Source organism: Polyodon spathula, chromosome 26 (assembly GCF_017654505.1).
Source record: "Polyodon spathula isolate WHYD16114869_AA chromosome 26, ASM1765450v1, whole genome shotgun sequence".
In the NCBI taxonomy this organism is placed as follows: domain Eukaryota; kingdom Metazoa; phylum Chordata; class Actinopteri; order Acipenseriformes; family Polyodontidae; genus Polyodon; species Polyodon spathula.
Window position 1 is genome coordinate 18,173,446 of NC_054559.1, and position 117,222 is coordinate 18,290,667.

General features: G+C 41.2%; 1 protein-coding gene across 2 annotated transcripts; it reads left to right on the forward strand.

The window, feature by feature from the left end:
* Positions 1–16,877: 16,877 nt before the first annotated feature.
* Positions 16,878–95,854, forward strand: LOC121300714 (insulin receptor-like). Of its 2 annotated transcripts, XM_041229440.1 has the most exons (23): positions 16,878–17,284; positions 18,141–18,235; positions 35,426–35,971; positions 71,694–72,012; positions 80,454–80,602; positions 81,274–81,418; positions 81,891–82,105; positions 82,573–82,699; positions 83,262–83,506; positions 84,781–84,948; positions 85,217–85,415; positions 86,408–86,443; positions 88,875–89,158; positions 89,786–89,928; positions 90,870–91,029; positions 91,412–91,514; positions 91,626–91,693; positions 91,835–92,064; positions 92,344–92,454; positions 92,679–92,838; positions 93,403–93,532; positions 94,127–94,261; positions 94,818–95,854. In XM_041229440.1, exons 2-23 carry the CDS (start codon positions 18,157–18,159, stop codon positions 95,158–95,160), a joined length of 4,095 nt encoding a protein of 1,364 aa, XP_041085374.1. In that variant the 5' UTR covers positions 16,878–17,284; positions 18,141–18,156; the 3' UTR covers positions 95,161–95,854. The 2 variants fall into 2 exon arrangements, with proteins under 2 accessions (XP_041085374.1, XP_041085375.1); XM_041229441.1 differs by lacking the exon at positions 86,408–86,443 and having other exon boundaries at positions 16,879–18,235.
* Positions 95,855–117,222: the final 21,368 nt, after the last annotated feature.

The following is a 117,222-nucleotide window of genomic DNA, read 5'->3' on the forward strand; positions in this document are numbered from 1 at the left end:
TGCACACTAACATACCTGCCAACTTTTGAAAATAATTAATTCAAATTGTCAATCTAACGTATCGGGAGTTTCTTGAGTCTCACCGGGAGACAGAAGACCAGCCTCCTGTATCAGGAGCCTTGGCAGGTATGCATTATGTATAAATCTTAGGGAACAAAATGCTTTCAGACAGAAAAAAAAACCTTTAGAAAAGCTCTAAAATGTAAAATGTACCTTTAAGAAAAAAAAAACCTCCGCCCATTTCTTACCTCCAGATTGCCCTGAGCTGAAATGTGAAACCTCCAGCTCGGGGGGGGGGGGGGGGGGGGGGGGGGGGGGGGGGTGTGCCGCTGGATGTGGGGGGGGTGGGGGGGGGGGGGGGGGGGGTGGGGGGGGGGGGGGGGGGGGGGGGGTGGGGGGGGGGGGGGGGGGGGGTGCCGCTGATCTGGCAACAGTGATTATGAGATTTGCACGGGCACCCCTTGGAGATACTGTAACGGACGCTCTGAAATGAGAGGCGGGCCTGCTTGGAGTCTCAGTGTGTCGGCTGTGCTCCTGGAAAGAGCAAAGAGAAGAGGGGATTAGGCAACATTATCGAGTAAACAGAGACCCAGCCTCTCCCTGGCAGCTACAAGACCCTCAGGACCGGCGAGAAGCTGCAACAGACAGACCTATTCATCTGTTCATCTGTCCTTTGGTAGCCGGTTATGAATGCCAAACTTGAACATCTGTAGCTGCTTCACAGTGTCAAGGCGATTTTTGTAATTAATATTTAACGACCTATAATTGGTATTCATTGCGCCAGTACTTTCTAAACCTGTAGTTTCCCACTGTAGTCCTAAAGAGCCTTTCTGGATTAGTCTTTCCACCCAGGTCCTCAATTAGTTACCTGAACCGACTAATGGAACATATTCCTGGACTGGAACAGACTACAAGGGCCAGAGTTCAGGAGCACTGTTTCTGAGCTCTGCAACGGCACTCAATCCCTGCAATACCAAAAACAACAGCTAGGGGGCAGCCGGTGATTGAATTACTTGTCCCACATTTGAGTATTTTCCCAGTCCTGGGAGTCACATGCTGGTTTTTCAAGGAGATTACAATACGAGTTTGACACATCCCGTCAAGCGCAGACTGAGAACACTTTGCTGCTTACCAGCTTCCCCTTGACTGGAGTTTCAACTGTGTGACTTTGCAGATCCTTTTCAGTTTTCTCCTTTTAAGTTTGAATTCTTCAGCTGAAAAAATGATCTGAATGTTCTCTTGCTTTCTGAACTGAAGGCACTATCAAGCACCATAGAGCACCCCATTCATTTTGCATCAGTATGCACATTTATTAGAACACCTCACGATTAGTCAGGTATACCCTTCATTAAACTAGCTGATGAAGACCTCTGGGTGTGAGGATTTCAATTTTCAATCAATGATGTAGGAACAACAGACACTCCTATGTGAAAACATTAGGCCACTTTGCGCTTTAATCAGGTATCTTAAACAACATATAAAAAGTCTCCTGCTTGTTAATATTTGTGGCTCTGTCGTCTTTTTCTCTGAACATTTTAAATTAATTGCATGTGCGGTCTATTAAAATCCCCAATTAAATGAGACAATCACTAATTTGCCTATTCTGGCCTTTTCCCAAGATTTTCAGTTGCAGTGGAATGATTCCATCTGCACAACAAATCAGAACTACAGAAGCAATGGGGCATTCCAATACATTTTCACACCACTGTATCTCAGAGTGAGGGAATGCAAACACATCATTGCATGCCTGTGGGAACGGGGAGTAAAGCAAACCTGCTAAGATTTGATTGCACTTTGCACTGCACAGAAGCAAAACTAAGGACAATGCAGCAAATAAATTATTTCACAAAATTATTATTAAAGCTTATTAGTTTAAAGCTCTTTAAAAAAAACATGTTTATATGCTTCCAGAAATGCATCAAATACTGTATTTAAAATATGAGTTACACAAAGAGCAACAGAGTGATACTGTACAGCGATGGAAATAAAAATCCTATTGCACAGCAGTTTGACCCATTCCAGGTTTTATTACAAGTGTGATTAGCCACAGTGTATAGGTCAAGCTCAGGTGTGTCTTATTATACTCACAGTAAAGCCAGGAATGGATCAAACCGCTATGCAATGGGACTCTGTTGTAGAAATAAGACCTCCCAGTTTTACTGTATTATCGTCTGGGAATGTGTTTATGCACAACATGTATTTATTTCAAGGACTTGGTGAGACACAGAGATCTGGGCGCTCAAGGATATATCTGTGGAGCCAACAAAACGACAAAATAATAACACATACATTAAAAAAAAATACAGTAAGCGATAAGACGTGAAGAAAACATCCAGACGATTGGAAAATAAGGTCTGTGTGCTTTTCAAACTAACTAATGAGCGGAGCAGATTTTGCACCGTGGTCAAATAAAACCTCGCAATTAACTAGTCTGAACGCTGTTTGTAAGAGAACGTAGGCGACTACGCTTGATTGAAAATTGAGCTTTAATTGGAATGACCTTCACGGCTCGCCAGAGCTGCGTCTCTCATCAGCCCCTTGAATAGTACACAACGCGCCCCCTTTTCATCGCAGTCTCCGACCCGCGTTTTTAGATGAATGAATCGAGGCAAAATGTGCCCGTTTGCACGTCCTGCCTGTTTTGCATTCAAAAACTACGTCAGTCGGGTCCCACAGCAGAGCGAGTGGCTGTAGGAAGAAAAATGAGGTGAACTCGTATAACCCCCAAAATAAAACAACTTAACCCTAGCGTACTGGAAGGAAGAACTAATGAGAATATTACATGATAACGTACAAATAATTTACTGCTGCACAAATTAAATGGGGGGTTTGCAGAATTTGGGGTTAGGGCACCACTGCGTCTGCACGTTTTTTTGAGGGCGGGGGGGCTTCTATCACATGCTTTCCCGCTGCGTATTATTATTATTATTATTATTATTATTTAAGTTTTAACACTGTTGTGTTTTTCTAGTACACTGTAATGAATTGCAGCTTGGATTAGAGTACTGTAACATCGCTCGTTTTATTAATACAGTGTTTTAAGTAAAGGCTAACTCTGGATTCCAGGAGGAATCTGCTTCATCTTCGCACAGATTCTCACAGTCAGTCTAGAATCCCTGAAATGCCTTGCACCGCTTTACTTGGCTTTAATCACAGAGGACTGGACTGCACTTCAGTGATATACGCGCCAGGCGGGCTTGGACTAGCGTGCAGAAGATTGCAGTCTGGAGGAGGGAGGACAGAGAGATCGGGAACTTTTAGTGTTGTATTTATAAAAAAAAAAAAAAGCTTGACTATCATTTCCACTCTTTTAAGAACAAACGCGTCAGTGCCCTGGCTGGATTCTAACTCTGCAGGTGAAGGAGGTCACTAGTGCCCTGTGAAGAGAGGAAAGTTGCCTCCTGACAGCTCCTGGCTGCAAAGCGCTTTCCAGACCACCAGAGAACTATACAGATCTCCAGCGTGTTTCCTTAACTGGGGCCTGGTGGTACTAACATTTCTCTTTGCGTGAAATGTCAGGGTGCCCTACACTTCCAGCAGCAGCTAAACAAGCTAGTAAGTGGAGGCTTCAGCCTAACCGTGAAAAGAAGCAGAACTACATGATCCGTTATCTCTTATGCACCCCCCCCACCAGAAAACACCACTGTGGCAGAGTAAAGCTCTGCCCTTTTTAAATTGGTAGGGATGGGGTTAATTTCCCCTACCTGCCTGGGTTTATTATGGTCAGGTGGCTGGGGTTGATTAGTTGATTAGGTTATTTTACGATCAATCAGCGCCCAGCCACCTGACATAAAAGGAGGCCTCTGCTTCTCCTTTAGGAGGAGAGAGTTGAGGAAGCAGGTTGGTAGTTTTTGGTTTGTGTGTATTTTTGAGATTTGTGAATCCAGTGAAGGCATTGCCCAGCCTGGAAACCTTTATTTTGTACATTTTGCTTTTTGTCTTTCTTTTTGTGTTTAAATCCCTTTATTTTGCCCTTGTGCACTTTTATTTTGTGTTATTTATAATAAAATTAATATTTTTTGGAACTGCAGACTGTCTCTGGGCCTCTATCCACTCACCAGCCTGTCACAACCACGTATACTTGGAAATAAATAACATGATACCTGGAAACTGGGGGGTCAAAACAAACCTTGAAACTGCCAAGGTGTTTAACTGTGATCTGGTAATGCAATGGTTTTGTGCTAAGCGGCTATTGCATCTACAATGTTAGGAGCTTTGAAAGGTAAAATAGTACCGCGATCGTAATATTTTCATATTTTCTCATACCCACTGGTGATCTATTGCAGTGTCAGGGTGTAACGTCAAGACCACTGCGCGAGATTTGTTCCTGTCCTTTGTGTTGCATCCTGCCTCTGCCCCATGTTCAAACTCCCATCACGGTCAAGCACACAGAGGGTTAGGGAGAATACTCTACCTCTGTATGCAACATGAATTTAAGAGCATCACTGCCAGTTTGCATTGGTAACCAAGTCACAGGGCAGTGGGTAAGCTTCTTTTCAGCTAATTGAAGAGGTTTTATTTGTGTCCCTAACCACCCTCACAACAGCGTGGCATTTACAGGAGCCTCGCAACCCCGGTGCAGACGAAGCAGGCTGTAAATGCAGGTTAAAGGTCGCTAAGTACAGTGATGACGAGCACCGCCCACTCACTGGGAAGCGATGAAGGGCTTTGACAGGAGATGCAATCTTTCAGCGAGATCTCCCAGCCCTCGTTTCCCAACAGACCAAATAACACCACGACACCCCCCTGAAATAGACTTTCTAATTTGGACTTGTGAGGTCCTACGCAAGGCAAAGCAAGGCTGTTGCAATTAGTGCAAAAGCAGGCTTCCTGTATGTTAGGATCCTGATGATTTACTGAGCAGAAATATTATCATCTAGCTCTAGGAAATGTGTGGAAATGCAAAAAAACAAACATATTAGATAAAGTCTCATAATGCTATTGAATTTACGCAATATAAATGATTGTCTGTGGTTACGCACGCTCAACCTATTAAAACAGGTAGTTTGGCTGTTGAGAAACCTGATTGTCACTACTCTGTGAGCTAAAACAATACACGCTCCTGTTGTGACTTGCAGCAGTAGGAGGCTATAGTGCCATCTTTATTCTGTTGAATAACTTTCAGATTTTTTTGTTACTGTGAAGATGAAAGGGTGTGTAGCATGTGTTAAATGTGGTTTTTATTGAAAAAGCGTTCAAGAAAGCTGGGGGACTCTAACAGGGACAGACCAACATGGTATTCTATATAGTGCCGTTCCTCCAGGGACTGTGTTAAAAAGGATAGCAGTGAAACGCCTCAGAGCTGGGCTAAGACTATCATTGCTGCTGAAATAAATATCTAATTTTATTCCAGTCGCACAAGAGCAGCATGATTATGCGACAATAACGATTTATTGGTTTTAATAAAAAATTTTTTAAAAAAACACAGCTGATGCTTTGACATCTCCATCCTGCTGCCCTGAAGAGATTCTGCTTTGGGAGAAAAACACAATCAAAGACTAAGTTCTCCCTTCCTGCACCAGATCAACCCCACCTGTAATATGTAATCAGTTTGGCCAAGACAGTAAAAAATGCCCTTTCCCTCCTGCTAATTAGCTCCTTGGTAAATCCAAAACAAATTACTATCCTGTGTCTCATTAAAGCACATTTCCTGGATTAGTTTAGCCAAATGAGCTATTATTGTAACCTCAAAAAAAGACAGAAAGGTATTGCTGATTGCAAGAACAATATTGTGTTTTTGGTGCTCTGTGGTATTTGATTAAGCACAGATTCATCATACAGGCGTGCTTAATTCAGAGGTTTAGTGTGAAGTAGAGTTCCAAGGCAAACGATTAAAGAAACACACCTTTGGTTATGCAAAGATTTATCACCTGTAGAAATTAATACGTAGAGCGCAGTTGTGCCAAGGGAAATAAGGACAGCACATAGATTGGTTTGGCAATGTCATCAACTAAACGCTTTTCCAGGCTTCCCTGCAAACAATCCCAGATTCAAACACTTAAAGGTGTTCTCAGTAAGGTTTTGGAATCCATCTCCCTCTGCAGCTGGACTATGTTTCTGAAAGGCATTGCATGGGAAGAACATGGGATGGTTTTATGGGATGGTCCCCAATGTCTCTCCAAGTTAAAGCACCACTGCTCGGAATGCAAAGCGAGTCATGCAAGTCTGGTGGAATCCTGTTCATGCTGCGCTGAGGCCCACAGGGAGCGATGCAGTGGTCATTGTGCTGCTGCAGAGTTGAGGGAGGAAAATCGATTGACCCCCCCCCCCCCCCCCCCAGCTGCAGAATTTCCAGCCTGGGCTCTTCACCTCCAGGGTTCTCTTGCTCGCTAACATCAGTGAAAAGAGGCAGCGGTCCAGGCAGCAGGAATGGAGGTCGTCCATTCCTCCTCCGTCCAGCTGAAGCAACATTCGAATGGAGAATTTGCAACTGGGTAGGAAAACAGGGGTACAAGTGATGAGAGAAAAAGAGCATCAAGCAAAACAAGAATGTTTTGGCAACATTGCTTATAGAACATCACACTTCTGACCAATTTTTGGCTTGCTGGCTTTGAATTAGTAGAGATGTGTAGGCGTAGTTAAGGCATAGCTCTGCAATGTACCGGCACTAAATATCCTCAAGCTATTGAACCCCCCAGTGCACAACCTGACAAGGGGCTCCTTGGCACTGAAAACCTTTTACAGGAAATTGATGAGAGGTGTTTTTTCCATATGGGTGTATAAGATCTTAAACTTGTAAAAACTTGTATAAACTATTTAAAACCATCTTGGGTGTCTAGGTAAGCTGAATGGCAGCCTAAGAGACGGCACAGTCTTGTCCCCTGTGGTTATTTCCCATGCACGCCTGGGTGGTACGGCCATAAAGAGCTGACCCTTGTCCATCTGGTCAGAAGGGTGCAAGAGCTGAACTTTGCTTTGAAATCAGACCTCCAGCACAAAGGGGGCCTTGATTTGCAGTCAACAGCGGAAACGTTCCTAATCGTGTTTTACACTAGAATAGCCCTCGTTGACATTCCAGTTGGTTTATAGTCCCCCCCACCCTCCAAAGCTGGTTTCGTCTGCAGAGAGACAAGTCTGCTCTCCTGCTGGAAAGAGCATGCCAGTGTCGTTCAGAAGATAATTTAGGCATGCTCTTGCAGCAACCAGAGGTTATAAATGACATAGTCAGCTATTCTGTTAGCTCAAGAATGGCTTAATAACAACATATTAATGGAAGTTTGTATTCTCAAAATGGATTAGTGTTGTGAAAATATCTTCTCAACTATGTAGTATTTTTCAGCTTCATTCGCTCGTCAGTTGCCAGGTTGTAGGAATGTCACAGTTCGTGTTACTCACTCTGTGGTTTCAAATGTCACAGAGAGACAGGGATGTCACTGGCTGGAAATCGGTGGGTCTAATAGACCTTAGGCACTACAAAGGTTAAGCAATATGTCAGACTCACTCAGCACTCATAACAATGCCTGCTGGTGCACGTTCTGTGCATGTCATTGTCAAGCAATGTCAGATATTTGAACACAGTTTTGTTTCCCCGATGTAGATTAATTGAAGTATATTGGAGGGCAATTTGATGAAGCGAACCAGGGCATGCGTGCATGCATTTAGGTAAAAATAACACCACTGTACCAGAAAATATTTCCCACTTAAGATATCACCAAATCTACAGTGTACCCCTATCCTCTCACCGTTGTCCCTTCGAAAAATTGTATGATCTTAGCATGTTTTTTTTTCCTTGACTATATGATATGCTGCAACAGACGGCATTCATGTCTCTGCAGGGCTGATGTGTAATACGTGCAAAATCATCACATGTACTATTCCTCTTAATGAGAGCCTTCAAGCTTTATCAATTCTGGGTGGAGTCCACATCACCCAGTGATATGAGCACGTGGATAAAACTCATTTCAGCATTGAATCTCACCAAACATTAGCCCCTTGAACAGCTTACGTTTCTTTTGGTATTTTTAAATTCAGCCCTATGGAGTTTTTTGGTTTTTTTTTTATATAATTGGGTAACGCAAAATAATCAGTCAGTTGGTTATGTCTTTTCCTTGCTTGGTGTTCATCCTTTACCCATTCTGTTTTGCCTATCCTATATCATTTATGGATACAGTCTCTTATTTGTTCTGTTTAAATGGAAGGAAACTGTGACATATACAGAAACATACTGAACCACGGGAGTGAAGGACTGGCGTTACTTTTTGCCTGGAAAGCTCCTTTCCCTGTTTTCACCACGTTTCCCACTGGTTTTGTTTTCTTTTACGGATGAGTCAAAACATCAAATTCCCACAGGCATTTATTGCAGCCTTTTCAATGCATGTTAAAAATGAAATGCCAGGAAGCCCCCCCTGCTTTCACACCATTCCCACATTGCTTTCCAGTTGTTTTTGTGAGAGGTAGGATGTAACGGAGTCGAGCGACAAGGAAAATGTTATAGCTCACCGCGCTTTACTGTGCTGTTCTCATGCTGATACTATGGATTTGCATTGCACTTGAGCCACGCTTTTCCACACTTTGATGTGTTTTAATCACGGTACTGTACACCGCAGTGAGATTGTGTTTGCATACTCTTCCTGTGCAGTTCTTATGCATCCACATCAAGCCCTAACCCTTACTGCGACCCTGGTTTGTGATTTGGGAAACCCTAGCAGCTAACCCTACTAGAGGTTAGTGACCTCAGAACTGTCACTCACCAACATTCTGACAGAATGTCCAAGCTTTCAAAAAAAAAAAAGTGAACCAGAAGCATAGCAAAACATTGAACAGAGTAACAAAAAAAAACCTGTAAAGCAGGGATTGAAAAGATTCAGCAAAGCAAGGCCCAGTTTACCAGTTTGGAATGCATTAACACACTCATTACCTTGCTAGCTGACCTTGCCTGTGCAGCTCTCCAGTCAGGGTCCTCGTGCTTAATTGCTATTAGTACCATTGGCTAATTAAAAGTAGTGGCAGGTATGGGATCAGAATCAAAGCCTGGATGTTTGTTATTCCAATCACGATGCACAAATCCTAGTTTAGTTTGCAATATATTTTTCAGTACTGATGAACTTTGATCTAGTTTTCCTAATTGTATCAGATGTTCTGTATGAAGTACTTAGTGTAGACAATAACACCATATGACACAAAAATATTAACCAGAACACACACTATTTATAGCCCATCCTAACCGTTTTACAGCTCTGGCCAAAAGTTTTGCATCACCCTATAGAGTGAACTCATTTTGCTTCATAAAGTCGAATGAAACCTGCTGAATAATGTTACGATAACATATTGAATTTTTTTTTTTTTTTTCATATACGGATACAAATTAAAAAATGTGATATATATCGAAATCTAACATGAGATACTGTACTACTTACATCGCTTCTGGTAGACTTCTGCGATATCATTTTGCAGTTTCTTTGATTACATGGATTTGCTCTAAATTATGTTCATGCCACTGCTTTCTTTATTTTTTTAATTATGTCTCAACCCTAAAAATCGAGGTGATGCAAAACATTTGGCCCCAGCTTTAGATGCAGTAGCACCTTTTCGAAACGACTCCCACACATGCATTCCTTCAATGACAATGTGATATAAAGAGCCTGTCTTCAGACTTGCGTGCTGTTTTATAATCATGATTTCCATTTATATTATGGCTCCCTAGAGGGCACTAGCATTGCAGGCATTATCACAATCAAGGGTGTGCTGGCTTCCTTGGGAGTCTAGTCTAGTATTGTATAAACTGGTGGTATTTTGCACTGTATTGTGAAGTCACAGACACAGAGACCCGACTGGATAGCTGAGGAAACTAAATGAGGAAAGATCGCAGCCACTGCATTTCTCCTGACCTCCAGCACTATGTAAACTGGTGTGTGTCTATAAAATAAACAGATTGCAGCACTGGCCAGCACTAGATTTAAACTGGTCATGCCCGGGTGTGCTGGTTTAAAACGCCACATGACTTAAAAACAATGTATACAATTATTTTTGATAATTTTATCCTCAAACCAGTGCAGGTACCATAGGACAGTATGTGAAAGGGACAGCTTATAACCGATATTTCTAAGTGATGATATTATTCAGTGAGGCAGGGCTTTGGGAAGAGCTGGGGCATCGCTAGAGCAGTAAAACGCAAATGAAAGTGAAGGAGTGAATACACATCTTAAATAAATGCATGCAATTGATCGGATTGTAGCCAAATGCAATCTGAAGAGTATAGTATGATAAAAGCTCCTCTTGTGTTGACTCCCCAGCTCTGTAGCCCCTTGGTGCCACATCAGTATGGCCTGTTGTACAAGATGACCCTGCTTAATTATAGAAGAGCAGCACACTCCCTAACCTGTGAACCCGCAGCTATTTAATCCACCTGTTCCCTGTCGTCTACACTAGAGACAGCCCGGCACAGACGACAACAGGAGCTGCATGGCTGATAACAGACATTAACTGATGCTGATAGCCATCAAAGCAGAACTATCAAGCCCAGAGCCATGACTAAATGTGCTGTAAGCAGGTACAGTCAGCTGCTAGTTAGCATCCATGCACGCCTGTCTTCTATCTTACCTGGAAAATGAAACTGATCCTGGCAGCTGTGTTTTTTTAATAACCAAATGGGAATACATACTATTGCAGGAAAGCATATTTAGACAGAGAGGGTTTTTTTCTGTGTGTTATAAAAAATTGAGTTATCATTATATCACCTTATTTTTTTTGGATTAAACTGTGCATCATGCAGCGGATCACGTTCGTTCACAACCTGTCTGCAAAGGAACAACCCCCCCCCCCCCCCCCCCCCATTCTTATCCATGGAAAATGCAGCTGACCTCAATTACAGTTGTTTCGGAATCCAGCAGAAAATGAGGTCACTGTGGGACCCGTTTGCAATGCTTGACCTTTAGCCCAAAATGTGCACCGTTCTTTTCTGCAAAAACAAATAAATAAGACTGTTGCAAAACCAGAAAATGAAACCACTTAGAAGCATGGTAGTTACAGAAAGAGCAGTAAAGTATTACTCAATTCAGGATACATTCTTACTGAATCCCTCCATTCTTGTCAGTTTTGAGCCAATGTCGAACAGAGTACCACTCTGTAGTGCTGCTGTGTGCAGCGTCTCGCACATTCTGTTTCAGAAGGGCTAATTTCAGTGTCAGTATAGTGTCTTCCTCGCCGACAGGACCTAAGGGGATGGGTGACTACCTGCAATGCCCACTGCCCGCATTATTGTCAGCTGCGTTGTCCTCCGACGCTGTAGCTCTGAAGTGGCTGCATGGTGGGCTGCAGAGTGAAAAGAAGCGTCTCTAGTTATCCAGAGTTAATCTAGTTAGCCGAGATAACAACACTGCCCCATGATGAGTATTCCTCGTTCTATCCAGTTCTGCAGAGATGAACCAGTACAAAAGTTTCCTATAGTAAAAGCATAGCAAAGTGTGATAAAGCATAGTAAAAGTATGGTAAAGCCTAGGTAAGCACTGTAAAGGGGTATGGTAATACATGTTTAAACAAATCATAGCAAGCCATGGTTAACTGTGATAAATACATTATATAACTGGGAAAACTGGAAAAATACCATGGTAAACTTTTACAAGGGAAAGCTTAGAGCACTGCCTGGCCCATAGCTCGATCACAGCATTATCTCATGTAGTTCTCTTTTTGAACTGTGCATGCAACCCTGACAGTTTTACTGTTGCAACAGGCAGTGGGGCGGCGTTTCCCCCTTGCTCAATCTCCTCCAGTTTCTTTCCCCTGCCCTCAAACCAGCCCCGTTCGAGAGTCTCACCTCTGTCCACAGCCCTGTTTAAAACGTGGAAGCCTGTCGGAATCTATCCGTCTCGCTTCACATTCCCCAAACCCAAGGCTCAGCACAATACTGCGCATTCTGAGGCAAAAAACAACTGCCTTTTTTTAGCCTAGCTTGCTTGACTCCGTTCTGCGAGCTTAGCTCCTTTCTCTTTGGTTAGTTTCATTCATGTTAACACCTCCTTCAACAGCAGTGTTGCAAAGTTAAACACAAATCCCAGTACTATTGTTTTCATAGGCTCTCATTAGATCTGTGTAGTGCTACTGTGACATATTCTCAAAGCATTTACTCCAGTCTTTAATGAAGTCCTATTCGTTTTTTTTTTTTTTTTAAGAGGTTCAAACTCCTGTTAAATTAACCACACTAGACCCAACCAAGTGAGTTATACATTTCAAGCCCTCTTTAAGGACTCTCGAGGTCTGTTGCTATTCATTTTGTAATATTAACACAAGTTTTTTTTTTTTGTCCTTTCAAAAATACGAGTTAAAGAATGGATTGTGTACAGTAGCAGGTCCTGTTTAATATTAACTTTGATCACGTGCAACCAGTGTGTGAGAAAAACTCCCGTTACAGCCCAAGTCAGTTCTATCTACAAGCAGGCTGTTACCTCCGTATTCAGCTGTCTGACACCCTCAGAAAGGTAGGTGATAGATTAACCCGGTTTGCACCTGTTTCCAGGACGCAGTCTGTGCCACTGTGCGGTTACCTTGTGCGTGGCTTCGCTCAGCAATGCGCTCGCTGTGCAGACAGGTTGGGTGTCGTTTGTGACGTTCCCTGCAGCTGTGAGCCTAATAGTTCCCTTTCTGTTCACAAGAATCGCATATCTTTCAGTGCGGTGTTTTGAAAATATATATTTTATCCAACAAACCATTCCTCCGCGCTACAGTGTGGTGGATGCCCACGGAATATTCACATCTGCAAGCAGAGTAAAACACTGAGAGGGGAAATTAGACAGCAACACAGCCACCGTTTACCAGTTTCAAATGGCAATAAAACCTTGCTCATTATCAACCATTGCATTGGTAGTTGACCTAGTTTACCTTCCCTGACGCAGTCAACTACCATACAGCAATGCTCCATAATTAGGTTCTATTACTTATGTAAGTGTGCAGTAACGTTTAGGATTATTCTGCACTGCAAATATTGGAATTCAGATTTCCAGCATGAAATCTCGTTTTAAATTGGAAACACACTGCAGGATCTTTAAGATTGTGTACCTGTGTAGGATGTGTTGGTAGTAGTATGACGTTATATGCATTCTGAGGTAGGGTGATTCCTATGTAACATTTGATTACTATTGGAATTATATGTTTACTGTAAGTAATACACCAGTATACTGTAAAAGGATGTGTGGAGGGGTTTGCAGGTTACATGCTGAAGCAACGCTTCTCCTTGTCACTCGATTGGATCTCAGTGGACTTCTCCTGGTTAATCAAGTACAGAGGTCAAATAAATAATGTATGGCAGGCTTGCACAAAACACACCAGCACTCTGATGTCTGGGCGGCTTTCATCCTGGGGGCTGAGTAGAAATCTTGCTTGAGTCATAAAATAAATAAATTTAGCAATCTTGAATTAGAAGTAACTCACACTTTATTATTATTATTATTATTATTATTATTATTATTATTATTATTATTATTATTATTATTAATCATTGATTTACTGTACAGCTATGGCCAAAAGTTTTGCATCATCTACAATTTTAGAATTGAGACATAATTTAAAAAAAAAAAACTATATAAACATAATTTTGATATTTTATTTAACATTGTGTAATCAAAGAAACTGCAAATCGATACCGGAAGCCATAATGGTAGTACAGTATTTCATGTTCGGTTTAGAAATATCACATTTTACAATTTGGATCAGTTTTTCATCAAGTATATGGAAAACTACAAAGCAGTATTTAATTCGATATGTTAACGTAACATTATTCAGCAGGTTTCATTCGACTTTATGGAGCAAAATTAGTTAATTCTATAGGGTGATGCTAAACTTTTGTCCACAGCTGTAGGGACGTATACCAAGATTATTATATATTATTATGTATATTATTAAATCTACTTGTCCTGAACATGAAAAATATAATCATAAAGAATTAAAAACTAAAATGCAGTTACGTCTACATCCTCCAGTCTATTTTCAGTACTGCAGCGGCTTCTTGGTCCAGTGACTTTCTTACTGGAAAGAAAAAAAACATTCTGTCTGCCAAAAAGAAGGGCGACTGAACTTAAGGGTGGTTTCCGGTAAGTTCTTTTTTAGACACTTGGTAGACATCGGGAAGCCTCCCCTGTTTTTTTCCTCTTATCTCGTGTAAACTGATAGAAACTGGCCTCTGATCTAAGCATCCTGTTGGGTGACAATGAGGTCCTTCCAGTGTTTTTTTTAGCCGTAGTCCTTGTGAAACTAGACCCTTTCCGTAGGAGGATGGGGCTGTCTCCTGAGCTAGGTGGCGCAGTGGGTCAACACCCTAGCCTTTCCAAATCTGGAGGCCCATGGGGCTGCCTTGGCTTCACAAGTGAAGAGAGTTCTCATATTGAGGGAGTAGTCCACAACCGACTGGACAATTTGACACAATTGACAGGGTGTGGGGTGCATTACAGACACGTCTGTAGCAGGGGCCACCAATCCTGGTCCTGGATAGCTACAGGGTCTTCCGGTTTTCATTTCAACCAAACCCTAGCACATCATTGCACCTGATCGACTTCAGCCAGTCATTGTCCCTCACCTTTCACTGACGTCCACAAGCACAAGCAACGAAAAAACAAGCAGCAAACACAGAATCCTGTGTGTACCTCTTAGCAACCTGGCTAGCAGAAGGCATACACCCACATGAAAGACAACGGGTTACCGCTGCCAATGATTGTATTATTCTAGCATGTGTGAACACTCTTTAAAACCTGTGAACAAACAGCAATGATATGGCAGTTAATGCAAGCTAGGAGGCCCGCATCAAGTACTACAGAGACCCTGGGAGGAGTTCCTGCAGTGTTTAATGAAAGCACTGGGATTAATGTCTCAACGAGTATTATTTATTATTATTATTATCACTGCACAATGTTCTGTATCTAGCAGCCTTGGCTATATTGGAATGTGAAATAATGTCACGCTTATATTTCCTAACAAGGCACTATATCATGATATGGGATCACGGAGAACACTTGGTGTCTTTAAGGCTGTTACAGGTTTAAAATAAGATTGAAAATACTGTGGCTGCTGCCAGTCCCATCTGCACTGTACAAGCCAGTCTGCACCCGGATGCTACCCGAAAGCCGAAGATCACCTGCCCACTTCATGTTTTTGCTATTTGTAAATCTATTCACCATCCTCCAGTATAATATATTTACAGTCTTCTGCCTGCATATTTTTATCTGCAGTCTGAGGTTTAAAACCAGCCTCTCACGTCCTTTGCATTGGACGCTCGTCAGGTAACTTCACTAGATAGCCAGGTCTTAGGATCATAACTGGTGTGATACGCCCGACCGAAGAACAGCAAGGGCCCCCACTGTATACAAAATGGCTATGGTACCCTTGGGATGTGCCCAAGACTCTCAACCTAATGCTTCAACCACTGAGCTACTGGCACTGCATCAAGCTGCTTCCACCACATAGGAAACAAAGAAAGATAATGCATTATCTCAGTAAACCACAGCGTATACGGGCCGGCTGCACATTTTCTGCTGCAGTAATGCCGGAGCCCACTTCTAACACCTAAAGAACAGTCTCCTTTCATCTTGCAAGCCATGCATTTTAGCTATACGTTTTCCACTACAGTAAATGGTAACAAAAAAGCACCAGGCCCCTTTGCAGGGGGAAATGTGAAAGGGAATCAAGTTTGTTTTTGCTTCACTCAGACAGGCCTGCCTTCAATAGAGAAAGTCCATATGTACCACTCTACAATGCGAGATCTCAGATTACCCATTATTTACACCAGCAACAACAGCAGCACTAGCTCCTGCAGCAGGCCTCCTACATTTCAACCTCAGGTCGCTTTCACTAGTGTGAATTCACTGTTCTAGTGTGAATGCTTATATTGAATGCTTATATTGAATTCTTAGCCCCTTTAGGGACACAAGGAATTGAGCGCGTGCTCCAACAGCTTCTTCTAAAACACATTTGAGAGTGATTCAAATATTAGAGGAGGAAACTGACAGCTGGGATGACCAGATCCTGCCTGTCGGTAAATTGCAAACCCTGTTTGGTGCACCTCCTTGCAAAAATAATAAAAAAAAAAACGTCATTTTAATTTGTAAGACACAAAACACTATAGCGTGCCGTGTGTTTACTTTGTCCTGCTATGCTAGCGTGCTCGGCTGCATGTCAGCCCACTGCTGTGGAGCATCGCTCTGGTAGAAGCTATAATTAAAAATGCATATAATCATATCGCTCACTGCGGTGGTACGTGTGTATCCGCTTCAATTCAATAAAGAAACCGGTTAGCTGGAAGGGACTGTACGTGCAGCTCTGCGGGAAGTTTATTCATTCATAACCTGAAATACTCAGTCATATAACATTCAACAATACAAACAAATACGCAGGAGGGAAAAAAATTACTGCAAAGTGCGTTTTGCATTTTTTTAGTTAAAAGAAGAAACAGCTGTTTATGTCAAACTAGACATAAGCAACTTTTGATTACCTTCTGAATTAAATAAGTTTTCAATATTCATTTGAAATCAATTCAATGTTTTTTTTGTTTTCCTTTTCTGAAAGTGTGTAGTAAATTGTGAATTCTCCCTGTATGTTTTAAAACCAGCCAAAAGGTCAGATGGAAGGGCTTGCAGAGGGAGCATCATGCTCGTCACAATATGTATATTTAATTAAATAATGTACTGACGAATTTAGCGTTTGTTGTTTTTTTAAGACGGGTGTCTGTTTTTTTTTTCATCCTCCGGTGCAATTTAGTTGTATTGAACCAAAAAAAATAAATAATAATAATAATAAATAAATAAAAAATAACGAGAGCGTTACAAAATCACATTCACACTGTTGTGCCGAGCCTGTGTCTACCCTGACTCCGAAGCCGTTTTTCAGGAAGGACTCCAATCCGTGTTTTGTATCTTTCCTCTCCAACCCCAGCTGACTGGCAGCTCTTGTTTACTGGCAAATAGATACAGAGTGAGACTGACTGAGGCACTGCAGACGAAATATAAGTTTTAATCGTTTTGCAAATCCTCAAGGCTTGTTTATCTTGCTATTGTCGCGTCTCGCAACATGTTCTCTTAAAAACAATCGTTGAGAGGAGACCGCCTGGATTCGGATATATCCAAAACAAAAAGGAGAAATCATTTCTGGCTTTTTTTTTTTTTTTCTCACACTTTCAATCACTGTGGTGGGAGCTGATACTGCATGGTTGTGTTTGTTTTGTGAAAAAAAGGATTGCAAATTTCCATTGTTTTCTGGTGTTTTTTTTCTCTCTCTTCTCTTTGGGAAAATAGCCAAGGAGTTGAAAAGGAAACATTAAAAAAAGGAAGGACGTTTGTTTTTTTTAATGAAAAAGGAAAAGCAATCTGTAAGATTATTATTATTATTATTTTTTTTTAACAAATGATTTTCTGACGATTGATGGGATGGGTTGTATTTTTAAGGGACGTTTTAGCACAATGATTCCCCCCTGATAAGGAAACTGAGAAAAGCAAATGTCGTTAGGAAATAAAAGACTAATATATATACTATAAGAATATACTATAAAAGAACAGTATTTGGTGGGTACCGTTTTAGGAGTCTTTTACTTGCACAAGAAGTGCTGCAGAATGTTATAAGGATTTGAAATAATAATAAAACATACACAGCAACTTCTGAAAATTTTATGAAAAAGTTTAACTATTCCCTGTGGAATAGGAGACTAAAACATTTTTTTAATAGTTTATTTGTGTTTTCTTGTTTGTGATTAACTTGCCCGAAGTAGAAGTTTGTGAGTCGCGGTTAACACAACTAGAATATAATCTGGAGAAAATACAGAGATTTCCACCCCTTGACGGACCTCCTGACCAAGAACAGTTGGTGTAGGATTCCTTTTTTTTCTCGAGTCTAGGAGGATTTTCTCAAACAAACTTCGAGGGAAATCTGAAGAAAAATCCACAATCACTTTGCAGTTTTAAAAATGAAACACTTGTTTTGCCTTATCGTCATCAAAAACCAAGATCACTGACTATAGTGTGGATTTAATCTATCTAAAAAAAAGAGTAAATAATAATAATAATAATAATAATAATAATAATAATAATAATATATAGGCTATATATTGTTTTTATTAAACAAGTTGGACCTTTTCCCCAACCCCTTTGGTGGGGTGATTTCTGACTACATTTTTAGTTTTTAAAAAACATTTTTGGAATTATTAATTTTCACGTTTTTGGATTAAACAGATCTATTGTTGCCAGGATGCGGCTGAAGATTTCAGCGCTTGTTATGGTCATTTTCGTCTGCATTTTAAGCAACTGCGGTCATACGGATGGGGAAAGTAAGTAACACAATTACTCGCTTTAACAGGATGATTGCTGTTGGTCAACTTTAAATATATACATTATGTTATACACACCATATATAATATTATATATAATGCATGTGTTTGTAAAATATTTACAAACTTGTATAAATATCTTATCTAATACAGCCGTCTATAATACTTGATAGGAATGCTCCTACACACAAGAAATCTATATGTTGTATATATATATACACAACATACCTATAAATATATTTGATATATATTTAATTACTTTTAAAAGTCCTAGTACATGGAGTGTGTTATTTAGAATGAACTTAAGATACTATTGAAAACTTTTGGCTATGTATTTTAATACCGAATGTTTGTCGTTGAATTTTACTTTAAAAGTGAAACGGTCTTTTTGAATACTCGTATGCATTAAATAGTAATCCACGAAACACGTTTCTTGTTTGTGTTAAGAATTTGAATTTTGTATTGTATTAGTTTTCTGGAACAATTTGTTTTTATGGTTGTAAAATGATTAAATCCTCTGAGGCCTAATGTATAGACGTCAGCCTGCTGGATAGCTTAGCGTGCTTTGCCTAGCGAGGGTGGTGTAATTGCCGCGAAACTAAACTGGAAGTTGCGGGCTTTGGGATGACGTACAGGCCTCTTAGAGTTTAATAAAGAATGTAAACATATTTAGTGTGATTTGTAACATGCAGAATTACTGTACCCCCAAAAACTGTATTCCAGTTGTTTACTGTTAGTTTAACACGATACCGTAGTATTTATCCATGTGTAATGTTTTTAAATGTATAGACGTTTGTATTTAACTTTAATGCTGATATGACGTTGTTTTCAAATGGATATACATTTCGCTGAAAACGTTAGTTGTCCACATTTTGATAGTAGTCATCTTAATATTGTATTGCTGTCGACACAGTTATCAACACAACCATATAAGGGGTTTTACATCTGCTTGCAGCCATTACCCCAAATTTACCAGTACAGTAGTGAGTACGCTAGTAGTAGAGTAGCTGTGTTTAAGCTGTCTGGTTGTTTTGTTATTTCTGTCATAAACGAATGATGGTATAACGGTTTTTGCTTACAAAAGTGTAATGGTTCGACATAGACATCGTCTGATATATTGGTAAATACACACAGTATATTGTTGTGAAAACAAAAAAATGCACTCTTGTACAGAATGGATTTTAGACTCCCTAGAGTTGATTAATATTAGGTACCGTGAGCGCGTTATTCGAAAGGACCGAGCGAAAAACAAGCTGAGGGCAGAATGGGTTAACAGTCTTGAAGTGAAAAATGTTGATATGGAAAATGTTATATATAGATATCTTTAAGTAGGAAAAAAAACGCAACATCAAATGCATCTAGATGACGTATGGATTTATTGAGCTGTTTTATTTGATTGATTGTTCTGGCTGTTGATTGCGCAGTTAGGAAAATAATACTGATCAATAAAACAAGCAGGCAGTCCACGAAGAGACTGGTGGCAGATTTAGATTTTACTGTTGATTTAAAAAACAAACAAACAAACAAAAAAGCCCTGTTCAAAGTTTACAGTTGTCTTTTATTGAGGTGCAAAGTTGACATCGCACTAAACGCGTTATGATAATTACATCCCCCCCCCTGACCCCCCCCCCCCCCCCCCCCCCCCCCCCCCCCCAACACTGGCGACACAGAAAGAACAGATCGACTAAATCGACCACGCATAGATTGTGCCGTTTAAGTCTCCAATCATACCAGTTAACACCAGTAAGCTTCTCTTTTGTTTGTAATCAATACCTACATGCAGATTTTGCATTAACATTTTCTTTTCAGGACAAATTACATGTGTGTGTCAGTTTGTTTATATATATTACACACACACACATTCATTCCTATTGCCAGGAAAATCAATATGCTGGCCCATACAGAAAAAAGGGATTAGTTTTAAATACCATTTGAATAAAATAAAAAAGCAAACATGCAAAGTCTTTTGAAAATACAGAACCGTTACCATGAATACAGTATTAATGTTCAGCCAACCATAATGTAGCTGTGGGGCTCAACTCTGCAGTCTTACCCCCTGCGTTACACTTGTTTCTTTTTTTTTTTTTTTGGCAAGGAACAGCTAAAGTGCTTAAACATTGAAACTAAGTTAATCTGGCCTGTGATGAATCATCTAGAGCGGTTTCATGAACCATTTTATTTAAATTCCAAGCGGAAATGTTACACTTTCGTTCATGTCTGTGCAAACCATCTATTAAAGATGTGGGTAGGTAGCAGCTGTACTATTCTGTTAATCTGTAGGAGCATCCATGCTCCTCAATGGCTTTCTCTTGACTATAGGCTTTCCTGAAGGTCAAACATGCAAGAAACATTGCGAGGTAGACCAACAGCACGGCTAGTGTCTGCTTTAATTAACTACTGATGAAGGCTAAAACACCTGCCTACTTGATTTAGTTTCTTAGATGCAGGGATGGAAATAAGACTCTTATTGCATAGCAGTTTCACCCATTCCAAGTTTGATGCTTGATTAGCCGCAGAGTATAGGTAACAAGCTCTGGTGTGTCTTATTAAACTCGTAGTTGGGTCTCAAATATGACAACAAAGTAGTGTTGATCCTTAAAAATGTTCAGTTTATGTTGATCCCCAGAGGTTGTGTACAATGAAGGCAACAGTGATTTATTTACAAGTGACAGCTTGGCTTTTCTGTGTGCGCACACTGAAGTGATCCATGGCTTGTTATTGCAATTAGCTGTTGAAATGCATTGGCACCTTTTTCAGGGTTCTCTGAGTTTTGGCACCTTTTCAAAAAAAAAAAAACAGGCCCCTTCTGCCACTGAGGACAAGTTTTGCATGGCTTGGTTAGAATATTAATTATGTGTCCACTTTCTAGCAAAAAAAAAAACCCAACCCAAAAACCTGTTAATGACCGAGAAGCTATCTGAGACGCTAGAAGATAGAGGTATGACGATCCTGGGCACCACCTAGAGAACAAGGGAAACCAATTTCGCATTCTCTTCTCTCCCACTGGAAGAATGCAAACCCTGTATCTTCATTGTCAATGAATACCAGACAATACAGATGGGTTTGGCAAATGCCATTATACCAGAGACCACAAGAACTTATTATGTAAGGAGAGTTTATATCTATTATGTTAACTCAATACACGTATTAAAACATCTTCTCTATGGTGTCCTTTGGACTCTAATATGTCTATTTGTCTTGAATGGGTTACAAAATTGAAGAATAAAGTGTTTTGTAGTTATGTGTCAATGTTGTTGGTGTGACTCAGCAGGGCTCTGCAATCCTTGAGCTTTTTGTACTGTAGATTAGGAACAAGGTGTCCCTTGTGTTTATAGCAATCACAGTGCAGTTGAAAGGTTTGAGCGCTTTGTAAACCTTGGAGCCAAGTGATCACTGACACTGTAATTTGTGGGTAAACAAGCCAGCTGCTTCCCACTGCTGGTGAAAAAAAAAACACAAGAACCAGAGCCACTTACTCTACTGTACAGGGAGGCATCGCTTGCAAGTAACACTGTGTTTAAATGAGAAAAGAGTTACAAGCTGGGTTTATCCTGCTTGTTACCACTTTCTGAACATGATTAACAGGGCTCAGGATTGATCTGCAGAATTATCCCTGGTTATGCATGCTGGTTGCCAGGTTGGACTTCCACAGTCCTTGTGGCTGTGGAACTGTGTGAGAGGCAACGTGTTTGTAAGATTGCTTTTTAAAAAAAAAAAATTTGCAGGAAAATGTTACTGTGGTAAAACAGAGCTGGCAGGTGCTGGTACATCCTTTTGTGTTTTTGACAGATTTACGGGACGATGTAAAAGTTTTTCCCTGGCACACAGACTGCAGTTTAGCCCTTCTTCCAAGACATAGCCAGCATGTACCCAATATGACCACATGCTCGTCCAGGATAAAAAGGGTTATTTATATAGTGTAGGCGTGAAGACTTCTTAGCGTCATCTACGCATGAGGTAAGCACAGCAAAATCGGGGCTGGTTATTTTCATGCAGTAATTCTGTCGTTCGTGTGTTGCATCAGTCCTTTTTTGTCTTTACTGAAATGAACCCTTAATAGCAAACCCAGGAGCTGTGTTCCTGCAGTGAAGTAACCCAGTACAAAAATAAGACCAGTGACTCCAGCTTTGAAGTCCAGTACACTGTAGCAGTTCTGTTTTTTCTTTTTGATATATTTCTTTTTTCACTGTGAAGTCTGGTAAACAAAAAAAAAAAAAAAAAAAAAAAAACAGCCGCCCTTGAGACTGCATTCAGGTTACCTTGAATTGACATATGAAAAAAAAGCACAGTTGTGCCCGGCTGTGGATTGAGATCAGACAAAAACAAGTTGTGCAACGGTTGAGAATGGCCCCCTTCTTGTCCCTCCTCTCTGCCTGTGAGTGATCCAGACGATACAGGGGGAATGGAATGGCAGTTCAGAACGCCTTGCTTGTGATCACCACCTCACTGACACTGCAGTGCTGTCAAGCTGTGGCGGTGTGTGCAAAATCCAGCCCTACGTCACCATTTTGATTTTCCGAGCCCCGTTCCTCCTTTAGAATCCCACACCGCAAGTGGAAATGTGATCAGGGGACCGTTTTATTCACTGCCCAAACTAATATAAAGGTGATTTCAAAAATCTGTTCTATATAAAACAGTTCTATTAATTATAAATCATTTCACTGAAACAATTGGTATTACTTGCAAGAGTTCTTGTTTAACAGAATGTGTTTTTTGGTCGATTAATTTCTTATGTCCCGATGTCCCTAATTTAAGGTACACATTATAACCATAATATACAGAAGAGTAACCCTCCCTGACAATGCGCTCATATATTACACTGCTGTCCTGAAATTAAAAACATATTCTGCTGTGCGGAAATGGGTACAGGTTATCTCTGTACTATTGAAGGGAAACTTGATCAGGAGAAAGGCTGGAGAGATTTTTATTATTATTATTTTTTTTTTTTTTTAACTTGTCTGAGATATTCCTCCAACCATTATACAATAAAAATATGACACTATTTTTCCTAGTAAGTAGTAATTAAGAAAAATACTGCAAGAATATTAATCTGAACCTTAAAAAAAAATACTTGATCTTAGAGTCGGTGGTCCTCCCTGAAATTAACCTCCAATGAAAAATGACAGTTTATTACAGTATAATACTTAGTCAGTCACTGCTAAACTGAGAGGGGTCAGTCTGTGTGCCATTATTACATTGGAATAGCCTTATGTTTATGGCAGGTTAAAGCTGCAGCTCCAGGCGCCAGGGTGGACCTTGTGGTGACCTTCAGAACGAGGGAGACCCCACTGGAGATTACTAGGTGTTGCGGCTCAGTTGGGCTGACATGGGTGACACCCCCCTGGCAAGAATGAATTCTAATCAGAAGTGAGTCTTTAAAAAAAATAAAATTAAAAAAAAAAGTTTATTGAGAATAAAGGCCATGGCAGGGTGGGACTGGGGGTGTTTTTAATTAAGGAGCAATAACTGATCTAGATAGTGCAAGCAGTGTAGCTTATCGCACTGTAGAAGTGTCATACAGAGGTACATTTCTAAGTTCATTTACGAGAAACAAACATATGCAGTGTTGGAGCCGGTTCGGGTCACGAGCGCGACGCTGTGAGGAAGCGTGCCCGTGTGTCCTCCTGAAAGGAGGTCTTGGCAACCATCAAATGCGTACGGAGCTGCAGCTGTGAGGAGGCGACGCAGTATGTGCTGTAAAGGAAGACTGCCATTGTGTTCTCTTCCTCAAGTGTTTTCTGAAGAGGTCTTTATCTGCACTTTTCAACTTGCCCTTCTCAGCATGTAGCTGTGTTTAATTGAGCCGCAGGCTCTAACGTATATGTGTGTGTGTCCTGCTGAAAACCCTAAACGCCTAGTCTACGGTCGAAGGAGACGTCCCAGTTGCTAAAATAACGCAACCTCCCACACCTGCAGTACAGATACTGTATGGCAAGCCTTTTGGAAGCTGCAGTCATTTTTATTTGGCCTGCAGAACATAAACTGCAGGGACCACCTACGGTTTTCTGGGTTCGCTTTTAGTTTGTTTTCTAAATGTTAAGAATTTGCTCTGAGCATTCAGCAAGATTTTATAGTACCAGTGTATTAACTTGGGTAGCCAGAGCTTTTAAAAAAAAAAAAAAAACCCTTACCACTGGCATAAGCAGTGGACTTTTTATTTCTGCGGTTTGAAACCATGTTTAGTACAGAGCCATCAAGGAATGCTTTAAGCATGCATATAATTTATTATTATTATTATTATTATTATTATTTTTATTATTATTATTTTTTTTTTTTTTTTTTTTCTTAGCAGACGCCCTTATCCACGGCGAGTTACAATTGTTACAAAGTATCACATTACAAAATGTCACATTATAGAATATAACATTACAGAATCTCACATTGCAGAGAAGGGCAGTTATAAAGTACAGTAGAAAATAAAATCAGCCTCAAATAAGAACAAAACGTTATGGGCAGTTCCACAAGTTAGGCAACCTCGGTGTCAAAATTTAAAAATCTTAATCCGCATGGGCTGTCATGTTTAAGGTAATTATCAACAGGTTCAGCAAATATGGCTTATTTATGGAGCGAGTCAAGGGTGATTCACAAAACTGAATGCAACCATATAATAATAAGACATGTATCCAGAGAGATGCTTTTATTCATCTTGTGGTTTTGAACTGCATTGTGATTTAGTGAATGTTTCTTCTGTTTTCATAAGCACTTCTAAGTAATTCTGTAAAAAATTAATATTCATTTTCTCACAGTTACAATCAAGGAGGAAGATTGCTTCTGTTGTGTATTGATAAGGGTCTGATAGAAGTACACCTAGAAAAAAAAAAAAAAAACTGTACAGAAGTCCTCAAACATCACAGGTATTTGTATGGCAGCGTGGATGAAGTCAGTTAGCCAGAGTACGTCCGACAGCATGGCATTTCAAGAGCATTTCTCCCTTTATCAAGAAAGGTGGACAGTTTGAATTAAATTTCTGATTGGTTGACACACTATGCCCAAGTAAAAATCCTTTTTGTGAGCTGTAGCCTGTTGGTGTATGTAGCCTTTTTTTATTTTATTTTTTTAAATGTAGTTAATGAAATATCGGATCACTGTGCAGACGTTAAACCAAAATGACACAGCGACGGCTCTGATCCGTCATGATGTGTATGGAGTTGGTAATGGCTCTGTTTCTGGTGTTGCCGAGAAGGCCAGGTTGTTTCGGTAGGACATTACTGTCGGGTCCCCCTCCTCGTTCCTCTCTCCTGGGCTTCCCCCTTCTTGGAGTGAATGCATCAGTGCTCTGGTTTCATTTATTTCCACTTCGGCAGATAACGCTGTGTGATTACACTCATAAACCAGGGGCATTTTCTGGCTAAAGGAATAAAAAAAAGTTACACATGTTAAGTTTTGTCACCATCAAGAAAGATGCATTTGTTTATTAGGCTGTGTTCTATGGGCTCAAGATACATTTTTTGTTACTTTTTCTGTTTATGGTTTATAGCAGTCACTTTTTAAAGTCTTGGGTGGGTAAAACTGCAAGGAACTTGAAGCCGCAGTACTATCATTTTTATATATTTTTATATATGAACATTTTAAAATGCAAGAAACAAAGTGACTGTTCTGGTGTTAAGCTATTGTGTCCCTTATTCATGATGACTTCATTATTCGATTGATTGCCCCCATGTAGCTGAATGCCCCTTATAAGCATGTCCATTTAAAATAGTTTCAGGAACTTCTCAAATGTTTATTATTGCACAGAGACACTAGGTCACCTCATCGCTGTCTTTAGTTTCAGTCTTTCAGGGTAGACTTGCTAATCTACACGGATCAGTGCTGGCTTTATCCGCATGAACTGTCTGTGTGCAGGGCTAGCTTTGGCTGATACAAGACAGTGGCGAGGGCACGGGTTTAGAGTTTGGTAACGCACTGTACCATGCAAAAACTGGGAGTGCGCTTGATACAGGTGTGATTCTGCATGGAATGTCAACGTCCCAAGGAGTAACCATCAATGCGGTACCTGCTTTTGTAAAATATTTTGCACTGCTCTGAAATCCAAGGCGCTGCGCACAGTGAACGTGCCTGCATGTTTTCACATCTCCAGGGTTCTTTATTTATCTATAAAGCCTCCTGTTTGGAGACAGATTAACAGACAAAGGTCTGTGTGGTCCGCTTTGCAAGTGTAAGGCGTTGATTGGAGTAATCCCCAATCTTGCAAACGTTAAGGCCTTTTTTATTTTGAGTTTTTCATATAAAATAGTAACCAAAAACAAAGGCGCGTGAGCGTCTTGCATTGAAAGCTATTTAGAGAGAGATGCTGTTAATTAGAATTAGTGTGGAATTGCACGCACTCATGGACTCTGCAGCATTGACTGTTCATATAGAAGGTTCTAATGCTGTGCACTTTATCAAGGCTGGTTCATAGGCACACACTACTACAGTCTGCACAACCTTTGCAAAGCTATGAAGACCCTTGCTGTAGGTGTCTTATCAGTTTTCATTTCAATAGGTACTGCTATTGTTATAGCAGTTTTATTTGTCATTCCTGTAATGCCTTCTATTTGATTTGTATAGAGCAGTTTGTATTCATAGGCTGGCTTAAACTGTAACACACAATTCTGTTCAGAACATTTAAAAGTGGAAAAGGTTCCGAGTGTGTGTTTTTTTTTTTTTTTTTTTTAAAGAAATGTTTGCGTAGATAAAACCAGAAGTTTCTGTGATTTTAGTGGCTAGTTCCTAAAAATAAAAAATTCGGATAGTCAAAATACTGCAGCGACGCGGCTGCCAAAACTGTGGCTCTCGCTGTGCTTGGCGGAGCTCCAGAGAGATAATTTAACCATGGTTTAAATTACTGTTGCCGAAACACTAAATCTATTGTTAATTAGAAAAGTCGCACTTTTCAGCTTTTACTGATACCATCTTCTTGTTGAGCGGAGCAGATTCAAAGGGCTTAAACATACAGCCAGCCGCCACCTTTTGTGCTGTTTGAAGTCTTTTAAAGGTGTGTTTGGTGGGTTGTGGGGGTGGCAGTGTTGCATGAGTGAGAGAAAGCTATAAGAAATGAAGTTGATATTGGCAAGCGCATTGGTCTGCTGAGGTTTTTTTTTTTTTAGGGTCATTCCATGCCACATCTTCTCAGTTGGCACAAGTGTCGCCAAATCAGAAATATTCAGGGCAGTTAGTCCTCATCGTACTAGAATCCTGGTTTATTACTGTAGCTGTAGTTATTTTCTGAGGGGTCTGAGTATAGAAATGTGCATCCCTACCGTTTTTTCACGCAATCCATATAAGTTTGGAGAGAAGAGAGGACGAGGGTTGGGGGGGCGGGGGGAAGAAATGTGGTTCTGAATTAATATGTGACCATGAGAGGGAGGCTGGCTGGGAGAGCTGTGCTGTGGGCAGGGCGGAGACTGTCTGTTGATCAAAAGTCTGGACTGGTGGTCTCTGAAGCAGACAAGCACCCCATTAACCCCCCCCCCCCCCCTTTGCTCCTCTGCGCTCAGCTAATCTGTGCGCCGCTATACTGTACTGTAGGTCAGTGGCTTCGTGCTGTCGTTTCAGAATCGTCCATTTCTCTGTTAACTGCCAGTAGTGGGTCATTCCAGTCGAGACAGATTTCAGTCCCCAGGAATGGGGTTGGTATTGGTTAGGAAAGGAGCGACTTCACTGGTCTCTTCCCTCCCATACTGTCATCCTTGACCATGTCATTTCATTACTTTTACTTTTTTTTTTTAAACATTATCTGCTGACGGCTGCTGTGTCCCGAAAAACAAGTCTTGCAGTGAGCCGAGGGACCTTGGTATTGATGGAAACACCAGCAAACTGTGTGTCGGGTTTATTAGGAGCACAAACACAAGCTTGTGTGAGTGAGAGGCTGTCTGACCTTACTGCATATATACACTGCTAATCCTTTGAGCTGCTGTACACGTTTTCCAGGGTGTTTTTCGTGTTTCCATCACAGTAATTAGATTGGTATTAAAATCTCTTCTGCTGTGCTGTGCGTTCTGTTTGAGATGTTTTTGCTGCTGGGTTCAAATGTTCCTAATGCGATTTGGAATCAGAAAGGTTGCGCAAGGTGTGTGTGTGTGTGTATGTGTGTGTGTGGGTGGGTGTTAAAGTAAGTAATTGTTTTTTTTGCCATTTTAATTTCCATGCAGTTTTATAGAAAGTAAGGACAGTTTGTCTTTTGACTGATTATATTAGAACCATCCTTGACTATAATAAACTCCTGTTGATTTTTAAAATATTGGCTTATAAAGTGCATGGCCTGTAACTCAGAATAAAAGATTTGACGCACGTATGACTGATGTTGTTCATGTGTCTAGTTCTTTTATTGATTTATTTGTGTATTTTTTGTATGATTGATTAAATTCAATGGGACGGGGGCAGATTAAAACATGCCTTTGTTGGATTATGGTTGCCATGGTATCGGTTGGCTAACAAGCACTGAAAGCAAATTCATTTGTAATACTGGTTCAGAATTAAAGGATATTAAAGCGTTGGAGCACTCTTTAGTGTTTTTGAACAAACTAATTAACATAGTAAAACAGGGCAGCCAAACCGATTCGCGTCATGCTGTGGTCATTGCAGTAGCCACTGTAGCAATATGCCGCTGCTGGTAGTTCATAGCTTGTGTGATCGCTAGGAGAATGGTACCCTTCGCTACAGTAAGTTTAGCTTCTCTTACCAGCTGAGGAGCAGATCAAAATACTTTCCTTCTTTAGCAGTGGGGGGGCAGGCAGGTTTGCTTGTTCCGCTGTGCATCCAATACAAAGGCTGAACCAAAGCCCCAGGCCAGCCGGTCTGTAATGCGTAAAAGCCTGCCTGCCTGCCTGCTTGCCTGTCACTGGGATTTCCCGGACCCTGATGCAGCCTGGTAGGGGCTTGCTGCTCTGTGTGAGGAGCACAGCGCTGGAAATCTCGAGGTGGGGAAACGGGAACCTTCAGCTGGGATACTGCTGATCCTGAGCCGGGACTGGGAGCCACAGCACACCTCCAGGGAATTGCTGCTTTAATTACCGATGCAAGTTCTCTGTGTCTAGCAGCACACTCCCCTCGGCCATGCATGGAGCAGGGAGGCAGGGAGGTGAAAAAACAAACAGCAAAACAACTTCGGCTTTCAAGTGTCAATGCCACGCTGTGTTTTAATGTGACTTCACTTTTGAGTGAACGACTCTATTTTTAAATGGCACAGAAAGATCAAGGCTTTGTCGTTAGTGAGGACCGCTGGGTTGAAATGTCAAGGTTTGCTTGCTGTGGTTTGAGCGAGAACCGTGAATATTATTGGATCCATTTAATTTGTGTCACAAACACAAAAAAACAAGTTTTTTTTTACATGTAAGCAGTGTACTGTATTTTAGATAAACTGTTAACAGATCTGACTGAAAACAAAGTTGACTTTTTTTTTTAAAACTTTTTTGGTCTCAAGTCAGGCACCATAGACAATATCATATATTATGCAGATTAGGATACTGTCTGTAAAGTCGGGAGCCAAAACCTGTTGACAACTTGCACCACACATCACTCATCTGAACCAGTTCCTCTTTGCTTAAAGACATTTCACACCTGAAAAAAAAAAAAAAAAAAAAGAGGAAGTTGGTCAAAAAGTGGAAAATCAATAGAGTGGAACTAAACCCCTGCCAGTTATAGATTCCTCAAGGAAGTTATGTATCCCATGAAGGCTTTTAATTACTTTAGCAACAATGGAGACGATGCCCTCCATCATATAGAATATTTCCCTCTGCTCTCTGCTTATGCAATGCTGTACAGCTGATTGATTCCAATGCACCTTTGCTTTCTGTACTGCCATTATTTGCTTTGAATTCTGTACAGCAAGATTTAAAATCAATTGCCTGCTTATATGCATCACCAACTTGAACTGCTATTTACACCGACTGAAACCACTCTGGGTTGGATTTAGTTTTCCATGCAACCTTTTTTTGGTTGTGCACTGAATAACATCTCAATGACATGCACTGTACTTATTACCTTGAGATCTAATCAGATTAAGTGTGTTTTTTTTTTTTTTTTAATTTATGCATGAAAGAAATGCTGTAAGTCAGGTTGTGCAGATAATACCTTCGTTAGTGATGTGGCTTGCAGCGAGACTAGCTGTGGTTGAGAAAAATTAAACGCCATTACTGTCCCGTGGATTAGAAGACTGTCACAAAACAAGAGAAATGAACCTTGGAGACAGCCATTGAGCAGCCATTTGAAGGCAGTAGTTAAGTGGGGGTGGGACCCAACTATACAATAAATAAAGAATAAATGATAATGTACACGTCAAGCAGCCGCAGATACTGTAGTACTGATAAAGGGGCTGCTGAATAAACTGAAACATCAACATCAGGTACAGAGGCAGGGAGCGCTTGTTAATTGCAGGAGCCGCTATCCTTGTTGTAGCTTAAAAGAAGTACCAAATAACCTATCCCAGTCTTTGTACACTGGAGGCATAGGGCTTTCAGAATTCAAATTAAATCTCATCCCGGGACGCCTGCTGATCCAGCATGGAGTGAACGAAAAAGGGCAGAGCACAGTGGCACTTGTTTCAGCATAGCATCACAATCGTCATTCTATCTGGGGACTGCACGGTCTCGCTTGTGCTTTGGATAGCTGTGCAGTGCACACACGTCCTGGGTGTGCTCAGGGGATAGGTGTGCAATGCATACATGAGTGGATGTGCTCAGGTGATAGGCGTGTAATGCCTACACGTGTGGGTGGAGGTTCTTGGAATACGTGTTCGCGTTGCATGCAAATCCGCGTAAAACGAAATGGAACAGCTGGGTCCATGAGATTAAACAAATACAGGAACTAGTGTTACAGATCTTTACATTTCCAAGTTTATTGCATTCTTTTACTTCTGCTTCTGTGCTGAGCCGAATGGAGGTTTACCCAGGCAGGCTTCTCATGAGTCAGGCATCGCAGCCAATATCATACACTGATTAGGATGCTCTGTCAAATCGGGCATCCACAACCTGGTGATGAATTGCACCACACGTCTCAGTGATCTGCATTGCTTACTTTGCTTAAAGACATTTCATACCAGCTAATTGACTAATAGTTGTGTGTGTGATGCCTGGGGCTCCCTGTATTTAATATATGATACTTCACAGTGAAGACTGAAGTGACGATCCCTTTTGGGTTATTTTGTCACAGTCAAACCTTTTTATTACACGAGATTCAAAGCAGTTCAGACGGCTCCTATGTACAATTGATCAGCAACTCTTGGCTTGACTGTGTTCTTCAAACAATAGCATGAATCAATTTTAAAATCCGAAGTGACCAGACACTGGTGAACAACAGAAGGATGCAAGACACACTGACCAGCCCCTGTTGGAGAAGCTCTGTAAATAACAGTTGAGTAAACAAGCTATCGGATTTCCTCTGAACTTTTGTAGCATCTCCAGGTCTTTTTACAACAAGCATGTCGCCTAAAGCAGTGCTTCTCAACCCTGGTCTTGTGGACCCCCTGTGTCTGCTGGTTTTCAGGCCAGCTGAGCCCTCAGTTACTTAAGTTAATTGAACTGATAATTTGCTTAATTAAACCTTAATTGTTTTAGATTTGATTGTTAAACCGTTGCAGATTTCAAGTTAGCTGTAACATTTTCTAAGTAACTTGAACTTTAACTGTTTAAGAGCTGAAAACAATTAAAAAGGTCTAATTAAGCAAATTATCAGTTCAATTAATGGTCTAGTTAAGTAATTGAGAGCTTGGTCGGAATGAAAAGCAGCAGACACAGGGGGTCCCCAGGCCTAAAGCACTCTGTATCTTACTGAGGCTTTCACATCGCTGATTTGTGTTTTTTTTTCTCTAAGATGTTTGAACTATAAAATGAATTATCACCCAGTAGTCTGTCTTGTACTGAATACAAAAGTGTGATTTCTATACTGTATACAATAGATAACCTTGTATTCATGTATACTTAAAGAAAGATTAGCATTGAATATTTAAAATATCCTGTATGAAGTGTGTGTGTATTAAACCTGGTACTTAATTCACAATGTTTCATGTGAAGGAAAGCTTGCTTATGGTATCTGCTCTATTTACAGTTGGACCCTGGACAGTGGAAAGGTTGCTGTATAATGAAACAAACATACAGGTTGAAACCACATTCAAACAAGTGCACAAAAGAGACAGGAGTTGGAATGAACCTCGCCAACACTGCGCAGTTAATAATTATTAAAATAATGACACCGATGTGATCGCTAGGAGTTCAGGCAGGCTGTTTCTTGGCTTGGAATCAGAGGTGTGAGCGTTTTAAAGGCAGCTCTTTTATCACAGCTCCAGATCAGGCATTCTTTTGGCGGGTGAGCAGTAACCAGATAGCAATTATAAATAGGCTCCTACACCAGTAGTTTTGAATGGGAGGCTGAGTCAATAGCAAAACAGCTGTCCTGACTGGTGGTAATGGCAGTGTCCTGTGAAAACCTTTCATATGCACAACGAAGCCTTGCAACATTTGTTTGAAAGTTATTTTATTGATTTTTGTATTATTTCATTTATGTATGTACGTGTTACATGTTTCTTCAGTCATGCAAAAGCACTTACAAACAGGCAGTATTTCAACAGCCTTAATGCATTTATGGAACGATTAGGGTTTGGTACCATCATTTAACACGCTCAGTTTTTTTAAAGCCTTGCTTGCTCTGGTAATTGTATTGGCAATGATACTGGCCGCGCTCATCCAGTGGGGTAATTCCCTGCATGCCTTCCAGGACTGCAGTGTTCCAGTTTCTGAGTGGCAGTTACTATTGACACTCTGTATTACATTCTCAATTGAGAATGCGCTGCTAAAAATAAAGTTCTGGCTTGAAAATATACACTGTTATGGTGTGCTGGATCAGTCCTCTTTAGGGATCATGTATGGAGCCAAGGGAAAGTGGGCTGTAGTGCTGTGTTTCCATCTGCACCAGGAGATCAGTTCTAGTGCGTATCTGGGGTTTTAACAATGAAAATAGTGACACTAGTTAAACGTTCACGAGCTGGATGTGTATTGGATAGTGCTGGGAAGGAAAGGGTTCTTTTGAAGAGGGTTCCATTACCTTCTGGCTGCCTCAGCTCGATTCCAAGAGTTTATCCACTATATATAAAAAGCTTGCTATTTCAGTTTCGGGAGTGGCTATATTGAGAGCCCAAAACACACACTGTACATTTTACATGTTTGACTTCTTTTACAGTGTATACCAATTGCACTTTTGGTGTTAACGAAACGGTACTACTTTTTTGTTGATTCGAAATATTATTATTTATTATTATTATTATTATTATTATTATTATTGTTATTATTTTTATTAAGTTCACATTTCAATATAAAATAGAATGTTCTGGGGGTGTTGGCACAATATTGAGCTGTAAGACAATGCTCATATCCTTCCTGTCACATCCTATTATGATTATAAATAACTGTTTAAAGACTGGGATAGCTTGTTTGACAAAATCTGCACCAAAAGGCAGTTCTTGAGGATTTGAGGAGCTGTGGGTTGGTACACGTGGCATGTGCCTATCCATATGAGTTAGCTTAATTCCAGCATTTTGTTAATCTGTGAGGGGGGGAAAAAAAAAAAAAGCTAACAATTTTTGCTTTGCATAATTATGTGCAGATGTTGTGCAGGGACCAGCAGGTGTGAGTCTATCTGACTGTTCTACACTACCTACCCACATTATACACGAGTTTGGGAAAGAGAAAAGGCCAGCTGGCTCTTACGAACCCCTGCTGCAGTTCCATCTTTAGTTGAAATGCGGATAACACTGTGGTTAAACGAACAATTCATCGTTCACTTGTATATCATTTTAACTCGTGTATCTGTAAACAGTCAGTGCCTTTTGTATCTGTTGTAAAGAGCTTGCAGTCTCGCCTGCATCGCGCTGCTGCTGCGGTCTTTCACACGTTGATTCTTCTTTTTGAGCGAAATTCCCAGGAAATTCCCCCCGCCACCCACCCTGTGCCTCTGCTTGCTCAGGCTTGTTACTATGGAAACCTGTTTATGATGGTTACACATTGGACAGCTCTGCCGCTCTCACGTGAGGCCAGGGAAGGACTTGGTAACCGGTTTTTTGTTCTGTGTTCCATGTTCCCAAGCAATATTATGACAGGTTGACTTGGACCATGTTTACTGTTTGTATAACAGTTATTGCAAAACGCAGTAGACTAGTCGAGACTGAGCCAGGCACAGTCATTATTGAAGACGGGTGTACATTACGGTGTTTTTGTGTTGATGGCAATAAATCTGTTGTTGCTACACAAACATTAAGGTTCCAGAACAGTAGACTAGAGCTGTTAAGAGTGCTTGTTTGAACGATGCTCAGAGAAAACCTGTTTATACTGTTCTCCTCTTTCATCTAAATCAATAGGGCCAGTGGTTTGTCATTTCAGAGTTTTTTTTTCTTCACAGTATAGATATTGCTGTTTTAAACCATGCTCAAGTCTTCAACAGAAAACCACTTTCAAACACTATATCCCTCACAGTCTCAGGGATGGAAATAAGACTGCTTTTGTGTAGCAGTTTCACCCATTCCAGGTTTCACTGCAAGCTTGATTAGCCACAGTGTGTAGGTAACAAGCTTGGTGTGTCTTATTAAACCAGGAATGGATCGGACTGCTATGCAATGGGTCTTATTTTCATCTCTGCGGTCTAGTGGGTAAGTTACCTTGATTTACAATAAACTGCCGCTTATTAATCTTGAGGGAAATATTTGAATACCGTATACATTTACTGCATTAGCAGAGACAGAAATCCTCTGATATCTGTAAAGTCATTATAAATTATTGAAATGAAGAGAAGCACTGTGTTCTGAGCATTACATAGAAAAAAGATGTAACAAATAACAGAATAAGAACTACTAAAGGGGGAGGAAAGAGAAAATTCACGTTAGGCAAGATGGACAAACCCAGATTCCTACTGATATAATCCGAGATGCTTTCTGGCACAGACGCTGGAGAAAGCTGTTGTGTGGTCTAGCAAGGCCCTGTAGCACAGATGACAGAAAGACTATTGACTATTTGACTATTTTTTTGTTACATTTGGTGATGTACAAAATAATCCTATGGTTTTATATCTAGACCTTTTATGCAGATTTGAGATCATTGTGAGCAACGGTAGAAACCAAGAATCCCAATACAGCAGAGACCCCATTTCCTTTGCTAGCTGAAGAACAGCAAGACAACAAGCCATTGCTGTTTTTATTAACGCTTTTCCCTCCTTCCTTTTCTCCCGCAGTTTGCCAGAGTATGGACATCCGGAACAACATCACCCATCTGCACATGATCGAGAACTGCACCGTGATTGAAGGCCACCTGCAAATCCTGCTCATGTTTAAGACGAAACCCTCGGATTTCAGTGGCCTGCGGTTCCCCAAGCTCGTGATGATCACAGACTACCTGCTGCTGTTCCGCGTCTACGGGCTGGAGAGTCTCCGGGACCTCTTTCCCAACCTGACGGTCATCCGGGGCACCCGCCTCTTCTTCAACTACGCCCTGGTCCTCTTCGAAATGCTGCAGCTGAAGGAGATTGGGCTGCACAGCCTCATGAACGTGACGCGGGGGGCCGTGCGCATTGAGAAGAACCCTGAGCTCTGCTACCTGTCCACCCTCGACTGGTCCAAGATCCTCGACTCGGTGGAGGACAACTATATCGTCTCCAACAAGGACGATCGCGAGTGTGGAGACGTCTGTCCCGGCACCATCAAGGGCAAAGGCTGCATCCAGACCGCCTTCAACGTCCACTTTGGGGAGCGCTGCTGGACCCAGGATCACTGCCAGCGAGGTAAGCGAACGGATCCTCGGTGGGTGGGTGGGTGGGCTTGGTGACTTTGATTCTTCACTGTGTGCAAGTATGAGGGCAACAGTGTGAAAATCTGCATCTGTTTAAGTTGAGGGGTAGAAACACCTTTCCAGTTTCAGGATCTTGTTGCAGCCAGGTCTTGGATCATTAAACTGATTCTCAACAGGGTCGGTTTAATAATTAGGGAACCGCATTGGAACAGTGTCCTGAAATTGAATGGACTCTTCCTGATCTAAACAGGGGCAGCTGTTCATACTGTTTCCCTTAAACCAGGGAACCCTGAACCTGGTCCTCGGGACCCCTGTGTCTTCTGGTTTTCGTTCCAGCTGCTCTCGATTACTTCACTGAACCCTCAGTTGAACAATTATTAGTCCTTTTGTAATTATTTTCAGCTCCTAAACAGCTGGACATTTCAAGCTAAATGTTACATGTTAAAATGTTACAAGCTAAAAAAAATTACAGCTGAACACACACAGAGATTTGCTTTTGTCAAAACGCAGTAAATTTGTAACGAAAGTCGTTTCTTAAGTCCATTAGACAAACTACGACACGAGTTTTTTAAAACCAACCCCCCCCCCCCCCCCCCCCCCCCCCCCCAAAAAAAAAAAAAAACTATAAAAAAACAGGAACCTGTCCAGGTTTTTGTCTGATCCTAAATTAAGTAAACTCTTCAATCTAAAAGCTGGAATGGCTCAAACTGCAATGCAATGGGAGTCTGAAAGTAGGTCCTGAAACCTGTTTGAAACATACTGTGGGCGCCTGTTGCCTCTGTCTAAAGCACGGTAGAAAGGGCATGAACAGTGCTGTGCTGAGGCTTGACGGCTCCATTGCTGCTTGGATCGCTCTGTGTTCTTCGGTTGCGTCAGACAGCAGCCAGGTACGCCTCCACTCAGTGTCATGTGATTTGCACTCATTCAGTCAAGTGCCATGTCAAAGCTGTGGCTGACTCCAGACCGTGATGCAAGATTTTACACACGTCGGATCTCAGCTCCCTGGAATATGGGGAGGCGTTCTGGCTGTCAGGGCTCTAGATCCTGATCACCTCTTGAATACAGCAGAAAATTATTATTATTTTTTAATGCTTTTTTTTTTTAGAGCTGGTAACTCCTGTCTTTTTATATTGCATTTGGTGTACAATGTTAAAAAAATAAATAAATAAATGAAATAGATAAAGAATTTAAAAATCTAGAGAGGGAAGTATACCCACCCATAATCCCCCTCTATAAATTCAGTTATAAAAACAGTAGTTCCCACATCTATAAAATTGAACAGAGGTAAACTGCTGTACAGGACCTGTCACTGCGCAGGCTTCCATTATGCATTGCGTGGGTTTTTATGGTTTTCGAACCCACCGCAAACTTACTCTGTGGCTCACATGAGCACCCAAATGAGTGCTACAATAAAGACAAATAACCAAATGTTTATTTCTTTATTGTTAGGTTGCAGGTTAGTATAACGACAAACATGTTGTTGAACTCGTCCCTGGGGGTTTTGTGATTGGTCTGGTGTACTTTGGAAATAGCAGTGCTGGTGAGAACTAAAGTCTGTAATTTAGTTTGTTCAGGAAAAAAAAAGTTTTAAAGGAGAAAAGACCACTAAGTGCTAGGGGGAAACACACACACACACACACACACACACACACACAGTTAACCTGTATACTAGAACTGCAGTATAGAGTGTGGATTGTTGTTATGCTGCAAAGATTCAGCGGTTGAGTGATAAATGAGAAATGGCTGTGGGCAAGTTGTAGGGACACCACGTGCAGCCAGGACGGCACTGGCTTTTGACAGGACGAATCTGCAGAATGTAAATACGTTCTGTAAACGGCAGGACTTTGTTTATGTCTTGGCTGAGGAGGGCTTTCTGTCATGATATGACTCTGCCCATCATGACTGAGGCATAGCCCGGTTACATAAAAGCGATGGCAGGTGTTTCTGTTCAAACCTTTTGCCTGGTGTTTAAAAAGCCCACACATACACTTTTGGTTACAAAATGCTAGAAGCACAGCCTTTTATGGGTTGCTTTGCTGATGCTTTAGAAACCGCGATTCCCTTGTTTTTACGAGCTGTCAGAAGCCTTTGTGGCCTGATACCTGACCATTAGTTGTGTGATCTTGTGCTTGTCCTTCAGGGCACACAGAAGAATTTCAAAAGCATGGACCTTTCAAGTCGTGGACCTATCCCCCCGGTGCAGCATCTTAATTCTCCATTTCTCAATTGCGATATTTTGCTGTGGATTTGTAGAGAATTGGTTCACGTTTTGGTACAAATTAATTTGTTAGGTGCGTATTATTAATGGCAACAGATGACAAAATTATATTTTATCAAGATCCAGGTCAAATGGTTTCCCCCAGAGGGAGAGGAGAGGGGAGGGGGGGGGGGGGGGGGGGGGGGAGCAGTACAGTTGTTTTCAAGTGCCGCAGCTCTGGAGACCTCACACAAACCTCCCGGGTCAGGCTATTGATAGCGACGAACGACGGCAGAGGAGCAGGAGAACAAAACGCCCTCTGAATTGATGAACTGCGAGACAGATATGTCAAAGCCAGAGGGGAGTGAGCTTGAACTGGAGTTGAATCATAAAAAAAAAAAAAAAAAAAAATCATTAAATTTCAATCTCCTGCCACGTGAAGTGGAAGCTCTTTGCTTCACTTTTCAAAGATGTGATAAGAATTGGCTTTTTTCCTCGCTCTGTATTTAGTGTGTGCCAGATGGCTGCGGACACTTGATAATCTCTGCAGGGCATCCATCCCAGAGCTTGCCAAGATGGGGCTTTACTAGGCTATTTGGGGCTCGTGGTAGCCAGAGCTGAGAGATCCCTGTGGTGTATAGCAGAGCAGACACACTCGCGTCGGACGGCTGTCCCTTCTCAGCTCGCCTCTCCTCGGAGTCTAATCCAATTCCATATGCAATCTGAGGTTGTTGAGACGAAGATAATACCGCTGCGACTTCTAACAAATATCTTGATAACTGCGACGTAGTACAAAACTGATAGTGTTGTCTTGCTTCCAGAGTTCTTTTGTCTGCTGTAAAATATATTAAAAAAATTATTCTGTTAACTTTTAACCCATTACGAGCGCTGCAAAGTGTTAGATTACGGTTTAATTGTACTGTAGACATCTGGTATAGTGGATGACTTAAAACAAAACCCCAAAAAAAAAAAAAAAAAAACTGTCGAGTCCAACTGAACAGAGAGTAGGTCTAACACAGAGAACTCTGCTACAGTAAACACCACATTCAGATCAAAAGTACTGAACCAGTGGCATCATTACTGTACAAAGGAACTTTTAATCTCTGGTTCTGTATGCGATCCTCCCATAATAATGAATAACACAACATGCACCTTCTGTCTGTAGTGATGATTGGAATGCTATAATTATCCCAGCACATCCGGTCAAAGATTCAGATTGAATATACAGACTCCCTCTCCCCCTGTCCCCAGATCTCTCTTCTTTCTGAGTGCAGACGGAAAAGGTTTTTAGTAACCACTGCGCATCTGCTGTGTAGATTGGATTGTTCAGATTGATATTTCCTTTCGTGGAAAGTCAGCATGATAATGGAATGGAAACGATTAAAACTGAATTCTTTACATTTACATGTCTGGCTTCTGGGGTTTTCTACACCCTCAGGGTCCCCTAATAATAATAATAATAATAATAATAATTATTATTATTATTATTATTATTATACTAGTTATGTCTGCCCTCTCGCACAAAACATACTATAATTATAAACTCTTGTGGAAGACCTGCAGGTTTTTGGTCAAAGTTCAGGTGTAGTGGTTTCATACTGTGTTGATTGTAACGGTTTCAGTTTGTTCAGTCTGCAACACACACACGCAATGTGCCCCCCCCCCACCACCGCCCCCACCCTCAAGTGGCTCACCGGGTAAAGTATTCCAAATTAGAGAGAATAAACAGGCACACGAAATACAAAAATATATACTAAATAGAAAGCCTTCTCTCCTTTGGATGTGTTTCCATTCCTTCCTAAAGGGCTGTGTCTATAAAAAGCAGCTCCGTCCTGTTCCCCTGTGAATGGTTTAGGCTGCAGGCACAGCTTGGTGATTATTGCGGGACGTTTTATTGGACGCTTGTGTCAGAAGCTCTCCCCCTTTTATCAGAAACAGCTGTGGTGGTCCAGCTTGTTTTCAGACTTTGTGTTAACGCACTGACATTTTTTCCGTCTGCGTTTTTGTTTATTTGAGCTGCTGAGTTATTATTTTTCTTTTCTTTCTGTTTACCCGCTGCTATGTGAAGACCTCATTTTGAGTTTTTTTGTTTTTTCTCTTGATCCCCTTTCGCTTTTATATTCAAACACACACAGACGTATAAAACGCCTTCCTGGATGAGGTGTTAATGCTCATCAACTTGAAAATGCATATGCCTCTAACCATGGAGTGCAAATATAACTCGCACACTTACAGGTGACAAGCACAGGTATGCTCATAAGAAAGCCTGGATCCACTCCTAACTACTGTTCAGTGCTTATACAGTATGCCCATTCCTATAGTATACAGAACATCATCTTCATTCCTGTCTTGTTCTATGTTTTAGAAATTCAATCCATTATCTGCTAGGGTTCAGTTACAGTGAACCCTGCGCTGGATTGTAAAAACACAATAGCAGCTCTCAGTCTGTCATATACAATAAAACATTTGTTAATGTGCAGCACGGGTTCTGTCTCCTGTTTTCTTGGGGGAATGGCTCTTGAAAGGTTTCTTTTATTGTACCTGCAGTAAAGGTCCCTGTTCAGTCCGCTTGCTGCCTCCTCCACCCCTCCTGTGCCCAGCCAGTGTCTGCTGGTTTAAGTTACTGGTCTCAACAACATTAGCATTGATAAACTTCCCTGACACTCGTGGAATGTGTTTAATTACCATCTCAGCACCTGAAGCGCCTAGCTTTCTATAGAATAATATGAATACAAATACATGAAACACATATCTGTTAAACATCTGGCTTCAGAACAATACCACTTAAATAGCAGTTAGTAATCTAGAAACTGTGCACAACAACATGGAGAAAGCAAAATAAGTTACACGTCCAAGCCTCCAGGTACACACACCATTCTTGTGATTTTGTGCATCGCCCGCCAAGAAACCGCAGGCTTCAGAGGAGCATGTTCATCTAGGGAGGAAAATAAAAAAATAAATAATGCAAATAAAGAGACACGGCCCGGTTTGTTTGGAAGTCAGAGCTTTTGTAGTGTTCCGAGGTTCTAACGGGGAATTCCAGATTAGAATTCTGTTCCAAATAGTGCCAGGTTCTTCTGTAAAGTTTGATACTTACGTGACAATTAACAGAGTTTAGTGTGTGAGTGTCATTAACTAGAAGCTTATTTAATAAAAATAAATAAATAAAATGTGTTGCTCAGATAATCAGTCTTAAAGATTTTTGGCCAGTTTTTCTAATTTTATTTAACAGTGCCATATGGCAAACGCACTTCTATTTTATTGAATTAAAAATGTAGCAGTATCCTTGCAGCTCATGGTCTACAGCTGGTGCCCGAAAAGCCTCCAAGCCAACTGAGAAACATTGAATCCCAAGCTGACCTTCTGAACTCTTATTAGTTATATTTAGATCAGCCTCACAGTTAACACTTTAATAAAATAAAAAAAATTGCGAAGAGAGAAAACTACACTTCTAAAATCACAAGATGGGTTCATCCTAAATAAACATTTAACAATAGGAATGACTCTTGTTTTTATGTTCTGCGCACTTTTGCCCTGTTGCTCATAACTTGGGTTCTCTGTAAAAGAAATGCAGAATTCGTGAAGACATTTATTGGAAATGTTTAATTTGTAATGCAGAATGTTTATTTAGCATAGGAGGATTGATATAAAAAATGCTGAGCTGGGTTGCTGAAAAATTACCAGACATGCATGTATCAGAATAGAGATGCTCCGATCAAAACCGATACTTGACGGTTTTTTAAATTTCTTTTGTTATCAAGCACATCTCAAGTCAACATTTTATGTAAAAGTGCTAGACTGGAGAGTATGAACCTGTTGTATTGAAGGAGGAGCCAGTTGGTCGGTTGACATTGTGAACATCTCCTCGTAAATCTGCTAGCCAGGGGGCTCTCCCCTCCCCCATAATTAATTCTTCACACAATTGCTGTGACTCATCTCTGAACCCCAGGGGCAAGACATTTCAAAGCAGACTTACTCAAGGTTAATGTGTTTTTATGGCATGAACAAAAAACAACTTAATGAACAGCACAACCAGAAACAAATTCAAACATTACATTAAAATCTCAGCACCTGAAGTGCCTTGCTTTCTATACAGTAATATTAAAAAACCCGTGCCTGTTAAACATCTTGCTTCAGAACAGCACTACAGAAACAACAACCACTAATCTGTCTTTTTTTTTTTTTTTTTTTTTTTTTTTTTTTTTTTTTGCTTTGCTTATCCATTTTCTTGGCTGACTTTGTACCAGAACAGTAAAACATGATCACTCACACCACTTGTTTTGCACTTGCTGTACACGGCTGTTCATTTAACTAACCAAAGAGCTTTGGCTGTGACAGCGTTCATGTAATGTGGCGCGTTATATTGCACAGAGGCTCTGGTAGTATGCTGATGCCGGTTTGTTTGCCAGCCCCAGACAGCTTAAACTTTTCATATAAACAGGAGCCCCTTGGAGAACCAGCCTCTCCATTGTCTCCTGGGTGTTTTTTTAAATCCCAGTGATTCTCCGAGTTGTGCTGGATTGATTTTTTTCACTGGCCAGTTCCTGTCACTGTGTCAGTCCTACTGAGCTTTCCTGCATGGGTTATTGGAGTTCATGCAGTAACCTTGCCTCCTGAAAACAAGGAACTAAAGATCGACCATAGGATCTGACAGCAAATACGATACAATACCAAACCTTGTCGTGTAACCAGCAATAGATGTTAAAACAAAAATACCAAACTGTCGTCACTGTCGTCACAGCAGTGTGTGTGGGGGTGGGGGGGGTGGGGGGGTGGGGGGGCCCCACCCCCCCCCCCCCCCCTGAGGGGGGTCAAAAAATAAATCTGAGTTCAATGAATTCAGTTAGTTGAATAATTAAGTCTGGTTTGCTCTGAGAAATTAAACATCACACATCCCGCAGGTACTGTACAGAGGGCACTGGTTGCCCGCAAATCCGCTTATCCCAGTTACAGTATGTCGAAATAATGATTTCTGTAATTTGAAGTCTTGTGCCAAACTGTTTGGCACCTGCCTTCTGATCACCGTGAGGTTGTTGCCCGAGTTTCTTGTTGTCGGATCCTATTGTCGTCTGCTGGGAATTTTATTGTGTGGCGTTTTTAAATGTGTGCACCTGCTAGCAAACGAACAGGAGTCAAGATGCTGCATCACAGCAATCCCCTTGATGCAATACATTGAAATCAATGAATTAATGAAATACCATCATGCTGCAAATTATAACTGCACAGTCAACCTGGCTATACGGACGGCACTGCAATTAGACTCAGCTACTGTACAGGATTGCTCAGCTTCTTCTGGTTCCCCCAAAATCCATCCTGAATCCCCCAATAGGAGATGTTTGGAGTGGCCCGTCGACATGAGGGTGTCCGTTACCTTTGATTTATGCCAGTCCTTTCTTGGCATAGCAAAATGCTGTATAATTTAGTATTTCTGTTCAGCTGGTCTTGTTTGGGACACAGTTCCAAAGCCACAGTAGTAGTCATAGGTCATAGGACTGGTATGTGTTGAAAACAAATTTAAAACCACAGTGTTGGCTTTCCATAATGTAAAGCAGTCTGTTCTGAACTGTTTTCTAATGGGAGTCCAATTAAATGTTATTGCTAGGACTGCTGTTGCTTATTCAATTTGTAATAAATTGCTTGTTTTGTTGGAGCATACATTGCAGCGGCTGCTGCCCCTGTGATCCACTTCCAGTTAATAATGTTTTTGCTGACGTTGCCGGCACTGTATCCCTCCTGTCCGATAACGTGTTACAGTGACAGCAGAATGGTTTTAAACTTTAAGAAATCCTTGAATAGTTCATCCAAAACAATCCAAACGTTTTCCATCCTGAATGTCAATTAAAATTACAATTATACTTAAAAGTAACATTAACATGTTTATTCTATTCTGAAGAACTAAGCAATAAACACAGCTACAAAAATGGAAAAATACTATACTGCTGTGCAACTTTTAACTGCGATGAATTACAAATTGCACAATTACAACTGTGATTGACCCCAGGTCTAGTAGCCATTGCCACCAAAGCACACAGTAGCGTGCAGTGGGGCTCCAGAGCCTCAGGGAGAGAGTGTCACTTTAACATTTATTCTGAGCGCTGCTTGATCCCCGTCCTGCGCGCTTTCCTATTTGGTTAACAGTAGCCATTCTTTTTCTGCGAGGCATGAGCGGTGTGTGTGCGAGAGCTGTGCAGCCCCACAGCTTTCTGCACGGGATTCGCTGCCAGCACGGGCCAGCTGGGAGAGCGGAGAGCGCCATGCCAAGAACAGTCACGTCGTTCCTTCCAGCAGAAAAGAGGGCTTGTGGTTACACGGGGATGCCTCTGTTTCCTTTGATGATAGGTGTGTCTGCATGCTGTCATTGCCTCCCCACGTCTGTGGTAGATGGCAGGACTCTGTAGACCAGAGTTATAAAAAAAAAAAAAAAAAAAAAGTTTATCAGGTTCTGAATTTAAAGGCTCTGCTGTTAGTCGAATCACAGTGCCTCACTGTAATTCCAGGTTGGAATCTCACATTGAACATGGGATGTAAGTATGCTAAGTTTATAATACCCTTTTAGGCTGGGCTAGGGCTTGCAAACGATTTCAGCTTCGAAGAGTTTGCAGAACACCTGCAATGCAGGATAGTGAAGTGACAGCGTTATTCATTAAAAGCACGGATTGCCAGTCTTGGATCCCACAGCTCCCTCGGCTCATTGACAGAGCAGGGATAACGCAAGCAGTGACGGTGTGAGCTTCCCCACGTTGCCCTACAAGCAGGCCTTGCTCCTGTCTTAGGAGGACCGTCCTCATCGAGCTGAAGGAACAGCTCAGTTTCCATGGCCATCCAAATGTTGGATTTGCACTGGATTGGAGCCCAGCTGGCCTCCTGAAGTGAAAGACCGGTGCTTTGCTCCCCTGCTGTAACCTCTCCGAGGGCTGCCCTTCTGTGCATTTACACAGGTTTCTGGGGCATGCTTACACTGGTGCCTCTACGGTGTCATTGTGCTGCTGCTTCATGATTTTTTGTATGCAGATTATATACTTTAATTAAAAAAAAAAAAAAAAAGATCAAGTCCAGTGATAAAAGGAAGTTTGTAGCGCTTCTTAGCCGAGGGCTGAAAGCAATGTGTTCCTATTCGATTAGTGGGAGCGAGCGTGTTTTTTTAAGAATGGGCAGTAGCAGATGCAGTGTTGTGTGCAGATTGTGGCGGCTAGTACAGGCTGTTTGTACTGTTTACAGTAACACTCATTCATGAGCAGCACGAAGCCCCTGGGGCATTTGGAAGCAGCTCTGTCCTAGAGATTATCAATGGCAGCTATTTGCATAGTACAGCTTGTACCACATTTCCCTGTTCTAATGCGTCTCTCATTTGCTGCTTCCTCAGCTTACTGTGGTGATTCGTGAACTTTGCTGTGCAGAGCAGAGCGAATTTCAAGGCTAATTCTTAAGTCTTTTTAACCGTTTGATCCTTTGCCAGTTTTTGTAGGACAGAGTAGGAAATAAAACCATCCGTAACATTTGTGTGTTTGAGGTGAGGATTGATAAATGGCTTAGTACAGTGAAAATTAGTTTAGTTAGCACTGGTTAAGGTATGGTATCCAAGAGCAAATGAATGTGTAATCATTTTTTGTATTATTTAAGTCAGTGAAAATATACTAATATACCACTGTTTAAAATTTAGATTTTAGCAGTATCCAATAAATAATAATAATAATAATAATAATAATAATAATAATAATAATAATAATAATAATATCATAATAAATACAGTCCTTGGCCAATAACTTGCTGTGTTATACCCAAAATCTGGTCACAAAATAAAAAAATAAACATTTCAAAGAGCGAGCTGCTGGCTTTCCCTGTGTAAAGCTGGCCTCCTGAGATACCCTGCCCGCATTATTATTAATGGTAATAATGTACGTGTGGGACTACACACTGAGCATGACGTGCCTGCTTTGAGAGGACTGGCATCCCTGCCCTGAGTTTCCTGCACCAGCGTTTTGAATGCATGTACGGTAATTTAGAAAGGCCTTTTCTTTTATTTCCATCGCTTGTATTTCCTTTGTGCAACTCCTTCTGTTGCGTTGTTTTAAGAAAGCTGAAAACCAATGTTAAGGTTCTATATTAAAAAAAGATCTCGAACCGGAATTACAGCTTAAATGAAAAGATTTGATTGCACGGCATGTATCCCAAACATTCTGTTCTGTAAATGGATGGCTGGCTTTAGTTTAAGCAGAAAAGGACGTGTTCACTATCCTGTAGTGGATAACACAAAAGTGATATATTTATGAACAGAAACTCAGAACTACATCCCTGTGTGGTTAAAGTCATCCCAAGTATTTTTGGAAGCGTCATGTAGGTCTTGCTAACCACACGTTAAATATTATAAAGATATATAATATATATATATATATATAACATTTAAATTGCTTGTGGGTAGATATAAGAAGACACGTCTGACCACACCGAAATTCATAACGGAAAAAAACTAAAAGATGATCCAGTCCTGTTCCATTTCGCAGCCCCTCACATGAATCGGGACTCTGTACTGGTGTGGAAGACGTCCTTATTTGGTCCTATTTACTTTAAGGATATGCCAGTAAAGTCAGTGCATTTTACCCTGGTGTGGAATCAGCACAGACAGTCCCCTGATAGCTCCACCCATCCGTTCCCAAGCATTAGGTCGGAGGACTTCTGGAGTGTGGTTTGCGTGCATCCTCGTGCTAGTGATAGTCCTCAACGCACACAAAGAAAAACGTCTGTATAAATAACCTGTTGTAGTGGAAAGTTGCTGAGTTGCCAGGCGACAGAAAGTAACTGTGATGCAACAATCAGTGTGTGTGTGTACTAGTCGTTCCCATCACAGGGGCTGGTGGATGCACACTGGCCAATCGCAGTCCTCTCCCGATACTGGCGCCGTGTCGGTCTCCGTGGGCAACAATAGCTGGTTAAAAAGGTCATGGAAAGGACTTCCCGATTATTTCCTTCTATTGTGCAGCAGTTCCTATTTGAATGGCCCATTGGGATGCATAATGTTCTCTTAATAGGGGCTGTGAGAGCCTTGGACCGGGGCCTGTGGGTGTTCTGGGGGGGGGGTTCAGTGGGATTTGAAGGTGGGCCAGTGTTGTGGTGTTATGAAAGAAGCTGGATTATGTAACTAGGAGCATTGGCAAAAACACATTGCTTGCCACTGGGACTGTCAGATGACCTGTCGCCCAAACAGAGGAACTCCACAGATTTATAACAACCGTTTAGTGAGTGCGTTTTAATAGTCTGTAAAATGAAATCCGTTTCCAGGCCAACTGGTTGTAGGGTGGATTAGCCACTTCTCGCTTGCAGGCCGTTTTTGTAATAACAAGCCCACTGCGCATGGCCACTGCTTCGTTTTGTTTCCTTATCGCACTAATTTTTGCTCTCGCTTTGATTATCAGCCCATTTGCTAATCAAACAAAACCGATACACCAGAATTAGTTTTACTGCCTTTGAATATTTCAGTAAACGGTAGGTGTCTGTGTACTGACTATCAGGAGTGGCAAACTAAAATATACACAGCATTTCCAAACTGTTAAAACTGGGCCACTGGTGTTGCACTATATAACCCTACTTCATCATGTCTTGTTTGCATGTTTATAAGATAACACGTGGTTGATGACAGCACGACTGGGTTAGCATGAGGCGAGATCATGCGCTTTATGGTCTTGTGTACAAATGTCGAGGCTCAAAAAAGAGCCTGTATTTCAAATGGACAGATGTGTCACGTACAGTCAGTAGTACTGCATTTAACCAGAAATACATCAACCAGCAGCAGCAGCTGCACAAAGCTGTCGGCAAAGGCCGTCCTCGTGTCACGCGTTTGGCGCGTACGTACCTGCAAACCATTAAAACCTTTTGAAGCTTGAGTCATGTTTGACCCAGTTATTCAGCAGCGTATATTCGAAACCTGACTGCACTTGAAGGACTCTTAGTACACCTGCTCTGGGAGGGATAAGTACACTGCCAGGGAGGGAGCGAGCCAGCCAGTATCCTGCCAGCGTGACTCATTCTTCGCTTTGTGTTGTTCATCTGATACCTGCCTTTTAACTGACAGCTCGGGGACATTCACATTAGGCATTGCCATTTACGTCACCTTTGCTGCTCATTCAGGAAGAATGTGGGATAGTCACAAGGTTAGCAGTCACAAGAGCTGTATGTTTTATAAAACAATTATGTGAACTCTGTGCCAACAGTAGCAAGGTGTGACGGCTTTAAAGGAACTGTTAAGCCATTTGTGGTCGCATTTTTTTTTGGGTGGAAATTATTCAGAAAGTTAGACAAGCAAGTCAATTAGTACAGTGCCTTTTGAGGTATTTAAAGAATGTGTATGTGTTTTTTTTTTTTTTTCTCCAAACAAAAGGGCTGAACATCAAGGAGCTTTAAACAAAACCAGAAATCACAACAGAAAAAAATAATTTGTAACCAGATTGCACACAGCTTCAGTATGCTTGTGCTCATCAAGCATGTTAAATGTGTTTCATGGTCATGCACACACCACAATTTTTTTTATTTATTTATTTTTTTTGTATTATGACTTTTACCAGAAACGTCTTCCAAAAACGTCAGCTGTGAATCAAAAGCCCTCTTGTGCAGCACCACAAGCCATTGGTTGGTAAAGAAGGCAGGAACTGACTAGAGCAATATCATGAATATCAAAGACATTCTTCGAATAACTCCCAGGTTAACGCTTTGTGAGTAGCGCCCGTAGCAGTTGTTTGGAGAGAATTAGGAACCAAACCCAAAACAATGTCTTGCAGCTTGTAAAAAAAAAAATTATATAGTTTTCTCCGGGGCTGCCCCATTCATTCTTTTTCCCGCTCACAAGGGGAACTGCATAGTTGTGCTATTAATTATTTACTGCATTGATATTTCAGTACAAAAAGGGGTGTTTTCTCCTGGACAAGCAGGATTAGTTTATTCTCGTTTTTTTGCAAAGCACTGTTTAACCTAAGAGAAGGTTAATTTCGCTCCAAAAAACAATCCTTGCAAAAGCTTTGTGAATAGGGCCTGGTGTTTAGTACACAATAAATGTCTAAAAAAAGAATAATGACCAGGATTTTCTCTTTCCCTTAAGTCGTGTGAAAAATGCCCCTTTTTGTTTTAAGTTAAATATCCCGGTATAAGGGATGGGCAATTTGCAAACAAACGTTTTTGAAGAGTAAAAGGAAAATATAAAACAGCTGTACAGCAACCGCAGAAAGTATTATAGAATCGTTATTTCTACCTCAGTAAATGCTGTAAGTTTATATGCCAAAATCAGAAACGTTATTAGTTAAGTACCGGCCCAAGAAAACTAGATTTAGTTACTGTTGGTTCCGGTTGATTTGAAATGTGTTTTGAATGCGTTCTGTGTAGTTTAAACTAAGCCTGGCCTTTATATTGGAATTTGAAGCATTTTGGGCATCTGCAAAGCACTGCCATTGTGTGGTTTTACACAAGATTGTTGCCATGCATTTTAAGCTTCTGTTGACGGAGTGTCGAGTAGCTCCAGAGTCTAAAATATGTGCTCTGTAATTAACCCGTTAAGTGCCGTTGCCCTCATTTGAGGACAGGCTACTTGTGTTTGGAGCATATTTAACAGGCATCTACCTATTTTGAATTTCTCTGTAACTATAGTTTTATGATCACTTACTCCTTCGTTTTGTTAAACGCAAAAGTCTAATTCAAATGTATCAAATGACGTGAATACAGCTTGTGTTGTGTATTTTTCGAAGAATGAATGGTTAGTTAGTTCAGGGTCTATATTTGGAGCCCAGTCTTGCAGACCACTATGTCGGTGGCCAGGAAATGGCCCTTATTACCTCTTCGTTCTTCAGAGAATGTGACACCGCTGTGACCTCTGGTCCCAAGGGGGCAGGGGCACGCGAGGAGCCCTGCATGAAACGAGTTCTATTGAGCTGTCACTGCATCGAGGTATGGGGGGGGAAGAGTGCCAAAATACATGATATGCAACATCCTGGAAATAACTGCTCAACACCTAAACAATGGCATGCATCCTGACAAATCTCATTGTCTCAAATGGCCAATTCACCTTTTTGCTTGTTATTAAGCTGTTTCCTGAATATACCTCTCACTTTTATAACTTGGGACTATATATTTTTTTTATTTTTTTATTTACCACCCTGATTTTTCAGTGTTGTGTCCAGTGCAGCAGATGTTTTTTTTTTTTTTTTTTAAATAAAAAAAAAACTTTTAATTGATTTATATAAAAGTAAAAGTTATATTGAAGAATATATTCCAGACGCTAAATTTTTCATAACTAATGAATCGATGTGGGACGAGCCCATTGACACAAAAGTGTGTGCTACATATTGCATAGATAGATAGGTAGATAGATCTTCTAAATGAATCTCATTGCGCGCACAAGAAAAACGAGTAGCCTACCTTCCAGATACAGAACCAGATCCAGAAGCAGTAGTTACAAAAGCAGATACAAGGTTAGCATTTGATAATTGAAACAACTTAACAAGGGACACGACTGAGATGAACAGATTCAAGACATTTGACAAGTACGGAAAACACTTCAATCCTAAACTTACTACTGACTAGTTTATCAACGTCCTGCTGTTCAGAGAAGCCCAATAGTGTATTTTGCTTGTGCAGAAAGCATCATACGCTACTGTAGTGTATTTTTTCTGGTGGTGAGTTAAAGAAAAAAATAATTACTTTGATGGGGGTCGTTGAGCAGTTCAATGAGAGGGCACAGACACGCAGCGTTTCAGGGAGGTGAGACTGTTATTCAGTTATACAGAACTCTGTTCCCTTTCTGTAGCAGCACCAACCCTATACACAGAGGCATACTGTCCCTGCATCGGTAACATAATGAAGGAGGAACGGAGTAACAAGGCAGACGTCCTCCGTTTACACTGGACTCTCTCGCGCTGTCTCATTAGAATCTTGCTTGACCTTTAGTCACAGCAGATACATTGCTTGTGTTTTTGGAGCAGACGGTTGCTACAGAAACCAAAAAACAACAACAAAAAAAAGGAAGCCAAGCAGGACACTTAAGCGCTTCCGTTTTGACGCTATGAGTTTGGAACTGTTTGAGTGAAGTGAGCATGTTCGTTTTGCTGGGATAAGTGTGCGTGTGTACATCCTCTAAAAAGCACCCTGTGTATCTGTATGTGAAAACCTTGCCTCCCCCCTCCTCTCTCTCCAGTGCTCGCGCTCTCTCTCTCTCTCTCTGGTATGCAGACATGTGGAATTTCAGGACCTCAAAATGACTCTTTCTGGTCAGGCGTGGCTCGGTTACCTGCAGAGATGGCTGTGTTGTAAGCATAGGTAGTGGGGTGGGGTGTCTCAGGTGATCTTACCCCAGGTGTGTTACTGAACTGAAAAGGACTGGAGTCAAACAAGCGGAGCCAGGTGTCTGAGACATTGCTGTTTCCTGAAGTACTAATTACACATACCTGCTGTACAGAGTTTCCACGGAGGGCTGGTTCAGACAGTGGAGAAGGTTTGGCATATTTGAGGTGGCAGAACAACTATACGTTAACCATAACACTCGTCATAATTGGGAATGCTGGCTGGCGTCATTTAAAATGAACAAATTCACAACAGGTGGAGGTGCGCTTTTTGGTAGCGATAATGCATTTTTTTGTGTTTTGTTTTTTTTTCCTTATCAGGAATTGTCTTCCAACACAAGGGAGGTTCCTTCTCTTCTCTCTCTCTCTCTCTTTTTCTAATAGTTAGTTTACAGACGACGACTTCTTGCCATATAATTGCTAACCAGCGCACTGCTGCATTCTTAAGAGTCTTGTGATCTTAACGCACAAAATGGGGGGGAAAAAAAAGGCTTCAGGTAACTTTATCAATCCTTGCCAAGAGGGGAACTGCAAGCAACACAGATTTACAGCCTACAAAATATAGAAGTGGTGCTGTGGTAAATATTAAGCACCCAGAATATTTAACAGATAGTATTAGGCTGGGCCCCCTCTCGAGAACCGCTTGGGAGGCTATGTGCGTTATCGTGCATTAGGACCATCCAGTTTGTTTTATGTTTCTGTTTTTCTGTATTTTACTGCCTTCTACAGATCTTTTGAAAATATGTACTGGAAGGAGAAATCATCAGTGATTCTCAAACTAGTGGTCATGAAACAACCACCAACAGGCCTGCTAAATGGAACGATGACAGACCAATGCAGTAACTCATTGATGTTATAAGACAGCTTTGCACTTAAATACTGTCAGATTAAGCACATAACTCATGTTCATCTAAGTGATATTTTGTGTCATTCATTAGCGAATGTCTCTTGGCAGACCCTAGCTGGAACAGGCTGTGAATGCATCACACAGACAATATCCTTCTAGTACGAAAATATGTAACACAGACTTGCGGAACGTTTTACTGACTCGTGCAATGAAGCAGTTGACTTCCTGGGCCGTCAGTGGATCATTCCAGGCTTAAGCAGATCTGTGACCTGAAGGAAAGATTACATTAAAGATCATGACAACAAAGAGACAAATATTTCCATACAAGATAGGACATGTGCAAGACAGGAGGGTGGTGTTTTCCATCCCAGCTCTCGTGGGTTTGTATGCACAGTGAAAGAATGTGTGTGATTCAGCTTGTGATTATTAGAACTGCAGGAGTTATTTGCAGTACATCTCTATTGCAACAGTGTAAAACTCACAAGACGCGACTCAAAACAATAATGTAACTGCCTCTACCTGCCACCAATGCAGTCCTTGTAGCTTTGATATTTATGTTGTTGGTTTTTCTTTCTAAACAAACCCCTAATGGTAACACAAAAAAAAAAAAAAAAAAAAAAAAAATTATTCAAAATCCTTGAATCCTTTGCTGGCAGCCACCGTCCTAAATTGGAAAACATGTTTGCATTTCAATGCGAACGTGAAATAAATCATTAACCAGTTTTAAGTCCTTAGCAATAGTAAGTAAACATGTTTGTTTACAAAAAAAAGAGCACGCTGGCTTGATGAGGTCATATAAAACAAAAGCTGTAATTTGATTTGTTAGGGCTGCTTCCTGAAAACAACAAAGACCACATTCATTTCAGTTCTCGTCCTGCCCTGGAGGCTGGTGCGTATGTCCTGTCATAAATAAACGCATAACACTTTTTTCGCATGTGTTTTTTTGGTGGGGGTGGGGGGGGGGGGCTGTAAATGCAGGCTTTTTGTTCATGGCCAGGTTCAGGGGGCAGCTGAGTTATGTTTGTGAGCAGCTTGAGGTTTGTGGAGGTAGTTTAATTGTTTGATTTGTAGCCGGCTGACTTGTTTTCTGTTTTGCAACCGAACAGGAGCAGCATTTACAATTCTATAAACAAGAGAGCCCGGCAGTGGCATTCTGATACACGTGTCTGAATAACAGTCTCCATGCAAGCGTAGCCTGATTGCTGTGGTTGATGTCTGCTGATGAAAGCCAGAACAGCGCTTGACAATTCTATCTGTGTGCTGTTGCCTTTTTGTTTCATATTTGCACCCGTTGTTTATTTATTTATACCTCCAACAAGGTGATTTCGGTATTGTGGCACTGAGATTTGAAGTATAAGATCAAACAGGACTTGTAAAAGTCTCTTTTTGGCACGTTGCAGTTGTTCTTTAATGGGAAGTAAAATTAGTTTTTCTTTTGTCTGGGTCCAAGGTTTCTCAGGAAGCAGTGGTACTGTATTTGTAAGTGCCTGGGAATTTTGTAACTGTACACGTTGATAGTTGCAGAACGTTTGCTTTGCATCATCCTTCTGTTGAAGGAATAGCATGACACCAGTGTATTCTACAAATGTTCTGTTAGCACTTCAACGTTCTGTGTGCTTCCTTCCCCAGTGATGCTTTGTGTCATGTGCGTCACTGTATGCACTTTGCACACAACCCTGAGCAGATGTTTAATTCCAGTCATGCAGCAAAACACCCTGTCGCTTCCCGACACCATTGATTACACCAGTTCAGATCAACTGTTATTTGATTTGTGCAACTGTGACAGAGAGCGAATGAATCTTAGTCAGCAATCTCCCTCCCGATCTGCGAGAGCATTGTGTAACATGAACAGAGTGCCTCGGACTGGTTGGTCTGGCAGTTCATTCCAGGCTCGGTTGGAAAGCAGCCATCCAGGAAGGGGGCGGAATCACAGTGCCCGAAGTCCTCGTCCAAAGCGGTACGCGATGTGTCAGTCATAGATTGGAGGAGATGTGACTGAACTAGCTGTCGCAGGGGGCGTGACTAAGGGTATAATTGGGGATGTGACGATGTGGTTACTGAAAGGATCCGTTTAGGGTGTTTTGTTTGTTTGATTTTGCTAACTGTTTGTCTTTTATCACTGTTAGACGGCTAACAAACCGGGAGCTGTCACTACCAGCCAGCACCAAAGCCTGGACTACACTGCACCCCTGTTTCACAAACTGTTGTCTTTCACCCAACCTGCACACGAGCACTTACTGTCTGGAGAAGTGATCGTGTCTATGCTTGGTATAGTTACAGAGTGTCATTATTTCGGGACTGAACCCTTGTTTTGCAAGGAGCGACGCATGTGGCTGTGTAGAGCCCGTGCTTATTATTTAAGTCTTGTTGACACGCAACCCAGCTAAATCAAGGAGCTGTTTTATTGAAATTTCACTTGTTACACTTGTCTTGTGTGCGTTATTCCTGAGCACTGCACCAACTACACCTGCGCACGGCAAGCCACTTTGCCATAGCAACCCAGTTAGTTGCCAAGTTACCTTGTGCTATAGTCCTGAAGATTGATTTCACTATTTAAAGCAGAGCATTCCATACAATCCAAGGCAGGTTAGCGTTTTCTTAATAAAAAATAAATAAATAAGAAATTGCCAACTTGTATGTAGCCAAAAATAACTTTATTTTTTACTTTAGGGAGTTCAAAGAATGCTCATTTCTTTCTGCCTTATTTTGTGTTCTTTAATGCCAGTGGATACAGTACTTTACGATTTTAAAATCACAACCCCCCCCCCCCCCCCCCCTCCTCGTCGGGTTGTGGTTTTTAATTGAACACGTGTAACTCATGCTGCTCACAATTAAAAGCTGGAGTGGCTCAGACTGTTTTGCAATAGGAGTCTTAACTCCATCCCTGCAACCCAGCAATGCCACTTCCAGTGATCTGATGCAGCCCTCAGTTTGGGATGGGCATGTGCTGTTCAGCACCTTTAGTTTTAATACGAGGTGACCCTTGCTGGGTGTCTCTGAGCACTGTGCCCAGATCTTTCTGATCTTTTTTAAATCAAACCTCTGTGGGTTCAGAGTTCGTGCTCAAATGCATTGGCTGTGCCATCTTAAACGACTCCTGTTGTTTCACACGATAGGCTTTCCTGCATCAATGCGGTCATGTGTTCCCTTTCCGAGAGCTTATTTTTCTTTGTTTTAACAAGGAGCTCAAGGCAGCGTCGCCATCCAGGGCCAGTTTTTTAATGTGAAGTGTTCTCATTGAAGGATTTAAAGAGGCACTTACCCTTCCTTACCCTTCCTCAAGCCTTTTTTTTTTTTTTTTTTTTTTTGCTTGGGTTTGTGAGGCCGTGCTCCAGTAGTGAATCGCATTGAGAAGCATAAGGGCTTATCGGGGAATATCAAGTTCAACCTGCTCCTCCTTTGACCCTGAACTTGAGACCTGGCATGAACACTTGGAGAACATTTAGAAGAATAAATGGACAGGCGACTTGGCAGGGAGGACTGCAAACCAGGCATTGCAAAGCCGCTCTTTGTATTTCTGAGTTCACTCCTGGTCCCTGTGTGAGGTATCACACCATTTATGCACCCTATTGACAAAACTGTATGTGTTTAGGAACCAGAGATAAGGTGCCTTGACCATGTCTCCCATTTGCCCACAATGCCATCACATTGGTAGTTTCATTCTTTCATTCAAGTCGGAACACTGTAGCGCTGTAAAGGGGGAGAGCCGTACGCAATAGTTAATCCACACAAATATTGCAAACACCTATATATCTGTGTGTGTGGGGAAATCAGTCTGCAGTGTTTGTGTGTATTGGCTAGGGTGTAATGTGTGATAGATGTTACATTCATACCAGAAGCACACTGCAATATTAATATTGCACACTCCTGCTTGGCTGTATACATTGTCACTATTGTACTGCTCCATTCGTATTGATATACGCTTCAGTGCTGCAGTCTCGCTATGGTGGTGATACATCAAAACAGTGTTTTATTTCATATAATATATATAGATATATATATATATTTTTTTTTTCCCAGCTAGACATTGCTGTGGGATTTTCTCCAGCTTTGTGCATCTTCAGATTGCTGAAAGATATGTAGCCTCTTGAGAAACTTTGTATGAGATGCATTTTTGCATTAAAACGCAGCCGAATGGCACATCCCAGTGATGATGTTATGCAGGCACATGCCATTCCACAAATTGTTATACTGTAATCCGCTCTAGGAGCTGCGGTCGGTGAACACAATGCTCTGGTGCTCTGAAAAACAGCTTTATAATGACCCTGAATTAGGCAGGGTAGGCTGCCAATTAAAAATGTAAAGGGTGTTGATTGATACGTTTTGAATTGTAATAATTGCTGGCTGTCTTTTGATCCCGGGGAGTCTACCTGCGTCAGAAATCACCAGGTTGGGAAACTCATCATCTTAATTTGAACCAATTTTGTCGTAAAAATCAAAGGCCTGCCCCTAAGCACAGGCATTGGTGTTTGATACAGTAAATCTTATAACTGAAGTTCTCTTGAGTCATCTTATCTTCTAAGTAAATAGATTGCCGGGGTAGAATCTAAGTTTCATTTGTGAGACTTCAGTAAGTTGTGTTGAATGTACTCACTCATGGAGTTAACCCTTTTACAATGACAGATTGTCAGAAATGGGTTTTCCTTGCACATCAGGTGTAGTAATTGATGGCAATTTTAAATGATAAATGTATAGAACTGTTTATTCATTTTATTATTTTTTCAGTAGGGGAAAAAAAAATGCTTCAGCCTGCTAACAGAGGGAGAAACGGATACCCTTAAGCAAAAATGTAAAATCATAGGGTATAGAAAAGGAGACGGTGCCAATGTACGTGTGTGTGTGACCTGCTGCTGATTTATTCTGGGGAAAAAGGTGGTAGTGTTCATTTCCTAAGAATGTCTCCTAGAACTGTGCTCAGTGTGTTTTTGAAAGAACCCTAACTACTACGATGACTACGACTACTGCTTATCAAGCAGCACAGCAGGGCGGGGCTAGAGCAGGTCACATGACTAGCCGAGGGAGGCGCAGTCTCCTTTACGCTGGTGTAGGTAAGTGTCTTTGTTTTTATTTAACACTGCAAGTTACTTCCAGAAGGGGGAGGAGGGAATCCGCTGCTGTCAACGACGCCAGGTTTGAGAAGAGAAAAGATCCAACAGGCTTTTCAATCATTCGTTGTTTCCTCTCCCAGAAACAAAACTGCATAGACCTGCCACCCCCTGCTCTGCTTGATGTGTCGGTCAGGCCTCTAAATCTTTTCATTCGTTACTCACTTGAGTAATAAGCTAAAATGTTTGTTAAGCCAGACACCCAAACAGTCCAGCACAGTTCTGTGTATTTGTTGTGGCAATATAGAGTGTCGCTTCTTCATCTGGTAAGTGGTGCTGTACAGTGGTTCACTAGCCCAACCAAGTGTTGAAAATGCACAAACGATGCGTGTCCCCCGGCTTAATTCTTTGTAGTTAATTTTAAAGGTATTTGTCCCAGCACTAGTTCCATTACACTTATTGCACATCGTTTATGTCAAGCCCCCCTTTTCAGTCAGTCTCTCACATGCTAGTTCTCGCCTTGTTTGGTCCACTACGAAAGCAGAAAGTGTCCTGCGTTCCTAATGCAGCAGTCTTTCTTACTTCAGGGATTGAACGTGCAAGTTATCTTGTTCTGCTGGTGCTTGTGTGCTCTGCAGCCAGTTGCTCGGGTTGTCCACAAAGATTTGCTTTGACATTTCGCACCACTGGCTGTCTGAGATTCCGAAGGGGCTGTAATCTTTCTGCCCGGGATGCAGCGTCCTCTTTCCATATTTGAATGTCCGGCTTCTGTGCAATTACATTTGTTTTTTACTAGATAAATAAAGCAATAAAGATGTGAGCTACACCCTTTGCACGCATTGGTGTTATGGTTGTTTGCCCTGTAATGCGTGAGAGAAAGTGACTAATGTTTTCCAAAGTTGAGCTGGGACACCACACCTGGGCTGCAGCCCTAAGCGTATTTTCCTGTTCCAAATTTCACACCGAAACGCTGTGAAACGAAAGCTGGCAACCCTGGCTCTCCCAGCCCGTGCCAATGCAGCGCTGTGCTTCAGCCAGCTCCTTGATGAGTAAATTGACCCTGCTGAAGATCAATTATAATAATGAAGGTCTTGATTGGAACACAGATTTTCAATGGAATAGACTGGAAAACTGAATGAATGATTAATTGAACAGGGATGTGGAAAATTCAGTGTAACCCTGTGTCGATGTCGATATTGTGACCGTGTGAGAACAGCCAGTTACAGTTTCATAGATTTAAACATTTAATTTATGATTTGCAACCATAATAATAATAATAATTATTAGATGATCCTCTTGCTTGTGTTTTTGTGCACTGGTTACAGATGTTGATGTAGTTCAGAATCTTTTAATGCAATTCATTTTCTCTGGCATCCAGACTCTGCTAAAGTCTTATGAATATGAAGTAGTCTGCACTGTTTGCACGTGGTGGAGTGTGTGAGTGCATTAGTGCCATCTTACGCTCCACTAAAGCATGTTTTACAACTCCTCTGTGTGCCAGAGAGCCACCTGAGAGTGTGGTTGGCATTGCAATGCTGGAGTGACTATACAGTATATTACACTGGAGATGTAACATATCAAAGGACAGAATCTCCTTAAAACTTAAGGACAGTTTAAATATTAATAGGTATTTTATTTGAGTGTATTTATTTTCCCTTTGAAACTACATCAGTGGCATTTTCAGATTACTTACAAAAAAAAAAAAAAGGATTACTGTGATTTTGTGTTTCAGTTGGGTTTTGAGTGAGTATTGCCCTTTCCAGCCAAACTGCAGTACTAAGATCTCCCACCAAGATCTTTGTTTCTAATGTACTGTTTGGCATCAGGCGTTGTGTGACTATCAGGGAGATTCTGTGGTTTTGTTTGCTTCTTGCCAGGGGTCAAATTGTTAACAAAACAGAAGAGTCCAAATTTAATTTGAGGGCTATTTTGGTTGCTGTTCCAACCACATGATCAGAGTTGGAAATCACTGTAGTGTATCTAATATACATTTTGTTTTCACAATGAACTGGTTCCTTGTTACATAATTGCGTATTCACCTAAAACCTTAGTGGTTGAAGTGAATTACATGGTTCCAGGGGCCAGTCATATTGAGTCCTTCAAAGGGCATGCAAGCAAATCTGGCTATAAGAGGCCTTCATCTGACACTGTGGGCAGGAGGGGCAGGTCATTTTAGGAACACTGGAGGAGTCTATTTCGGGGGATGCAAACGTTTGTTTTGCAAACTGTAGAACTGAAGCTCAGGAGATCTATTTAAATGATTTAAACAAACATAATCCCCATACCCTCCAACTGTACTGAGTTGTCCGGCACAGTACCGGCTGTGTCTTTGATGCCAGATCCTCGCAGCTCGGTCGTGTGAACTGAAATATTTTTATAAAAATTGTCGTTGCCAATGATTTTTTTTTCCCCCAGTTTTCTCCCCAGTTTTGAATCGCCAGTTGTGTTAGTATTAATCCTAGTTCACTGCTACAACCCCACGGCGACTCGGGGAAACAGAGGCTGAAACACGCGTCCTCCAAAACGTCTTCCTGCCAAGTCGTCATTTTTTGCACTGCGGATCCACAGCGAGGCCACCAGACTGATCTGAATGGCTCCACTACAGACCCGCAGACACCCTATCAGCCACAGGAGTCACTGGTGAACCGTGGATTGCCCTGCCGACCTAACCCCTCCCTACCCGGGTGGCACTCGGCCAATTGTGTGCCGACCCCTGGGAACCCCCGTTCACGGTTAGCAATGACATAACCTGGATTTGAATCTGCGATCTCCAGGCTATAGGGCGCATCCTGCACCACGCGGAGCGCCTTTACTGGATGCGCCACTCGGGAGCCTTCGTGGACTGAATTTTGAAATCCACCGAGTAGACTGGCAGTGACTGGGGCTTTGTTGTAATATAACCTGTGAAAAACAGGTGTGTTTTAAAACAAACTTCGTGGTCTTCTGTGAAATCTCACTAGAATTTGAAACATGTAGTACTGCAAAAAAAAACTTTACCAAAAGCACAACCAAGTTAATATAGCCATCACCTCGATTTAACTAAAACCCTCCATAAAATAAACACTGATAATTCTGAAAAATATAAAACTATGTCTGATTGTAGCTGTATTTTATTAATGTGTAGTTTTTATAAAACCGAAACTAGCTTAAATTTGCTCCAAATGTATTAATAATAATAATAATAATAATAATAATAATAATAATAATAATAATAATATATCAGCAATATAGTGTCCCTCTTCATCTGTCAAATGTTATATTTAAAATAAATCTGTTAACCCTTAGCGGTCCACTTATTCAGTGCTTGTTAGGTGCGTCAGGTCTAATTTATTTTCACATGCGCTGTTTAAAAGATGTTTTTTTTTTTTAGAGTAAAACAGGTTTAAAAGGTAGTGCACGGCAAAAGGACACACAGTACTTCATCTCCAGCCAAGCCCCACCCCATGTTCCCTGTATTTTTCACATACCTATTCCTAGTCGTACATACTGATAAATCCTGTCCTGATTACTTTCTCTGCTTTTTCCGGGGAGAAAAAAACGACTAGAGACCTGTGATTGACGTCTTTTTGATGATGTTGGGCAGAGTCCAACATTGGACTGGAAAGAAGGAAATTGTAGTGTCGGACCTGGTCTGACGTAGGACTGCAAAGGGTTAATGTATTGTAATTAAATGTAGTCATGATTTACTGTAAACCCCTGTATATTGCAATCTCACAACAGAAAGACAATCTACACAGCTGTTATAGTGCAAGATAAACAGCACAGTACAGCACAGCACAAGCAGCACCATTAATAATATTGAAGTGGATGCCACGCCATTCCCCTGCGTTGACCAGGTGCGCAAAATCCTTTGCCACTGTTGGCAGCCAGCCAGCCAAACAATAACACCAGTGAGTCCTACAAAGCCTCTGCATTCTGCATTAAATCTCAGTTTAATTTGCTGTTTGCTTTCTGGTTCCATAGACTGTAATCTAAACTGCTCCCCTTGAACCCTCCGTTTCCTGAGGTAAGGTCCTTTTAATGCACGTACCTTGCCAAACGCAAGCAGCTTAATCAGATTACAAAGTGATGCAACAAGTCACTGGCAATGACTAGTATTCCTTTAACGTGTCTTCATTCTGTAGCTTTAGGGAGCAGTGTATAATTAAATCAACTTGCTATATCTTACCAATTTCCTCTTGCACAGATTCGTGAAATTGCTTCATTAGTAAACAAGTTTCTACCAAACCTGCCTGCTGAATGAGGATTGATGTCTCAACGTAGGATTGATTTCTCCATGTTTTTGTGCAGCAAGTAAACAGCATTTGTCTTTAATACTTCATCTTTTGAACAGTTGTATTAAGCAGGGCTGTGGTATCATTTATTGTTGAGGAAGGAGAGGGGGCACAGAGCAGCGGTGCATTGTGGTATACCTGACGCACAAAATTCAAAGACTTAAAAATGAGGGCATGTATGCTTTAGGGCACTGGGACTTGGGTTCCAATCCAGACTGGACAAGTGAATTAGGCAGATTGATTTGAGCTGCTGCATTTACCTGGCATGTACTTGCAGCGTGCTCAACGCAGGAAAAGAAAGTGCGATGCAAATGTAAAGGTTGTTATTGCTGTAGATGGCAGTTGTCTTAAGTGCTGCAGGCAGCAGAGCCAAGCACACACACACCCCTTACCCAAATCCCAGTAAACTCTTCCGGAAATGTATCGATTTTTACTGTAATGAGATCCAGTTGCTGTGGCTCTAAGGAAGAGCTGAGCAAGTAAATTATTTAGAGTGTTGTGGAACGAAGTGATGTCACAGCGAGCACTTATGTCAAAGTTCACCTACTGAAAATGTGTGTGTTACGCAACCTTTGAGAAACAACACGTTGAACGTGCCTATAAGCTATAAAGCAGGAGCAGGGCAGTTTGTTTATTGAATGTAAAGTGGTATTTAAAATGAATTGCAACATTAAAATGTTAGCATTCTTCTTTTAGTAATCCTATAGAACTTGTACAGACTGGGGGACCTGCAAGTAACCCCAGACAATTCTTTTTATAGAGACTACTGGGCAGCTTAAAACCAAGCAGTTTCAAACCCCATCCTTGGAAACACAACATAGTCACAAGTGGCACATTTAGATCCTGTGGTCATGAGTTGGTTCATCTTTTCGAAAAGCAAAACGGTTTCTGTTTGTATCCTACTGTTGGAAAGAATCTTCGTGGCAATTTAGACAAACATGTTTATAGTTTAGTAAGGTTGCCGCAGAATGAGTTTATACAGTGTCATGCGGATAACTATGCTGTACTGAAAAAGTTTCACAATAGACTGAATCCTAGCATTTTGTTTAATATCCTGTTGTTTTTTTAACAGTTATTTCCAAATAAAGGTGGGAAATATCTCCCAAATCCTGGGAAAAAAATCTAATCACGCAGTTTCAGAGGGTGTCAAATCCTATTGCTTTTTTTTTTCTGTCCGTTTCCTTTAACAATATCCTTTTCAAAAACCCGCTCACAATAGGCACTGGTGAGTTTCCCGACCGCTGATGCGTCACATTGACCAGCTCACGTAAGCTGGGGCCAACTCGACACCGCTGAGGGCCTGGTGGGAACCCAAAAACCCTGTGTTCACAAAGAAAGGTGTCGTTAAACTCCACCGCTCCCAGATACGTCAGCCAGCCCTGCAGAGCATCCTTTGCCAGGAGCCCAGCCGGGCCTGACCCACTCGCATGTCAGCCCAGCCGGAGAGTTAGTAGCATTCCCTGCAGCAGCAACGCAGGCTGTTATGAAATGACTTGGAGCAAAGATAAATAAACAAATTAGTGCAAGCAGCCCTGGGACACAGGAGCTATGATAAGGAAGCAGTTTCAGGATCTGTGCTGAGTCACTCTGGTCCCAGGGAGCACGTCATTAAGTGTTCATGTTTTCTTTGTACCGGTACACTATGTATTTTACCGTTTTGGTGATATGCATTCAAGGGAATTGGCTGCTTTCCAAAGATCTAGTGTTTGCACGACGCAGTTCACTAACTACGGTAAGTAAGCTAAAAGTCACCCCTACTATTGCCACTTAAATAGAGGACCTCTACTGCAGATACCCCAGACCCGGTGATCTGTTGTGTTGTCTTGGTCTGCAGCGTGAAGAGAGTTCTTTATTTTATCTGTTGGTTTATTTCTGCAACACTATGGTACATATTTTGCTACTTTAAGTCTTTCCTGAGAAGCTGGGTGCCTTGATCTCTGGGGCTTGGTTCAAATCCAGCCACAGGGCTAATAGGCCACCAGGGAAAGACCTTATCCTTATCTGCTCCAACTGATGTGAACAACATACAGTCCATTGTCTGAAAGATTGAGCCATGTTTGCAGGAAAGCGGTCGACTGACACACTGAGCTGGGGCCTGGTTTAGTCCTTCCTTGGGACCCCCGCACTCCTAAAAAAACAGCTTGTGTATTTACATTGAAGCCTGTTCTTGAATCCTAGATAGCGTAATTCAGTGAGTGAATGATTTCAATGTGTTGCGGGCTGTTAGCAAAGCCACCGACACCCATTCTGCACACAAAGCTGTTTGAGGAGAGCGTGTGCGCTCATTGAACTCGGGGTTCAGGCTGTGGTAAAGGATCTTTGTGAATGAATTGGGGTTGTTTTATATATTTGAATTAATCCTCGTGGGGCTGTGAAGAGAAGGGAAAAGTTTTGGTTTGTCAAATGCATCATATGAACGGCACAAAAAGGCGTTTGAGTGATGAAAGGCATTAGCCAACCAATTCTGGTAGTTTTTACCTCCAAACGTACTGTATGATTAATGGCTGGTTTCACAAACCCTGATTAGCACTAGTCCTGGACTACCCAATGTTGATTTAGGTAAGCCAAGATTAATGCTAATCTGGGTCTGTGAAACCTGCCGTATGTGTAAAGTTTATGGGTCGCATGTACCTGTTTACACATGTTTTGTTTTATTTTTTTTTTTTTTTTTTTTTTTTTTAAGTAATGCTTTATATGTGAGGAAGTTAGAAAATAAACCCTTTTATGTTTAATTATTCATTTAAATACAACGTGCAGATGCTTGATATTGGCTGTGCAGATGCTTGATATTGGCTGTGCAGATGCTTGATATGGGCTGTGCAGATGCTTTACTGGCTGTGCAGATGCTTGATATGGGCTGTGCAGATGCTTGATATGGGCTGTGCAGATGCTTTACTGGCTGTGCAGATGCTTGATATGGGCTGTGCAGATGCTTGATATGGGCTGTGCAGATGCTTGATATGGGCTGTGCAGATGCTTGATATGGGCTGTGCAGATGCTTGATATGGGCTGTGCAGATGCTTTACGGGCTGTGCAGATGCTTGATATGGGCTGTGCAGATGCTTTATCGGCTGTGCAGATGCTTGATATGACATGCTTGAGTTGTGTACGATAGTTTGTCATTCATTTTAATATCAATGTTGTTTAAAATGTAACAGTCATAATGACTGCCGGCGGTGGTTCTAGTGTTAAGGCACACGCCCTGCTAGGTGTTCCTCTGAATCTCTTGAATTTATGCAGACTTAACTGTGTTTTTCATGTTAAAACTGTTGTAAATGCAAAGCACCCGTCTAACCTGTTGGAGCAAGACAGGAAGCGGCTCCTTTCAATGTTTTGTGAGCCTGCAGCAAAATCCATGTAATCAAAGAAACTACAGAATGATGTCAGAAGCCAAAACAGTAGTGCAGTATTTCATGTTGGATTTCAAAACGCCACATGTTTAAATTTGTGTCAGTTTTTTGTTAAGTATGTGGAAAACCACAAAGCGGTATATAATTCAATATGTTAGCGTTGCATTATTCAGCAGGTTTCGTTTTACTTTATGAAGCAAATTTAGTTCTGTAGGGTGATGCAAAACGTTTGGCCTCAGCTGTAGGTAGAGCCCCTCTGGGAAATGAGATTTACATTCATTTCATTTTGATTGGATGTTTTGCACTAAGGGAGGCTGGAGGGGGTTGCAACTTTGGAAGCAAGCAGCAATCCTCATTTCTCCTGCTGTGTTATTCTTCTCGTGCTTATCTAAACTGTCGAAGCTGGCTTTGTAAACAACCTTGGAGTTTTATTCTTCATGGAAAGATACATTTCTGTGACGTAAGTATTGCAGTACAGTTTGCATCCTCGACCTGGCTTTAAGAGACTGGCTTATACCAGGGACAAGTGGCGCTTGTGTCTGTGTTGAATTGCTAGATCCACCCTCCCTTTTTATTTCCATATTCAGGGTTTGGTGTTCTCATCAGTTCAATGCTGGTGTTTGTGTCTAATGAAATTAGATTACAGCTTGAATTTATTACCGCAGAGTGTTGTGACGCAGCCAAGCGAATGCGTCTAGTCCTAATATTTCAGCACTCTGTATTGGACAACAAAATAGGTGGATCTTGTATTTCTTTAAATAGGCTGTGAACTGTTTTACAGTTAATTGAGCCAAATTAAAATGTACAGTACCTTGTGATTTGCAAGCATTCGGTGGAAGGGTGTAAGTAAGATTTTTAGAATGATCCAAAAAGACCAAGCTTTCATCTAAGAGGAGCAATTAAAATATAACAGCTCATGTACGGCAGATTCAGAAATACTTTTGTCTGTATCGACAACCTGATCTGTATTTAACGGAATAGAATAGACTAGCCTTGTACAGACACACTGTAGATTTAAAGACATATAATTTTGCTAAAATAATCAGAAAAAGCATAGTAATTACATTGGACTATAGTAGTGCTTGCATTTGCCCCCGCTTGATATAGAAGACAGTAGAACAAACTGACACTGCCTTTAGCAATATGACTGCACACACTTGCAGAGTTTTTGAAGATTAAATGATTAAAACAACGGCCGTGGGGTAATGACCCTTTTTAAAGAAACCGGGACGATGCAGTGTGTGCCAGTGCTTTGAATATTATCTGTATTGCAAAAGATTGCAGATTCTCCTGCCTGTCCACCTTATTTAATTCCTTTAACGTTCTGCTGTCTGTGCCCTGTCTGCTTTTTTTTTTTAACCATGCTGGGTTACAGCAAGGGGTTAATGACCTGCTTCTCTTTCTGACAGACAGAAGAAGCCATTCAATGGCTGCTTTCCCCAGCCAGCAAACACATTGGCTAAGGGTGAGGGCGGTTCTGTGGTCTGAGCCACTCTCTGACGTGGATTTCACTGGAGCTGGAATGCATGGGCAGTGTTTCCAGACAGCTTTCTACAGGGAGCAGGGAGCGCTTGTAAAACCACTGAAAACCTCCCAGGCTGATCACAAGGGGCCTTTTCTCCAGCTTCTGTCCCCCCCACCCCCAATAACTGCACTCCAGTGCGAGGAGGGGTTGCAGACGGGCATTGCGACGGCCACCCTGACGGAGTGAGGAGGGAGAGAGGGGGTCCACGTTCTTTGTGCTCCTACGGGACTGACAGTGTCACATGACAGAGGGGTTTTATAACACTAATGAAGTTGAACAGATCTGTCACTGAACTGTGAGTTCTCCTGTAAAGAAAGAAAGAACTAGGCACCACTTTTGCAGTCGTACCAAACCAGTTTACTAGAGACCATTTTAAACCAGACCATTTAAATCCAGACGATTTCTGCCCCTCTTTTTCATGCTTACTACAGCTCTTTCTTGTTTTATGCATTATTCAGTTCTGTTGTAAGTCCCCCACCTGCTATAAGAAAGGGACTTTTCTTAATTATGTTTTCTTTTTTTGTTACTTGCAATCAAAAACTGTTCTACTTTTTATACTGTTTTCATTACATACTTTTGATGCCCCTCCCTTTTTAAAGAAATTTGATTCATTAATTAAAGTCTTACTTTCTGGCATTTCATTATGACGGACAATACCTTGCTTGTAGTTAGGGACAGATCAGTTCTGTGCTTCCATAACGTTTATTTATGGCCGGTGTACAAAATATGTTGTAAGATTCTCCATGTACATTTTTTTTTTTTTAATGTCTTGCAGTGTGTGTCTGGCTGTGATCATGAAGAAATGATCTGAACTGTGCTGTTTATGTGCTGGCATGTAGTGTCAGGGGTATTTGCTTTGTGCTTGTCTGGTTTGTGCATGCTGTCTGTGTCTGGCGTGTCTTTTATAATGCATGCATGTGTCTGGGGTGTACGTGCTCTCTGGGTGCATTGCTCCTGGGCAGCTTGTTGGCAGCTAAAAGGAGGCACCTGTTTTTGTTGGTGTTCGTTTTGTAGCTTATTAAAGGTGTTTGGTTGCACTGGTGCTCGAGTCTGTACTGTATAAGGAGAAGGCACGTGCCTGTGCTTTGCCTAGGGGCACTGTCTTTTTTTTCCTAAGAGATGACGGAGTAGTTCTGTCCTGATCTTGGTCTTGGTTTAGTCACAGAGCTGTGATGAGCACCGAACTCCTCGTACTCGTGTTCCGTATACATGAGCGAGGTCTCTCAAATTCTGATGACAGTTTGAAGAAAAGTCCTGATTACTCTGAGTAATGAAAGTGACTGCATTGCCACTGCGCTCATCTTTGGTGATCTTTTCTTTTGCCTGTGTGTTCACTGCCTGTGAGGGTCCGCACAGCAGCGCTGTGTATAAAGAGGGTACTGAGAACCTGCCCTCCAGCATAATCAAGCTCTGTTGCCTCTGATGAGGCGCATAGTAAAATTACTATGTGTGCAAGCAATGGGGGAGAAAAAACATTTTGTTGTGTTAACATTATTACATTATAGCGCAGATTTTGGTTATATTTTCAACTTTTTCTTTTGGGGTATTATTTTTCATTTTCTTGATTCAGCACTTTTTGTTGGACCTTTTTTTTTTTTTTTTAAAACCTACCCAGAACTTCCTAGGATTCTCTTCGACGCCGCATTGCCATTGATGTATGAAATTAAAAGCTGGAAAGCGTGCCGCTCCAGACAGAAGTAGCTTAGGCAATAGTTTAGAATTTCACCGCTATGGGGCTATTCAGATATCTGAGAGCACAGCCCCCCCCTGCACCCCCCCCCCCCCCCCCCCCCCCCCCCCCCCAAAAAAAACCAAAACACTATGTTGCACTGTACAGTAGCTTTGTAAGGGTAACAAACAATATGGTGTTATGCACCAAATAGAAAGGTAAACAGTAACCCCCTACAAGTACAGTGAAATATGAATTGGTAATATAGGAAGGTTAAACAATACAGCAATGCACAATCTCGGTATTTAAATGATGGGGTTACAGTTAATACACCAGCAGGATAGATGTATATTGAGAGAATGTAAACGTTGATGTACCCTCCTGTACTGGGTAGGATATAGCATGTAAAGACAGATAGAGCCTGCATTTCGGGATTTCGTTACCCGTTTACAGAGTACTAATTCACCATTTCTAGTTGGCATTGTTATTTTGTTGTATTTAATTTTTTTTGATGATACTACTAATTTTTTAACTTGGCTTTCAGCACATTGCAGGAACTTAAGGGTAAAACGTTACAGAATACAGCAGAACAGAATGGCGGCAGGTTTGGGTCACATGACTCCATCGGCATTTAGAACCACAGTAAGGGCCCCGCCTTTGCTGTACGATCTTTCATCGCACCTTGCGTGAAGAGCTGCCCCAAAGCCAGGCAGACTCTTGGCCTTTGTCTTGCGGAAGATGGAGATTGGCAGCAGAGGAATTCAGCTATAGATCAAAAGGAAGCATTAGGATCCCAGCAGGAAACTTAAAGGGATACGTACAGTGCAGTTAATAAAGGGCCTTTTTGTCCATCATTTCTTATCAGCTTATTGGAACTCCCCTTTAAGTGCATAATGTAAAGTAGAATCCTCCTGTGAACGCTTGGTCTGTCACACATCACCGTAACGGGCAGTTAAATTCAGGGGCCCAGGTAATTGGAGCACATAAAAGTTGCTTATGTAAAGGGGGTTTCTTTTTTATAAAGCGGTTTGCGCTATGCAAATACTGAGTAATGCAGTGTTCCCCTAGACAGCCTCATGTGAAGTTAGAAAGGTCTTTTGCCAGTAGCACACATTTATTATATATATATATAGAGAGAGAGAGAGAGAGAGAGAGAGAGAGAGAGAGAGGAGAGAGAGAGAGAGAGAGAGAGAGAGAGAGAGAGAGAGAGAGAGAGAGAGAGAGAGAGAGAGAGAGAGAGAGAGAGAGAGAGAGAGAGAGAGAGAGAGAGAGAGAGAGAGAGAGAGAGAAACAAAATAGGCATTCAATCTGGGGTTCATATTAATGGAAAATTTGAATGTGGAGGAACATAGTCAAAGACTTTAATATAACTTTAATATATCACGAATAAAAATATATAAATTATATTGCATATCTTTTATATTATGTTGTGTGTATGTGTGTGTTTATATATATATATATATATATATATATATATATATATATATATATATATATATTTGAAACCCCTGGGGAAAATGACCCGGAAGGAATGTTCGGAAAAGACAGAATTAGTAACCTGGTTGTGTCGGACGATAGATAGAACAATAACGTTAGGTATAGAAGGTCTGACTCATGCACATGTGCCTGTCGAAGTAACCCGATACTGGTACTGAGTTATTTCTCATACAGTATCTGAACTTATTCTGTGCTTTTAAATTATGTATGTGTTTCTAAAGTGAATGGAGCCTGCTGTCACAGTGGACGACTCCCAGGACACTTGTGAAAGTGAGGATTTATCCCCGGGGTAAAACAATTTTTATAAATCAATACGTCCTGTATGATGCTCCCTATGATCACTGTCTGTCTCACAGAGCTGTTCACCAGGCTGCCAGAAAGCCGTCTCGCAACAACCAGGGTTTGAAACAAATTAAAAGCAGAGTACATGTGCTGTGCTGTTCTCAAGCTGGAATAAGCATAGTTTTGAAACCTTGGTTTCATAGGCTGCCATTAGGACCCCTTTAACCAGGTAAGAATAACAAACCGTTAAAGACAGTTTAAGACCATTGTCAAATCCGGAAATGGATCAAACTGGCAACGGGGCGTCTTTTTTTCTATCCCTGAAGAAGTACAACATATAAAACCTTTTAAACCGATTTTATAAAGCAATTGCATGCTCCAGTCCAAAATACAGTAGCCAGATTTCACACATGGGAGGCTGCTGCCCAACCCAAAGCCATACATTTCTCATTTTGTTCTTTTTCGGAACAGAGTTCAGCTGAGTGATGTCATTGCTGGTAATAACAGTTCCTTTATTCGGATGTGAGCGAATGGGCACATCCCCTTAATTCAAGTGCTGGCCAGCTTGATATTCAATTCAAACGCTTTGGAGGAGTGGGTGGCTCATTGTGTGGCGTTTTTCATTACATTTCCAAATGCGTTTTCTGAATGGCTCTTGTGAATTGAAGCTGTTGTGCTAACAAAAAAAGCAATTTAATCTGTAGTTGTCTGGACCTTCAGATGAGACACAAAACCGTGGTCCTAGCTAAGTCGCTTTTGATCAAAATGTCTGCTAAATCAGTAAATATGTATGTATACCTCTTATTATATTACAGCTGTGTGGAATGGTATTGTGTTTGCAGTTGTGGGCCCAATTCAGTTAATTTTTGTTGCGGGAAAAAAGGAAAATCCGTTGCTCGGTATCTGAATGATTTGTTCTAAAATGCCTTGCTCTGGCAACTGAAAGTTAATCAAACCAGTTCCAAAATGAGAACAATGTCAACGAGGACAAAGTCTCTCCTCCTGACACTGGAAGTAAAGTAGTTTTAACAGGTCATGCAATCGCTGTTGATTGATTCATTAAAACAAACTGCTCTCTTTTGCAGGTTTTCTGAGGCTTTGAAACCAGCTGAGAATAAAAACATTTAAAAAAAAAATTAAAACTAACTGAGAAAGAAACCTCAGCCAGTTACCCCAGCGTTGGGGGGACGGGACGACGACGCTGTACTTTCCAAAGCACTGGACAGAAGCAGCTCTGCATCGTTTCATATTGAAACGAAAGGGACAGCAACTCTGTTGTGCATTGATAACTGAAACTGTTTGCTTACAGTGGATCTGCTGTGTATGTGCTTAGTGATGCTGTTTTCTGGTTTAAAGTAAACCTCTTGGTTTTGTCACATACTTCTGCAGAACTTTGGCACATTTTCTTCCAAGATGGAAATGAAACAGAAGTACAGCAGGGTCCTGGTGTGTTGCCTGTTTGTTTTGTTGATCTAAAATATACAGTTTTTACACTGGATGTCTTCATGATGCTCATAGCACAGTAATACTTATAGATTGTTGAAAAATAGTCTTAGCAGGTCCCATCCTTCTCCATGCTTGCAAGTCAGACCATCGTGAAATATGGCTAAGGTTGAAGTGTAGAATGCGTGACTCAAATTTCAACCAAAAAAAGTTCCTATTTTACATTTCCCTCGCTAACACGTTTTGTATTTTTTTTTTTTTCTCTGCAGTTTGCCCGATGACGTGCAAGTACAGAGCCTGCACGAAGAACCTCCTCTGCTGCCATGAGGAGTGTCTGGGCAGCTGCTCGGAGCCCAGTGATGCCCGCAAGTGCGTGGCGTGCCGGAACTTCCTCCACCAGGGCAGGTGTGTCGCCACCTGCCCCAAGGGCTTCTACCGCTTCGAGAGCTGGCGCTGCATCCCCTTTGAGTTCTGCCAGGAACTGCACAACAAGTGCAAGAACCCGCAGGAGGGCTGCGACCAGTATGTCATTCACAACGGGGAGTGCATCCCAGAATGTCCATCGGGATACACCATGAACACCACCACGTGAGTGCCAACCCTGGCTTCGCTATGTGCTACCATGCACCGTATTGTATAGGGCGCTGTGCCATACACGATGGTATATACACTCCACGACAGCTGAGTGGGTGAGAATCAGTTTATTTCTTACACAGAACCTGGTATTATATATTTTATAATATATAGCTAAATAGACCTTTTTATAGCACATTTTAATGTGACAGCATTTCCATCAGATTTAAATTTCAGATGGATGTGTATCCACACAATATCAGGTTCTTTTTACATTTAAAACTATACTGTGTGTTCTGTGCATGGGATGACATATGTACACAGGATAAGATGTACTTAATCCTTACATGATTTATAATAAGCGTTTTTATGTCTACCACGTGTAGTGCACTGGTAATATTTACTAACAGCACAGGCTGCTTCAAAACATTTGGCCATAGTTGTACATTGCAACTCTCTTAAAGATGGGAGTTTTAATAAAAAGGGTGTTTGCTAGTTGTCTGTTGTGCTATACAGCATGTTGGACAGCTAATTTCATTTCATTTATATTGTAACATTAATTAGTGGAGAAGCGTTTACTTTTAGTTTTTTATAGTTCTAAAACATGCACTAGTAAGGTGATACGCAGTGCTGGGTACTACTTTCTTAAGGGCTGAGGAAGATAAGAAAAATGACATTGCAATAATGTGGAAATAACTAATATGGCTCTGTTTTTTTCCCATGCCTTTACAGTAGCGAAAACGAAATCTGCTGGGGGCAGAAATGTGAATAAACAGCAGTAACAGTATAACAATTGTTAAATTACTTTTACTTTAGTGAAATGCACACTCGTTGGCAGCATTCCCATCCCCTGCCTTGTAGGCATTTCATTATCCTTCAACGCCTCGCCCCTGTAGGGCAACATTTTTGTGTAAGTCCCTGTGTAAATATACACCATTCCACAGCAGCGAATGAGGAGTAGCATAATTAGACAGTCAGACAAGAGGGGTTCCAGTCTAGGATGCTGTGGGAGATACACCTTCAAATCGTCTACTGAGATTTGCTTCCAGACCAACAAGGAACTGCCTTATTCCCAGGTATAGCTGAGCTGGCCGGTCTGGGTGAGCCTGGATACAAAACCCACTACAACCTACAGGGGCATCCAGGATTAAAAGGGTTAAAAGCAGAAGGAAATCCACTGAGTGTTCTGTATGTGCTCACTTGAGATACGTGTTTGGTAAACAGTAGCAGAAGTTTAGCCAAGTCCCCACAGATGGAAAGTCTGTTGTCAGAGTGGCCTAAAGCAAAGTAACGCAAATAAACAAACAAGCTTTTCAATTAAGGAAAGTCAAGTGTATTTATCCTGCCGTAAAACCCAGCGTTTCATCAGCGAGGAAAAGAAAGTCTTCCACAAAAGTATCAAATATCAAACCCGGGATTTAATTTGAAAGTCCGCGCCTTGTTTCACTGACGTCATACCCAGCGTTGTACAGATTAGGATGGAGTCTGCGAAGCATAATTGTACAACAAGTGTGATCTCCCTGCAAACAAGACCCAGTACAGTTTCAATCAGCAAGACATCACAAAGTCTCCCATTCACAGCACAGACTGCCGTTTATCTTGTAACTTACAAATCCATGCTTCCCAGGGTGTTGCAAAGATATTTCATGCTTCATGTTATGCACTTCATCTTTTTCATCTGATATTAGAAGTGAGTACCAACAGGGTGTTCCTGTCTTGTACAGTCATACGGTACACGTTCATTAAATCATTGAAAATAGTTTTTTGAGTTAATGGCGTTTCATACTCCAGAGCGTGTCAGATGTCTTGGTCACTCAGGGGTGGTCTCTGGTATTGGACTGGCAGGTTGCTGCCATGTTAACAGCACATAGAAGACGGCCAGAAGTGTGTCTCAATGTGGTGTGGAAACAAGGAAGCAGTTGCAACATCACCAGCCTTCTGGAATACTGTGTGGCGCAGTAGTGAGAGGGTGGATTTATACAGGGGGGTGTCTCCGCTCTGCATCTCGGAGGAACGCAAATCCTGGCACCCAGACTGGACTGTGTACCTGCGCTTGGACAAACTCTGGGAGTGGAGACCTCTGTGCCGCTAGGCTGTTCTGCTTTTCAAAAGATTCCAAGTCATCCAGCCTTTGATAATATCCTTGGCTGCAATATGGAATCCTTTCCCCAGTGACCCTGAAAGAGTGACCTTTTGTCTAGTTTTTCCTGAGACTGAAAGAACAGTGAAATGCCTGAGGACGAGCTCAGATTTTCCTTGGAAGAAAGCTGTCGATCCGCTTTCGTCTATCTAAAAAATGTAATAATAAAAAAATGTATATATAGTTCTATGTTCTGTTTTGGGATGCATTATTTTATGTCATTCTGCATCCTTGAGTCAAGAAGGTCTACACACTACAGTGTTACGAGCTATACACTGTAACTATCTGTTATGAACATGTGCTAATCCTCTGTCTATTAGTGTAAATAAGAACCACACATGAAGGTGTGTGTGTGTCTTTGTGTGAACTGATATGGTTTGCGATGGAGTTGACTGTTGCAAAATGTATCTGCAAAAAGGCTTTTTTGACTTTCTGTCTCTCCAGTAATATTAATGGAATGTTTGCGATTGGGTGTGCGTGTGTATCTTTATACAAATTGAAAGAGGTGAAGATAAAGTGACTACTTAGCATTCTTATTAAGAACACGATGTAGTGTGTCAGTAACATGAAGTAATATCTAATCAATGCAGTCGGGAAAGCTGGTTGCTCTGTTTAGATTGATCAACCGGAAAAGAATGCAGAATGGAACAGTATAAAGCAGCCCACCTATCCCTTGATATACACACACACACACACACACGTACGACTTCCTGTGGGGTTGTTATTCACACTCTCATAACCAGAGAATTAGCACAGCAAAAATGAGTTTGTTCTGGGAAACCACAGCCACTTGGGAACACTAGCAGCCTTTGTTTGGGCACGCAGAGTCCTTATTCCCCTGTAATAAGAGGCTGCAAGTTTGCGTTTTTGATGCCGTTGTCTTGCATCATCGAGGGTTCTAGTTTTGACGGAAGCGTGATTTTGGAGTGCTCTTGCCCATGTTGTTTCAGGGTATCTGTAATTCCACTGTGGATGTAGGGCGCTTGTTTTCCATTAACCCATCAAGCAAGAAAAATTATTCTTGGCCAGGAAGCAGTCAATAATAAATCAGACTTTTCAAAAGCATTTTCTGTGTGCTCCGTAAAAGACACAGGGGTGGGCATCCCCCCCCCCCACACACACACACACACACACACACACACACACACACACACACACGCTCACCTCTATCATTTCTTTATAGCATGAAAGTTAAGCAGCAGATATAGGAAGCTGACACCCTGGGATCCTTCAAGAAGCTGCTTGATGAGATTCTGTGATCAATAAGCTACTAACAACCAAACGAACACAAAGATGGGCCGAATGGCCTGCTCTCGTTTGTAAACTTTATTATGTTCTTATGAATCCATTTTTAAATTTTTTTATTTAGGGCAGCACTTCAGAGGAAGGGAGGTAGCTCTTCTGTTTTAAGCAGTTCTCCTGGGCATCTTGCGGTGCAGTTCAGACGGATGGCTTTTGCCTTTTTTGTGAATTAATTTGCCTATCTGATCACTTTTGCAGTGTGTCGGTGACCACAGGAATGAATCACTGCCTGATGTTTGAGAGGCGGCCCCAGAAGACATTGCTGTGCTGTTTGGGTTTCTGAAGGAAAATAAAAAAGGATTTTAGAAATTGTAAAGCAGTTTGCTTGAGCTGTAGGGAGTTCGAGAAGTTGCCCTGCCAAGACTTTGAAAAACATACGCATTATAAAATGGACACATAGATAGGAAACTTAACATGGTGCAATTATACTCTCAGTGACTGTGGGGATATTACAGAATGGAAACAAATGACTTTCAATCACACACATTATACTGCAGTGTTCAACTACTTTCTTTAATAGATACATGAATAGGGTACCTGGTTTTGTTTTTTACTGTAATGTGCTACACATTATACTTTGGTTTTCCAAATGATATTTTAATATTTGTTTGCATATCTGGAAACATATTTCTTTTTTAAGGAACATTTGAACATGCATATCCCAAACTAAAAGAATGAAATAACCGTTTAATTGATTTATTTTTTTTTTAAGCCACAAGCAGTTTTTAAAATTAATTCTACTGTATGCATTAAAGTTGACTGTCTAAGTCATTTGTTTCAGACACGAGACATGCTTTGAATTAGTTTCTGTCTTTTGCAGGACTTTGTGACACAGCCTCCATACATTTACTGCATGATCAAAGTCCGTAGTCTAGCTTAAATGGAAATACAGCCTCCTGCAAAGCTGTAATGCTTATTAGAGTAGAAAACAAATAATACATTCTAGTGTGTGTGTGAAACAACAGTGCCTTCTGTGGACACTGCAGCAGCTGACAGTTGCATGCAGTGCCAATGACACACAGATAAGGCACATTCAGTGAATGAACTTTTGAAACGTTCAGCCCGGGAAAGGTTCAAAGGTTTGCTTGACTAAGACGATGACCTCATTTTAATTTTTTTTTTACTTGCTTGTGTTCTAACCTGATTGCATTTGTTTTCAACACCGCGCCAGTTTGCATGAAAGAGCAGCAAGTGGTTCGATCTGCAGGGATTGAAGCAATAATCCATTTCAATAGCAGTTGGATCCATTCCAAGGTTTTCCACAAGCTCAGTAAGCCACTTTGTGTTGGTAACAAGCTCAAACCGCCTCGCATTATAATAAGCGCTGCTGTGCAGTGGTGGTATCTGTATTTCCAGTACTAACACTTTGCACAGAACAAAAGGCTATTGCAATTACATGAGTTATAGCAGAAAGGGCAGCTGCTGGGAGCAAGAAAACCTACCAAAAGTGTTGTTTGCTTTTTTTGGCCCCGTATTGACACCGAGAAATTAGCATTTATTTGTTGTGTATTCAAATGAATGGGTGTGCTGGCTGTTTCTGTTAACCCAGTTCAGCCTATTATGTCCGTTTTTCTATTTACTGCAAGTCTGCCCAGGGACCCTCCTGTTTGTTTTTCAGTACTTAGTGTTTCAGAATTCAGAACAGAAAGTTCTCTCTACACTGTTGCCTTTTGTAACGTTACTTGCGCAATATTTAGTGTTTTTAGTTCTCCATTGTTTTTCAGAGCTTTGATACACGTGGGCTGCGGTGAAAATCAAAGACATTTTAATGGATGGTCTTAAGAGTTCTTTTGTTGCTCGCTGTGGGGTCAGTTTTACAGCATTGTGGTGTTTTAGTATTGATCCCTATTAAAATGGCCATGGCCGCTTTGGTAAAATAGATTAAACAGCAAATCGGCTGCATTATGTTTGATTGTGGAGAGTGCAAGCCAAAGTTGAGTGATTGAGTCAGCACCCTCAGATCCCACTTTATCTGTTAGTCCATCCACATTTATGGGATTCAGTCACACCTTTAATACATAATACACCGAGATCTGCCCACCCCAATGTGTAACGGGATCGCTGCGCTCTGCTCCGTACTACGTATTTTGCAAAACACAACTGCGGTTCTTTTTTGATATTTTTCATTTGTTTGACACGCTGAGTTTGATCGAGGCCAGATGAACTCGACTGTCCCACTGTTATTCTGGCATGTGCTGTCTGGTTTACCGTGCTCTTCTTTCACAATAGGGATGTTAACAGTTCAGACCTTTTCCCAAGTGTTGTACGTTTAGAATCGTGCTGTTTTATATTATACAGTGCAGTGTAAGCCCTTTAATTGAATTGTTTTATTCAAAATCATTTTCTTTTACACAGGGACGTTCCGACAGCAAACCAGCCAAGCATACATGTTTTAGTTTACTAAAACAACACAAGGTGATTTAGCTGGCTGGTCTGTAAACTGGAAGCGAGAATTTAAAAGCAGTCAAGCATCCCAAATACCTCCCAACAGATCTCTCCATACCTAATGAGTCTGTGTTGAGGGTTGTTTACAGCATTGTAATATTCTGTTTAAAGTCAAATAGAGCAGCCACTCACAGTACTTGTTATTGCTCTGATTCCAATCTGGTGAGGTTTCAGTAAAGAGCCACCTTTCTCACAAGGCTTTATTTAACTTGCATGTTATTCAAAGAATGTTTTGTGGAACCAAATGGGTATTCGTTAGCCTTCCCTGCACTTAAGAAGCCAACAGCAACAACCTTGGACTGTTTTGGCACATTATTAATTTTTTTTTAGCTCAAGTATCGAGAGAGATGTTTTTTTTTTTTTAATTTTTTTTATGCATAACCAAAAGCATTGTCTGTTGAGCTTTTAAAGGCACGCCTTGTAATGCAAGAATGTATTGTATTTCTATAAAACAAACACACAAGCTGGTCTGTCTCCTTCCCCAAGGTCAGCAAACCTGCTGAAGAATAAGTGATTACGTTTTCTTTGTTTCGGCATGTTCTCCGCAAAGATAACACGGTGACAGGGACATCCTTGGTTATCCTCTTAACCGTCGTTACAAAGGGTTTCATTAAAACACGTATAGCTTGCAACCAGGGGACAGTGTTTTTCTGCTGTCCTGGATTAAAAATAAATTAAAAAGTCAATGTCTTTTTCAGTGTCTTCCTAAAGATTTCCAGTTTGGCAATTGTTTTTGTTTTAACATTTCTGATCTAATTGGTAGTGTTTTTAATTATTCAGTTTAATTCTTCAATATTGGGACTGACTGTATGTGGGACGCCTTTTGAAGGATAGTTACACCAGTAAAATATTACAACAACAGTAATAGTCTATTGCGCCTTTCATCACAAGGATCCCAAGGCGCACACACACACACAAAATGTAAACCATTAAATATAGTCCAAGATAGAATTTGATAGAACAGAAAAGACAGATAACAAATGTGGTTTTCTTTGTTTAATTTATTTGTCTGCCTTAACTTCTAGGAACCTGAGTAGCAGTGATGGGATGAATGGCCTTCTCCCATTTGTAAATTTAGTTTTAATGATTTCATGTTCATATGAGTACTTAGTGTTTTGGGTGCTGATTAGATCTGTGCAAATGCTAGCCTATTCCCCAGCACTGCGCTATAACTACAGAGATGGAACCATTTCATAGCACTTTCACCCATTCCAGATTTTACTAGGAGCTTGATTAGCCCCAGTGTATAAGCACCAAGCTCAAGTGTATGTTATTAAGCTCACAGTAAAACCAGGAGTGGATCAAACTGCTATGCAATGGGAGTGATGTTAAAGATGACTGTGCTATCCAGCTAGGTGACGATTGTACTTCTGATCACAGGGACAGTCAGCAACTGGGCAGTGTCGTGTTCCCCCCCCCCCCCCCCCCCCCCCAACTGATTGGCTAGGCCATCCCTTAGAAGGCGCAACTCAAAGACATGTGACGGTGATGATGACAGCATTCATGTGATGTTTGACCTTCACTTCATTACTTGTCTGACAGTGTTGGCAACAGAACGTTGATCTGCAAACATCCCATTGCACCGACTCTGTTCTGTGAGGCATGCAGTATGTGGGCTACAACCAAGGTGTAAACACAGCAATCTGCCTCTTCTGGAGGCCTGGGTTTGAAACTAGCTCAGGTAGTCGACAAAATTTGGTTTCAGCGGATTCAATTCAGACCAATAGCCTGCATCACAGATTTGTAAACATTTGTCTAAGTTAAAAAATCAAGTACAGATGAACCGGCTTTGTCATGATTGCTATGCATGTGTAATTTGTGATATAAAGTGGGTCGTGATGTAAACTGGGTTTGATGTTTGCCTATGACAGCACATTACAAGTGCGAGAAAAAAAAAAAAGAAAACTAACAGTGAGTTAAAGAGCTGTGTTATAGTACTGTGCATTTAACACCTAGTCTATTACAGGACACATGTATCATTTAACTGTGACGAAACAGTTTTTGTCATTATCTAAAAAAAAGCATGCATCGTTAACTGATGAGAGCTCTCAGTTGGTGACACTGGTGTTTTGTAACTGAATTGTATCCCATTAAAATCGCCCACACATCATTTGACTGGCTGCAGAAAACGTCAGTTTATCAGCTGAGGTGATTATTGGTTGTTAGTTGCGTTGGAAATTAATTGGATCTTGTGGTTTTGGTAAAGCGCAGCGTTTGACAGGCTGCACAACGCATGACAGTAAGCGAGTTTGTGAGATGATTTTAGCAGAGGTCATTTCTCATAGAACCTGTGGTGCATGGCGAGTGGTTTTTGACAAATCATGATAATAAACGGTTTGATATTAAGCGTGGTTCATCTGTATATCTCACTTTTTCATGCTTTGTGTTTGATGAAAAAAAACAGGTGTTCTGTTAACCTCTGTTTGCTGACAGCAGAACACAACACTTGAGAAATTCTATGATCCCTCTCCCTTCATACTCTTTTCAAGGTCTTTAGGTAGCTATTCACAATGGCAGAACATCTGGATTAACAGGTTACATTTGAGTTTTTCATGTTGTGTCTCTGCAGCTTGACCTGTACCCCATGCGATGGGCTGTGTCCGAAGATCTGCCAGTTTGGAGATAAACCCAAAGTCATCGACTCGGTCACAGCGGCACAGGAGCTCCGCGGCTGCACCGTGGTCAATGGGAGCCTGGTCATTAACATGCGTGGCGGGAGTAAGTAAACTAAAAGCAGGCTGTCTTACAGCGTTGGGAGAAGGTTCGAGCATGGCATCTCCGTTTTTATATGAGTATTTAAAGGCATCATCTTTACTGTAGGTGTATTGTCCTAAACTGAACGTCTGCAAGTTCGTCCACAACTTACACTTCTCTGTGCTCTGAACACGACATTCTTTGCTGGTTAAACTAGTGCAGGATGCGTTGCGGTTACCAGCTAACACTAACACTAAAACTAACTCTCCTTAAAATTAGGAGTGTTAGTTTTACATTTTAAACCTTTGCAAAAAACACGTTGAAACATTAAAAACTTTAACATGTTGAGAATGTTTGTTACCAGTCACAAAGACCACCAGACCCCTCCGCCTCCATCATACTGTAAATGACGATGTGTATTGGTAGGACTTTATCGGTGTGCATTTAATTGTAGTTGAGGAAAAAAAATTAACATTGAAAGCTGGGTTTCTTTGTACACTTTCTACTAAGAATAAGACTACCGGCATTTTTTTTTTTTTTTTTTTTTTTTTAACCTGTTTTTGACAATGTAAACTTTTAGGCAAAGTTTTGATCTTAACACTTGGTTTTAAACTATTAACGCTGCTAAATACACTATGGAAACTAGGTTCCGCCTGTCAACACTGTCTTGACAGTCTTATTTGCTTTTCTCTCAGATAACATTGCCGCCGAGCTGGAAGCTAACCTGGGGCTGATCGAGGAGATCACTGGCTTTCTGAAGATCCGCCGCTCCTACGCTCTCGTCTCCTTGTCTTTCTTCCGCAAACTCAAGGTGATCCGGGGAGAGATGCAGGAGGCTGGGTAAGTATCCCTCACCTCATTCCATTGCCAGAGGGGGCCGATCATGGTCCTGGCGGGCTACTCCATTTCTGGTCTTTGTTCCAACCTTGTTCAAAAGTGTTTAATTGAACCAATTAAACCCCCAGCAAGACCCTGAAGTAGGTAATTATCTCATTTTACCTGTCACACCTGGAGTGGAATGGCTCTCCAGGACCGGGATTGGACTCTGCTGCTTTATACCATAGTAAAATCATAGTGCAGTGTAATAAGTCACATAGCTCAGCATTAACTTTGGTAAGGGGACCTGAGGTTTACAATCTGTGCAGGACGATTAAAACAGCTTCAGTGTCTTCATACAGTCAGTTTTTTTTTTTTTTTTTTGTATGTTTCTGTAGTTTTGCTGCAGTCCACATGGGCAACCTGCTCCTTTTAGCGGCGGTTTTATCGCACTTTGAGAAGGCTAAACTTAACTCGTTTGTCCCACTTCCTGTAGGAATTTCTCCTTCTATGCCTTGGACAATCAGAACTTGCGTCAGTTGTGGGACTGGTCGAAACACAACCTCACCATCACCCAGGGCAAGCTGTTCTTCCAGTTCAACTCCAAACTGTGCCTGTCCGAGATCTACAAGATGGAGGAGGTGACAGGAACCAAGGGGCGGCAGGAAGGCAACGACATCGCTGTGAAAAACAATGGAGACCAAGCCTCATGTAGGCCAGCCCTGGAGCTCCCAGACTCCCTCAGTGTCTACAGCTCTGGCCAAAAGCTTTGCATCGCCCTGCAGAATGAACACATTTTGCTTCAGAAAGTCGAATGAAACCTTCTGAATCATGTGACGTTAACATATTGAATTACACACAGCTTTGTAGTTTTCCGTGTACTTAACGAAAAACTGAAATTGAAAAATGTGACATTTTGAAATACTGACTACTTGTAGCATCCGGTAGACTTTTTGCAAAGTAATTTATGTAGTTTGTTTTGATTTGCATGATGCTAAATAAAACAACTATAATGAACATGATGTAGATTTCTTTTTTAATCATGTCTGAATCCTAAAATTCTAGGTGATGCAAAACTTGTGGCCGTAGCTGTACACACACCATTTTAAATTAGAAAAAGCTACATTAACTTGCTTTACTTATTTTGTGGTTTTGTTTTGTTTTTTTTTATATTCTAGGTGAAGACAAGGTTCTGAATATCACTTACATTAAAACGAGGCCTGATATGATCATCGTCAAATGGGAGCCGTTCTGGCCCCAGGATTACCGGGATCTGCTTGGGTTCATGGTCTTCTATAAAGAGGCGTAAGTGCAGCAGGGAAAACGCCAAACAAAACAGACAGGCTGTATTTATAAAAAATGACCACCAGGGGGACATGCAACATATCTTCTCCCTCTGGAATTGAGTTTATTCTATTTTAAATCTCTACAAAAATCAATTAAAAAATAAATGTAGACATGCATCTAGAAGTTGGGGGACGGTGGCAGGGCAAAGGGCAACACATAATCACTAGAGGATGATACAGAAAATTTATAATTTGTTTAATCCCTTATGGTACAAGGGACATGTGTGTCCCACAAATACAAATGATGCTAACTTTGTTATTTTTGCAATGAGGAGCACGATTGAGGGTTTAAAATATACTGACAGCTTGGATCTGTTCATCTGAATCTTCCTCCTGATACTTGTCACTCCAAATGTATTAAGAAAAAAACATTTGAACAGCCGCTGAATTCTTGTGTACCTCAATGGGGTTAATAATGAAAAACAAGTGGTTTTTATTTTCCTTTTTTTTGTGGGCTTTTGGTAAATGTCTTCCAAACAGTTCTTCCTGTGTTTATATTGCAAGCGATGCTTCTTTTGCAGACCTTATCGCAACTTGACAGAGTTCGATGGGCAGGACGCATGCGGCTCCAACAGTTGGACGATAGAGGACGTCGATACGCCCTCTCGTTCGGCAGACCCCAAATTCTTACCTGGAAAGCTCCTCATTGGGCTGAAGCCTTGGACTCAGTATGCCATTTTCGTCAAGACCCTCATCTCCTCTACGGAGGAGCGGCAGGTGTACGGGGCAAAAAGCGCCATCATCTACGTGCGAACCAACGCCAGCGGTAAGAAAGCCAGCGAGCGTGGAGACCCTGAATTCAAATGAGTGTGGCTTTGTGCAAATCACAAAACGAAGCATTTTTGATTAGACACCATCCCTTACCTTCTTGCAGTCTCGCCTCAAGACTTTTATTATTGAGTGTTGAAAAGGATTAGTGACCAATAGTAGATTTTGCATGTTGGATTTCGAAATGACAAATTTTTCGTTTAAGTATATGGAAAACTACAAAGCGGTATGTAATTCGATATGTTAACTTATTCATCAGGTTCTTTGACTTTATGAAGCAGAATGAGTTACATTATTCTACAGGCCATAGCTGTAGTAATAATTCATAATTAAGAAAAACGCTTGTAAATACAGTGTAATACAACAATCGCATGAATGTGTTTGTTTTTTGGCGACAACAAACTTAAATCTCATCACAAATAATCCCGAATTATAAGAGCAATACAAGAAAGCTATTCACCTGGGTGGCATCTGTGGTTTATAAACTCAGTGAGATTGGTCTGAATTGCTTCCTTGTGCAGTATCACATTTCTGTTCTATTAATGTAATTGATAGTGTAGTTTTTTTTGCGTGTGTTGGCATTCTCCTGCTTAACACAACTGAACATCCTATTTGTCTGATATTTCTAGAGTAAGGAAGTTGGATGGTTTCTGTTCCATTTTTTTAAAAGTATTGAGTACTGCTTTTTTAGTCAGTTGATGGGTGACAGCTAGAGTGCCCTTACTGACAGCTTGCACACACAAAAAAACTAAACAGAGCTAGATACGAATATCCCACAGAGTAGCAGCGCACCTTTGTGAATTGAATAGATTTCCTAAGCACTTCGAAGCTTTGCAACAGCTGGTGCATTTACTGGTGCCCGCTGCAAAGAAAAAACCAATACATAGCCCAAGCTCCACATTTGCTTAGCAATGTGGTGCAATATGTAATATTCTGTAGTATTTGAATAAATGCAAGATGGATTCCAAGATGAGATTTTTTATATATATATAGTCTATATAATATAGACTGTAAAAATCAGCAGCATTAAATCAGAAAAAAGTAATTGTCAAACTGAAAACTATTTAAATAATTAGCTACCTTTCAACTTCCACCTGCTCCAGATAGCATGGTCGAAGTAGCTAGGGGCTAGGGAATTGAGGAATGTGCACAAAGTAGACGTTGTAGATGATGACTAGGTGGTGTTCTAGTTAGAGGTCGTATTCCTCTGGAAACCTTCCTTCTTGTCGCGCAGCATTTTCAATTTTCTATGTGTTGCATTTCTTGCTGCAGCACCATCGGTCCCGCTGGATCCCATTTCCTCCTCAAACTCCTCGACCCAGATTATCCTGAAGTGGAAGCCGCCCTCGGAGTCAAACGGGAATGTCACCCACTACCTGGTCTACTGGCAGCAGCAGCCAGAGGACAGCGAGCTCTACAGGTTCGATTACTGTCAAAAAGGTAAGTGACAGCACAGGCTAACTGCTGGCACAGTCAAATGCATTGGGCTGAAAACGACCCCAAATATTGACTCGAAATGTCGCAGTTAAAGGAGTTCAGTGTGAAGTGAAAACATGAACAAACGCAAATATACAAAGAGTGACTAACTGGTTATATTTAAAGAACAGGGTCTTAAGGTTGTTTGTTTCTTCAAAAACAAATATATATATATATATATAAAATAAACAGTACAGAGATATACAGTGAAAGAGGGATTGTTTTCAAACAGGGCTGAAGGTGCCGTCCCGTGCTCCTACTAAGACGGACAGCGAGGAGACGCACAAGCGCAATCAGACGGAGGACTTCGACCAATCAGGAGGCTGCTGCACCTGCCCCAAGACTGACTCGCAACTCAAACGAGAGGCGGAGGAATCAGCGTTCAGGAAAAAGTTTGAAAACTACCTCCACAACGTGGTGTTTGTGCCCAGGTAACGAGTTAGTCTGATAGAAAGAAACAAAGACAGATAACCGAAAGCCAGTTCCTCATCTTTTAAGTCTCCCACATTCAGATTTCCCGCAAGCCTTAAATCTTATTCTCCCACGCTAAGGGTGGAACTGCCTGAAGTATTCCTGTGAGGAAATCCATTCATTCCTGAAATTCCTGGGAGCGAGTTACAGTTGGAGAAAATGTACATTAGGGGAAGGGATTTTAGGTACTAGTTAAAAATCCTGCATCTTTTAATGCCATTATCAAGACACACTAAACGGTGGCAGAACAAAGTACTATATGGATCCTGCTGGTGTTTTAAAGTGATTAAAATCACTAAATGTAATACAGTCAGCATGAGTAGAGGTCAGCGTTGAAGCAGGTTTTTGTGTTTTTAGGGTGGCAGTATTAAGAGATCAATAAAGTTAAGCCATCGCTGTGTTTTTATTGCCCTAAATCCCCTGTAACAGCAGGAAAATTTGGGGTAACTTTTTTTTTCCGCCTTCTGTTTTTGCCATTTGAGTAGTTCAAGTCATAATAGCTAAACAAACTTTGACTTGGGCAACTGAAAACTGTGTTGGCATGGAGGGGGGAAAAGCTTCATTTGCTTTTCCACTGCCTCATGTGGGTAACTGTCGCAGATTGCATGCACTGGGATGGAAGTAAAATGCCCATTCTAGGTTTTAATTTGAGCTTACTCCTAGTGTGTATGTAGGTAACAAGCTGAGTTGTCTTATTAAACTCTTTGCAAAACCAGGGATGGATTAAACTGCTATGCAGTGAGAGTCTTCTTTCCATCCCAGAAGCAGTGAAACATATTGAAAGCCCCTCTTGGTACTGCAATGCAGTTAGCATTGAAATGACAGCACAGCAGGGAGGCCTTGGACTCTATGAGGGTGGGGTCGGATCTCCCTGAATCACACAGCCCTGCCAGTATGTCCTGTGAGGGGAGGACTAAGCACCCTGAAAGTGGTTGATTGTCTTGTTTTACAGAAAGTCCTCTGCATTGAATGACGTTAAAGAGGACAGGTAAGAATGGTGCACAACGGTAAAGTTCACCACTCTCTCCCTCCGTCTCTTGCCCTGCGAGCAATAATAGCGGGCTGGCGACCTACATAATTTGGTGCACTAATTTTGGATTTGCTTCAGCAACCTTCCACACAGCATCCCTCTCTTACTGTCAGTGTAGCCTTATGTCATTCAAAAATCGTTCCAAAATACATTGTGTGAAGCCCAACAAACCTTAAAGAATACTGTATACAAAAATAAATACAGTACAGTATGTCAGCACTTGCCATCTTGTATCGTTATACTGGTAATGCAGTACTAAGTTCATTCATATTCATCAGTCTCCCTGTTTAACTAGAGACACTTTGCAGCTGTTTAAAATGTACAAAGTGCTTGTGATAAGTCAGTTTCTGTTATTTTATGCCCGATTTGTGTGGAGAATGGAGGTTCGTTTCTGAAGATGCTGGGTAAGGTTGGGCTCGGGTGTTGAAGCAAGTCTGGGGAGAAAACCTACAATAAAACCTGAATTCAAATCAAGTGGTGCTTCATTCAATTCAAGAGTAAAGCATGCAGTGTGCTTCAGTAATATTATAAGAGAATCTTACTTGACAACACGAAAAATAAAAACCACAAATAATTGATTCTAGTTTCATACATATTAGGTTGCACAAGGTAGGGTTTAGTAAGGGTCACTTGAAAATCTGGGTAGTATTTCAATTATTAACGTAACTGCTGGCTAGTGAAGAGCTGTACTAGGGAATATCAGTTACAGTCTCCACAGATGCTCTTTGGAGGGGAGGGCTGAGCCATTACAAAGGAAAGTCCCGAAGATCACACAGTGGCATGACAATGAGCAGGATCAGTATGCAGGTTACGACTGGGAAAGGCAATAGGAAGAATTTTCCGTCACCTTTTATTTTAAGGGCCATTTATTAACTGTTAACATGGGTTAATAAATACCTGATTTTAATTTGCTAAACATTACTACAATAAAAATGCCAACAGATTTCAAGCATGATCGACTGGGTGTTGATCATCAGTATAGTGATATTTTATTAGATACATTAACGTGCTTATTGGCTGTTTGTTAACAGTTAATAAACAAAGGCCCTTAAAATAAAGCGTGGCTGTGTTTTTTTTGGTTGTTGTTATTGTGCCAGTGCATTCTTGCAGTTCAGGATTGGAGGCCAGCTAAGCAGGTTCTGTTTCCACTGCCATGCGGTCCTCGCTGGCACCTCCTCTCCTGTGTGGGCTGTGTGAGCTGCCATAGCTGGTATATATCAAGCTTCAGGCTTCTATCCCACTGGAGACGTTGCCATACCAAATAACAAGGATGCAAGGTCTATCCAGATTCAGAAACCACTTTGGGCTTCTTCTGAGATCTGGTGGCACGAAGGAACACAAGGTCACCCCACAGCCCGCTGTGTGTTTTGATCTTTTTATTTTATATATAAACCGTCCTGCATTGTGTTACATCTTTGCAGGGTTTTTATTTGTCGCTGTGAGGATTACACCCTTTTTATGGCATCCTAAAGTATATGTTATTGCTTGCCCACAAGTCGAACTAGCGTGCCTCCTGATCCCTCAACCATTTTATCTCCTCAGATGAATTTTTTTTCTTTCTCTTAAGATAGTAACACTTTGTTACTTTGAAGAGCAAAAATAAAAGCTGTTTTCGTATTTATAATTAAGTCCTGGACACAGTACACACAAGAGGGAACTCTTAAATGTGCACACAGAGGCTGTGTTGATTTAAATAGTCAAAGGAAAAAGCCATGCAAAGGTAAAGCAATAGCACTGTACAATGTATATAAAAAAACAAGACCTAGCAGCCCAAAATAAACACGCGGGCACCATCTAGTGGTCACAAGTTGTATCTTACATTGTTTTGGTTTGACATGTTTTAATTGTGCTATGTTTTTCCTACACTGTTCTAAGACACTTTTTTTACGCAGCAGTTTAAAATGGGCTGATTTAAAAGTGGTTGTAAGGACATGGTTTGTTGCCTCTAACTGGAACAGTGTGTGGGACAGCCCACTGACACACAGGTATGTACTGCATAATGCAGTCTGTCTGAAACTCACACATTGCCCTGGGGTAGAAATAACACAGGTTAGTTACCTAGCCCCGCCACTATCCAGAAGAAAGGCGACAACTCCTGTCCTAGTCCATCTCTAGGACAGAGCATTGAGAAACAGGACACAAGTGCTGACCCAAGAACAATCATGAAAATCAATAAGGACACACATTTAGACAAGCGACCGGATGCCAGTTAAGGATATAATTACAGACATGTGTCGGTTTTAATGTGCCTTGGTGTGACAAACAGATCAAATAAACTTCCCAGCACCGTGCGGGTTGACTGCATTGAGGCTTGTCGAACAAATATAACCCCCTCCCGGCTGTTCTGGCGTGGTGCTGGGAACTAACCCTGTCTGTTCCATTTCCTCAGGCCTGCCCGTCGGCGCAGGGAACTAGGTTCTGTGGCAAACAGCAGCTTCCCCGGGGATCTCACCACACCAGCCATCATTTCCAATACCTCCATCGACACCTCGTCCACGGACAGCCCCAGCGAGGAGTACGTGAAGCTGTCGGAGAAGGTCTGGTTCAAGGAGTCCCTGGTCATCTCCAACCTGCGGCACTTCACCAGCTACCGGATCGAGATCCACGCCTGCAACGCCGAGAACGCGGGCTGCAGCGTGGCTGCGTATGTCAGCGCCAGGACCATGCCTGAGGGTAGGGGGTCGTTCACTGCATTTAGACGTGCGCAACGGCTGGATTGTTTCGGAAATGTTCGGAAGGGTTCCTAGGGATGGAAGTAAGACCACAGTCTCGCCCATTCCAGCTTCTACTACCAGCTTGATGAGACAGCAAACTCGGGTCTGTGCGTCTTATTAAACTCGTAGTAAAACAAGGAGTGGATCAAACTGCTATGAAATGGGAAGTCTTATTTCCCTCTCTGGTTGGGAGGAATCCAGTCTCCTGAAACTTTTGCACTGGAATCCGATTGCTCACAAATGGGTAAATCTGATCCACATAAAAACGAGGCTGTTGAAAAGTAAAACCTGATCATTTCTACACACCGGTGCGGTTGATAACGCAGAGTTCTTTGGTGATAGCGAACTTGACAAACTGATAATTTGCAGAGTTTGATTCATTACAAAGCAGTACACTGCTAATAAGCCAATTTCCAATCTTGGATCCCATTATTTCCCAACCACTGTAACTTTCTGACTAATTGTCATTATAACCATTAACTAGGCTACAAACCTAAACTAATGAATTCTTATTGTCCCGTCTTACATACGCTTTTTCTGCCGTTTTGTGTTTTTATTTCTAAACTGAGGTTCTTTTTAATTGCAGACAAGGCTGATGACATCGTTGGGCCAGTGACTCACGAAGTCTTGGAGAACAACGTTGTGTTTGTCAAGTGGAAGGAACCCAAAGACCCGAATGGGCTGATAATCCTGTACGAGATTCATTACAAGAGGCTTGGGGAGGCTGAGGTGAGGCTGGGCAGACGTGCTGGCTTCTTCCTGTTATGCTTTTCACGTTGCTGGGGCTCGTCGTTTTGTCAAAGGGTGAAATACGACAAGCATGAACAGCTAGAGGGTCGTTTTTTTATTTTCTTGCACATGTTGTGGATTTTGGCAGCCAGGCAGACTCTTTTTTTTTTTTTTTCTTTAGAAATCCAGACGATAGAATGGAATGACGGCTTCTCTGTTCATTTCTAGGCTCCCCTCCTTGAGCAAATTGTGACAGTTTGCTCCAGCGTGTGTGTGAAGGGCTTGTGATGTACTGATGGGGTTGTGCAGAGAGTCGCTGTGTTAGTGTCATGCTTCACTATCCTTATCGAAAGCATTAAAGCTGTGTTGGATACGTGTACCGCTGCTACAGATTTTCATTCAATGCGTTAGAATGCCTTTGCTGCTGCTGCTTCTGCTGCTTTGTTTTTTTTATTACTCCCACAATCCCTTTCTCAAGCGCTGATAGTATTGCTGTCGGCATGATGATGTCTCTTATATCGCCTAAATTCTGGGAGTGACACAAGCTGCTTCCTGATGATTGGCAAGAGCCACTTTCTATATGAGCTTCTTCAGTTTCCTAGTAAATGTGAAGCAAGTCCTGAAACAGACATTGGTGTGCTGCAGATGCCTGACTCAACAGTGCTGTTTTCAGACTGGCACCTAACACTGCTTTTATGTGCATCGTTAACTATCTATTACTTAGGTGAATGCACAGCTCACTATATAGAAAGCAGTTGATTTAAGTTTAACATCCTAGATATTAATGGACAATATTTAGTGCATCTGTTTTTTTTCTTCGTCATTTAGTTCAATAGCAGTTGGTAGGTTGAATATGCAACATTCATAAAACTTTCAAGAGGCGCAGCATACGCAGCGTTACCAAATGAAGTGACACATGGCTTTATCTCTCTCGCTACCAGGAGATGCACCAGTGTGTCTCTAGGAAGAGCTATGCTACTGATCAGGGGTACAAGCTGCAAGTGTTGCACTCGGGGAACTACTCCATACGGATCAGAGCAACCTCGCTGGCTGGGAACGGGTCATGGACGGAGCCAGCCTACTTCTACGTTAAAGATTACAGTGAGTTTCTAGATTAGACCAAAACATTTGAAGGCGGCTTGCAAATTGCTATCCCAAGGTGCTGGGGTGTGTGTTTGCAAGTTTCAGTAAGTGCGAAAGCGACTCAGTTGGGAGTGCTTTGGTGAGAATGAAGGTGGAGTGAAATGTTTCGACTTTTACCGAGGCTCTGAACAGTAAGCGGTAACATTAACCATAAAATAACATTAGCAGCTAACAAGCACATATTGTTATTATGGGACACAGTGAATTTCTTACGGCTCTAAAATAATTATTTCTAGTTAGATTTCTTTAGCCTGTTTTAATACTGATGGCTTTCCGAGGTTACTGGTTAGAGAATTTGCCAGCTCCATCAAATGAAATGCGTTCCTCCTTGGTCTTGCAGGGGACAACCATTCGAACCTGGCGAAGATAGTCATTGGGCCGGTAATCTGCATCATTCTGGTTCTCGGAGCGGCAGGGGTAGTCTTCATGGTGGTGAAGAAGAGGTAAGCTTTTGGAATAATCCTTTATCAGAAAAAAATGCAGACGCCAAATATCTTCGAACTAACTAATTACCTTACTGCCTTTTAATATTTCACTTTTTTTTTATGTCCTAGACAAACAGAAGGACCAACAGGACCTCTCTATGCCTCATCTAACCCAGAATACCTCAGTGCTAACGATGGTGAGTGTTCCTGCTTGTTATGTGAAGAATTACAATATAGCATGTATGTAAAATCTTGTCCTTTTTGAGACCACAAAGATCAGTACGTTCCTGCAAGTGACGGTTCAGACTCGAACAATCTTTGCCGCTTTTCCCTTGTAGTGTACGTGCCAGATGAGTGGGAGGTTCTTCGTGAAAAGATTACTATCCTGCGAGAGCTGGGCCAGGGCTCCTTCGGCATGGTGTATGAAGGGATTGCAAAGGACATCGTGAAAGGAGAGCCGGAAATGAGGGTCGCTGTGAAGACGGTTAATGAGTCCGCCAGCCTGCGAGAACGCATTGAGTTCCTCAACGAGGCTTCAGTCATGAAAGCATTCGTCTGTCATCACGTGGTATGTAGATACGGGCTTGGTTCCCAACTCCTGTGTGTGTGAAGCTGAAGCTGACCTGGTTTTATTAGCCAAGATAATGTAACCACAAAGAAAAACCTGGAATGGATCAAACTGAGTCAAAAGGAGTCATGTTTCCCTGTAATAGTTTAATTACTATGTAGACGCTTATATCATTATACTTGTCATACTGATTACATTAGCAAAATCTTAAAACATGCTTTCTGGTTTCTGTCCTGCTGTTAAAGCATTGCTTAGGGATAATCTTCTCTGGCTTTACAGGTGCGTCTGCTGGGCGTGGTGTCCAAAGGTCAGCCCACGCTGGTTGTGATGGAGCTGATGACCCATGGAGATCTGAAGAGTTACCTGCGCTCACTGCGGCCCGAGGCAGAGGTAATGGCCACCTTTGCCCTGATAACAAAAAAAAGATTGTTATTGCAAATCAAAAAGCAGCGTCGAAGTTCCTGTTGCCCTTTTTTGCAGTCATGGTAACAGACAGTAACATGCATGAAAACCAAAATCTTCAGAGTATTTTATTTTTGTAGAATGCTTTAGCGCGTCGGGTGCAATTACAAATGTAATTAGGCTTCTAATTTTATTCCTAATGCCCTCTGCAGAATAACCCGGGCAGCCCTCCGCCTACACTGAAAGAGATGATCCAGATGGCAGCGGAGATAGCTGATGGCATGGCATACCTCAACGCAAAGAAGTTTGTTCACAGAGACCTGGCAGCGAGAAACTGTATGGTGGGGGAAGACTTCACTGTTAAAATAGGAGGTACGTCCTGAAAAAATATCTTTTCCCCCCCATACAGTCAAGCTGACACATTCTCCCTCCCTTTGGCATTGCTTGCTGGCAGGACCTCTCAGCTGTTGCCCATTAATCACGCCATATGAAAAATGTTTGAGTCTGAACATCAGCAGGGTGCTTATTTCATTTTTGTATTCTTTTATTTATTTAGTATTTTGCCATATTTGCTTGACAAATGCATGAATGCCAAAAGTTTTGCATCACCAAAAATTTTAGGATTGAGATATAGGAACATAATTTAGGTATTTTATTTAACACAATGCAATCAAAGAAATTACAAAATGATATCGCTGAAGTCTACCAGAAGCCAGAATAGTAGTACGGTATTTCATGTTAGATTTCAAAATGCCACATTTGTCAGTGGTATGTAATTCAATATGTTAACCTAACATTATTCAGCAGGTTTCATTCGACTTTATGAAAGATGAGGAGTTAATTCTGTAGGGCGACGTGAAACTTTTGGCTAAAACTGTATGCATTGAATTTACAGCGGTTCAATTTGATCACGAGAGGTAATCGTTGCGTTTTTAGATTTTGGAATGACGAGAGACATCTACGAAACCGATTACTACCGGAAAGGAGGCAAAGGGCTTCTGCCAGTGAGATGGATGGCTCCAGAGTCCTTGAAAGACGGAGTCTTCACAGCACATTCAGATTGCTGGTGAGTTTCACAGCCATGGAGATTTCCCCATGTGCCGACACAAGCACAATATAATACATGTACAGAATCTCAGTTGCTGCTGAATCTAAGAACCGAGATAGAAATTAGGTTACCTGTGGACAAGCCCAACAGGATCACATACACATTGCAGTGGTGGAACTGGGTGAACACTGCTGTCCAGCGACTAGGTATAAAAAAAAAAACACACACACATGCACAGAAATATTTGACTGTCAATACTGGATAGTTGACTGACTTACCATGTTTCATTTTTATTGTGTGTAACGTGTTGTTGATCTTATTTCCTGGTGTACAGTGTGTCAATTTTACTGATTTTATAAAAAAAAATTGACATCAGGCAGGGAAGCATATTGCCGTTGTGCACCGAAGCCCACCATTGAGGTATTGTGCGCTGAAGCCTGTGCAGCACTGATATGTGTCCCCACCTCACTTCAGAAAGTCAGCCTTGCAGTGTCTTTTTCAAAAGCTGGAATGAGCAAGCAGAGCAAATACGGATCTAAGCAGAAATAGTGAAGCACACAGAAAGCACACAGTGTGCACCGAGCTAACCGCGGCATGTTTTGAATGTTGCAGGTCTTTTGGAGTGGTGCTGTGGGAGATCAGCACGTTGGCAGAGCAGCCGTATCAGGGTCTGTCTAACGAACAGGTATTGAAATTCGTCATGGACGGGGGATATCTGGACCGCCCAGACAACTGCGCAGAGAGGCTGTAAGTAGCGTTTCCTTGTGGCTCGGGATGTGTAATGCGCCAGTACAGTATGGGGGGGTACACTGAATCGCTCGTTGCCTCGTTTTATTTGATAACTGAGCTATCGGAGCCACACTGCCACACCCATGGCAGTGCCTAATGAGTAAATTGGTCTTAATATAGAGCTGGTCCCGGTGGAGTCTCTTCAGGTAGGAGGCACCTGTTTGCAGGTGAACTGTTAGCTATATCTCTGTAAAAGCTCCTCCGCATGTACTGTACATGCTTTCCAGTTGCACTATAGAATACAGGGCGTACATTACATATAACAACATGGAAACAGCCTGTGTTTATTACATTAGGTGGCAAGATGTTGTTTGAATGGCCATTTCTATGTAATTACACAGTGGTTAGGCGTAATAGCTGGGGACCATCTGTAATGACCAGTTATTACATGTAATTACACAGCTATGCATACCCCGTTAATCTGTAGTACCACCGGCTTTCCTTCGCCCCTAAAACAAAGCTGAGGGTGGTTTTGTACGGTATGGTGATGGGGCTCTCCTCTCCCGCCCCGCAGGCACAACCTGATGCAGATGTGCTGGCAGTACAACCCCAAGATGCGGCCCACCTTCTTGGAGATCATGGAGATGCTGAAGGATGACCTCCACCCCAGTTTCCAGGAGCTGTCCTTCTTCTACAGCGAGGAGAACAAACCTCCGGAGACCGAGGAGTTTGACATGGACTTCGAAAACATGGAGAACATTCCCCTGGACCCAGCCTCCTACTCCCAGAGAGAGAATAGCTTGGGAAGGGACAACGGGCTGAGGGGGAACTATGAGGAGCACGTGCCCTACACGCATATGAACGGGGGCAAGAAAAACGGCCGTATCTTGTCATTACCCAGGTCCAGCCCATCCTAACATTTCCTGTTCACTTCTTGTATTTTTTTTTTTGAGGCCCTACAACAGATCTCAGGACTTTTTACTTGGCCGCCACAGTGTGAGACACAGGATGCAAAGTTTGTATTCATAATATTTTTTAATTATCATCCTTTTTGTTTTGTTATTGTCAAGTTTTCCGACTGGTCAGTGGAATTAACTGTGAGAACCCGTTATCAAAAGGCTGCTAAAAGAAAAAAAAACAACCCGAAAAACTCGCGCCATCCCACCACCGACCTCCTTATAGCAAATCCAATGGTTTTAAGAGGAAGTGACCTTGATCTCTGTGGCCTGAAAACAGCAATTTATTCTTTTCCTTAAAAAAACAGTTTCAATGATTTACACGAGACAGCAGTATAGACAGTATCTCGTGGAACAAAACTCATTTACTTTTGTGCAGAATTCCAAACTTCACACAGATCTCTCTTGTTTTTATTTTGTTTACTCGCGTTACCGGCTGAAGGATTATTATTATTATTATTTTTTTTGTTTTGTTTTTTGTTTTTTTTTGTTTGTTGTTGTTTTAAAGTGATTGGACGGAAATAATTCCTGAGATTGACCAATAGCTGCTGCTTTGACATTTTGTGGGTATACAGTAGATGATCATTATATAAATTGGTTTTGTTTTTTTTTTGTACATAATTTGATGTGTTAATGTTTTTACCACAGAGGCTTTTCTTCAAAGCCTGTTTTTGTTTTGTTTATTTCCTGTCCGGGTCTTTTTGTTGTTTTGTTGTCCCCCGTCCCCGTCCCCCCCACCTGCAACCCCAAAATCAAATTCATTATTTTCATAATGATCAGACTGCCAAGCGAAGTGTAATCTAGGCTTCACTGGAGGAGTATTCTGTTCTCATAGGCTGAGACATGCCATTAATAACCAGAGCTAAACATTGTTCAGAGTTTATTCACAACGTTTAAAACTGAGTTCAAGCAAAAAAAAGTCTTGTTAAGACTGTTACGACCCTATTCACTATTAATTAAAGGTTTGTATAAATTCCGTTTGATATTCTGTAATTGATCGAGGCTCTCTTAAGCAACAGTGTCAAAAAGTGAATAGAAAGTCTCTTGAAATGCAGCAGGTTTCACATCCCTGCTTCGTAGTAATCCTGGACTACCGCATGTTGCTTTAGGAAAGAGTTTTTAGAGCTTCTAAATAGGGCTCTATGTTTCAGTAGCGACAGGCAACTTTCAAGTTACAGGACAATTATAGCAACAGTGCAATCCGCTTGCTCCTACCTGGGGTACCAAGGCAAGTGGCTGTCCACTGGAGTCTGAAACCTTGTTAGGTGTGGTTAGCTTTGTGGTTTGCCTGTGTCCTGTGGCGTAGGGTTTGGGATTTGGTGACAGACCTGAAGTTAAGTTCCGTAGGTCTGGCAGGAGTGGAGCATGTCAGATGAATTTTTTTCAAGGCGTTTTTTCTGTCGCGTTTGCAGTTGGTGTCTGTATAACGTGATGTCTGGGTCAGGCAAGCTTGTGCTTGCAGCCAGCGCTTTCTCTAATATCTGTGGGTTTCAGGGACGTCCAGCAGTGTCTCCGTTCTGCTTGTGCTTTTGCTTCTGTTTTTATTATCTCGGTCTTGTATGCTCAGGACCAACTCGAATGACTGTCACAGTTCTGAAGTGAGAGGGTCTGAGGGTTGTAGACACAGGAGCCAAGGGGAATTGAATGTTCTTTTTGATGTTTGTTTTTTATATATACATTTGAGCCACTATCAGAAACCAGCATTGTGCAGCAGATCTAATACAGAACAGAACCACAAAATGTAATCAATTTGTTTTTTAAAATCAGTTCCCTACCTCCAGCCCCCTTTGGTATAGCTTGTTCGTTTTATTTCTCTCTGGAATTGTGTAAATATATTAGCCGCTTCAAAATTGTGCCTTTTCATTAAGAGGCCTATACTTCAAACAGCTGAGGGATGTATTGACTAAAAGCTTCTTTTTTTCTGTGAAAGATATATCTTTGTAAGCTTCATATCTTTAACAAATGTGTTTTATTTTTAAATGAAGCATTTAGCAATGAAAGTTTCTTATGAACCGATGCTTATAAAGGTGCAGTATACTCCAATGTGTTCGATTCACAAAACGTACTGACTGCTTACCAGCAATACTCCAGGTGGCTTTAAGGTGTATGCCAGCACGCTGTAACTAGTCTCCAATGTGTGGACACATCTGCAGAGCAGCTTAGTCGAGACAGTCCACAGTGTGACTTTCTGAAGTGTGTGGAACAGCTTTGCAAACTCTTAGGACGTGATCAAAATCAGTGAAATAAAACCGATTCTTTCCCATTAAATGCAACAACAAAAAACGAGTGTAAAGGTTTGACTTGTGTGTGTGTGTGTGTGTGTGTGTGTGTGTGTGTGTGTGTGTGGCTACAAGGGTTACACCAGCGTGGGAATACTGCCTGCTAATCAGTGACGTTTGGGGTGTCTCCACACTAATGTTGAATATCGTAAACATTAAGTTCAGTGATTTCAAATTTTATTTTTTTATACTAAACAAATCTCATCTACTGCCCTTAGTGGACACAGCAGAGTAAGTTTGAGGTCATATTTCAGAATTGCCTCATGTATATCCCCCTTTTTTATATTTTATTTTTTGCTTTGTAAATACAGTATAATTTTAAATTGTATGGTGCCTAGTTTTAGTTGAAAGTCAGAAAAAAAAGCGATTGAGTCTAATAAAAACGGTAGCAGCTCTTACACTACGTTAGCGGAAGATTGAGAAAGAAGAATTCTCACAGTTTTGTAATTCAGAAGATTCTTATATTTGGAAAATACAGAAATTAATATTTTATTTATTTTAATATGATAGAAATCACTGTACAACACTGATTTGCATTTTATTAAAGACATTAAAAAAAATTTACAGAGCATGTACATTTGCCTTTATATCTCGTACATGTATATATATATAATATATATACTATATATATATATATATATATATATATATATATATATATATATATATAAAAACAAGTGAGACAGTGGTGCGAACGTTTTTCTTTTCTGTTCTGGCACAGTCTACCTCAGTGTATTGTTAGGATAGTCATAGTACAGTTAACACAGCACATCTCCTGACGTGCCACAGTATTCTGATCAAGACCTATGGTGATTTAATGACAGATCTAGCAGCATCCAGAGACTTGGCAGGCACCTGGAACTAATTTATTTACAGAACATGCATTTAAATTGATGGCCGGTTAGTACATAAACTAAAATAATGACGTTGTTGAAGAGACGGGCAGTAAGCATGTGTCCGATGTCCAGGAGATTCCAGGAATACTTTGTATCATCATGCATGCGTTGTCCTTCATGCATTACCAGCAATGATAGCAATTTGTATTCCAGCGTCTCGGTTTCAATATGATTAATCTGTAAAAGAAAATGCCAAAGATCTAAAAAAAAAATATATAAAAAAAAAATTAATTCAGTTGGAACTGTACCGAAAAGACAACTCCAAGAAATTGTTTTTGAGTCTTGAACTGTAATCTAAAAACTGTTAATTTTGGCGTACAGTGCACAAGACCATTGAGTCTTTCTAGTGAGTCAGGATTCCTAGACCTCTAAAGAAGGCGTTGAAAAGGTTAAAGTATATATCTTACCTCATCTTTACCATTGGACTATTTGATAACAAGGTCTTGCCTTAGATTTTAAAACAATGCATCCTATATTCCTGTGTGCACATACAGTACCTTTTTTATTCAGAATGACCACACTTTTATTGTCAAAGAAAATCTAAATGAATTCTTAAAACAGGATTTTCATTATGTGTAGCACAGAGGAGAGGAGTGGGGGGGCTTTCTAGAAGTGTATTCTGGATTTCGGATTGGTGTCAGACTCGTATTGAATTTGTAACTTGATATCCCTGGATCCCACACACACGCTGTCAGTATCACAATGTCACTGGTACCTCACTGTGTCACTCAAACTAGTAACATTGCGAAAAAAGGGGCTTCTGCATTCAGTCAGTCAGCATGTCAGTAAGGCAGACACACACACATCTATATATACATTCAGGATGTGCTGGCTTGTGCCGCTGTTTTCTATAGAGTGTGTTACAGCAGGTTTGCTCCTGAGGTGCCTCTCTGTTTGACTGTGGTAGGGAACGGGGGCTCCAACTCTGTCCTTCCACAGGCCAGTGCCACAGGACTGCTGGAGGTTGTGTTAGTAGACAAAAGAAAATATAACTATTACAAATCAAAATTCTGCAACAGTTATGTTCTAAACCACTTCTATGTGTCAGTTTACAAAAGAAGAAAAACAAAATATTGAAACTCTAAATTATGCAACAGTTATGGTCTAAACCAGGTCTGTGTTCCAATCTAACCCTAAATTAATAAACAAACCCATGCCTGTTAAATTAACTAATAAATATGAGGCCACTTTCTCAATATCTATCTTCAGCTTCAAAAATAGTCGCAGACTCTGATTTGTCTTGCTAGCACTGTGATCGTTCTGTACAGAATCACAGACCCCATGTTGGAGATGAGCAGCTTTGTTATTATAAGAAGCCTTTTTCCTGCAAGCAAATAGCTGACAACCAAAACAGCAGGAGCAGTCTTGCCTCTCTTCGAGTTTCACAATGTTAAGAGAGAAATGAAATCCCAGGCAAGCCGTTTCTCTTCAGGGCACCATCAGGAGCAGGTCTCTTGTAATTGCCACCCGCACCCCCCCCCCTTTCTTTCCAAACAGATAATATTATGCGATATGCAAACCCAGCTAGCACCCAAGTTGAACTGACAGGTTTTCACTGGTCAGCGACATTCAAAAAGATTGGCTTACCCTTAAAAACCAAGCGTGGCGTAGCAATGTGTCGGTTCCCTGCTTGTAAATAGTTTTTTTTATTGAATAATAAGTGTGAAAAGATGTCGCAGGAAGGGCAGTGTAAAGATGTTGTGATATTAGACAAGGCTATTGTTTTCCATGGTAAGAGATGCATTCAAGAAATTACAGAGGAAAAAAGTCCTAGGCCTGATTCTCAGTGCAGGCAGTTGCTGTGAGCTGCGTTGTAAATGAGTGGGCTGGAAGCTTCAAGTGAAAATATTCAAGTATTAAATCAAAGCTTTTTTTACCTTCTGAAAAATGTCAGGCTCAGAAGTGGCATTCTGCCTTTTTTGCATGGAGTATTGTGTGACTAGAAGTCCTCGTCTTTCTGCAAAATCTTAAGAAAGCCTAGTGACTTGGTCCAAAAAAACAGGCCTTGGTTTTTATTTTTTTTTTATCTTATATTTTACTGTGAATATACCAAGAGACAGTGGATACTAAGCAGATTCACCAGGATTTTGCAGTAGATTTTTTTCGACATCAGAAACTGCACGCCTCCCTAACGTGGAACTAAAGACTGGAACTAAAATGTTTAATTAAAAAAGAGAGGAATAAAAGACATTTTATAGTACCAGGACAATCTTGTGTGCCATAACAGTACAAAGCAAACGTTAGCGAGGCATGCACAAAAAGGACTGAGCTAAATCCTTGCCTGCTCTCCCAGTCCAAGCCACCCACACTGTGTTTTATTGCAATCTACTGCTGGATCCAAATAATAAACAACACAACAAAACCTATCTGCTTCCTCAGTCATCGCCCCACATGGTTGTTCTGCACATTTACCCAGCGCTAAAGCGTCTTGGATCAGAATAAAGAAACTGGCTCTACAGGAGTATTGAAAGTTTTTAAGATATTGTGATTGTATTATTATTTTTTTTAAGATTCTATGTGCTTACACAAAAAAGGCCAATGTGAGGTTATTTAGAATTCCTTCTGCTTGGCTCAGTGTTACTGTATTTGGATATGTGAATTATTTTTCAAGGAGGAAAGAAAAAACAAAACAACAAACCTGTTTCTACTTGGCTAAGCCTAGCTTGCTTTGTTTAAAAATAACAATTTGATTAACCATACCCTTTTTTTCTGGCACATAGCTTTAATAAGTAAATAATATGACACGGCACGAGTCTTATTTGTACATGTTCATTAAGAAGAGATCATGAATGCATGAATTCTCTTCAGAACTGTTATGCGGTTCTCATAATGTAAATATTTTCTAAATGTGTCCCATAACTGATTAGAGACCCTTCAAAAGGGTGTGAAAATAAGCACTAGTTTAATATTTGAACACAAAAAGCTAAAAAGCAAAGCAAGCCGGACGCATAGCATGGTTTGAGGCAAGGCATTTCTGTATTGTTAAAAAAAAAAAAAAAAAGGAGTAAGCAAGTTTCTGACTGTAAACTTTTACTACTCTTGTAACATGATAACGATGTATATAACTTTTACTAAATAAAACAAAAGTGAGATGTCCTTTGCTCATCGCCCCACCCCAGCCTGGGAATTGTGACGAATGTATAATAAGGTTTTAAGCAGAGCAGGACAGCAAACATTTTAAAAACGTTGTCACCTGCCTGGAAATCTACTGTTAACCCCGATTCCTGTACTTTTTTTTAAATCTTTAGAGATTCTTGTCCTGTCAAGTACTATTAATTCAGCACTTATCAGAAGTGATAGAACCTGTTTTTACCTGCGGGTGTCTTCAGTATATCCCCCTACAGTGTCATTTCGTTTCCCATCACTTTATGCCGGATAGGAAATGTTTTTATTTGTGTTTTTTATTTAGTTCTGTCACCAGACACTTCTTTTTCAGGTATGTGCTTCGCGGGGAGGAGGCTTCCCGTTCGCTTCGAAATGTGTAAACTGGAAACGAGCACTTTTTCAATCTGATAACATAAAAAAAAAAAAAGAAAAAAAAAACCTGCAGCCCCACAATGTAATATCTGTCTGTGTGGGATTACCGACGTTCAATATGATATTCCTGATCACGTAGCCATTAACACTAGTTCTAACACATGGCGAGCCAGATTCACAGTGCCGCAGTGCACTTACAGAGCAGAAGATGCGACTCGTTTAAGAGCACAGTCAAGCTTGGACTGAATCCAGATCCTCTGCAGTGAATCTGCTTAAATAGACAATTAAGTTAAAACGCTCCTCCTTCCAGTTTACACATAATAAAAAGGTGCCCCCGTCTCCCGCCGCCTCTTAAGTGTCTGGAGTTCTGTATTGCTGTTGGTTAAGTCTTTGCCGTAGTTTTTATTTTTATCTCTGTTTTATAATGCTGCTTTTTTTTTTTTTTCTCTGTGCACATAGACAGCCTCAGAATGCTTGAGTAGCCTCGCAGGATACCTCTCGTTTTAAATTTAAGATATATTTAAGAAAAAAAAAAAAAAAAAAAAAAGGATCAAAATGTGCCATGATTAAAATAACGCTTGACGATTTATTTTTTCAATGTTTTCAAGTAGAGCCAAGCAGGGACATGTACAGAAAATATGTTGGAATGATGAGAAAAAAAAAAATCTTGCTGTGTGTAAATTATTCAACAATTAACTGTTTATATTAAAATTATGAATAAAATTATCGGAGAGTATGTTTCTTGTGGTGTTCCTTTTCACCCGGGGAGGAGGGGGGTGCGCTGTGTGAAAGCGATCGTTTTGGTAACGCATGTTGTTTAGCAAGGCTGTTCCTATAACAGGGTGCAGGCCAAGTCAAATCCCTTTCCCCTTACTTCGTGGTCACAGAAAGTGATGTCAAGCATGTCACGAACAGTCAGCTCCAACCTGTAGGCCAGCAAGCGAGCGGTTAGTATCCTGGTAAGTGTATTAGCAGGACTGGTTTTGCAGTGTGTAGAATAACTCATGTTGAGGCAAGTTTACTTTTCTTTCTACACAGCTGAAGATGGGCTTTTGCCCGAAATTTCCTGAAATAAGTACTTTAATCATTTAAACCATTTTTTATGTTCGAAGGCAAAGATGAGATGCTTGAAATACAAAGGCATGCTGGTCCCTATTAGAGCTACACTGAGGGATTTTAAGGTCAGCCGCATCATTTGATCTTCATGCACAGGTTAGAGTTGCATGTCTCGAAACTTGGAGCATTTCCAGTGTACACCTTACACCATCCAAACTCTGACATGAAGAGGAAGAGTCAGGCTGGTTATATCGAATGTCAAGATCAACACACACTGCTGCTGCTATAGAAGTCCCGTTATATATTAGGGTTCATAAAAAAACACACAATAACAGTTGGAGATTTCAACTATAACATTTTATAGGTAACTTGAAATCTGCAACTATTTAGGAGCTGAGAACAATTAAAAAGATCTAATAAAGGAAAACGGTCAGTTCAGCTGAGGGTTCGGTTAAGTAATTGAGTGCTCAGCTGGAACGAAAGCCAGAAGACACTGGGGTCCCGAGGGGCGGGTTTGAGAAGCCCTGTACTAGACAATGCTGTACTCAATGCAAGGCACGGATTTATGAGTGAATTGTTTTATTTGTCCACTAGTGGGTGCTGTTAAACAATCTAAAATAGCATGTTTTAATGCGGTCTTGTACACAGAAACTCCAGGGAGGGCAACGTTTCCTCATCACACTGAAATTCAGTCTCTGGGTGAGCAGTCCCCTCCGTGCTTCAATTTCTTGTGCTTTTCTTGTTTGCTCCCATGCCCTGAAGAGTTTCCTCTCTGAGTCGTGCTGACCTCTCAGCTGTGCTTGTATAAGCTCGGGAATAAACAAGTTTGTCGGCTTGTAAAATAAAACCACACCACTATTCTCTCCCCTACAGGAAGACATGGGAATAAAACATCTGAATTATTGTTGATTTTTATATGCTCTATTGATCTATCTATAATGTTTCCGTACATAAATAATCAAGACCAAATTATTAATAATATTGTAATAATTGATTATTGTTTCAACCCAACTAAATGTAAGGGGCAAAGAAATCTGTTCATACTAGGGTAAATTATTTAAAAAGAAAACCACAGAACAAAATAATAATTTCATCTTTCTTGGTAAAACTCATCGGTATACTTGACTTTAAGTTATGAATGTATTTCTTTGACAAATCTCTGTGGTGATATAGCACTGCGATTCCAAAGCATGGCCTCTCTGACACCTCATACAAAATGGGTCTGTCCCCGGCTGCACTGTACCCTGCCTCGCTCGCTGTGAAGGAGCGTTGAGTGAGCGTGTTCCACACTGCACTGTACCCTGCCTCGCTCGCTGTGAAGGAGCGTTGAGAGAGCGTGTTCCACACTGCACTGTACCCTGCCTCGCTCGCTGTGAAGGAGCGTTGAGTGAGCGTGTTCCACACTGCACTGTACCCTGCCTCGCTCGCTGTGAAGGAGCGTTGAGTGAGCGTGTTCCACACTGCACTGTACCCTGCCTCGCTCGCTGTGAAGGAGCGTTGAGAGACCGTGTTCCACACTGCACTGTACCCTGCCTCGCTCGCTGTGAAGGAGCGTTGAGAGACCGTGTTCCACACTGCACTGTACCCTGCCTCGCTCGCTGTGAAGGAGCGTTGAGTGAGCGTGTTCCACACTGCACTGTACCCTGCCTCGCTCGCTGTGAAGGAGCGTTGAGTGAGCGTGTTCCACACTGCACTGTACCCTGCCTCGCTCGCTGTGAAGGAGCGTTGAGAGACCGTGTTCCACACTGCACTGTACCCTGCCTCGCTCGCTGTGAAGGAGCGTTGAGAGACCGTGTTCCACACTGCACTGTACCCTGCCTCGCTCGCTGTGAAGGAGCGTTGAGTGAGCGTGTTCCACACTGCACTGTACAGCCTGTCCTCTCTACAGATCCAATTACAGTGCACTTCTGCCTGCCTGACAAACTAGATATAACATTTAAATTAAGCTTGCTTATTTGTAAAAAGTCACCCTGGCTGATTTTTGAAGCTTTGTACACTCAGACAATGCAGGACATTGTCAAGGTTTTTTTTTTTTTTTTAACCAAAGCATAGGCTGTTGGATTTTTAACTGTAACCCGAATTCAAACACCAGAATCCTTGATTGCAATTCCGCTGGCTTGGGGAAATGGGGTAGGTGAATTAGAAACAAGTTTTTAGTTTTGCACGCCCCTGTTCGTTTTAATGAGGCCAGCAAATAGGCAAGGTTTTTCCTCTAAAACTCTAAAAGGCAATTTGTAATATTATTTTGTGATGGGATGATAAAATGCAAAACAGCAAGTAGCTTAGATCTGTGCCTGTGGAATATTAGTTGCTGGCTTATTTTTTCTTAACTACAAAAAAAAAAATCTAATGATTCAGTGACCTTGGGGGCAATATTAGAGCAACAGAACAGTGATTATTGATGCTTCCCCTTTAATGCTACAAAGTTGCTCTTGGCGGTAAGCCACGCAGGAAGTCTTTATTAAAGTCTCTGTTTTTTTGTTAGTATTTTTGGAACAGTGACAAAAATAGGTTCCATATATATATATATATATATATATATATATATATATATATATATATATATATATATATCTTTTTTTTATTTGAAAGAATGCCACAAGGCAAAAAAGAAACACGCAAGACAGCGTGTGGCAGAGAGAATTGGCTCGGCACCCCTATGTCTCAAATCTTCTCAGCACTCCTGGCTGGTGGTTGACAGACTGAACAGGGAGGTCAGAAAAGCTCGCTCTGCATCTGTGGCTTCTATTGTTCTTCTTGCTTCTGAGATGCCTGACATGCGTTTTGGGATCGTCCATGTCTGCTTTGCCGCGGACCGCATGGCTTTCCTTCCCGGGGGCCAACTCTTTGGATTCGGGGGACGGGGGTGCTTTCTCGTTCTCTTTGGATGCCTCCTTCTCAGCGCTGGCCCCTTCCTGGGCAGGCAGGCCGTCCCCTGCATCCCCCCAATCGATCACCTCGTCCCAGCCGTTCCACTTGGCCCAATAGTCGTTGTCAGCCCACGACACGCTCCTCTCCACCACCTTCTTCCTGCGGAAGGGCAAGACCCCGTCGTCTGAAGGCAGGTTGCTGTAACATACCTGCTCGCGGTTTTTGCCAATGTCGAATTTCAGCACCGCAGCGGAATAACTGGTCTCCTTAGCCTTACTGACATCTACTCTCTTCCAAGTGCTTTTAACGACCATTTTTTGGGACGCGCCACTGGTTTGCACATTACTTTTAGTCATTTTATTATTGGAGTCGGTCAGTAAAGTGCTCTTAAAAGCAACCTCCTTATTTTTGATTTCAGCGGTTTCTTTTGGTTTCGCGTGTTTGCGGATGGGGCTGGCGTTTTCATTACTGGTGCAAGCAGTGGACTTTCTCCTCCTCCTCCTCTTCTTTTTGTGGATGTAATACTTTAAGTAGACCTGGTAGTCCTCAAAAGAGAGACCCAATACGTTTGCAGACTTGACAGCTCTGGTTCCCGACTTCCAGTCCTCCGAATTTGTGTCCGTTGGCCCTTGCTCTATCTTCCTTGAGACTAACTCTCTGGTGGCCCCTGTACACACGTTCCCCTCTCCCACATTCACTCTTTCGACCTCCCTGCTTCTGGGGGTCCTCTCCCCTTTCAAGCCATCTGCTTTCCTGCCTCTGGAGGCTGGCTCTTCACTTACATGCCCTGCCTTGCTTCCTCCAGATCCTGCCTCCTCTTTATCTGCAGCAGCAGCTAGTCTTCCAGAGGTTTCCTCTTTATCCAGGAGAGGGGTTTTCCTCCTTTTTTTCTTTTTATATAAATAAAATTGTAAATAAATGGCATAATCTTCTGGGTCTAGCCTGTGCGTGTTAGTCAACAGATTGGTACTGCTGTCCCCTCTATCACTGGAGGTTTCCAATGCTAAAACTGACACTCCCTTTCCAGCCATCCTCTCAAGAGCATGTTTCTGTTTATGTTCTCTGTTGCTTTAATCAATCTTCCTATAGGTGTGAGAAGAAGCATGAGCTGTTAATTAGGTTACAATTAAATAACTTTAAGTGATCTATTCTGATGTGCTGTATAGAATTCAAAATCCAAAATCTACAAACTTCTAGATTTTAAACAGATTATTATTTTTTTTAAATATGTAATTATCCTTTCAGGCATATTCAGATATTTAAAATGAATGAATGAGATTGCATGAAGAAGCTATATTTTTTATACATCCAAATAAAAAAAAGTACTGTATCTTTTATGAGGACTAGTGACACATTACAAAAAAAAAAAAAGCATTGTGATTATTGCAACAAAAATTATTTATCAAAAAACATAAACAAGCTTTAATTGTACAAGCCATGGAACTATCGACAAGTTTATGACATCATTCTGTACGAAGCCAGAATTCTTGGCGCTGATGTCATTGATATTCTGTCATAAGAACTCTGACACCTTGTAGCCATGGTGATAGAATGTTTAGATTTATCTGCTAAAATTGTTTTTTTCAGATCGGGATTCGAAATGCAACATTTCCCTTTTAATTTGTTTTCTAAATTAAATTGTCATAATATCAAGTTTTCCCAAGACGCATCTATTTAGCATACAGTTCTAATTTTAGATCAAAAACCATAACTGGAATATAAACACTATTTTAAATATTCTAATTTGATAAAAGTATACAAAATATTGTTTATTGAATACTATTTTAAACAGCTGTAGCGATCAATGAATTCATACTAAATACAGTAAATTATTACACTTCAAAAGAATACCTAAACATAATATGGGTGACTGAAGACTACATCGTACTTACTTCATCATCACCTGGGATTGTGTGCTGACCCCTTTTCCCTGGGGGAGTAGAGGATCCTTTGATGTCAAGCCATGATGTATCCATGGTTACGAAGTGATGGCGTTACTGCATGGTCTTGATGTCATAATTGTGCTAATACCCATCAAGTTCAATGCAGAAACACATACTGTCACTTGGGGGAAAAAAAAAAAAACATGCAACATTTATTTCACTGGCTGAAAACATAACATTGAAAGACTTCAAGTCAAAATACAACCAAGGTGATGGCTGAGCTGATCCGGAAGAAGAACATGCTTTACCTCAGTGTGTGTATGTGTAATATATATATATATATATATATATATATATATATATATATATATATATATATATATATATATATATATATATATATATATACTGATTGTTCTAATAAAAGGTATCGCCATAAAAACGTTGTCCTACTTCTTGTATGTGGATCAGCTCTGCTTATCCTATTCAACAGACATAATCATAACCTAAATCCATATATTTACGAGGATATTTACAGAATGCTCTTACACTCCTCCAACAATTGCAACTTTGCAAACCTTCACTATCTTGCACACTTAATTAAATAAAATAATAATAAAAAGACCTACAATCTTTTCTGGTTTGTATTTTATTTATTTATTTTGGATTGTGTAGTAAAGATGCTTTTTGAAAAAGTCAGTGGGGTGCCTGAGCACCTGCGAGAGAGAGAAAGACCAGGTTGTATCTGGAGCATTTATCATGCAAACAAACAGCTTTAAAGCAAAGTAAACATTCCTGGATTATCAGCAAAGGGTCTTACACCGTCAAGCCAGAGGGGAAATCCATAGACACTAATAGTGAACCCAACCAAATAAATCAAGAAGTTTCACGGTGGTGCGGGCCATGCTTTCTCAATTGCTTTCTAGAGACTGACAAAACCAGAACGTTGTGGATTATTTCCAAACAGACAGAAGTTTGGAAGGGTGTGGGAAATGTGTATATATGTTTGTGTATATATATATTATAATGCACTTGCCTGATAAGGGTATTTACACAGTTTGCTTTGCTATTTATTAATTATAAAACAAACAAAAAAAGACAAAAAAAAAACACCAGCTCTGCTCTGTCCCCTTTTGTGGTATCAGGTCCTGTGATAGTCCCGGACAATTACCAGGACACCCATGATAACCATTACTGTCACACCATGTGCATTTGCAGCTTCCCTGTCACAAGATGCCAAGCATTCTGTGAGGCTGGCTGGATAGTGATGTCACAACCCTTGCACAATACACATGCTGTACGTTCTGCTGTAAATATGGGGATTCTATTATAAATATGGGGATTATTCTGTTTAATATAAAGACGACCAAGTGAAAAGATATTTGCTTTGGGGTTTTGTTCATTGTGAACTGCAGTACCTGCAGTAGTTAACGCTTGAAATTCAAATGAAGTGTAAAGCTGAGGGAACACAAAGCCACGTTGACGATTGGAACTTGGTTTCAGGAGACTGGGTTTCACAGCACAGCAAAGTTGCCTCAAACTAGGCCTCCCGGAACCAGGTTTCAAACCACTGTTCCTGAAACCACTTCTGAGGATTGAAGCATGAAGACGTTCATAAACATTAATCAATTCACTGCTTTTCAGGCACAACATTGGCAGCTGTACTTCAGCTTCATTTTCAGGGTTTTGTGATTCAGGAACACGAGTCATGTAGAAAACAAAGCCCCAGTACCACATATCAGGTGCTTTCTGAGAAGCCCTGATCCAAAGAAACATTTTGCATTTGTTGATTTAAAGAGAAAATAAAAGTTAAATGGTTTGGGGTTGAAATTTGCAATTTGCGGGCCGTGCTCTAAAAACGACAGCCTCAAACGGGAAGCAAGTTTATTTTTTATATGAAGCTACTCAAGTTCCTTTCAGCAGCCTGAAACGCATGGTGTCTCAAAGAACTGTGTTTGCAAGGGCTCTGTAGAACACAGAATTTAGAACACGCCAATTAGAGGTAGGAACTCCCAGAAAGACAAGCTGCTTATACAAACATTGCTAACCAGTTATGACTTGAGAGTTTTGTCTTCTAAGCACTCAACTTCTCAAGCCTCAGCCCAGGGAGGCGCACGCCCTTTTTATAGCAATGCCCTCATTTGGTCAGTTATCATCACACTCACCAGAGTGCAGGTTTTCAAAGCTTATTGATTCAAAGGGACTCTTCTAAACCTATTAAACTCACTGAAAGCAGTTAGCCCATTTTCCATAATTACAAAGTCACTTGTACAGTGGTCACAGCAGTGTCATTTTGTTCTGTTATTACAGTAACTGTTCTTTTGCACACTGCTGTCAGGTCTACATTACCACTAAAGCATTGAGAAGGGAGTTTGAATTCACTCTGCAGTTTGCTGGTTGGTGAAGGAGTAAGCTTTAAATAGCCCCCTGTTGTGTGCTTTTTAACTGTGAGAATGGTCTGCCTCTTACGCTGCATTCAATTGCCTCTCTTATTATCTCTCTCAATTCACAGATGAGGTCTGTTCTCACCAGATCTCTTTACTCTATTCCTTCAGATGTCCAGCTGTAAAAAAGGGAAGATTTTGCTAGCCTGTATTTGCAATCTACGTAATGCATTGCAAAATATTTCCCAGCATCATCTCAGTTGTAGAACTGTCTAATGCGCTGTACCCAGAAGTGATGACATCACGGTCACGAACCCCAAGTAGAGTAAGTCTATGTGTGATATTTATGGGCGGTCTCTATGCAAAGTAAGGCGGGGAAGAAGACAAGCGTTGCACAAGCTCCCTTTCTTCCTTAAATTATAATTAAAAAAAAAAATAATAATTTGGTTTTGTTTTTTTTGCCTTCCTGCTTGCTGTGCTGACAACGATGGCAGAATGCGATTCATTTTTGGCGGACAGCAAATCGGCTTGGCTCTGACAGCGTGTGAATTCCTCTGCTTTTAAGATCAATAGACCACATGGACAGCCCCCCCCACACAGTGCAAATTAAACCCAGCCAAATAGGGTCACGGTTTACAAACGCACAGCATAGCAGTGATATTCCACCACGTCACTGTTGCCGTTACGCTATGGAGACATCTGAAAGTTGGCAGTTGAACGCATAGTGCTTTGAGACACAGACAGACCAGTGACAGAAACTGGCCACAATGTGGATGGTACAGAGCCCAGGGGTGTATGAAAGGGAATATATCTACGTTCATGAAGCACTGTGGTTTTTCCTGAAATGTCTCCCGGTTGGAGGCCGGGAGGCAGCATCTTCAGTTCCACAATACCACCTGTGCGTCAGTAGTCATTTCACAGCACACACCCAGGAAAACAAACCATGCAATCTTATCAGAGCAGAAGTTCTCGATTCCTGAGCTGCTGTGAAGTTACAGTCTTCGCAGGGTTGAATTAGAGCTTGAACCACAAGTTCCGCTGTTGAGTTTATCAGAGAGTCCACAGGAGCTGGCTGTGGTAGAGGAGGACCTGTCAAGAGAGCACAACAGCACAGCTGCGTTTAAACCAAGCGGAGAGGAGGAGACGGCAGAGTTTCATTTCGACTTTGTAACCCCATCAGTGAATTTAGTTTCACACAATGCATTAACCATGCTTTTTTAACATGCTTTATCATATTTATTTTTTTTACAATGCTTACCTATGCTTTGCCATATATTCACTGTTACACTTTGATATGATTTTACAACTTGTATAAGGGTCGGAAACCTGCTGTTAATTAGACATTAACTTCAGGTTCAATACACTGGAATGCCTCCTGCAAGGCTGATTGGTCCCAAGAGTACATGTTCAGACTGGGCAATATTCAGTGTGACCCATGTGTTGTAGAGAGGATGAGCAATATTTAAGCACAAGCTCATGTGAGTGTTCCCTGGCCATTCTGCTTCGAACATTACATTGCAAGCAAGCTGTATATTTCTTTTCTTTTAAGAAACCCACATTTGATTTGTGTGCATGCTACTTGTCCAGGCATAAACAGTATGGGAATAATATACTGGGTTATTAACAATGCAAAAGATTGATGGAGCAATGCACAGGGAACAGTGCTGTTTACAAAGCACTGCAGATCATTTGAAAATGATTTACACTTCATTTTAGAAGCATTAATGCCTAAACAGCTTTCAATGCTATTTCATGTTGATTGCAACTGTTCCATCTGCGACCATGTGCTGTTCCATTTTTCCATGTATTTTAGCTCATTAAGTTGTTTGATTCTAGTTTTGTTTAATGTCTGCTGCATAAATCTAGCAATCAAGTGCTCGGAACAACGCTTTATCCACTCCTTTCTGCTACTAAATAGTTTATTGCTGGTTTTAAACCATTAGAGTTGTTTTATTTCTCTCAATTTGACCTTGCGCTTGACTTAAAATGGCTCCCAGTGTCTCAATTGGCCTCATTCGTTGTACCCGGCCGTCGCCATGGCTACAGGGAGCGGAATGGCTGCTCCGTGTCTCTCGGGGGGGGGGTGTCCCACACAGGTACTGTAATGGCAGTTCAATGCTGAGACTGGTTATTAGTTTATTTGGCAGACTCCTTTTTCCAAGGTGACTCACAGGTCCTATAGGGCAATACAAGGTTACAGTGCAAAAACAACATTTAAAAACAGTGTAGTTTACAGTAAGTGCAAATACTACTAGAATACAATATGAGATAAGAAGCAACAACTTGGGATTTAAGATAATTTGTATCTACAATGACATAATAGCAGTGCAATAGTGCATCAGCTGAGCATCCAGTAACATAGGTGCTGAGGTCAGGCAAGTCCAGTGCAGAGTTGGAGGGAGATCAAGAGATCTACAAGTGCAGTCTAAAGGCGAGGAGGAGGCGATAAGGAGCATATTCGTTTTTTATGATACAATAAGAACATTTTAGTTTTAAAACTTTTTTTTTTTTAATCTGAATACAAAAGTGCTATTTCTGTATTGCACCCACTTTCACATTCTATGCATTTAGTTATCTGCATTATCTTTTTATTATATTCTTCTATAGCATACAGTGCCACCTGGTGGTCAAATGCTGTTGACACAGTATTAAAGCTGAAGACAGACAGGTTCTATAGAAGATTCGGAAATTAATCCCAGTCATAGACTCACTGTGGGGCTGTAGGGAATCCCCACCCAGTTGTGTCAGAATGTTTGTTTTTCGTGGGCGGGTGGGACAATGATAAAGAGAGAAGAACACTCAGAGGGAAAGGAATTTAAAATGATGCAGTGGTAGTACTGTAGGATCAGAATTGAAATGTTTTGGCAAGGCATACTGCACAGTCATTAATAATAGAAACTGATAGAACCTCACAGCAATGAAGACCAATTTCCTTGTTAAACTAGGTATTCAAAGTACTACCTAAACTCTTGTCTAAAGTGTGGCCAGCTTGAAAACTATTCTAGAGGTGAAAAGAAGTCCTTACTCAAATGTCTTTAAAACAATGTAAATCCAGTCGAATATTATGTGTCATCATGATTCAATGAGGGAAAGGCATGGTTGCCAATCATGCTATTTTTGTTATGACTGAAGGATTATTTTTTGTTTTCATCATTCGTAATCTCTCGTCGCTCAACTGCAATTAACAACTGAAGAGGAAGTCAATGGCAGGATCTTGTGTCAGCCTTGCGGTAAATTCTGCGCCAACCCCCAACTCTTGCAGAACACTTCTCTGAAGTCAGTAAATGTTTTTGTGTTGCTGAAGCATTTTAGGAACCAGTTAAACCAACAGCGTTTCCAACGTCCTCTTTAAAAAGGACCCTCGTTTATCCTGGGGAAATGCACTTCTGAGAAAGAGTTCCTGAAGATTGCTGGTAAGGGCATTTGAACACCTTGCATTGTGTGCCTAAGGAGGTCCAGACATGCTTTATTTAAATGTCCAATCCCAAGTCAGAATGGATACATGGTGGCTTATTGGGTACTTGAACCTTGAATGGTTAGTAATCTGCTTCTTACACAGCATCCTGTACTGTATAACTGCTTTTATAAAACCGAGTTAAATGAGAATTAGCAGTTTATGTGACGTCATTTCCATCTGATACAAACAATCTGATACAAACCATTTGATATAAACAATGTAATGCAAGGCAAACTCAGATTGCTGTATCACATCAATATCAGTGTCTACTATATACTATATAGATAAGTTTATACAGTACATTTATTTCACCGATGTGATGTAACCAGTGTCCACTACAAGCTAGTTCTCAACCAATGCTTGTGGCGCAGAGTAGAATTTTGATGGCTTGTGGTTCTTCAGTATTTGCTAACAGGTGGCACTGTAGCTTTGGCAGTGGTGTGGTTTATCAGTTGCAGTGAAGGGTCAAGAGGTGGCAGAGGTTGGGGTTGAACCCCAGTTCAGCCTCTGACTCACAGTGTCCCCTTTAGGGCGCTGCCCTTACCTCTCCATGCCTCAGTTACACGCAGGATGGGCAGGCGAAATGCACAGGAGCTGATGCCTAGCACCCTTAAGCAGAAAGGGGTTTAGTGTTAAGGTAGCTGTAAAAGGTTTCAAAATCACAGCAATGTCTGTCAACTCACACTGCGACAGTAGAGCAACACTTTGTAAAAGTGAAAGTGAAAGTGTTTCGTTCAGTATTTGAAAGTGATATTAGGCAGCAAGTGTTTTTTTTTTTATTAAACTGTGCTTCTGTTTGTAGAATTCTTTGATAGAAGCAGCCCCTATTATGCAAGCTGGCATATGTGCCTGAGGGTTATTAATATACCAAATTGAACTGTTGGGGAAGTTGAATTATTCTTGCTTTTAGTTACCAAATGGATTGAAACTGAATTTGAAACCAGCAACTCAGAAGATTCATCTAAGGAGAGCTAACCTATGCGTTGAAATCCATTCCTTACCTCGGTTCATGTTTTAGGTCGCCTTTTATTACAATTGTTTTTTTTTTGCATTTGAGATGCATTTGAGTATGAACCACATGAAGCGTTTAGATTCCAACAGCAAACAATTCACAACGTTGTCTGTGGGCTTCTAAAATGGAGTGGAATACATAGCTGATTTTTGAGAGAGGCTTCAGCACACACAGAACTAGTAACAAAATGAAGACATCAGACTCCTCTGCGCGCTGCTGCCATGTGCTTTGCTTTTTACATACAGAACTTGCCTTTGCTGTCATCCCCTCAATACAACGATACTGTCTTTAGAACTACTCAAAAAGGCTTATGTTTGTATTAGAGATTTCAAATTAAGGATGTGCAATCTTCATTTTGTTAAATAAATAAAAATCTAACTCTCATTTTAATATAATGGTGCAATTACCCAAAGCAAATATATAAATCAACACCAATCAAACTCTTAGATCAAGCCTTGTGTCTGCTCAGGGACTGGAGGGGTGGTTCAGATCCTGCAGTCACAGAAACATAAATATATATAAATATATATTTCTCCTGGTTAGCTGCGTTGACAGCATGACAAACCCACCATGGCTTCAGATTCCCAGCTCCCTCCCTCCCTCCCTCATGCCTGCCTCTCTGCAGCCCCTGCTCTAGAGCCTCTGGGATTGTATCAGATGTTTTATAATCCTTTCCCCTGACTGCTCCTGCGCTCGGCTGCTGCTACCTTTATTACATCCAAGAACTGAGCACAGAAAAAAAAAACTTCCCCAGACTTTGTGATGGCGGACTCCCCTTTAAACCACTCCTGGCCCTCTTTTTCCAAGCTCTGGATGAAGCGCTGGTCCTTCAAACGAGGTACTTGTTTGCGTTGCTTATTTTTTACTCCATCTTTTAATTGTTATTCTAACAGATCAATAAATAATAAGAATGCATACAAGTGAGATTTTGAGCGTGAGGAATTTTAGATGGGAAAATAACTGATCCATTTCTTAAACAAGAACTTTTGGGTACTTCTACAAGCCATCCAATGTATTACTGTGCTTTTCAAGGTCTTGAGACACAGGTGCCTCATTTTCAAGATGATCCCAAACGACACAAAAAAAATATCTGTGACACACAGGAGTACAATAATAATTAAAACAGATGTTAAAGCAAAAGGAATTGCCAATGCTGCCTAAGACCTATTCCCTTGTGGTAAAAGACCAGTGGCCTATTGACAGCGAATGCATTTCAACAAAAAACAGCTCAAAGAAATTGGAATCAAACATATTATTAATAGTAATGAAATTGAGATTTTTTTTGACTTGTAGGTTTTGCATGCTACAGACAGGAATGTCTAGGTTTGGTACAGACAATGGCACCACTGTCAAAGCCGATCGTAATTCCCCAATTACTGAAGTGATGCAAGATTGTTCAAACGTGTTTATTCAGTAGGAATCCCCAGTCTTGCTGCATGCTAATTGAATTCACCTGATTGCTCTGCAAATCGATACAGAGCAGGAAATGAAAAAAATGTTTGGTATTTGTATAGACTTACATGCATGAGCACCTTTAATACTTTGTTTACTTGACAGGGTAAGTTAGGCTTGGTTTAAAAAAAAAAGTCACAGTACTGGGCCATGCAATCTGTTAGGCCAGTTAATTGCATTGCAAATTGTTCATTTCTTTTATGACAAATACATTTTCAGAAAAGGAAAAAAAATACATGTAAAGGTGTGTTGCTTATTGTAAGAACCATGATTAATAGGGCAATCAGTTATTTGAAGTGGCTATTAAACAATTAGCAATTTATAAAACAGAACTCAAAGCTCTCGCTGTCAGCTGCTCTAAAGTGAAGCTCCGGCATGCACGCAGAACAAAACCATAAAAATAACCCTCTAATCCTTAGGATTAGACCAACTCTGACGTAACACCAGGGCTGGAATTCCTCTCGGTTATTAAGACACGCTTGTGTGTTCAGTTTGTCAATGCGCAAGTAAAACGCCTTTTCAGAGATAAGGAAAAGGGGCACAGCATGTTGGGACAGCATTGACATGTTATGGTGTGTTATGTCTCATCCAGTCTGAAGCAAAATTGAATATCGAAGGTTGCTTTACATCACCCTAATGCTGACGACCATAAAAGGATATTGTTTCTTTGAAAATGCCACCCTGTCGAAACGCTGCAGCCAGACTTGTAAGCAAACATCTGACAACTCTGAGCTGTGTTTGTAAGCAAGCAGTTCTCACCTTCCTAGAAACTGTTAATTACTCAGGGGGTCTACAAACCAGGCTACTGTGAAACACAGAGCTGCGTTATACAGTTTGTCTTCATTTCATTTTCCTTTGCTGTGTCCAGGGACTTTTGAATTAGTTGTGAATATGTCATAAAAGTCACCTAACTCTAACTGCCTGCATTACCCTGGCATCAAGTAAACAAACAATATTTCCTGTTAAGAAATAACGATAGCACGCATTCGTAACACATGCCTTGTAAAAGTTTAGCGCAGTAAAAGCATGGCAAGGTGTAAGAAAGCACAGTGAAAGCATGGTAAAGCATATTTAAGCATTGCAAAGCACAGAGTGGTATGGTAAAGCATATTAACAGAAATGGCAAAACCAGGGTACAAACTAACCGTAACCCTAACCTTAGCACTAACCCGATATTATATTTTCTGAAACTTCAAGGCATGTAACACCTTAGTAAAATATTTTAACATGTGGGTATAAGGTTCTTTTGGGTACTG

Excerpts from the sequence above, each read along its gene's own strand:
- LOC121300714 (XM_041229440.1), top strand. The coding sequence starts at position 18,157 with ATGCGGCTGAAGATTTCAGCGCTTGTTATGGTCATTTTCGTCTGCATT. Across the intron at positions 82,700-83,261 it reads ATGGTCTTCTATAAAGAGGC|ACCTTATCGCAACTTGACAG; the intron begins GTAAGTGCAGCA and ends CTTCTTTTGCAG. Across the intron at positions 93,533-94,126 it reads ACAGCACATTCAGATTGCTG|GTCTTTTGGAGTGGTGCTGT; the intron begins GTGAGTTTCACA and ends TGAATGTTGCAG.